General features: G+C 40.4%; 5 protein-coding genes across 5 annotated transcripts; 2 read left to right on the top strand and 3 right to left on the bottom strand.

The window, feature by feature from the left end:
- The first annotated feature begins 24962 nt into the window (after nt 1–24962).
- LOC114244258 (cytochrome P450 4V2) lies at nt 24963–36207 on the top strand. The gene is made up of 10 exons (XM_089738794.1): nt 24963–25232; nt 29617–29706; nt 30782–30892; nt 32333–32518; nt 33496–33692; nt 33957–34011; nt 34102–34291; nt 34390–34541; nt 35208–35394; nt 36025–36207. The coding sequence occupies exons 1-10, from the start codon at nt 25088–25090 to the stop codon at nt 36185–36187; spliced, it is 1476 nt and encodes a 491-aa protein (XP_089594920.1). The 5' UTR covers nt 24963–25087; the 3' UTR covers nt 36188–36207.
- A 15522-nt stretch (nt 36208–51729) lies between these two features.
- Nucleotides 51730–58964, bottom strand: LOC149499779 (uncharacterized). The gene is made up of 7 exons (XM_089738737.1): nt 58646–58964; nt 57962–58250; nt 57876–57906; nt 57365–57598; nt 54337–54510; nt 53070–53243; nt 51730–51907 (listed from the first exon to the last, which is right to left on the bottom strand). The coding sequence occupies exons 1-7, from the start codon at nt 58962–58964 to the stop codon at nt 51731–51733; spliced, it is 1398 nt and encodes a 465-aa protein (XP_089594863.1). The 3' UTR covers nt 51730.
- Nucleotides 58965–61191: 2227 nt separating this feature from the next.
- On the bottom strand, nt 61192–141704 carry LOC114249139 (uncharacterized). The gene is made up of 11 exons (XM_089738735.1): nt 141363–141704; nt 86892–87026; nt 84172–84294; nt 83711–83732; nt 82698–82759; nt 81999–82227; nt 79850–80064; nt 78213–78446; nt 77693–77785; nt 64582–64751; nt 61192–61621 (listed from the first exon to the last, which is right to left on the bottom strand). Exons 1-11 carry the CDS (start codon nt 141702–141704, stop codon nt 61516–61518), a joined length of 1731 nt encoding a protein of 576 aa, XP_089594861.1. The 3' UTR covers nt 61192–61515.
- On the bottom strand, nt 62307–63992 carry LOC149499778 (uncharacterized). Its single transcript, XM_089738848.1, has one exon. The coding sequence runs from the start codon at nt 63472–63474 to the stop codon at nt 62653–62655; it is 822 nt and encodes a 273-aa protein (XP_089594974.1). The 5' UTR covers nt 63475–63992; the 3' UTR covers nt 62307–62652.
- Nucleotides 141705–141895: 191 nt separating the features above from the next.
- LOC149499777 (uncharacterized) lies at nt 141896–143454 on the top strand. Its single transcript, XM_089738793.1, has one exon. The coding sequence runs from the start codon at nt 142057–142059 to the stop codon at nt 143452–143454; it is 1398 nt and encodes a 465-aa protein (XP_089594919.1). The 5' UTR covers nt 141896–142056.
- The last annotated feature ends 725 nt before the right edge of the window (nt 143455–144179 follow it).

The raw sequence follows: 144179 nt of genomic DNA, 5'->3' as shown, positions 1-144179 counted from the left end.
AAGGACTCGCGCCCTCCCAAAGGTCTTACTACCGCCTAGCTCGTACTCTCAAATCGGATACGGTAGTAACTATGCCCCCCCTCGTAGGCCCCTCAGGCCGACTCGCGGCGTTCGATGATGACGAAAAAGCAGAGCTACTGGCCGATACATTGCAAACCCAGTGCACGCCCAGCACTCAATCCGTGGACCCTGTTCATGTAGAATTAGTAGACAGTGAGGTAGAACGCAGAGCCTCCTTGCCACCCTCGGATGCGTTACCACCCGTCACCCCGATGGAAGTTAAAGACTTCATCAAAGACCTACGTCCTCGCAAGGCTCCCGGTTCCGACGGTATATCTAACCGCGTTATTAAACTTCTACCCGTCCAACTCATCGTGATGTTGGCATCTATTTTCAATGCCGCTATGGCGAACTGTATCTTTCCCGCGGTGTGGAAAGAAGCGGACGTTATCGGCATACATAAACCCGGTAAACCAAAAAATCATCCGACGAGCTACCGCCCGATTAGCCTCCTCATGTCTCTAGGCAAACTGTATGAGCGTCTGCTCTACAAGCGCCTCAGAGATTTCGTCTCATCCAAGGGCATTCTCATCGATGAACAATTCGGATTTCGTACAAATCACTCATGCGTTCAACAGGTGCACCGCCTCACGGAGCACATTCTTGTGGGGCTTAATCGACCAAAACCGTTATACACGGGAGCTCTCTTCTTCGACGTCGCAAAAGCGTTCGACAAAGTCTGGCACAATGGTTTGATTTTCAAACTATTCAACATGGGCGTGCCGGATAGTCTCGTGCTCATCATACGGGACTTCTTGTCGAACCGCTCTTTTCGATATCGAGTCGAGGGAACCCGCTCCTCCCCACGACCTCTCACAGCTGGAGTCCCGCAAGGCTCTGTCCTCTCACCCCTCCTATTTAGCTTATTCGTCAACGATATTCCCCGGTCGCCGCCGACCCATTTAGCTTTATTCGCCGACGACACGACTGTTTACTATTCTAGTAGAAATAAGTCCCTAATCGCGAAGAAGCTTCAGAGCGCAGCCCTAGCCCTAGGACAGTGGTTCCGAAAATGGCGCATAGACATCAACCCAGCGAAAAGTACTGCGGTGCTATTTCAGAGGGGAAGCTCCACACGGATTTCCTCCCGGATTAGGAGGAGGAATCTCACACCCCCGATTACTCTCTTTAGACAACCCATACCCTGGGCCAGGAAGGTCAAGTACCTGGGCGTTACCCTGGATGCATCGATGACATTCCGCCCGCATATAAAATCAGTCCGTGACCGTGCCGCGTTTATTCTCGGTAGACTCTACCCCATGATCTGTAAGCGGAGTAAAATGTCCCTTCGGAACAAGGTGACACTTTACAAAACTTGCATAAGGCCCGTCATGACTTACGCGAGTGTGGTGTTCGCTCACGCGGCCCGCACACACATAGACACCCTCCAATCCCTACAATCCCGCTTTTGCAGGTTAGCTGTCGGGGCTCCGTGGTTCGTGAGGAACGTTGACCTACACGACGACCTGGGCCTCGAATCAATTCGGAAATACATGAAGTCAGCGTTGGAACGATACTTCGATAAGGCTATGCGTCATGATAATCGCCTTATCGTTGCCGCCGCTGACTACTCCCCGAATCCTGATCATGCAGGAGCCAGTCACCGTCGACGCCCTAGACACGTCCTTACGGATCCATCAGATCCAATAACCTTTGCATTAGATGCCTTCAGCTCTAATACTAGGGGCAGGCTTAGGGACCCCGGTAACCGTACTCGTCGAACTCGACAAAGAGGTCGACGTGCAACCTAACCCATGCATCAGCCCGCTGAGTTTCTCGCCGGATCTTCTCAGCGGGTCGCGATTCCGATCCGGTAGTAGATTCATTCGCGAAACAATTGCTCTTGAGTTGTTAGGTCTCCTTCGGAGGCGCTCGGGCAGTTGTTAGCAAATCCCACCCCTCTTGGCTGAGCCTTTGCTCGCCCACCTGTCCTGGTGAAACTGGAAAGGCCTTCGGGCCACCAGTAAACCTTCAATCATAAAAAAAAAAAAAAAAAAAAAAAAAAAACATCCTACCTACAGTAACCAAATAGTAGTTTTGTTCTGCTTGAATTCCCTATGACGATTGTCCAATTTAGTTCTATTACAGTCTTAATTAAAATCTAATTCTCTCGCGTAGTACTTTCCAGTAGTTATAGCTTTAACATGTTTACCTACCTACAAACTTTAAAAGGTGTCCTTTGAGAGTCGCTGAAAGATCCTTGAGAGTCGCTTAATAGCAAATGTGAGGTAGGTTCGTCCACCCATCTCAATATCTGACAGTAATAATAACCTTTTTTTAATGAAAAGCGAATTGATCTGCTTCAGTGCAGTTCCAACTAATGGAGTTTATTTTTCAACAAAGCTAGTTATTTATATCTAAATTGAAATCCTAAATGGCTCGCAGCTCAGAGCTCTGCAATAGGCGGATTTGGAAAAATTGCATCTTTTCAAGGTTTTCAAAATACGAATTGATTTAAACGAAATAATTTAAATTCGTATTTTTTGTATGAAAACTTTGATTCGTCACAATGCTTTTCTTATTATTATTTTTTCGGGTCGGCGGTCGAACCCCCTACGAAGTCCCCGCGCCTAGGGGGCGCGTGGGGTATGTGGGACTCAACGATCTGCAGGTGTTGAGAGCAAACCGCGGGCCCAAGGAATTTTAGGGCCCACCTACTAACCGACTCTCCTGCACTCTTACACCCGACGTCCGATCTCCGTCCGGGGTCAAAACCTGGTCAGAGTAGGGGGGTTCCCGCGATCAACACTACAACCAGACACGCGACGCCACCCCGAGGACACCCGACCGACGGGTCGCCGAGGCGATAGTCAACGACCAACGACGTTGGTCTCCGCGGTACGGCGGCCCTACCAGGCCGCCCGGGCGATGCCGCTGGTGTTCCGGGATACCCCGTTGGGCCAGAACCAGCCTGCCAGGTCGGAACGCGATACACCGCCGACCGGGTTGCTCTTCCACAGTATGTTCGGCGACAACAGCAACGACGAAAATGCGGACCGCATCGCAGTCCGCAGCCGCTGACGCGTCGTCCCATCCTCCTGGTGCCAGCGCGCTAGAGTGACGGTAGCGTGCGGTGCAGCCTCAACCCCCTTAGGTCGCCCCGTGACCATCACCGGGAGGATACTGCTTCCTCATAGGGGCCGGAGCTGGACAAACCTCCGACCCCCTGGGACTGGGATTTATCAAGCGTCACCTCCAGACCCAGCCTTCGGATCCTGCCGACGACGAATATATAATTCACAAAACAATATATATAAACGCCTTCGAATAGTTTTAAAATATTTATATTGTAAGTCGCGCTAAATTACAGTCAAGTAACGTCTTCAATTAATTACCTACGTTTCGCGGTGACTGATCACGCTTTTTTTTTTCAAACAAAAAGAATACTTAATTCAGACTGTGTTTCAATTAAAACTTCCAATTGAGACGAAGTTTAGGAACTCTTTACCTAATCTATTATAACTGTGAATTGATCAGTTTATTTTCGTGATGAGCTCCAGCTGGTAATGTCCAAGCATCAATTAACAGTGCTGACGATATCAACTGCGACAGACAAAACTATCTCATCATTCGGTACGAAAGTAGAGTAGCAAGGAATTTATGTGTAATATTAATTTCTATATTCGATGTGTTTACGGTTTTCGATAACTTTTTTCTAAAAATAACACAGAGTACTGCTAATGCAAATAGAAATAAAAAAAATGTTGTAAAGAGATTCATGTATGATTTATTATACACTAATATAAAATACAAACGCAAAACGTTATATATGTATATAATATAACTAGTCAGGTCATAAGTATTGTCACACAGTAAAAACTTTTCTTTTAGAATGCTGGCCACAAAAAAGTTTATTGAATTCGAATTTCGAACTGTTCATGAAAATAAAAATGTATACTTTTAGAATTTTACTCATTTTTAAATATGGAGTGGACGCTTAAAGAAGACCGTGTTGCAGTTATTGCGTTGCATCGTTGCGGTTACGCGCCAATTAAAATTTTTAACATACTGAAAAATTTGAATATAACCAAAAGATTCGTTTATCGTACCATCAAACGATACAATGAAGACTCTAGTGTAGATGACAGGTCAAGAAGTGGTCGCCCTCGGTCTGTTAGGACTCCAGCAGTGATAAAAGCTGTGAAGGCGCGAATTCAAAGAAATCCCAAACGTAAGCAGAAACTGTTGGCCCTTCAGATGGGGTTAAGCAGAACCACGGTGAAAAGGGTGTTAAATGAAGACTTAGGGCTTCGGGCATATCGAAGAAAAACAGGACATCGTTTGAATGCTCGTCTAATGGACCTGAGACTGAAGAGATGGCGCGCTTTGTTGAAGCGGTACGCGGGAAAAAAATATCGGGAAATTCTTTTTTCGGATGAAAAAAATTTTACCGTAGAAGAGAGCTACAACAAACAAAATGATAAGGTGTACGCACACAGTAGTGAAGAAGCGAGCAACCGTATTCCGCGTGTCCAACGAGGTCATTTTCCATCCTCGCTCATGGTATGGTTGGGAGTTTCTTATTGGGGCTTAACAGAGGTACATTTTTGTGAGAAAGGTGTAAAAACGAATGCAGTTGTGTATCAAAATACAGTCCTGACGAACCTTGTGGAACCTGTTTCTCATACCATGTTCAATAACAGGCACTGGGTATTCCAACAAGATTCGGCGCCAGCTCATAGAGCGAAGAGCACACAAGACTGGCTGGCGGCGCGTGAAATCGACTTCATCCGGCACGAAGACTGGCCCTCTTCCAGTCCAGATTTGAATCCGTGAGATTACAAGATATGGCAACACTTGGAGGAAAAGGCGTGCTCAAAGCTTCATCCCAATTTGGAGTCACTCAAGACATCCTTGATTAAGGCAGCCGCCGATATTGACATGGACCTCGTTCGTGCTGCGATAGACGACTGGCCGCGCAGATTGAAGGCCTGTATTCAAAATCACGGAGGTCATTTTGAATAAACTTTAGTGTCATAAGAATCTATGTTTTGTTAAGTTCATTTTGATATATGAATGGTTACATAATGAATAAACTTGTTTCAATTATTTTACATTAAACATGTGACAGAATTTATGACCTGACTAGGTATTATAATAAGGAGGAGAAGTATTTTCGCTATTCATGGGAACACTGCTCTCTGATCTTTATATTATATATTTTATGTCTGTTCTTTATAATATGGGTGTAGTAATAGAGGCTAGTATGGTTGTATTATTGACGTCTAAAAGCGACGGTAACCATTCGCAATCAAATGGACCGTATGCCTACAAGGGCAAAAAAGAAAAAAAAAAATAACCCTAAAAAGAAATAACAAATTAAAGCTGAGTCTTTTGAGATCTTTACAATTCATTGTTAATCATGATTGAATTTAGAAAAATGTATAGTACAATAATAAGAATTGCACAATGTTTTCGTGTTCATTAAGCGCGTGTACTTCCTTGTCAAGACGAATCACAGACTGAAAAATATTGCGCAATACTGACCCTAGATATTGCAATAAAAAAGTATGGTGGAACAAAATTTTCAAATATTTATTGCGCTATCTTCAGTATTAATCCAATACGGTCAATAATATTGCCCATTTCGCAATATTGTGCAATCTAATTGATCGTCTAGACTGCCGTTTAGGTTCGCTTAAAAGGAAACTTTCATCACTTGGATATAATATTATCTAGTGATAGTTTCTTGTAGAGTTAAGCTACAAGATCAATATCCATAAAAGCCGTTTAGTAAAGCGTCAATTGGAAACTCGTTACGAACAGTGGTTCGGGTCAGTTTTCATTGACAAGGGTTATCTTTCGGACAGTGAAATCCTTATGAAAATCATTTCCGATCAAACGTAGTTTTGATAATACAATGTCAAGAATCTCCTAGAGCATATTTCATTGGTTTAATGTCACTCAAATATTATTTTAATTTAAAGAGATTTTGTTTGCGATTGTACTTTTAAAATTGTTTGCAAATCTGTAATGAGACGTAAAAACTGATGGGCAAGTTAATGATTTAGTTTGAAGGTTTGAAGGCTATGCAAGCAAATGCAATTGAATCGTAAGCACGGTGATGACATATCTGATTATCTTTTCATCATCCCTTTGAGTTTAAGTCTCTCTCTCTCTCTCTCTCTCTTTGTTAGACTAATTTCTAGAATGAAACTTTTCTGATAGTCGAACTCCTTGTAGGAGTCAATTTACCAAAAGGCAATATACCTAGGGTTCTATTCTTTTTTGGATTAAATTTTAATTAAGATTAAATTTTGGAATAAATTTTTTTGGATTAAAAATGAAATAATAATATATCCCATTGAGCTGCGCCTTTAGTAAACCGAATTGAAGTATTGTAATCTTATTATGGTAATAGGAATAAAAAGCGCACAATGCTTTTTTTTTATTGCTTACATTTTTATTTATTGTGTAGCTCCTTAGGCTCTATGCCTTAATTTTTAACTTAATAGTAATTTAATGTCTTTACCCTTTATATATTATTTGGAATCTCGGTTCTGTTGTAAAGCTGCCATAATGGAAATCGTGGCTGGTACGCGAAATATACGAAATCAATTACAATGGAAATCGTAAGACACGTACATACTCCAAAAAATAACTCCCTTGTCATATCTATTAGATTTACCCTTGGCGCCTATAATGGGTAGAAAAAATATTACTTTTCAAAGAACAATGAACCGAAATTATGGACCAAAAAGCCTTTGTTTCGTAACTTTACGCCTGTCCACTCTAATCTTTCCTTCGGAAACAGGACGTCCTGTAAATGTAATATACACTACGTAAAAAACCTGTTGTACGTAAAAAATTTGTTGTTTCTCGTAAGGTCTGAGAGTCAGTCCAATAATTTTGTTAATGTGCACTTCTGTGTTTGTTTCGTATGTCTTTCAATTTGTCACTATCTATATAATATATAAAAATGAATTGTTGTACGTTAGTCTCGCTAAAACTCGATAGTGGCTGGACCGATTTGGCTAATTTTGGTCTTGAAAATTTTTGTGGAAGTCCAGAGAAGGTTTAAAAGGTAGATAACTATGAAAATGCTCGGAATTAAATAAAAATAACAAATTTATTTTTCCTTTGATGTGTCCTCCGTCGGACGGATTCCTTTTGTTTGTTTTAAGTTTATTTTATACAAAAGTTTAGGTCTTTTATTTATCGAATGAGGCACTACGAAGTCTGCCGGGTCAGCTAGTCTAGGATAAAAGTTAATATTAGGAATAAACGATAAATAGCTATGAAAAAATACATAATTGATATTTCGCATTTATAAATTTCCTTCTAAAGTTTTTGACTGATTTAATGGTTTTATTTATTACTAGTGCTTAATGGCTAAATGGAATCTTTGGCTATGTATATTTTTTATTTTCACACAAATCTATTTACTGCATCGCTGAAAACGGCGAAAACCTTTCCGGAAAATAAATATAGTTTGAATATAAAAAAACCAGGACAGCGAAGAAAATATTGCTGTATTAATTGAGAATGATCTAACTATCTATGATACGCTTTTTCCAAGTCAACAATCACCATGTGCAAGCTTAAAGATTAACCCCTGTGCACTAAAACTAATGCCTGTACAAGAAACTTGAAACCTCACTAAAATTTAGTTGTGGGTAGTTCGTGTTTTTCATTTAACAAATCAGGCTCTAATGGTGCAAACACTGGATTACTGTTTCAAATAATTTAACTATTTAATTATTTTTCTTAGGAAAGAAGCATTACTATCCCGGATGCTTTTCCACCAGGACAGGGATTTGACTTTTTTTAAGGGATTTTAGACCTTTAAGTCATATCTTATTTTAATTTATATCCCTTTTTTTAAATGTTAATAGGGAGTGAAATGAAATGAAATGAGATGAGATGATAATTATGGGATGAAATATAATCACAGTAAAATTGTGGTCATTTACTGAAATTATTTCAGTGGACTTTCTGGAGGATCCCGATAAGTTACGTCCAGCAGCTGCAGCTTTTATTTTCCCACACTTGTGCACTTTCGCAGATATCAAACATTTAATAAACCACCGTTATTACACATTTCACTCCTCGCGTTCCCGCCAAAAAGTCCTCAGGAATTTGACTATTTTGAATTTGTCCTCGTACCGACATTTATACTTAGTTACAGCGGGATTTAGAAAAAAATAAATAGGTTTTCTTTGAAATCTTTGAGCTGTATTTTGCTGTTGTTAGATGTCTTATGAGGAGAGGTCTGAAATCGGGTTTTACAAAAAACGTTGCTTCAATAATTGAACATCAAAGACGATGATAAATTACAACTGGCGTTGAATATTTACTTGGAGTCAAAGCTTATTAATTGAGGTTAACGCTTAATTAAGGTTTGCATCATTAAGCTCGTTTTATGTCGAGTTTAAGTATTTCCAAATAATATCGTATTTAATACGTTAGGAGAAAAGCGTTTTCAATGTGAGCGAACCGCTTGAGTTTCCTTGAAATTTTACGAGAACGCATTTAATATACAGAATTTAAGGTGTCGTTTGAATTGTTATAATCAAAGTTTTTATTGTTTGTTTGTATTGAATAGACTCCGAAACTACTGAACCGATTTGAAAAATTCTTTCACTCTGTTTGGAAGCTACACTATTCTCGAGTGACATTGGCTATAATCTTTTTTGAAAAAAAATTAGGGATCCTCACTAAAACTCCAATATTGTAACACAAGGTGTAAAAAAAAAATCCTAATATATTCTTTACATCGCGTGCCCTGCGAAAACTATTGATGATAGAATAAAATAATGTACTACGACTTTGTAGAAACACATTATTATTCACAAAAAATGTTGCAACAGCATAATTATGTCTACCTATTGTAGTTATGCCGCAATAAGTGTTCTTTTATTTAAAAAAATAAAACAACGTCGTTGAATTTTTTGCTATAGACCCGAGCGGAGCCGGAGCGGGCCGCTAGTTATTTTTATCAGGACGGTGGGGTTAATCTCATGACAATGTGCAATGAACAAATTGATACAATTGCAAATAGCCGTTTTTATACAATTTTAAATTGAACATTTAGTATTGTAATAACATAGTACTATGGTATAATGGACATATCTATAGAGCCCTAGTTATGTAAACTGTTTTATAGATAAATACTATGATAACTGAATAGGATAATAATCGGTTCCCGCAATTAGTATAACAGTCCTATCTATATTTTTATGTTCTAAAGTCAAACTTTCCTCCCGTGGTGACTTTATATTACAGGTTGTATAGAGTAAAGCTATAATAAATATTTTTATCATTATTGGATTGAAAGTTCAATGAGAATTAAATAAAACAAATGTAAATTAAATAAATAAATTTAAAAAAAAAAGTAATGACAAAAAAAAACAAGACGAAATCGTTCGAAAATAGAAAATCGAAAATAATTTAATTTATATCTGCGACTCGAGAAAATCTAAAAAAAATGCCTATTTCTGCCGTGAAGCAGTAATGTGTTTCGTTTTGAAGGGTGGGGCAGCCGTTGTAACTATACTGAGATCTTAGAACTTATATCTCAAGGTGGGTGGCGCATTTAAGTTGTAGATGGCTATATGGTAGTCCTTTTGACGTTCAACAAGTATGTACTTTCATTTATGTTGAATAATTTTTTTTTGATTTGATTTGATTTGATTTCATATAGGCTCCAGTAACCACTTAACACCAGGTGGGCTGTGAGCAAGTTGTGTGTTAAAAAGATACGCATACGCCGGCCTATATGATAAATAAATTGTGGCGATATTACTTACGTTTTAAAAATGATAAGAATAATCTATTCTTAATTAATAATACGCATTAACATTAATAAATCTGAATGACTTGACGAACACCTGGTGAGGCCATTCTCACGTCGCATTTCAGTAATTGATCGTTATAATTCATAATTACACTTTTTTGCACAAAAGTTTATTAAACTTTACGCATGCGAATTGCGAATCTTATGTATTTCAACGTTTTTGATGATGATGATGAAGAAATGATTAGTAATGTAGAAGAAAAAAATGATCTTACCTTTAATAGACTAGACTTAATAGATATACTTAATACTAATAGAATAGATAGACTCATAGAAGACTGTTATCGCGAAGATGAAAACACAAGTAAAAAAAAAATTGCTGTACTTCGAGATACTGTTAGTTGGTTCCCTTTAAAATGAAACTTATAAGTAGAAATATATTTTAATACAAACAAATGCGACTAGTTAGTGCAATGTTCAAAAAATAAGCACTGAAACTGTAAAAGAGCTTGCAAGGGCGGAAGTGATAATAAAATGACAATACAAATGCAAGATAGAATCGTAAAACTAGTTTTAATTATGCTTACGAATCGAGAAAACCGAAGAAAATACTAATATTGGGAAAATGTTACAAAAATTCAGAAGTTTACTGGTGGTAGGACCTCTTGTAAGTTTGAAGGGCAGGGCAGCCGTTGTAACTGTACTGAGACCCTAGAACTTATGTCTCAAGGTGGGTGGCGCATTTACGTTGTAGATGTCTAGGGGCTCCAGTAACCACTTAACACCAGGTGGGCTGTGAGATTGTCCACCCATCTAAGAAATAAAAAAAAAATTGCCCACGAATTTAATTAATAGTTAATTTATGTATTCAACTGTCAACGCTGTGACCTTATGTAGGTAGGTTTGTCTCTAGTATTCACCTTTAATAATAAAAAACTTGAGGATGCTCTTTTTTCCGTGGTTTTTCCGTTGTATCGACGATTTTGCAGTCTGATGGTTAGCGGAGACTTTAGACATCGGTATCCTGACGTAGGAAATCGATATTTCGAAAATACACAAACTACTTCACCCGTCGAAGAGACACGCGTTGCTTCGCAGCCGAAATATAGACATTGATGTTGAAATTTCCACGAAACATTGAAAGATGGAAAATGTTGCAATCTTATCTGTGTTAACAACAATTTTAATGAAACTCCGAGCACTATATTTTCCTGTACGAGAGTGGCTCATTGAGTATCGGAAGGGTAACCAAGAGATCTTTACCTGGCTCGGCTGTGTAGTGATGTTACAAACTCGATATCCGTATCGATTTACCGACTTTTATATGATTTTTTTATCATTCATATGCTTTCCTAGGACGGAGTTACGTAATTTTTTATAATTTACTAGCTGACCCGGCAAACTTCGTAGTGCCTAAATCGATAAATAAAAGACCTAAACTTTTGCATAAAATAAACTTAATAAAATCAAAAGGAATCCGTCCGACGGGGGACACATCAAAGGAAAAACAAAATTGTTTGTTTTATATAATTCCGAGCATTTTCATATTTTTTCAATCTTTTAAACCTTCTGTGGACTTCTACGAATAATTCAAGGACAAAATTAGCCAAATCTGTCGAGCCGTTCTCGAGTTTTAGCGAGACTAACGAACAGCAATTCATTTTTATATATATAGATATTATAATGCTTAGATTTGAACATCAGCACGATCCCATCGTTCAATACGAATCATTGAGCGTCTTATCGTCTCGTTTGGTCTTCCATGACGTCATTTGTTAGTATGTCAAATAAGTTCATTTTTCTCGATCGCGCCTGCTCTGCCGCCTCTTATCAAGCAAATTTGACTATAAGCTAGCTCTTGTTTGCACCACGGAAGAAAATAGCCTTACTTAATTTTATAAATGCGGTAGATATAGGATAGTGACATTGATTAGAAGAAATATTATAAGACTATTATTCTATTTTAGAATAAATTTTAAATAAACAAACTTTTTTTAAACCTTTCATCGATCGTTTTAGAGATACATCAACACCCCAACACTAAGAGAGGTGCAATCTGTAACCCAGTTAAGGCGTGATCGAGTTCGGCCAGGTTCCAATAACGTTTGCAAGCCTCCAATCCACTTGTTTTGAGTAAGGGCATGTTTGTCATATAATTCGCTGCATTAGGAATACAAATCGCGTTAACAGCGAACCTATGTTTACGCTATTAAGCTTAATATGTACTTATGTTGAGCATTTGACTATACAAATCCTTTAGAACGTACTAATTATTTTTTGGTAATCTAAAACACAGGACGGTAAAAGGGCTTTAGGTTGTGAGTCCCACAGGCACAACCCACTGAGTTTCTCGCCGGATCTTCTCAGTGGGTCACGTTTCCGATCCGGTGGTAGATTCTGCAAAGCACTGCTCTTGCTAGGGCTAGTGTTAGCAACGTCCACAGGCTAGAACCCGTGAGCTCATCTACTCGCCCGGTTAATCTAGTATGACCATTCGAGGTCACTGAAATAGGTAGATAAACAAAGGTTGTGGGTTCAATGGATTTTGATGAACGTTTACTGTGAGTTCGAGCTCAGTGTAGCGAGAGTGATGGCTTAACGCCGGATCGAGTGGGAGAGAATCGCACAGTCGATTGCGCATGCCGTGGTGACGCGTCGCCACGCCAGAAATCGGTTTTACGTCCAGCTATAGATGTTTCACATCAAAAACAGGCTAAAATGCAAAACAAGTTTCAGTGAACTGCAAAAAACCGTCTGATAATTTCCAGCCGGACATTCGAACAGAAAAGCAATTTTAATGAAAAAATATATCTCAAAATTCCTTCTAATAATCCGTTCATTATTTCAGTTTTTTTATATCACGTACCCTCTTCACAAAGACTTTTCCTGAAACCCTCATCACCTGGGTTTGTTCATTTCGACACCTGCCACGCCCGTTGCCGGCTCTCTCTTAAATCATAAGAGTGAAAGAGATGACGAACTCAATCTGCATTTGACTCTTTTTTATGTCAACTTACAAATAGTACCTATCTTTCAGTTCACTGGTAAATTTTTGTAGTAGATTTACGGAATAAAAAAGGGAATATGTGCAGATGCATATTTATAAATAAATAAATCCGGCTTGTGTCCTAAATTATCCTATCTATATCATCTTCGGTTTATTGAGAAATAAATATACGACAAGATATGTAATAACGTTCTTCTTGCGTCAATGTTTTTGTGTATAGCCATATTTTTCATATGCACTGTAGCAATCGAGAGAGTTTGATGGGTTTTAAATATAATGCTGTAAATATGAGACAACAAAACACATAATTAGAAAAATAGCTATTTGAAAACTCTCTCTTCCTCCAGCTGTGCTTCTCATGCTTGAGGGCACGCCACCTCCATCCATGACTATCGTCATCATGATGTTGTGCCATCACATCCTGTCTTCTGCTATTTGGAGAGCATTGTAGACGGGGAAATCGAGTGTGGTGCGGATATAGTTAGGGTATTTGGCTGCGGCCCTCGCGATCCTTTACCCCCCACTTTGCCAGTAACCACCAGTTTTTCGATAATGTCTTCAATTTTCCCGGCAATGTGTCCGAAGTACACGTGTATAGATCCAATCACACTCTGCTTGTAACCAAAATAAGATATAACTAAATGACACCAAATAAAAAAATAAAAATCTCTGGTTGCTTAATTCTCACTGGATGGAACAGGAGTTATAAGTTTTCATATTGTTATTTGATTTGGCTACTAGCGACCAAGTCCACAAGTCCAAGTCCAAGTCAACCTTCATGAATTTCAGTAAAAAATCGATGCAAAAAACACTTTTTTTTATGATTGAAGGATTACTGGTGTCCCGGAGGCCTTTCCAGTTTCACCAGGACAGGTGGGCGAGCAAAGGCTCAGCCAGGAGGGGTGGGATTTGCTAACAGCTACCCGAGCGCCTCCGAAGGAGACCTAACAGCTCAAGAGCAGCTGCTTCGCGAATGAATCTATTAACGGATCGGAATCGCGACCCGCTGAGAAGATCCGGCGAGAAACTCAGCGAGCTGATTCATGGGTTAGGTTGCACGGCGAACTCTTTGTCGAGTTCGACGAGTACGGTTACCGGGGTCCCTAAGCCTGCTCCTAGTGTTAGAGCTGAAGGCGTCTAATGCAAAGGTTATTGGATCTGATGGATCCGTAAGGACGTAAAACACTTCTTCAGACTTTACGTCTATTTACAAACATATTATACCTAAATAAATTAAAATTAAATAAACAAGGAAAATTCAAATTTCACAAACTAATAGCGTTATAGCAACTGTCAGAAATAGGAAATCAGAGCAAAGCAAATAAAAGTAGGAGCTTTTTATTTATTAATTTTTTTCCATTTTGTTTCCTTAAATGAGAAGTTGTTGTTACAAACGGATAGCTGTAGAGAGGCTAGAGCCCATAATTATACCTACATCAAACCTAATAGCCAAGTTCTCGCCCGTTGATCTGGCATAACCCCTCTAAGTTACTAGAATAGGTAGGAAAAAAATAGCCCAGTTGATATTTGAAGTATTAATCGCTATTTTATTGTAAAACTATGAGTATATCGAACCTTCCAAATCGGAACGCATGTCTGATAGGGCAGAATGACGCCGATATTTTTATTTATTTATTGCTTAAATGTTAAGGTTGGTGTTAAGTGGTTTCCGAAGCCCATAGATATCTACAATATAAATGGCTCCACCCACCATGTGACATCAGTTCTACAATCTGTTTTTACAGTACAACTGCCGCACCCTTCTAACGGAAACGCATTACTGCTTCACGGCAGAAATAGGCAGAGTGGTGGTACCTACCCGTGCGGACTCACAAGACGTCTTACAACCAGTAAATATGGCATAACATAATCAGATTCATACTATGCCCTTCTTTTTTTTTAACGCTGGGGAATCCATTTACGGATGAATCCGGATGGAGTAACGGACCGGGCTATGTCAGACTCCGGCGCCTGCTGAGAAGAAGAAAGGGAGAAGAGAAGGAGCGTGGTTCTCCACCTCTCCCATTATCTCACAGGAGAAATACTACCGACTAAACCCCATCGAGCTCCACCACACCGACCACACGAAACTTACGGTACCGCAGTGCGCGCCGAAGTCAATTTTATTTCGAAATCTCGTCAAGTATATTAAAACTGTTCCCCGAACTACACGGTTAAAGCCTCGCGCTGAAATTGTATTCGGGTGGGGAAACCAAGCTTCGGAGATTCGACGGAAATTACACAGTTTGCGAGTAAAGTGTGTAGTTACGTAGTTCGGCTCGAGGCAAACTGAGGTAATTGTACTTAGTTTCCTTCCCATTCTTAGTTAATATCGATATAAACCACACACGGCTCGTCGCAAGTTTGAAAAGGTCGTAACGTTAGCGTCCTTCACTTAGCACAATACTGCCTTCCTGATTTTTCGGAACAGTTTTCTGAATGCACAGAGCCTGTAAGTACCTAAAAAAAAACTCATTTCCCACACACACTGAGTTTCTCGCCGGATCTTCTCAGTGGGTCACGTTTCCGATCCGGTGGTAGATTCTGCGAAGCACTGCTCTTGCTAGGGTCAGCGTTAGCAACACTCCGGTTTGAGCCCCGTGAGCTCACCTACACGTTAGGGCGAAGCTGATTTAGCCTCTCAAGGCTATCAGCATAGGTAAAAAAAAACCTAAAAACTCTTGAACTAAGAATAATCGAAAATTAATCAATTTTTTTTTTAATACAGCCTTTTGTACGCCTTTGCAAAAATCAAGATAGGTATCATTGGAACGTCCACTTAATACTTATGAGCCAAATACAAAAGTAAATTGGCATCCAAACACATTGAAAGTAAACATTACTATTTCAATACGTACTTAACAAATGTTCACGATTGACTTCCACAGTGAGGGAATAACATCGTGTATTAAAAATTAAACCCGCAAAAATATAATTTGCGTAATTACTGGTGGTAGGACACGGAATAGATAAATAAGGTATTTATCTTTTACCTTACCTTATTTATCTATTCCGTGGGTAGGTACTCAAGGCGTAGTCTCCCGGTAGGAATTGGAGGAAGAGGAGGACTTTGGTCTTCCTCTTCTCCCTCTTCTTCTCTGGAGGCGCCGGAGTCCGACATAACCCGGTCTATTACCCCTCTCGACCGGGTATCCGTAAATGGATTCCCCAGCGTTAAAAAAAAAAGGTACCACTGCCCTGCCTATTTCTGCCGTAAAGCAATAATTCGTTTCGGTTTGAAGGGCGGAGCAGCCGTTGTAGCAATACTGAAACATTAGAACTTATACCTCTAGGTGGGTGGCGCATTTACGTTGTAGATGTCTATGGGCTCCAGTAACCACTTAACACCAGGTGGGCTGTGAGCTCCTCCACTCAACTAAGCAATAAAAAAAAAAATCTCGGACGAGAAGTTTCGACCAACTTGTAGAAATGTATAATATAAACATTTAAGCAAACACTAAGCCGTTTACTTAAACACTTAAATCTTCAAGTTTAAGCTGCCGTAAAATTTTCGAGGCGATTAGTCTTAGTAGCTACTCTTCATATTTTTCACGCTCGAAATAATCGGTAGCGAAATTTCATGAAGTTTATAACTTTTGTGCTTGTCTCATCGCGATTACTTGTTAACCAATCATAGATAGGTAATCTAATAATACGAGTAGAAATGAAAAGTTTGGATGTTCTTTTATCAGTCACCTAAGAATGGTCTATTAAACGGGTTCCCACATTTATTTTGTCTACTGCCCACTTTGAGAGTAAATTATTTTCTAGCGTCCCTATTTTATCAACTACTTAAAGGCCACTATAGCGAGAGTTTAGTCGGTATCTAAGAGTCCTCTTAGATTAAATTCTACACAGTGCGCCCAATTTTTTTCTGGGTCTCTTACCGTCCTCCTTTAGGCCTGCAGCGCTCACAAGGGGGCGTTACAGCCCACTTTGGCAAAGGCTGGTCTATTAGATTTGCGTGAAATTTCACACAATAATACTTCACCGGTTAACACATAGATATCTTTTATCGTAAATGAAACAACTCGGAAAATGCATGAAACAAATACTTTATGCAGTACATTCGCTGATTCGTGACATTATATTACACATAGATAGGTAATTTATGGAACAGAGTATGGGAGAGATGTGCTCCGCACTAAACGCGGCGATTTCCTCCTGACAAAAAAAAAAAGAAAGCTCTTTTACTGAGGGCAAAATGGAAGGTATTTAGTTCTTTCAGAATTACAAATAGAACGGGTGTTGATGATCCGTTCGTGGACAGCGATTGGCTGACGTGACGAGGCAATTAAGGTACGTGACGTAGGACCAGGAACTGTGGTAAGTCGGCTGCGATGGATCTGTTGAGGCTGCGATGCTGACTTCCTTTAGGACCTCTGTTGATGACTTGTTTTTAGCTGCGAGAGTTTTTTTTTATTGCCCTTGTAGGCAGACGAGCATACGGCCTATCTGATGGTGAATGGTTACCGTCGCCCATGGACTTCAGCAATGCCAGGGGCAGAGCCAAGCCGCTGCCTACCGCTTAATACTCTTCACAAGCCTCGTTTGAAGAAGGACAATATTCTATACTCATTTAGAAAGAATAAATAACACTGCGCGATGTGTCGCTTGATTTTTTTTACTTGCCCATAGCCTCATAGCGAGGGACTACGCCAGCTTCATCGGACGTATAGCGAGCTCACGGGGCTCATCCGGGGTTTCCTAACATCTGCCCCAGTAAGAGCATTACTTCGCTGACCCACTAAGAAGATCTGGCGAGAAACTCAGTGGCAATCGCTGCAGCTATCAAACGGTAAACAGTGGCCGTTGCCGGTGCTTTTAGACATTCTCTGCACCGCATCCGTCGACTGCGATGAAGGGTAGCCGTGAAAATTAACTCACAGACACAGACCACTGAGTTTCTCGCCGGGTTTTCTCAGTGGGTCGCAATTCCGACCCGATGGTACATTCAGCGGAGCACTTGTTAGGCCAGATGTTAGCAAAGTAGTAGCAAAGGCTGAGTCCCGTGAGTTCGCCTATACGTCTAATGAAGCTGACATAATTCCTTGAGGATACTAAAAATAGGTATGCAAGAAAAATCCCGCGATGCGTGACGTAGTGTAACTTCTTCTTTCTAAATGAGTACAGAATATTATAACATTTAAATAGCGTAATAACTAGAAACAAAACTGGTATCGAATCAAGTTAAATTAAGTTCGAAATTAGACGGGTTATGATAATTAAAAGTTTTATTTAACCGAATTTTATACGTCAAGTAATTTACAAAGTTGGAGCTCAGAAGTCTTTTGAGATTCAAACGTCAAGTGCCTCTGTTTGGGAAAACTTGAAATGATGAAATATTCTATCACTTTAATCTATATTTTGTAGTTAATCAGTGAAATGTATTTTACTTAGGTCACGGTTTTTTTTTTATAATTTGTTATGACTAAACCGTAGAAAAAATTATGATTGCTTATTAGTGGTAGGACGTCTTGTGACTTCGTACGGGTAGGTACCATAACCTTGCCTATTTCTGCCGTGAAGCAGTAATGCGTTTCGGTTTGAAAGGCGGGGCAGCCGTTGTACTGTTAAAGCTGAGACCTTAGAACTCATGTCTCAATATTGGCGGTGGCATTTACGTAGTTGAGGTCTATGAGTTCTGGTTACCACTGAAGACCACGGTGGGCCGTGAGCTCATCCACACATCTAAGCAATAAAAAAAATACTTTATGTTAAGTTATCAGACAGACAAGCAATGCCATAATATTCCGTCTTTCTCAATGAAGGCACGCACGAATGAAAGAGAATTCCAAATTCAAATTTAAATCTTTTTTTTTTATTAAATCAGTTATTTATGTAATTAAAATGACTTTTACGGGTTAACGAAGGCTTTACTGATTTAAAAAATACTATAAAGTATTCCAAACGTTGTAAACAATATCGTTCGACATATCGTATCGACAAGAAAGGAGTTTTAAATAATATGTCTACGATCCACTGGAATTGGAAAAAATAGGTTATAGTAATCATTTAAATTAAGAATAAATAAGAATAAATTTAAATTCCAGGACAAATGCACAGGGAAAACTTTGAACACCGAACTTCTCTTGACTAGTTTCTAGACGCGTGCTTGTACGACTTCGTAAGGTTATAAATGATGCCTTCTACTCTAGTATATTAGCAACCCTAGCGAACATTCTTCGGTCAGTCACACATTGAATGGGTGAAGCTTTTTAAATGAGCACGCGTTCAGAATAAGTGATGACGTCACGGACTGGTGCCCAACCCGAATTAGGCGAGTGAGATTTAAAAGCGAACGAAGCATAAGGATGTATCAATTTTTCAAATGTAACTCTGTAAACGAATTTACGTGCCGTATTTTTTTATACCGTAATGTCTGATCTGGCGATTACCCGTGAGGCGCATATCATCTGCCCACAACAATGATACTAACACGACTATGAGACACGAGTGATACGATAAAGAGAAATAATGTCGCATATCGTGGTTGTAAATTTGAATGCTCCTATGTATATATATATATAGTAATATGTATCTCCTATGTACTTTTTGAGATATTGTAATAAAACTACCTCCTGAATAAAAATATGCAAATATTTTTGTAGCACATAGAATACTGTGATCTACAATAAAATGCAAACCGTCACTTAGGATTTTTTAACATTTACGCGTAATAAAGTGAAATATTGAGATATACACGCGGTAGTTTTTGCTTTGTATAGGTATTCAAAATAACTTTCACCTGTATATGAAAATATCATTTTAGCCCAAAATATCAAATAGAAGATTTTAAATTTGCAACGACGATATATCGTGATATTAATTACATTTTTCAATTGTCAACTGTTTTACTAGCGAGACATGTTTTTTTTTTTTTGGTCTGGAGGAAATCGCCGGACTTCCGCCCTCCCCTGGGGATGAAGGGCGGGGCATGTCGGAGTCGAACTGACTAAAACCTCCTGTCGCTCAACAACCCGCGTCCGAACCTCGCATGAGACAGAACCCATGAAAAGGCAAAGGGGGGAAAGTGAAGCGTTTAGTGCGGAGCACATCTCTCCCATCACCCTCCCCCTCGGGACGCCGGACTGGCGGTCGTCGGCGCCACGACCACCAGCCCTCTCGGTCGGCAGGCTATCCGGAGCCCGCCTAGATGGCGCCGGTTAGAATGGGTTATCCTACGGAATACCCCGCTGGGTCAGAACCAGCGTGGGTCGAGGATAGCCGGCCTTCCATCACCCGGATGCTCTTGCGTAAAACGCGTGCAGAGCAGCTTGCACGTCGTCTTCTTAGGCCCCCTTCGCCGGTCCCCAGACCGATATGTGAAGGGGACCCGAAACCCTTAGAGGGCCAGGGCTTGGGCGAGATCCGCCTCCCTGGCCCCCGCCCGACGGCGGCGGGCTTGCGCGAGCGAGACATGTTGCCTTGAATATCACTGAACTAGAATGTTTTGGCATAATCAAGCTATTATTACATGCATGTCTAACTAGAATTTTTTTAGTAGAGCATTTCTAAAGAAAGGCTATGTCTTGTTTGAAAAAAAAAGCAACAAATTAAAATGCAATCACTACTAAATAGGTTACTAATATTCTTACTGCTCAATAAAATATACTGCTTATGCTATTATATATGTGGGATATGCAGAAATTATAACGTTTGACGCACCTTTACTTCAAAAATTCTTTAAAAACATAATATTACGCACAAGACACCGTGACTAAACTTTATTATTGATTACCTTCACTTTTACATACATTGACGGCTCTAATCATTGACAGCAAGTGACGAGCAACCTGGTCCCTCGTTTGTTGGGGGTGGCCGGTGCGTTAAGCCGGCTTCTGACCAACGTCGGAGGGCCTGACCGGGTGACACGCCGTCTCTATACGGGGGTGGTGCGATCAATGGCCCTATACGGGGCGCCTGTGTGGGGCCAGTCCCTGGCCGCGGGGGTGGCGAAGCTGCTGCAACGGCCGCAACGCACCATCGCGGTCAGGGTCATCCGTGGTTATCGCACCATCTCCTTTGAGGCGGCGTGTGTACTGGCTGGGACGCCGCCTTGGGTTCTGGAAGCGGAGGCGCTCGCCGCTGACTATCAGTGGCGGGCTGACCTTCGCGCCCGGGGCGTGGCGCGTCCCAGCCACAGTGTGGTCAGAGCGCGGAGGGCCCAATCTCGGCGGTCCGTGCTGGAGTCATGGTCCAGACGGCTGGCTGATCCTTCGGCTGGTCGTAGGACCGTCGAGGCGATTCACCCGGTCCTTGTGGATTGGGTGAATCGTGACAGAGGACGCCTCACTTTCCGGCTCACGCAGGTGCTCACTGGGCATGGTTGCTTCGGTGAGTTCCTGCACCGGATCAGAGCCGAGCCGACGGCAGAGTGCCACCATTGTGATTGCGACTTGGACACGGCAGAGCATACGCTCGTCGCCTGCCCCGCATGGGAGGGGTGGCGCCGTGTCTTCGTCGCAAAAGTAGGAAACGACTTGTCGTTGCCGAGTGTTGTGGCATCGATGCTCGGCGACGACGAGTCGTGGAAGGCGATGCTCGACTTCTGCGAGTGCACCATCTCGCAGAAGGAGGCGGCGGGGCGCGCTAGAGACGCGCAAGCCCGCCGCCGTCGGGCGGGGGCCAGGGAGGCGGAACTCGCCCAAGCCCTGGCCCTCTAAGTGTTTCGGGTCCCCCTCATATGTCAGTCTGGGGACCGGCGAGGGGGACTTAAGAAGACGTCGTGCAAGCTGCTCTGCCCGCGTTTTACGCAAGAGCATCCGGGTGATGGAAGGCCGGCTATCCTCGACCCACGCTGGTTCTGACCCAGCGGGGTATTCCGTAGGATAGCTCACTCTAACCGGCGCCATCTAGGCGGGCTCCGGATAGCCTGCCGACCGAGAGGGCTGGTGGTCGTGGCGCCGACGACCGCCGGTCCGGCGTCCCGAGGGGAAGGGTGATGGGAGAGATGTGCTCCGCACTAAACGCTTCACTTTCCCCCCTTTGCCTCTTCATGAGTTCTGTCTCATGCGAGGTTTGGACGTTGGTTGTTGAGCGACAGGAGGTTTTAGTCAGTTCGACTCTGACATGCCCCGCCCTCTATCCCCAGTGGAGGGCGGAAGTCCGGTGATTTCCTCCTGAACAAAAAAAAAAAAAAGTGACGAGCAAAAACTACTTACAAATCTTTTGGAACGAAGTTCCTTACGGCAGGCTTGAAGGGGATAGGGATTTTGCTGCGCGACCGAACTGAAAAAAATGTGATAGTAAAACCGTAAGAAAAAATCCGTGGAAAAAAGTGCTTGGAATAAAACCGTTAAATGAGACGTGCGCAGGCGCGACGACAGTCGTATACACAAGCGAGTAGTGTATAATACCTTTCTTTTTCTCCCTCTTTATTTTCGTTCTCTCATCCATTCTCTTTCTATTATTATTTTTATTTTTCTATTTCGATGTAATTTTATGTTGTCAAACAAAAATAAAGAGACATATTTTGTTATTTTAGTTGATAATTTGAATTACGATGTTTTTTTATTTTAAGTAATTTATTATTTCCTAAAATACTGAATTTCCTAAATACTTTCTTGTACTTAAATAAAAACTAATCAGCAAAATTTAAGAGAAAAATCAAGAAATCCTACATAAAATTGAGCACGATTTTTTTTGCAATTTGTGTCGATTCTACATTAGCCGAAGGAACTTCGTTCCTACCTGGTGTCCCGCGACACCACATAATTAGTTTTTAAACACTTTTTTACTGGTGGCAGGACCTCTTGTGAGTCTGCACGAGTAGGTATAAACACCCTGCCTATTTCTGTCGTGAAGCAGTAATGCGTTTCGGTTTGAAGGGTGGGGCAGCCGTTGTAACTATTATATGCTATTGTTACGTCGGTAAGAGTAACGATATCTATCGCCGAATAGTCGAACAAATATTGAAGGATTTAGTAGCACTTAGAACGCTTGAGAAGTACAACGCCATCTATTGTCAGATAGCGGAAACACAATACTAGAGATGGAATATTCTCGATAATTCTAGGGATGAGGTATCGGCTATAAAAGCGTTGTAGAGATGGCACGCAGTCAGTTAGTAATCGGAACTACTCGAAGCAAAACAGCGAACGGATCACCTGAAATGAAGCGGAAGAAGTGAATTGAGATTTATAAAGGGGTTGTGCAGTGTTTTTAGTGTTGTACCTATACCGTTTTTAAGTTTTACCTGTTTCTGCCGTGAAGCAGTAATGTGTTTCGGTTTGAAGGGTAGGGCAGCCGTTGTAACTATACTGAGACCTTAGAACTTATATCTCAAGGTGTGTGGCGCATTTACGTTGTAGATGTCTATGGGCTCCAGTAACCATTTAACACCAGGTGGGCTGTGAGCTCGACCACACATCTAAGCAATAAAAAAAAAAAACTTATCCCGAATTTTATTTATCCCGAACCCCAGCGCGTAACACTATCTATTTATTGCATGTTTTGTTATACGTATGATAGCATACGATGATACATCGGTCATTAGAGTTTTTCTCTTGGAATATAGTTGAGAAAATATCCGAGAATATCCATTTATCTCCTTTTTACTGTCGCATTGCCCGCCAGCGGAGCAGAGTTCGCCCACACAGATGTCCACAGATATTTTTTGTTATGTAACATCCGGCTTTGGGATGATATCCCACACGGTGCTATCCAAGTGCTACGAGGTTTGAAGAGTGTTCCCAGCAGTACGCAGCAGTTCGATTGTCTCGAGTGCATTACTAAACAGCAATCTCCATGAGCAACAATGACTGCTTACCTTTAAGTGGGCCTTGTGAACGTCTGCCTACAAAGGCATTTTTCTTAAACATATTATTACTTATTATATTTTAATGTGATAATAAAGTAATAATAATTAAATAATTAATTCATGGCCTATCTGGTGTAATGTTGTTGTCGTAGATAGTGCCTTTTTTATTTCTCTAAGCACACTGCTCCCTGATAGTGAGTGGTTATTTTTTTTTTTCCCTGCCTATGCTGATAGCCTTGAGAGGCTATTTCAGCTTCACCCTAACGTGTGTACGTGCTTTGGGCGACGTCGACGGTTTACCATTCGGTCTACAGGATCGGGTATGTAGTTTCCAGCGGCCACGACAAGAGGGTTCTCATGTCGTGCCGCCTTCCCAAGGTGACGCAGCAATGCCGACTGTAGATACTTACTGACAGAATCGAGCTCCAGGTCATCGTGGAGATCCACGTTCCTTAGTAACCATGGTGCTAAGACGGCTATCCTGCAGAATCGGGATTGAATAAGCTGGAAGGGCTTCAAGTTGGTGCGGGCCGCGTGAGCGAACACTACGCTTGCATACGTCATGACGGGGCGTATGCAAGTTTTGTAGAGGGTTACCTTTTTACGGAGGAACAGTTTGCTTCGTCTGCAAAGTATAGGGTAGACTCGTCCTAGTATAAAGGCGACACGGTCTCGGGTTATTGGCGCTCATGGATGTCAGAAATGCCAAAAGCAGAGCCAAGCTGCCTACCGTTTCAGGCAATTACATCACTGAGTTCTAGATTGATACTCCGTTGAAGATTATGTTTTTTTTATTTTTTTTTATTGCTTAGATGAGTGGACGAGCTCGCAGCCCACCTGGTGTTAAGTGGTTACTGGAGCCCATAGACATCTACAACGTAAATGCGCCACGCACCTTTAGATATAAGTTCTAAGGTCTCAGTATAGTTACAAGGGCTGCCCCACCCTTTAAACCGAAACGCATTACTGCTTCACGGCTGAAATAGGCAGGGAGGCGGTACCTACCCGTGCGGACTCACAACCACCAGTAAAAACTAGTCATAGATCACCAAATGGCGATTGGTGATCTATGACTAGTGGTATAATGCGGTGGCAATACTATTTTTCGTAAAATCCCTATTGTTGATATTTACGAAACCAGAGATAAGCTGGTACTATTCTAGACCTAATCAATTTACATTCTAAATACGTAAATAGCTGAAATTAAGTTTTACGGGTACGGATTTTTTTGAGAAAAGTAACGCAATGTATTCTAAAGATAGTACGCGCCACAGAATAGTTAAGAAAAAAAAAAACATTAAAAATTTCTTTCTAATGAATGATATAGTAGTTAGCGCGTTTTCTTTAGTAACAAAAACCATGTGTAGCATCGTATATAAAGAAATAAGCGTTCTAAGAATCCCAATGATACTAAAGACGGTTCAACAATCGCTCGTGTAAATTTTATCAATACGAATTTTTAATTGAATTACGTTCATAACAAAAGAATAATAATATTAATTCAAAATTTAATCCATCTATAATGTTAGGAATCGTTCTATTTCTGATTATATTATTCGTGTTGTGGTGGAAATTAACTGTAGAGGTGAAAGAAAACTCCCCACCCACATTTTCTGGTTGGGTTCCAATAATTGGGCATCTGTATAAAATTATTGGCGGCGGTGAACGTAAGTAGTGAAATATTTGTATTCTAAATGAGGTTAGTGTAAACATTTAAGTTTTATTTAAACGTTTCAAATAATTAATAAATAACAAAAAAAGTGTCAATTTTATTTATTTTTCTAAAAATATCTTATTATTTATTTTAAGTTTAGTGTTTAAATTAGTGTCTTTGTGTATGTTATCGATAGTTGAAAATGTTAAAGTAAATTTATTTTGTTATTGACAACTAGGGAGTGTTACTAAAACTACGAGATGAAAAGTGATTACTATTGCCTATCTTGAAAGACGTATTCAAGCCTCGACTAAAGAAAGTCATAGTACTCAGGAAATACTGTTGTGAGTAGGGACGTCTTAAACTAGGATGAGGCCCTTGGGCACACAAGAATTTGAGGCCCTTTTGGAAAGTAAAAAAAGCGAACTATAATAATATTTTTTTACTGAGTATGAGACCATTTATTATAGGTAATCAAATACAGTATGATAAAATATGTCATTAATGATATTAGAATGCTGCTGGTTTTTTGGTTACGATTTCGATAACGGTTTATTTCGGGATTCTTTCTGGTGGTAGGACCTCTTGTGAGTCCGCGCGGGTGGGTACCACCACCCTGCCTATTTCTGCCGTGAAGCAGTAATGCGTTTCGGTTTGAAGGGTGGGGCAGCCGTTGTAACTATACTTGAGACCTTAGAACTTGTATCTCAAGGTGGGTGGCGCATTTACGTTGTAGATGTCTATGGGCTCCAGTAACCACTTAACATCAGGTGGGCTGTGAGCTCGTCCACACATCTAAGCAATAAAAAAAAAAAAAATTCTGTTGAGCAAAATCTTCTATTACAGGCATAGTATATGCCTTGTAAATACCTTCTGATTACTGCTTTGTGAAAAAAGTGTAATGTGCCCGACAAAAATGTTTTGAGAATAAACGTGTGAGAGAAATTGTCGGTCTTTCGGCTCCCCTTGAGAATGGGGGCCCTGGGCACGGGCCCCGTGTGCCCTTATGGTAAAGACGGTATGTTGTGGGGAGTTCATTCTTGGTTCGACATTTGCTTAAATGATGCCGTGAAATGCATTGTCGTTATTACAGCGATTCCACGTAGGCATAAACTCCATTTCCGCTTAATTAAGTTAAGTTGTATTGCAATGATGAACGGAAGATGACGGAATTAGCGGCAAATATACATTACTTACCGTGTGGTGACGGAGTAAGAATACAATGTGTCACCACCCCTATACAATCCCAGGGAGTCGTAAGAACCGACTAAGGGAATATGCACAAGACATCAGTGTAAGAGAAGGAAAACTCGAAATTAAACCCTGTACCAACCCGTCTAGCCAGCGTGGTACAGTAGGCTAAATACCTCCATGGAAAGTAACAGAGAGACCAGGCCCCTAGTCCCCGGCGGCCCCGCTATTCCTGGCTACGGTAGCGGTCACGGTAACGGCGGGGCAGGGGGTGCTAAGAATCCCCGGCAGAGACACGGCTACCACCCCCCAAAACGACGACCACTGGCCCTGGTAACATACAACGTGCGCACTCTGAGGCTAGACGAGAAGCTCGTCGAGCTGGAAGAAGAGATGGACAAGCTGCGCTGGGACGTTATTGGTTTATCAGAAATCCGAAGACAGGGAGAGGATACGATAACTTTGCAGTCCGGCCACTTGTTCTTCGACCGAGAGGGAGAGCAGAAGTCCCAAGGTGGTGTTGGGTTTATCATCCACAAGTCTCTCGTGAACAACATTGTGTCCGTCGGAAGTGTGTCGAATAGGGTAGCGTGCCTTATACTCAGAATATCTAAACGATATTCGCTGAAGGTCATACAGGTTTACGCTCCCACTCAAACACACCCAGTCGATGAGGTGGAGGCTTTGTATGAGGACGTTAGTAGGGCCATACATAGCTCCAAAACACACTTCACTGTTGTCATGGGAGACTTCAATGCGAAGCTGGGCTGTAGAAGCAATGATGAGCTGAAAGTAGAGCAATTTGGATATGGGCAGCGGAACTCCAGGGGACAGAGGCTGGTCGACTTTCTGGAGAAAGAAGGACTTTATATGATGAATTCTTTCTTCCAGAAGCCGCCCCACAGGAAATGGACCTGGATGAGTCCCGATGGTGTAACAAAAAATGAGATCGATTTCATCATGAGCACCAGCAGACAGATATTCAATGATGTCTCTGTGATTCATAGGGTTAAAACCGGAAGTGATCACCGAATTGTCAGGGGCATATTGAGTATCAATGTCAAATTGGAAAGATCGCGTCTGATGAAATCCACGCTCCGGCCGCCGAATGCACATATTCATAACCGCGAGGGCTTTCAACTCGAATTGTCAAATCGCTTTGAAGGGCTAGACAGCAAAGCGTCTGTGGATTATATCAACAGCAGGCTGGTGGAAACTGTCCATACGGTAGGGTCTAAGTATTTTAAAACTCACCACAAAAATAGATCTTAAAAACTATCAGACTACACCCGGAACCTCATGGCTAGCCGACGTTTTATGACACTCCAAACTTCTGAGGACGCTGAGTCATATAGGCAGCTAAATAGACAAATCATGAAGTCCATGCGACACGACATACCCTCCTTTAATACACAACGTATTAAGGAGACTATTGAGCGGAACCAAGGCTCCAAAGTGTTTGCAAGAGACGCGTCTATTGGGCAGAGCCACTTGACAAAGTTGAAAACTGAAGATGGACGTGTAACGTCGAATAAGGCAGAGGTGCTACGGGAGATAGAGAGGTTCTATGAACAGTTGTATACCTCGATGTCCAATGAGCCTGCAAGCTTGGTGGCAGACCCTAGAGCCAAGCTAACCCGACATTATACCGAAGATATCCCCGACATCAGCCTGTACGAGATTAGGATGGCCCTCAAACAGCTCAAGAACAACAAGGCACCGGGCGAGGATGGAATCACCACAGAGCTTCTGAAAGCGGGCGGGACGCCGGTACTGAAAGTCCTTCAGAAGCTATTTAATTCCTCCTTGCTCAAAGGAAAAACGCCAGAGGCATGGAACAGGGGTGTTGTGGTTTTGTTTTTCAAAAAAGGCAACAAAACCTTATTGAAGAACTACAGGCCCATAACACTGCTGAGCCATGTCTATAAGCTGTTCTCGAGAGTCATCACGAACCGTCTCGAACGCAGGCTTGATGACTTTCAGCCTACCGAACAAGCCGGTTTCCGAAAAGGTTTTAGCACCATAGACCACATACATACGCTGCGGCAGATTATACAAAAGACCGAAGAGTATAATCGGCCACTATGCCTGGCGTTTGTGGACTATGAAAAGGCCTTTGATTCCATCGAAACTTGGGCGGTCCTTAGATCTCTCCAGCGGTGCCGTATTGACTATCGGTATGTCGAGGTGTTGAAGTACTTGTTTAACAACGCCACCATGTCAGTCCGAGTACAAGAGCATTGCACGAAGGAAATCACGTTAAAGAGAGGAGTAAGACAGGGAGATGTTATATCTCCGAAACTGTTTACCGCTGCCTTAGAAGATTCCTTCAAGCTCCTGGAATGGCAAGGACTTGGCATCAATATAAACGGCGAATACATCACACACCTTCGATTTGCTGACGATATAGTAGTCATGGTTGAGTCGCTGGAAGATTTGGGGCAGATGCTCGGTGACCTCAATAGAGTTTCCCAACAAGTGGGCCTTAAAATGAATATGGATAAAACAAAAATCATGTTCAATGTCCATGTTAAGCCCACCCCAGTAACTGTTGGGAACTCTACTCTTGAAGTTGTAGACGAATATTTATACCTGGGACAGGCAGTCCGATTAGGTAAGTCCAACTTCGAGAGAGAGGTCAGTAAGCGGATCCAACTCGGCTGGGCAGAGTTCGGTAAATTAAAAAATGTGTTCTCGTCCAAAATCCCTCAGTGCCTTAAGACAAAGGTATACAACCAATGTGTGCTACCAGTGATGACTTACGGTTCCGAGACGTGGTGCTTCACAAGGGATCTTTTTAGGAAGCTCAGTGTCGCGCAGCGAGCTATGGAGAGGGCTATGCTTGGTATTTCTCTACGAGACCGAATCAGAAATGAGGAGATCCGTAGAAGAACCAAAGTTACTGATATAGCCCGTAGGATTAGCACGCTGAAGTGGCAGTGGGCAGGCCACATAGCGCGAAGATCGGACGGCCGATGGGGCGGAAAGATCCTCGAGTGGAGACCACGTACTGGCAAGCGCAGTGTGGGACGGCCACCTACGAGATGGACCGACGACCTGGTAAGAACCGCTGGGTCACGTTGGATGCAGGTGGCAACGGACCGGCCGCACTGGAGATCACTTGGAGAGGCCTATGTTCAGCAGTGGACAATGGACAGGCTGAGATGATGATGATGATGATGATACATTACTTTTTCTCAATTCAGGTCTTTCCCGAACTCTATTCGAATTAGGCGAAGAATGTGAACGAAAAGGAGGTGTTATTGGTTTTTATGTCGGAGCTCAACGCCACTTTGGTAAGGCATATTTATTTGCACATTTTATTGTGTTTTTTTCACGTAGACCAGCTGAAATAACTAACACCTGGTGTTTGTTCGATAATCTGTTGTTTGTTTGTTCCATAGATGTCATGACATGAGTTCTGTCAGTCACCTTGAGACATGAGGTCGAATTGTCAATTGCATTGGTATAACTATCTCTATCTCTCACTCTCTCTCTCACTCACTCGCTTCCTTTCGCTCTCACTCACTTCCTTTCTCTCTTTCTCACTCCGCCCTCTCTTTCTCGGCTCTCCCGGTCTTTAGACCGAAATAAACGATTGATTCGCGACAGAAATAGCCGTGCATGCTAAAACATACGCCTAAACACCAATGGCTTTGATAATGTCAATCCATTGCTTCTTTTCGACGTGAAAGAAGGAGCAGCAAAAACACAAACGAACAAACAAAAACAATATCGATTTTATATGTATGTATAATACTGTATACATATTAGACTAATTTTATTACAACAGTGTAATTTAAATTTATATTTTATATATTGATTCAAAAAGTAAAAGTCCACAACATTCCTCTAAAAAAACCTTAGAAACTTAGAAAACTTAGAGACTAGCTGACCCGGCAGACTTTGTAGTGCCTCAATCGATAAATAAAAGACCTAACCATTTGTATAAAATAAACTTCTTCAAACGAGGCTTGTGGAGAGTATTAAGCGGTAGGCAGCGGCTTGGCTCTGCCCCTGGCATTGCTGAAGTCCATGGGCGACGGTAACCACTCACCATCAGGTGGGCCGTATGCTCGTCAGCCTACAAGGGCATTAAAAAAAAAAAAACTTAAAACAAACAAAAGGAATCCCTCCGACGGGGGACACATCAAAGGGAAAACAAAATTGTTAGTTTTGTTTAATTTTGAGCATTTTCATATTTATATACCTTTTAAACCTTCTCTGGACTTCCAAAAATAATTCAAGACCAAAATTAGCCAAATCGGTCCAGCCGTTCTCGAGTTTTAGCAAGACTAACGAACAGCAATTCATTTTTATATATATTGATTGATGATTGATAATCATTATAATATATCTTTTGGATGTCAGTTATCGTAGATCCGGAAGATGCCTTGACAGCAGCAAACTCATCTCTCTCAAAGCACGCTATATTCAAACAAGCCGAACCGTGGCTTGGGAACGGGCTAATTACATCAGGAGGTGAGTTTTTTTTGTTATTGCTTAGATGGGCGGACGATCTCACAGCCCACCTGGTGTTAAGCGGTTACTGGAGCCCATAGACATCTACAACGTAAATGCGCCACCCACCTTGAGATATAAGATCTAAGGTTTCAGTATAGTTACGACGGCTGCCCCACCCCTCAAACCGAAACCCATTACTGTTTCAGCAATAAGAAATAAGCAAGTTTTATGGTTTTGATATTGCCTTATTACTATGCTACATACGAATGCACCGAACGTCTTATCCTTTAAGCCACGACGAATTCAGACTATTGTACATCCTAATAACCCTAATCGTCCGTAAACTTGAAAATATGTCAAACATCGGTACAATTTATAATACAAGATCAAAACCATAAAACTTGCTTATTTCATAATGTTGAAACATTAATGGGTTTCGGTTTGAAGGATACGGAAGCCGTTCTAATGTAAAAACTGAGACTTAGAACTCAAGTCTCAAGGTTGGTGACGGCATTTACGCTATCGATGTCTATGTGCTCCGATGACCACTTAACAACAGGTGGATCGTGAGCTCGTGCACCCACTAAGCAATAATTTAAAAAAATCAAATTCAAATTTTACACTATTTATTTAACGAATTAATTTAACGTCATTAAGACGCACATATTTAGTGTCTATCGGCCTATTTCGGCAGTGTGCTTAATAAGGATGAAAATTTAACTTAATGTCTCAATTTAGATGGGGATGTCCACGTTTATGATGTCTATAGTCTCAGCTAGCCCCTAAACACCAAGTGAGCTGTCAGCTCATCTACGTACCTGGTACGAACGAAAAGACTTAAAGCGAAATGCTGTTTACAAAAACTACAATGGTAGATATTATTGGAAATAACAACCTTTAAAACTTGTTCTATTTTAAACCGGATTACGCGGCTGCAATGTTATTTATTTCTTTTGTATATTATACTAATAAATAGCCAATGATCATAATAACATATTTTATTACATCGCTCATGGATCGATAAAATTAAAAAGGTTTCGGTCTAACCGCGTCGATAATTTGATTTTGGTCTGGTTTCTCGGGCTCCTTCTTTTTTTTTTATTGCTTAGATGGGTGGACGAGCTACAGCCCACCTGGTGTTAAGTGGTTACTAGAGCCCATAGACATCTACGACGTAAATGCGCCACCCACCTTGAGATATAAGTTCCAAGGTCTCAGTATAGTTACAACGGCTGCCCCACCCTTCAAACCGAAACGCATTACTGCTTCACGGCGGAAATAGGCAGGGCGGTGGTACCTACCCGTGCGGACTCACAAGAGGTCCTACCACCAGTTCGCTCGCGGTTCGCCCGATGTTAATTGCTCGCACTCGTACCACTTCGAGCGAAAACATGCTTCGCGAAGCAAAAAGGCAAGTTACGAAAATCATCAAAATTCTAATGCACATCTTCCCGTCAGGTTCAACTTGGAAAATGCACCGTAAACTTATGAATCCTGCCTTTCATTTGAACGTGATATTGGGCTATTTGGAATTATTCAACAATCAAGCCAGGAGTCTAGTGGAAAATTTGGAAGACGAAGTGGACAAAGAACCGTTCAATGTATTCCAATATTTATCCCAAACATCATTGAAGACTATCTGCTGTAAGTTTCAGATTGCAGTAAAAGTAAAACGCAATCAAATTTATAATATGAATTCGAATTAAAATTAGTGGTTTAATCGATTTAAGAATTACAATAAATACATCGTTGTTACGTGAATCCTACTGATCGTGGTAATTTGTGGATACCGAATGATATCGATGTTTTCGGAAATATTGCAAATACTGTTTCTAACCTACCTTTGATATATGTAAGAGATGTACCTGTAATTTTACATCTGTCTTTTTTTTTTTTTGTCATGAACTCATGAACATTGGAAAGGGGAGGAGAGTGAAGCGTTTAGTGCGGAGCACATCTCTCCCATACAGTATAGTAATATGTAACATGTAATTTACTTATAAGGCTAGATACGACAAACGAATGAAACTGTTTTAATCACGAAGGACTAGAACTAGGATTTATTTAAATAATTCCAATCGCTTATTTTGCGTACGGTAATTCAAAATGGAGTAACGTCAAGGTCTAATTGATTTTCAACGGCAATGACCTAACAATAATGATATGTGTATAAAGGATTAAATCTTCAAAAACATTGTAGGTAATTATTTAATTAATATACAGTTGAGATAGACCTGAATAATGAGTAGTTTACCCTTAGCCCTTCATAAGGTTTAAGATGGGTGTCAGTTTGACATGAAAGTTATTCAAGTGGAAAGTGTTGATAGTCCACTCAAAAAATTATTTTCTTGTTTTGATTTTTATTTGTTCGCTATTGTTTAAAGGCAACATCTCAAAGTTAAATTTGTTTATATTTTACTAGTGTACTTTTCGTTGGTAACAAATAAGTAAATCATGAAAAAGGAAAGTATTTGGTTAAGTCATGCTAAGTATAAGTTATGTCTTAAGTTGATTAGTAGTAGTATCCAGGTTGCGATTCCTATGGCCTAACCAAAATATGTCCTTTGACCTCATTTGGCTACTTGAAAAAAAAAAGAAGAAGACATTAATGGCATTTCCAGCAACCGCCTTTGGCATAAATGTGGGTCAAGACAGTGAGTTCTGCAACAAATACATACATGCGTGTGAAAAATTAATCGGCATACAAACAAGAAAATTCCAGAACATATGGCTTCAAAGCGATTTGATTTACAGACTTAGTGGCTTCAAAAAGAAAGAAGACGAACTAATAAAATATGTCCATCAGCTATCCAATTCGGTAAATACACGATATTTTTTTTCTAAATAGGACGAATAAGGATTTTTTTTTTAAATTTGGAGGTATAAGACAAATTGAAGATTTGGTGTAATTGCTCAGTAGGCCGACGTTCCGAATGTTGTTGTTCGGAACTTGTTCTGCAAGCTTGATAATGTCGTAAGCGAGGTTCAGGCATCTGTCAAATATCTTGGTGTTGTATGATAGCTACCGCCACAAAAATTCTTATAAGATTAATAGCTGGATTGTACTGTAATAATTTTTCAGATAGTCCAAAGAAAAAGAATGGAAAGGAAGGAAGGACAAAAAGAAGTTAAATCAGGTATAGTTATTATTAAAATTAATAACAACGAAACCACAGTTGGTTAAACCGATGCTTAATTACTAAACGCAACGTTCAAAATTGTTTCAGGAACTAAAATGCAATCATTGATCGATTTACTGTTGAATTTATCCGGAGATCAAGTCTTCTCACAAGAAGATATTAGAGAAGAAATCGACACAGTAATAGTTGCAGCATTTGATACCACGTCTTGGAGCCTCACGTACGCGCTCCTCGTTCTAGGATCGATGCCGGAGATACAAGAAAAAGTTGCCAAAGAGTCTGTAGAAGCTAAAGCGCTTTTGATGATAGTTGAAAACAAATTATTACAAGCTTACATTGCTTTAGATTATTAAGTAAATGGAATTGTTTTTGTAGGATTGAAGAGGTTTTGGGACCTACCGATCGAAATCTTGATAAAGATGATTTGCAGAAACTGGTCTACACGGAAGCAATGATAAAAGAAGTTCTACGACTTTACAATGTACTACCGGCCGTTTTACGACATATTACTGAAAAAGTACAATTAAGTAAGCATTTTTTAAATCATCTGAAATCAATCGATGAGGCCAGTACAGATTATACGGGTTAAAGATTATTTACTGATTGGTATTTCATGGGAAGTTATTGGATCCAAGCTTTACTTTTATTTGATATACTGACGTACGGAATTATAATATTTTATGATATAGAAACAAATGAGTCATATGTAAGTTGTAAATATAGATTACAGTGTAAGAATTTTGATTCATTAATTTTTTCTGTGAAAACGAATAAATTTTAATGAGAATTCTGAGATGTTTACGATACGACACTAATAATAATTTAGGATTAGCTCTCTTGAAATGTCTCGAGTCTTAAGTAACGCGGATCTAATATAAAATGTCATCGTTTTAATTTAAATTTTTTTTTTTTATTGCTTAGATAGGTGGACGAGCTCACAGCCCACCTGATGTTAAGTGGTCACTGGAGCCCGTAGGAGCAGCTACAACGTAAATGCGCCAACCACCTTGAGATATAAGTTCTAAGGTCTCAGTATAGTTACAACGGCTGCCCCACCCTTCAAACCGAAACGCATTACTGCTTCACGACAGAAATAGGCGGGGTGGTGGTACCTACCCGTGCGGACTCACAAGAGGTCTTACCACCAGTAATCACAAGAGGTCCTACCACCAGTAAATTATTTTTACTTTCAGAAAACTACACAATGTACCCGGGTGACCAATGTATGATTCTCATAAATAACTTGAACCGGCATAAAGCTTGGGGTCTGGACGTCGAGCAGTTCCGACCGGAGCGCTGGTTGGGAGAAGGGGAACTACCAGAACACCAGAGTGCCTATTTTGCCACTTTTGGAATAGGACGGCGTTTTTGTATATATAGGTATATTCATATTTTTATCCACTTGTTATTAGGTAGATAGGTACATACCGAAACCTAAAGACAGATATAGCTGCTGTTGCCTACTTCGTCAACTTCAGGTCGATTCTCGTAGGTTCTTTCCCATTTTAAGGCTGGGACGGTTATCTAGGACCTTCGTTTCGCCTCGAAGGTCGGGCGTCTTTGAAAGAGTCACGCGTCTGGTTGCAGTGTTGACCGCGGTAATCCACTTACTCCACCCGGTTTCTGATCTCGGGGGGGGGGGGGGGGGATCGGACGCTTGGGCGAGAGTGCAGAGGAGACGTTTAGTGGATGAGGCCCTAAATTCCGTTTTTTGGCCCAGACCGTCCAATCTTACATACCCTGCGCGCTCCCTAGGCGGGGACCCGGGGAGCTTCAGATTGCGGTACAAAAAATAATAATCAAATACTGACGAATAAGAACTGTAAAGTACAGGTACTTAATGTACTTCAAATTATTGTTTTAATGTTAATAGGGGCATGGACATGAACCCGTCTAAGCATAGTCGTTTAGAATCAGTTCGTTCTATTAAAAGAACTTTTGAGTAATCTCAATGCGATAACTGAATTTTGAGGCGAAATAATAAAAGTTTACTATTGTTATTCCAGGTAGAATATTTGCTATGTATTCAATGAAGACCATTCTCGTTCATATCTTACGTCGCTACACCGTCAAGTCGGACCTTGCTAAGTTAAGACTGACATCAGATTACGTCACTAAGCCTGTTTCGGGTCACTTTATAACCATTACACGAAGAATTAATGCTGTCAATTAAATTCGATTTTTTATATTGAATGCGCCCTTGTATTTATTTCAACTATACTCTATTCCAATTACGAAGTCCATTTTGATACTTCTTAGAACGTAACTCTTCACGTTTTGCATAATCTATATATATAAAAATGAATTGCTGTTCGTTAGTCTCGCTAAAACTCGAGAACGGCTGGACCGATTTGGCTAATTTTGGTCTTGAATTATTTGTAGAAGTCCAGAGAAGGTTTAAAAGGTAGTTAAATATTAAAATTATTTTTGTTTGTTTTAAGTTTATTTTATTCAAAAGTTTATTTCTTTTATTTATCGATTGAGGCACTACAAGTCTGCCGGGTCAGCTAGTTTGAAATAATAATCATTTTTTGTTCATGGTCGTAAACATCATATAAAAAAAAACAATAAATCTAAATCATTTACAATTAGTTCACATACACAATAACATAATAATAACATCTGTCTCGTGGGACTTCGTAATTGGAATAGAGTATAGTGGCCACCCAATAGTCGACATTCGACTATACGAGTAATTATTGATTTAAATTGTAAGTTTGAACATTATTATGGTTCTATCGTCAAAGACTTTACTTTCATAATCACAGATTTCGCCAAGGCTACACTACAGATAAATAATTTTAAAACAAACAATATTAATCTATTCTCAATTTGACCACAGACTTTAACAATAAACAAAAGAGTATATATGCGTGCGTATGCGTGTGTGTGTGTGTGTGTGTGTGTGTGTGTGTGTGTGTGTATAATTTTATTTTTGTTGATTTAATATATATTGTTAAGGTTAATTTAAAAAAAAATATTAGGATTATGCACTATTTCTTTCTCTATACTCTTTATAAATATGGGAAATTTCATAATCCTCCGTCCGCGTAATTTTCGTAAAAAGGGGTACAATATTTTTGCTTCACGTATTATTAATGTAAATTCTTGTACTGTAGACAATGTGGTGTCTATTAATAAAATAATTAAACAACAATAGGTGTGCACCGTTCCACTCTAACGCTCCGCCGAAAAGTGACTTCTTAAGAGCGAATAGTTCACCCGGCAGGCTGGCTTTGACTCAGCAATGTTTCCCAGGACATTAGTGGCACCACCTGGATGGCCTAACGGGTTGCCGTACCGATGTGGCCAACGATGCAGAACCTTGGTTTCAGCCCAAAGGCTCCGTTGGCTTGGCGTCCTTGGGATGAGTCCGCGGTAACTCCATTACCCCACCCGGTTTCGGACCTAGGGGGGATTGGACGCTTGGGCGATAGTGCAAGGGAGTCGTTTAGTGGGTGGGGTCCTAAATTCTGCCTTAGGCCCCGGACAGTCCGAAAGTATTCAAAATATTAGAAATACTACAAGAGCAATACAAACGCATGATTTAATTTAGCCCATAGAAATAACAACGATAATGTTTCCACCCCACTTCTGACACAACGAGGAAGTTTATATCCCTATTTGTTTTCTATATACCTAGTTAGAGTATATCTTAATTATTAAATGTTATTAAGTTGATTTCCCCAAAAGACTATAAATGCCTGTCTTTCTACATGTTGATTTGATTCTTAAAACGACGTTAACTGGTTTCAAAATTATCTGAGGCGTACTGCTGGTTGGGTAGCGAGGTTTAAGACTCCACCAAGATATCTGTATGAACACAAAAAAGATATTGGGTTAAAAATTTTATTATCAGTTCTAAGTTTGAACGCAGAATTCTTAGAAACTTTAACGTGATATTTAAAAGGCAAGACGCATTTTCTTTAAAGCGAAATGGAAAACGAACCGATAAAATACCATCACTTTGTTCCTCACTTTTACAACCTTCCGAACGATCTTCGGGCCATTAGCTCGAACTAACAATGTAGCTTTATGGCGGATTTCTTTGACAGCATTTCACCTGTAATACCTTTGTATAAGAATTTCTAGGTAATTATTAGACTTATTCGGTGACGTCCAACGGGTTTTAGAGCAAAGGTTAAGCTGTTCGTAGGCTTTGTTTTTTTTTATACGAATACCCAAACATAGAAGTTTCGAGATTCATTTATGTATTTTATGTGAGATTTTTCGTTCTACAATAACTTTTAAATGCATTCACGGATCTAGTTAGATGAGCTGCTACTGATTTCACTTAATATAGTTTATTCGCTGGTTTTACTGAGTCGTAGACATAATTAAAGGTGTTTTTAAGGCTTAGTCTTACTAGTTTATCGATAGCACAATGCTCAATGTTTGTGATGTGTGATGTGTGATGTGTGATGTGTGAATGTGCAATGTTTTCAATAGAGCGAAGCGGCACTTCACGCCTGGACAAAGACTTTTGCTTTACAAAGCACAGGTCCGGCCTCGCGTGGAGTGCTGCTCCCACCTCTGGACTGGGGCTCCCAAATACCAGCTACTTCCATTTGACTCCATACAGAAAAGAGCCGCTCGGATTGTCGATAATCCCATTCTTACGGATCGTTTGGATCCTCTGGGTCTGCGGAGGGACTTCGGTTCCCTCTGTATTCTGTACCATGGGGAGTGCTCTGAGGAATTGTTCGAGATGATACCGACATCTCGATTTTACCATCGCACCGCCCGCACCGCCCGCCACCGGAGTAGAGTTCATCCATACTACCTGGAGCCACTACGTTCATCCACAGTGCGTTTTCAGAGATCTTTTTTGCCACGTACCATCCGGTTATTTCCGAGTGTTTCCCGAGCGCTATGACATGTCCTTCTTTAAACGCGGCTTGTGGAGAGTATTAAACGGAAGGCAGCGGCTAGGCTCGGCCCCTGGCATTGCTGACGTCCATGAGCGACGGTAACCACTCACCATCATGTGGGCCGTATGCTCGTCTGCCTATACGGCAATAAAAAAAAACAATGTAATCGACGAATAACGATGAATAACATTTTAATCGTCTCTGAAACTTAGTTTTTAAAATGTCTTTATGTATGTATGTGAAAGGGAGTGAAAGTAAAGTATGTGAAACAATATAATGAGAGTAAAAACGGGAGATTAAATCGTAAAAGTAGTAGCAGAAGAAAGAGCATACGGTTCATCAGATGGTAAATGGTTACTGTTGCCCATGGACCTTAGCAATACTAGGCGCAGAGCCAAGCCGCTGCCTACCGCCAAACCGCTATCTGCCGTAAAATTTATATTGTATTGGAATAATAGTTGATCCTTGATAAAATAGCTTGCCATGTGATTAGAGACATTGTCTATTGTACTATTAGGTCTGGATTTAATTGTCTGTCGGCGTCAGTTTCATTATAAAATACATTCACTATCCGAATTGTGATTGTACATTTGTTAGTCTAAAACATGTTAATGCATTGAAACGTTTGAATCTGGAGCGATAATTCATTTATGATCAATGATTGATTGTTTTAAAATAGAATTAAAATTTCTTCTCTTGAAATACTTCAGTAAGACTATTTATTGAAAATGGTAAAGTCGAAGCAAAATTACGAAGTCAAACATCATGTTGAAGGAAAGAAAATGCTCAGAAGTTAATCTGGTGTATCTCAAGTGGACAAAATCAAGAACTAATTTATTATTCCTCAGACAATTCCCGAAAGCTAATTTCTGAAACACGGACATGTGATTGTTTGAGTCGAATAAATTATCATATTATTTAACATTCAAGACACTTTCAATATTTAAGCAGCCGTATTTTTTCTTATTTTACAATAGGACCTAACAATGTTAATTACATAAATTTATGTATTTACGTCTATAATTTTGTTTTATCACGGAAGTATATCATGAATATGAATGAATTATTTATTCATTTAAAAAAAAATATCTATGGGATCTGACACTGGCATAGCCGTATCGCTTGATACCAGTACAATGGGTGGCTCATCTTTTAGGCCACAACGATAATTTTATTTTTATTTGTAATTTTAATTTTTATTTGTAATTTTGTTTTCAATAGCCATAGCTATGTACGTTAACAAGGGCTAAGGCTAAGTAAAGCTATGTACATTATACCATTCAGATTGCAATCCAAATTAGATCTAGGTACTACTTGTACGCTTGGCTAATGTGTACTTTGATGATTGTTTAGTGCATCAATAAAAAAACAAAATGTGTGCAATTCACACGTGTTAGAAGTGAAACCTTCCAAAATTAAAATACAATTATCCTAAACGTCTTAAGTATATGTAAAATTTTGTCATTAGTAAATAATTGTAAGGTAGCGCCCTCTGTGAATTGATATTTTAATTTCACGTATAATGCTAAATTCAAATTCACTACAAGAGCTTTCATACACACGTTAGTATTAAAAAATCTCACAGATGGCGCTGTATTAAATAGTATGTATATTTCTGTCTCACTCTTTGCTGGCTTCATCCTACACATTTTTGTATTTGTGTCTCTTACCTGTCGTTTTTTCCGTTGCATCCGGTTTGAAATCACAACGATTCTAAAGAAGTTTTCACTTCAAAAAGAAAAAAAAACCCTTACATAATAATTATTGCGACTTGAATGTTTGTTAAGCAGTAACCTCTTCTGAATTTAAGACAAAATACATAAGTAAATCAGTAATTTGATTACAGAGCGCGCCCTAAGCCAAGGGCATATAAACATCGACCTATTGAAAGTCGTAAACTGATAATACACAATCCGTTTTCGTCCTTAAGTGGATCTGTTTATTTTGAAGATTGAACAAACATCGGCTCCAGATTACAATGGATTATTAAAAACTTCACACCCGTTGTTTGGGCTCAACGATTGAGAATTATAAAAGGGTGATGTTTTTTGTTGAGATAAAGTTTTGGTGTTTTAATTATATAGGGTCACTTTTTAATACTTTTCTATTGTGTGCGGTACGTAATTTTGGGGAAAAAAATATTTAAATACAAATGTATTTTTTTTTATTAATCCTCAAGTAAATTTTAAGATTTTGTATTTTTTTTATTTTTTTTTATTGCTTAGATGGGTGGACGAGCTCACAGCCCACCTGATGTTAAGTGGTTACTGGAGCCCATAGACATACATAACGTAAAATGCGCCACCCACCTTGAGATACAAGTTCTAAGGTCTCAAGTATAGTAACGACGGCTGCCCCACCCTTCAAACCGAAACGCATTACTGCTTCACGGCAGAAATAGGCAGGGTGGTGGTACCCACCCGTGCGGACTCACAAGAGGTCCTACCACCAGTAAGTAATTACGCAAATTATAATTTTGCGGGTTTCATTTTTATTACACGATGTTATTCCTTCACCGTGGAAGTCAATCGTGAACATTTGTTGAGTACGTATTTCATTTGAAAAATTGGTACCCGCCTGCGGGATTCGAACACCGGTGCATCGCTTCAACACGAATGCGCCGGACGTCTTATCCTTTAGGCCACGACGACTTCAACACTACATACGGAATTTAATTCTGAAATAAAATTTATTATTATTATTATTATTATTAATATACGATTTAGTTTATTTCATGATAAATACGAAATACTGATAAAGCAAAAATTTAATACGAAAATGTTAATGATATCTTTTGTAAGCAAATTCTTTTGGCTGAAAGATCACTCCATTATTCTAAGGTGGAACAAAAGCCTACGTCTGATTTTCACATGATTTCAAACAATTGTTTTCGACGTCTGATCGATCAGGCTTTGACTAAGTCTTTTTCTTATATTCAGTTATGGTTCTAAGGGTGGAATAATTGTTCTATAGTACAAATTTGCTTCCAGCTTCATTCATGTTGTGTCTATCTATGGGTTCCGATAGTCACTCACCGGCATTTACGTTGTAGATGTCTATAGGCTCCAGTAACCACTTAACACCAGGTGGGCTGTGAGCTCGCCCATCCGCCTACGCAATAAAAAAAAATAAAAAAAAAAACATTTTGAGCTCCTCTGCTTCTCTGCCTCAAATCTGATCATCTCTGCAAGACTACAAATATGAAAGATTCCTAAAAAATAATTTAAAGGATTAGATTCGCTTAAGATCTCTATATTAATGGAGTTTAGGTTACATCAAATTATCTTAGATTTTCGTGCATCTCAGAAATCACTTTTATCCAAATCAAACACTTTTATTGTAATAAAGTATTGAAAAATTTTTTATTTCCAATAGTGCACCAATTCACACTTTAGGTGTGTGTTACAGTTTTAATTAAGCACACACTCTAAATATAATGTTAGATTTTCACAATAATATTTTAAATATGAATCGATGATTTCTTGTAAATTTCACAGGACAGGAGAACTGTTACATTCTTAGATTAATATTTGCATCAAAACACAAGTTAGCGTCCCGTCAAAATCGGTCCAGCCGTTCCAGAGATTAGCCGGAACAAACAGACAGACAGACAAAAATTGTAAAAAATGTTATTATGGTGTATATATCTACCGTATATATTATATTCATATGCATGTAGTAAAAAGCGGTTATTTCAATATTACAAACAGACACTCCAATTTTATTTATATGTAATAGATAATTATATATCGACGCTTGAAAGGCAAACGTGACTAAGCGACAATGCGTGAACTTTACAGTAGACTAATTTAAAGTTGAAATAGCTGAAAATAATTCTATTTTAACAAATCTAGCTGTAGGATTGAAATGATTTTAATAAACCTAGAATTATTATTTTTTGCGCATCGAATATGGTTATTGCCTATCATTTATGTACAAAGCAGTTATAGTCGCTTAGTCACGTTTGCCTTTCAAGCGTCGATATGTAATTGGATCAAAAAACCTTATTTCTCCAAAAAAATAAAAAAACATTTTCCCAAAATGTAGGGAGTTGGTATCCTTTGTAATCACACGAGTTAGTCGGAGAGCGATTCTTGGATCACTCCTTGTCGTGCCAATCCACAGAAGTTTCTTGGATATCAAACCCATCTTGTTTGACATGGTCAGAGCATCTTCTTCGACTTAAAAAGGAAAATTATATTAGCAATCGACATAACTATATATTAATACGTGAAGTAAAAACTTTGTATCCCTTTTTACGAAAATTGCGCGGACGGAGAAGTATGAAATTTCTCACACTGATAGAGAATATAGAGAAGGAGTGCACAATGCTAATTTTTTTTTTAAATAATGCATAATAGATACTTTAAATCAATAAAGAAAACATTATACACACTACCATTTATTTGACACAACACATATATAAAAACATACTCTTTGTTTACTGTCAATTGAGAAACTTTTGTTATTGCTTAAAGTCTGTGGTCGAATTGAAAATAGATTAGTATTATTTGTCTTTAAAATTATTGATCTATAGTGCAGTTTTGGCGAATTATATTATCGAATTATAATAGTGTTTGACAATAGAACCATAATAATGTTTAAACTTATAATTTCCTTTAATTATAGTCGAATTTTGACTACTGCGGGGCCACTAGTAATAATAATACAATATAGCCCAGATCATATAATCTAGAGAATTTTGCGTCAAAATACCGCTCTACCGGTAAAATTCCGCAAAATACAGCTTTTTATGTACAACTGAAAAAACATCTACTTCTCGTCACCAATTCATAGTACTTGTTTCAATAGTACTCTTGGTTCTATTTCTTAGAGGTATCTTGAGGTGGCCAAGAAAATGAATAAATGCGTTTACTTCTTCAAATACTCATTATATTATTTTTTAATTGTTTTACAAAATAGTATAATATTGACATGCGCGTCCATCTTTTTTACTCGTGATTTTTTTTTAATTTTGACAGTTGTTGCCACTATTGCGTTTCCTGTTTTGTGATTGGTTCATGCGCTATGACGTCATCGTTGGCCAATCACAGCCATCAATGTATGACGCGACGTTAATGCCCGGTTCCAAAAAATAACGAATCGTCATTGTATTATAACAACTAATCGTAATCATGCTACCAATACGTAGGCGTATATTAGCGTTCCACAACTATTTTACTTGCCGCGTTACCTACGAGCATCCGTCGGCGCGCTGCTTACTAACGAATCCCTCTGCGTTTCGTTAATGCAAATGATTGTGTCACAAAGATCCTTTAGAAATAAAACTCTTTTCAAAATACATAAGTTTTTATTAGTATTTTTACATAAATATTTTAAAATAATATAAATTAATTATAATTCATCACATATGTAATTTTATTTGAACATTCACAATTTAAAAACAGTTACTTTAGTTTTAACTGTAAAGTGAACAAAACGCCATGAAGAGACAAAGGAAACGCCAGATGTCGGCCGGACCGCGCCAAAATACCAAAAAATTTGTGTTAGCGTCGTACTTTGTTGTTCGTTTATTTCATTACAAACTGATAAATTGTAATGTAAGGGAGATATTCCATGATTCCTAGAATTAAAATAAACTAGTAAATACTATTTTCATGTAATCACGTGTTAAATAGTTAACTACTTCATAAAATACCAATTAACAGCTGGCATTAAAAATACGAACCTGGTTCCTTTTACCTTTAAAAAAGGATAAATTTCACCTAACAGTAATTGCACAGACTGCTTGTCGAGCCGAAATCTTAGTTGAAACTCCTGATTATCGAGCTCTGAATAATAATTGATTCTTGTTTTATACACTCTATTACTTCGCGTATCATCACTTGAATCGTCGCTTGAATTCAGTAACATTAAAACTTCGTTATCACTTTCTGAACTCGACATTTTAAAAGAAAAAACACAAACACAAAAATTCCAAAGCACAACCGAACAAAATCGGTAGGTTAAAAAATGCTCTACGCGTGGTAGTTTTGACAGCTCACTGACATTTCTAAAATAATATAGGAACACTACAGACAACAGTCTCCATACAAAACGCAGTACGAACCGTTATGTTAGCCCTCCCATCCGTTAGTAGCAAGTCATCAGTAATTTTAAAAACGAGTCGTTTTTATAGGAACTATTTTGTCCTACGATTCGTAGATATTGTAACGGATCGTAATATAAAACGATTCGTTTTTTGGATATTGGAACCGGGCGTTAGTCACGTTTGCCTTTCAAGCGTCGATATATATTTTGAAGTCGTCGTGGCCTAAAGGATAAGACGTCTGGTGCATTCGTATCTAGCGATGCAACTAGCGATGCAATGAAATAAGTAATTAACAAATGTTCACGATTGACTTCCACGGTGAAGGAATAACATCGTGTAATAAAAATCAAGCCCGCATAATTATAATTTGCGTAATTACTGGTGGTAGGACCTCTTGTGAGTTCGCACGCGTAGGTACCACTACCCTGCCTATTTCTGCCGTGAAGCACTATTGGGTTTCGGTTTGAAGAGATGGGGCAGCCGTTGTAACCATACTGAGACCTTAGATCTTATATCTCAAGGTGGGTGGCGCATTTACGTCATAGATGTCTATGGGCTCCAATAACCACTTAACACCGGCTAGGCGGTGAGCTCGTCCACCCTAATCTAAGCAATAAAAAAATAATACATATACTAGAATAGAAAAAGTAAAATTTATAATTATTGTTTTCGATTTTTGCGCTTTGTTGACATAATTAAAAGTCCTTTTACAATTTGATCCCGCGTTTTTACTCTTATAGCATTGTCTCACGGAAGACAAAGCGACTAAGGGTCGATTCGACCAAACAAGAGTAAATCTTATTCTTAGAATAACTCGTCAGTTAATCGAGAGTAAATCAATTTTACGTTTTACCATTTACAATTCTAAGAAGAATAGTGGGCCTATTCGGGAATTGTCACTATACCGCCGTTTCGCACGGAATAACGGAGCTATTCCTAGAATAAGGTAATGGCGTCAGTCAGTCCAACATCTGATTTCTGTCATTTCATAAATATTTATTCTGTTTTAATTTCAAGTCAACGCAATGCACTAAATTATTATTAATAGTCTGGCATTGTATAATACAACGTTTAAACGAAAAAAAAATAAAACCACACGACAAAACTTGACAATTCCCTCAAACAAACAACAAATAAAAATAACACGTTTGACAGCTGGATATCTTACACAACAGCTACTTTTTCACACTAAAATACGGCAAAATCGAGTTGACGATTTGTATGCTCTTACACTATGCCGTTGAACAACAACATTTATTTGCTGGATTTTATTTTTGTTCACCATTCCCTCTGCTATTCGCGTATTGTTATTCCTAGCACAAGTATACGTGGAAAAACGACTATGGATTTACTCGAGATTAAAATCATGGAATAGGTTATTCCTCGTACAGTTACTCGTGTATAAATTTAAGTTTGGTCGAATCCACCCTAAGGCGTTGATCACCATGGTCCTACGTGACCACGAAAACTGTATATTTTTTTTTTTTTTTTTTTTTTTTTTTTATGATTGAAAATTTACTGGTGGCCCGAAGGCCTTTCCAGTTTCACCAGGACAGGTGGGCGAGCAAAGGCTCAGCCAAGAGGGGCGGGATTTGCTAACAACCGCCCGAGCGCCTCCGAAGGAGACCTAACAACTCAAGAGCAATTGTTTCGCGAATGAATCTACTACCGGATCGGAATCGCGACCCGCTGAGAAGATCCGGCGAGAAACTCAGCGGGCTGATGCATGGGTTAGGCTGCACGTCGACCTCTTTGTCGAGTTCGACGAGTACGGTTACCGGGGTCCCTAAGCCTGCCCCTAGTATTAGAGCTGAAGGCATCTAATGCAACGGTTATTGGATCTGAGGGATCCGTAAGGACGTGTCTAGGGCGTCGACGGTGACTGGCTCCTGCATGATCAGGATTCGGGGAGTAGTCAGCGGCGGCAACGATAAGGCGATTATCATGACGCATAGCCTTATCGAAGTATCGTTCCGACGCTGACTTCATGTATTTCCGAATTGATTCGAGGCCCAGGTCGTCGTGTAGGTCAACGTTCCTCACGAACCACGGAGCCCCGACAGCTAACCTACAAAAGCGGGATTGTAGGGATTGAAGGGTGTCTATGTGTGTGCGGGCCGCGTGAGCGAACACCACACTCGCGTAAGTCATGACGGGCCTTATGCAAGTTTTGTAAAGTGTCACCTTGTTCCGAAGGGACATTTTACTCCGCTTACAGATCATGGGGTAGAGTCTACCGAGAATAAACGCGGCACGGTCACGGACTGATTTTATATGCGGGCGGAATGTCATCGATGCATCCAGGGTAACGCCCAGGTACTTGACCTTCCTAGCCCAGGGTATGGGTTGTCTAAAGAGAGTAATCGGGGGTGTGAGATTCCTCCTCCTAATCCGGGAGGAAATCCGTGTGGAGCTTCCCCTCTGAAATAGCACCGCAGTACTTTTCGATGGGTTGATGTCTATGCGCCATTTTCGGAACCACTGTCCTAGGGCTAGGGCTGCGCTCTGAAGCTTCTTCGCGATTAGGGACTTATTTCTACTAGAATAGTAAACAGTCGTGTCGTCGGCGAATAAAGCTAAATGGGTCGGCGGCGACCGGGGAATATCGTTGACGAATAAGCTAAATAGGAGGGGTGAGAGGACAGAGCCTTGCGGGACTCCAGCTGTGAGAGGTCGTGGGGAGGAGCGGGTTCCCTCGACTCGATATCGAAAAGAGCGGTTCGACAAGAAGTCCCGTATGATGAGCACGAGACTATCCGGCACGCCCATGTTGAATAGTTTGAAAATCAAACCATTGTGCCAGACTTTGTCGAACGCTTTTGCGACGTCGAAGAAGAGAGCTCCCGTGTATAACGGTTTTGGTCGATTAAGCCCCACAAGAATGTGCTCCGTGAGGCGGTGCACCTGTTGAACGCATGAGTGATTTGTACGGAATCCGAATTGTTCATCGATGAGAATGCCCTTGGATGAGACGAAGTCTCTGAGGCGTTTGTAGAGCAGACGCTCATACAGTTTGCCTAGAGACATGAGGAGGCTAATCGGGCGGTAGCTCGTCGGATGATTTTTTGGTTTACCGGGTTTATGTATGCCGATAACGTCCGCTTCTTTCCACACCGCGGGAAAGATACAGTTCGCCATAGCGGCATTGAAAATAGATGCCAACATCACGATGAGTTGGACGGGTAGAAGTTTAATAACGCGGTTGGATATACCGTCGGAACCGGGAGCCTTGCGAGGACGTAGGTCTTTGATCAAGTCTTTAACTTCCATCGGGGTGACGGGTGGTAACGCATCCGAGGGTGGCAAGGAGGCTCTGCGTTCTACCTCACTGTCTACTAATTCTACATGAACAGGGTCCATGGATTGAGTGCTGGGCGTGCACTGGGTTTGCAGTGTATCGGCCAGCAGCTCTGCTTTTTCATCATCATCGAACGCCGCGAGTTGGCCTGAGGGGCCTACGAGGGGGGGCATAGTTACTACCGTATCCGATTTGAGAGTACGAGCTAAGCGGTAGTAAGACCTTTGGGAGGGCGCGAGTCTTTCTAAGAAATCAGACCATCTGGCATCTCGAACTTCGGCGATGCGAGACTTTACGTCGCGTTGTAGGGCACGCATTCGAGTACGATTATCCACGGTAGGATACCTATCGTAGGCGCGGATCGAGGCGTTCTTAGCTCTAAGGAGTTCCCTAATATCGTCCGGCAATTTGAAGCGGTGAAGGAAGTCCTCCGCTACAACTTGCTTCGATGACCTATTTAATGTCGAGGTGATGTGTGACGTTAAGATGTCTATGGCTTCAGCGGTATCCTGAGGAGACGGGGTAGAGTCCGGGCTAAACGGGAGCGATGGTGGATCAGATTCAGCCAGGCTGATGCCCAGCGTGTGCCAATCCACCACAGTCCTCGTGACGGGAACGGAATCGGGAGCGCGACCGAGCTTCATAACGACGGGACGATGGTCTGAATCTAACTCTGAAACTACTTCGATCGAGTGTAAGCGCAGAGTTACGTTTTTTAATAACGCTATGTCGAGTATATCCGGGCGATGCGCGATATTTAGCGGGTAGTGAGTCGGGGTTAGCGGAGCGACGATATCGAAGGCGAGATCATCGACTAACGCGTCAAGCCGCCTGCCATTCGGGGTTGTGGTGTGCGAGTTCCACCTGACGTGTTTACAATTAAGGTCGCCCGCCAGAATGACAGAGCTTCCCATGCCGAGCAGCGCCTCGATATCGCTGCTTAGAACGATCTTATCCGGTGGAAGATAAACGGACGCGATAACGATCGGCGCGTGTCCAGTCAGTGAGATTCGGCATACTGATGCTTCGATGTTAGAAAGCGCGGGGGGGTCGAGTGGGACGCAGTGCAGGGCTCGTCTATAGTAAATGACGGTACCACCACCACGAGCAGTGAGCCTGTCGTTCCTAACCATGTTATAGTTCGCGATTTTAGGGTCGCGGCGCGCGGGCTTAAGCAGGGTCTCCTGCACCAAAAAGATGTCAATTTGATGGTCACGCAAAAAATCACAAACCTGATCACGTTGATTTGCGAGACCGTAAGCGTTAAAAAATCCTATCGTTACGGATAGGGGCTTTATTCTACTTATGTACGCCATTGATTACCGGCGGAGCGAGGGGAGGACGTACGTATTTAACGACGCGTATACGTCAGCGTATTCTTGCACAACGGCGATGAAGTGTTGTGCAGTGGAGGCAGCGCGAATGGCGTCACCTAAAGCGTTAACGCGCTCAAAGTTAATCGATTGAAAGAAGTCGATCGCTAGAGCAAGATTGTCGGACGCTGTCGGAGGGAAATTCGCGGGGGAGGGACGTATCGCGGGGGTGGGACGAGTCGCGGGGGCGGGACGAATCGCGGAGGAGGGAGTTGTAGCCGTGTTCGTGTACGGCAGCGGTCTCGCCCAGGCCGAGCCACTGGGCACCGGCGCCGGAACGAACGCTGGCTTAGCCTGCGACACAGAGGGTGCCGAGGCTTTGATGTCTGGATGGGAAGCTCGGAGGCGGTTTTGGCGGGCGACGCGGCGATTTATTTTCGGGGCTCGGGGGCATCCGCGGTAATTTGCGGGGTGACCCTGTGTTCGACACAGGACGCAGCTAGGCGGTTCCGTCGCGGTTTTTTGATCGCGAGTGCATAGGGCCGTAGCGTGATCGCCTAAACACTTAACGCATCGGGGGCGCGCGTGACAGTTACGGGAAGAATGCCCGTACAGTTGACAGTTATGGCACTGGCTAGGAGTGCCTTTTTTATGGGGGGCTTCGACGGCGATACCGGAGAGCCTACAGACGGTCCGTATGTTAAAAATTTGCTTACCCTCGGGGGTAGGCTGGAGGGCGACTAGAACCATATTATATGGTTCCCTACCGCGGCCGGTGTGCATGCGGTGCACTGAATTTACTGGTAGGCCTTGTTCCAGAAGGTCGGCCTTGACGAGTTCGGCATCCAACTCTTTAGGGATGCCACGTATGACGGCACGGAGTTCGCGTTCCTCCTGGAGCGTATACGTATGGAAACTTATACGCTCCTTACGGAGGTAAGAAGAGAGGGCCCTATGGTCGTCGGGTGTTTGAACCTTAATTTGAATGCCGTTCGCGAGGTTACGGGCATTCGTGAAATTTATATTTTTGGCCTTAAGGGCCAGGCAAACTCGATCCCAAGCTGCCTTCTCCTGAAGGATAACCGGGGGAGGGGTCTGGGTTTTATTTTGAGCCACCGGACGCGGCGACGGAGTGGCACGGGCTGGGGGCGCAACGGGAGTCTGAGGGCGGGGGCGCGACGCGTTCACGGCTTTGCTAATTTTAGCGGCCGCGGGAGCTCGAGACTCCGCGGCACGCTTCTTACCCTTCTGTACCAGGGTGAATCCATCCGTCGATGAGGCGGGGGCGAGGTCGACCTCCATGTCCGAGTCAGAGTCGGAGCACGAGGAGGCGGGTGCAGGCGACCTACGAGCAAGTGTATGTGCTTTAGAGGGCGCGACGGAGGCCGCGGATGATCGCTCAGCTGAAACGATGGTCACGGCGGACGACGCAGCAGCTTTTCTCGCCAGTATAGGCGACACGGGAGCGGCAGGCACGACAGAGGCTGCGGTGCTCAATGCAGAAGCTCTGCACGCAGGTACAGGCGACGCAGGAGCAGCGAGCGCGGCGGAGTCCTCGAGAGGGCTCGCAGTGTGATTGGCCTTGAAGGCCAGAAACTCTGAGGCGAGCTGTGGGTGGCGAAGTCGGAGGAATTCCGCGAATACAGCGTCCATGATCGCTGAGTACCCAGGTGGGGCGGCCCCGAGTCTTGAAAACACTCGCCTTGCGGCGAGGCCCCAAGTTCTCGGACCTGAGCGGTTCTATTGAACACAGGTGGCAATGCGGCGCGATTACTACAGGACAAAGAAAAAGCACAACAAAACAGAAATTACAAAAAGAAACAAAACAAATAAATACTTGCAGGAAAACCCTTTGTCGGCAAATGTTCCACGAACACAAAAATAACTAAAACAAAACAAATAAAAGCTTCCAGGAAACACACTTGGTCGGCAGATGTATCACGAACACAGGCCGCGCGAACAATGGCCGGGCTAACAAAAGCCGGGCGAACAAAGACCGGGCGATCGAGTGGACGATGAGCACGTCCGCACGTGACGGGTGCCTCTATCGGAATGAAAACTGTATAGTGTTCAAATGCCAACTATAATGTAACGATAGCAAAAAATACGAGCTTTTAAAGCAAATGTAGTATTACTAAATGAAAAAAAAAAATCAATAAACATAAAACTTTTGTTCACGAACTTACTTATCTGGATCAGAGTTGAGCATGCACTGCAGGATACTTCCTGTACAATAGGTACTTGTGAAAAGGAAGGGTCCGCTACATACATAGTTGCTCTTATATACAGTCCCTGTGGCAACTCCGATGACTGTAAGCTCTGAGCCCACCCACGTTACCAATGGACCTCCGTGGTCGTTCTGTGAACGATAGTTATTATTTTTATTTTTTTTGTTATTGCTTAGACGGATGGACGAGCTCACAGCCCACCTGGTGTTAAGTGGTTACTGGAGCCCATAGACATCTACAACGTAAGCGCCGCCACCCATTGAGATATAAGTTCTAAGGTCTCAGTATAGTTACAAAGGCTGTTCCACCTTTAAAACCGAAACGCATCACTGCTTCGACGCAGAAATAGGCAGGATGGTGGTGCTTACCCGGGCGCTTCACGGCAGAAATAGGCAGGGTGGTAGTACCAACTGTGCGGACTCATAAGAGGTCCTACCACCAGTAGTTACCTTTACAGAATTTGTAGTAGCCTAAAGGAAATAATAAAAAAACATCCGATGCATTCGTATCGAGTGATGTGTCTATGCTGGTATTCGAATTCCTCAGACGGGTACCAATTTTTCTAATGAAATACGTACCTACTTAATGAATGTTCGCGAATTACTTCCATAATATAGGAATAATATCGTGCAATTTAAATTAAGACCACAAAAATATTATTTGCTTATTTACTGCTGTTACGGAGTCTTTTGAGCCCGCGCAGATATTACGACTCTGCTTATTTCTGCGGTGAAACAATAAACCGTTTCAGTTTGAAGGGTGGGGTAGCGGTTCTACTGTAAAATCGAAACATAGAATCACGTCTAAGGGTATGTAGCGGCATTTAAGTTGTGGATGTCTATGGGTTCCAGTAACCACTTAACCAGGTGGGCCGTGAGTTAACCCACCCATCTAAGTAGTTAAAAGAAGTGGAGTTCATTTTCCCAATGAATCATCCGGCTTTACCACATAGAACTATCTACAATATTCCCTATGATATGTTCTTCTGCAAACCAACTTTAAAAAGAGTTAGTTCTTCACGGAAGGTAGTGAGTGTCCTTAGTATTGCTTACGCCTATAGGTGAAGGTAAATATTTCTGATCAGGTGCGCGGCTGGCTTGTCTACCGAATAATGGCAATGAACAAAAAATGTATTATCACTGACAAGAAACAATAACAACCAAAATTTAACATACATTTTTTCTTTGGTTTATGCGGGTAGTAAACAAAATCAAAACTAATTTTACGATTTAACATCCATGGTAAGTGGTAAACACATTATTCAAGTGTCGGCGTATAAAATTTAGTCGTTACCCCTTGGCCACAGCCGAGAGCGGTGCGAATTGCGGTGCGTCGTGAGGCGCGGCAAGCGGGAGCGGCGAAAACAAATGGTAGACAACCTATGAAGTATGCCACAGCTACTGGCGGTGCGTTTTGCGGTGCGTTGCGAGGCGCGGTGAGAGGCGCGTGACATCTGGCGGCGACGAGCTGCACGATGTGCGAGTGAAACAAATGTACTAGACAATATGGAGGCGGCCACAGTTCAGAGCGGCGCGCGCGGCGGTGTCGGTGGACGCATTGAGGCATCGCGCGACCGAAACAAATCATTTTGTTTTTACCGCGCGTTGAGCTAATAAAATATAATGGATGTGGAACAATTCATTAGTGAAATACTGAGTAGACCAGAAATATGGATGTCAAAACATCCACATCATAAATATAGGCATGTTATAAAAAAAATGTGGGACGAAATAAAACAACAATTTTCTGGTACTAATGGTTTCCTAAATACTCTTGGATAGGATTATTGAAATAAAATTTGAAATTTGAATTGATTTCGTATTCTAGATGCTTGAACCGTTGCTCGATTATTCCGTCTTGATCTGCGTTCGCTATTGTGAATATTGGAGTCTCCAAACTGGGAAACAAGCTGAAAATCTGCATCTCTGTCTCCATCACTTTCTTTTAAGGCACGAAACCTTTATAATCAATGTCGCGTGCTTTTTGTTTCCCTTTACACTTTTCGTAAAAATACGAAAGTTATTAGTTAGAATACCAAACGCGTACTGAATTGTGACACTTGCCCGGGATAATGTTTTGTCGAAAATTATTTGTTCCGCATTTAAACCACCCGGTGGATATGGGCGCATCAAATAATTTTTAAGAGGATAGGCTTTATCAGCAATTAACACGTATGGTAAATTGAGATTTGAACCTGGTAATCTCTGTGAAGGTTGAATCTATTAATAATCTATTTACCGGGATAGTTCTTATATTCCTAATATTCCTAATATAATACCTAATAAATAGGGTGAAATTCGCCAAGTTCTCTCTTTTTCTAACTGGGTGCGCTCCTATTCTTGATTGAATAATATCTTCAGCTAAGAACGCACTTATTTCAAGGTAATATCGTGCCACTTTTGAAAGGGAAATTTGATAGGGCTTTCTAAATACGTGCACCTCTGACGCCGCCGCCGTCGCAACTAGTCTAGCTGTGGCATACCCCCGCAAAACACGCCGCCCGCCGCGCCTCGCAACGCACCGCAAAACGCACCGCCAGTAGCTGTGGCCAGGCCCTTACCCCTTGGCCACAGCCGAGAGCGGTGCGAATTGCGGTGCGTCGTGAGGCGCGGCAAGCGGGAGCGGCGAAAACAAATGGTAGACAACCTATGAAGTATGCCACAGCTACTGGCGGTGCGTTTTGCGGTGCGTTGCGAGGCGCGGTGAGAGGCGCGTGACATCTGGCGGCGACGAGCTGCACGATGTGCGAGTGAAACAAATGTACTAGACAATATGGAGGCGGCCACAGTTCAGAGCGGCGCGCGCGGCGGTGTCGGTGGACGCATTGAGGCATCGCGCGACCGAAACAAATCATTTTGTTTTTACCGCGCGTTGAGCTAATAAAATATAATGGATGTGGAACAATTCATTAGTGAAATACTGAGTAGACCAGAAATATGGATGTTAAAACATCCACATCATAAATATAGGCATGTTATAAAAAAAATGTGGGACGAAATAAAACAACAATTTTCTGATACTAATGGTTTCCTAGATACTCTTGGATAGGATTATTGAAATAAAATTTGAAATTTGAATTGATTTCGTATTCTAGATGCTTGAACCGTTGCTCGATTATTCCGTCTTGATCTGCGTACGCTATTGTGAATATTGAGTCTCCAAACTGGGAAACAAACTGCTGAAAATCTGCATCTCTGTCTCCATCACTTTCTTAAGGCACGAAACCTTTATAATCAATATCGCGTGCTTTTTGTTTGCCTTTACACTTTTCGTAAAAATACGAAATTTATTAGTTAGAATACCAAACGCGTACTGAATTGTGACATTTGCTCGGGATAATATTTTGTCAAAAATTATTTGTTCCGCATTTAAACTACCCGGTGGATATGGACGCATCAAATAATTTTTAAGAGGATAGGCTTTATCAACAATTAGCACGTATGGTAAATTGAGATTTGAAGGTTGAATCTATTAATAATCTATTTATCGGGATAGTTCTTATATTCCTAATATTCCTAATAGAATACCTAATAAATATATAACTATGTAACTATACGTGAGACCGTAGAACTTATATCTCAAGGTGGGTGGCGCATTTACGTTGTGTATGTCTATGGGCTCCAGTAACCACTTAACACCAGGTGGGCTGTGAGCTCGTCCACCCATCTAAGCAATAAAAAAATAAAAAAAAATAGGGTGAAATTCGCCAAGTCCTCTCTTTTTCTAACTGGGTGCCTATTCTTAATTGAATAATATCTTCAGCTAAGAACGCACTTATTTCAAGGTAATATCGTGCCACTTTTGAAAGGGAAATTTGATAGGGCTTTCTAAATACGTGCACCTCTAACGCCGCCGCCGTCGCAACTAGTCTAGCTGTGGCATACCCCCGCAAGTCACACCGCCCGCCGCGCCTCGCAACGCACCGCAAAACGCACCGCCACTAGCTGTGGCCAGGCCCTTAAACATCTGTGACCACGAAAACTATAGCATTTGTAACGTCCGAAATAATTTAATGTAAAATAAGTAAAAGTGAGATTGAACCGTTGAAGTACCGTTTGAAGTATATTTAAAAAACTAATATAATTTGCATTAGAAATGATTAAAGATTTTTTTGAGAATTTTCTCAAAAGAGCGACACAGGGCGTGATGTGTCATTTTGTTGATGTTATCATTATGTATAATTTTGAATAACTGTTAGTATTATCACTGGTGGTAGGACCTCTTGTGAGTCCGCACGGGTAGGTACCACCACCCCGCCTATTTCTGCCGTGAAGCAGTAATGCGTTTTAGTTTGAAGGGTGGGGTAGCCCTTGTAACTATAGTGAGACCTTAGAACTTATATCTCAAGGTGGGTGGCGCAATTAAATTGTAGATGTCTTTGGGCTCCAGTAACCACTTAACACCAGGTGGGCTGTGAGCTCGTCCACCCATCTAAGCAATAAAAAAAAATTAGTAAGCGAAGATCACAGTAACTTACCAGATTTTTATACTTATGTAACATTTAAAAAGGCTGTTATTATAGTCTATCCTTTTCTATTCGCAATGTTTCCTCTATTTGCTTACATTCAAATCTCGGTTACGAAAAACCGCAAACCGCTCCAAACGATTACAATGCGAAAGTGTTTGAGGATTGCTTAGTCGTCATAAGTACTTATTTACCCGAAACATTGAATTTTAACTAAGTAAATCCTTCGTGCTATTATAGTCAAAATAGACTGAAAATTTTTTAATACGTAATTCTTAGAATAAGCGAATGAGTAATTAATAAAAACCTGACAGATTCCTCCTTCGCGTCTTGTTTTCGAAGCCTTCGAATCAAATGGTTCCGATGTATTTGTATTACTTCCAATAATGTTTTTGTTGACATTTTTCATACACTAATAACGAAAAAAATTTTAATAGCTTTTATTTGTTGTTAATCACGTAATTATTAGTTGTTATGGGCGGGTTCCTTTATAGTAAGCTTAATAATAAAATAATAATGGAGAAAATAGATTTTGTAGTTTCATGTCTCAAGGTAAGATTTACCTTATTGTGCTTATGGATTCAGTGAATTTTACCAAATAAAAAAAATGCTTACTAGAATCATGTCATATAAATAGGCAATTATAAGTATTTGAGTCAAACTACCTTATTTCTCCAAAAAAAGAAAAAAAACATAGCCAACGCCGCAGAAAGTAGACACCAGTAGTTTTTAATACGATAAATAATAATAAAACATTTCAATAAATTCAACTGAAAATATATTTAATATATTCGAAGTCAATTAGAAAGGCAATAATATTAAGGATAACTTAGAAACAACTGGTCTAATCTTGATCTAATTCAAATGGCACCTTGTCGAATCAGAAGCAATAGATTTAGAATTTAAAAAAATACCATAAAAATTGGTTTACCTATAGGTACACATATATATATATACTCTCAAGTATAGTTACAACGGTTGCCCCGCCCTTCCAACCGGGACGCATTACTGCTTCACGGCAGAAATAGGCAGGGTGGCGGTACCTACCCGCACGGACTCACAATAGGTCCTACCACCAGTAAATGCGTTGTAACATTGATGAAGGCATTGGATATTTACTTACGCCAGCCGATGGGGTATCACCGGACCTTCTCGAGCAGCGTTCGTTATCTGTTTTACCAATTTCTAGTAAATTACCATCACCGTCTATTATACCTGAACCGCTTGCGCAGATGAAGTATTTTTGGATCAAGTCTGATATGGCAACATTGTACATAGATTGGCATACGCTCTTTTCGATAATTCTCGTCGTAGCCTCTTGGAGATATTCTGAGTTCCTGTCCCCTATATCATTTTGCTGAAAAGTGAAATGCTTAATGCCTGTATGTTATCTACTGAACATTTTTTATGTAGGTATAACTTTGAATGAAAATAGATGGACTGTGGGTCCCTATTGGGAAATTTATTATATTTACTGGTGGTAGGACCTCTTTTATTGGTGGCAGAACCTTTTGTCAGCCCGCACGGGTAGGTACCACCACCCTGTCTATTTCTGCCGTGAAGCAGTAATGCGTTTCGGTTTGAAGCGAGATGTCTATACAGTTGGATATATTTATTTATTGAGGTTCTCGTGCTTGGTGGTCAGTTTTGGTATGAAATGGAGAACTTCATCAAGGATAACTCACTACAATTAACTTCTAACTAATAATTATTCAGGTACCTAAGTGCTGTGAGCCGGGACATTGACAAATAAAATGCGATAAAGACGATACGGATAAATGAATAGAAAAAACTGACTGATCTGAAGTGTGACGTTCCCCATCCATATACAACGGCGCTGGTTTTGGGCATTTGATATTTCATTTCATAATTGATTCTTATGGGAGCCGGGATGTATGAACAGTGTAGTCGGTACGACACGTCGGAGAAGTTGTAGGGCTTCTCAACAATGGCTACTCCAATATCCAGATGTGACCACATCTGGTTGTCTTCATATTTAAAGTTGTAAGCTGAAAGGTTCGTTAAAATCTCTTATTAAAAAGAACTAGAGTAAACGCTAAATACATGAAATATTTCATAGAATGCTCAAAGGTCATTTATAAAGAGTAGGAGAAAAAACGACCAAAACATTGCGGTAGAATAACTAACAGCGGTTTGAATATGAGCGATCGCGTAGAGCAGTTAAAGGTATAACAGTAGCGTCCTCTTCAAATATTATATCATCTTAAATTATATTAAAAAAAAATGTAGTGTTGAAATTTGGAGTGGTAATGACAAAAGGAACAAATTTTAAATGTGCATTTCAATTTCTGTCATTTTAAGTTTTCTTTCTTTTATAAGTGACCTTCGCTAGAAGACTAATGGAATATCCATTTGTCATAGGGGTTAGAAGATAAGAAATTACCTTTGGGCACACATATTTGTATGACTTTCTGTTTCCAAAGTCTAGTACAAGGATCATTCTCGATTTCCATATGGTTCACGTACTTTTTATAACCAGCTATTACGTACAAATGATTGATTTCTACAAGGCACGCCGCTGAGGTGAGGATCTTTCTGGGAGACACTATTGCTCCACCGCACAGCCACGAATCATGATTGATTTTGCTTAAATTTGAGCTTAGAAAATACACCTGAAAATTGTCGTATTCAAACGAGCAATTTATTAGAGAAAATACGATACGAACGCTTAGTAACAGTGACATCAATTTAGCTACCGTCATAAATCTAATTTGATCTAAATTCTATGATTTTGTTTCATATAATTTTGTTATTAGCACAAAGCATTATAAGTTTTTTGCTTCAGTTTGCTTAGATTCGTGGTCAGTTCGGTAGAGGTCAGATCGCATTTTAATATGAAGTTTGAGATAGCATTATCAGATTACGATGATGCCTTAATGTGGGGCGCTGGAATTTGAGCTATCATATCTCAAATTTTTTTTTTTTTTTTGTCAGGAGGAAATCGCCGGACTTCCGCCCTCCACTGGGGATGGAGGGCGGGGCATGTCAGAGTCCAACTGACTAAAACCTCCTGTCGCTCAACAACCAACGTCCAAACCTCGCGTGAGACAAAACTCATGAAGAGGCAGAGGGGGGAAAGTGAAGCGTTTAGTGCGGAGCACATCTCTCCCATCACCCTCCCCCTCGGGACGCCGGACCGGCGGTCGTCGGCGCCACGACCACCAGCCCTCTCGGTCGGCAGGCTATCCGAAGCCCGCCTAGATGGCGCCGGTTAGAGTGAGCTATCCTACGGAATACCCCGCTGGACCAGAACCAGCGTGAGTCGAGGATAGCCGGCCTTCCATCACCCGGATGCTCTTGCGTAAAACGCGTGCAGAGCAGCTTGCACGTCGTCTTCTTAGGCCCCCTTCGCCGGTCCCCAGACCGACATGTGAGGGGGACCCGAAACACTTAGAGGGCCAGGGCTTGGGCGAGATCCGCCTCCCTGGCCCCCGCTCGACGGCGGCGGGATTGTGCGTCTCTCAAGCGCCCCGCCGCCTCCTTCTGCGAGATGGTGCACTCGCAGAAGTCGAGCATCGCCTTCCACGACTCGTCGTCGCCGAGCATCGATGCCACAACACTCAGCAACGACAAGTCGTTTCCTGTTTTTGCGACGAGGACACGGCGCCACCCCTCCCATGCGGGGCAGGCAACGAGCGTGTGCTCCGCCGTGTCCAAGTCGCAACCACAATGGTGGCACTCTGCCGTCGGCTCGGCTCCGATCCGGTGCAGGAACTCACCGAAGCAACCATGCCCAGTGAGCACCTGCGTGAGCCGGAAAGTGAGGCGTCCTCTGTCACGATTCACCCAATCCACAAGGACCGGGCGAATCGCCTCGACGGTCCTACGACCGGCCGAAGGATCAGCCAGCCGTCTGGACCATGACTCCAGCACGGACCGCCGAGATTGGGCCCTCCGCGCTCTGACCACACTGGGGCTGGGACGCGCCACGCCCCGGGCACGAAGGTCAGCCCGCCACTGATAATCAGATCATATCTCAATAGCATAATTTCTACATTAGTAAAAAAACAAATATAATACACCAACACTTACCATATATGGTTTATCGCTAGTTATTATTTTACCTCCAAATATTCGTCTATGACCGCCGAGCACTGAATTATTAAAGAAAAAAAAGAGATTATCTATATATTAATACGTGAAGCAAAAACTTTGTTCCCCTTTTTAAGAAAATTCCGCGGACGGAGGAGTATGAAATTTCCCACACTTATATAGAATACAGAGATGGAGTGCAGAATGCTAATATTTTTTATTTATTATGCCTTAATAATACACTAACTCAATAAAAAAACATTACGCACACTACCGTGTATTTGACACACACACTTAAATATACGAGTAGGTACTCTTTGTTTATTATCAAACTTTTGTTATTGCTTAAAGTCTGTGGTCAAATCGAGAATAGGTTATTACGAGTATTGCTTATCTTTAATATTATTTGTCTATAGTGTAGTATTGGCAAAATCTGTGATTTCAGAAGTAACAGTAATAGTCTTTGACAATAGAACCGTAATAATGTTCTAACTTATAATTTCAATTAATTATAGTCGAATTTCGACTACACTGGTCATCATCTCATGATGTAAGACGCTACAACTACAACAAGACGGATTGACCGTCTTTACAACCGATGACAGGGTATTATGAGCTCAGACGGACGGACTCATATTGTTTTTGGCGTATTCCCACTGCTAAGCAACTAAGAGTTTACTCACAGAATACATACCTTCCGGTTTATAGATTAAAAAAATAAATTACCATCGCGACTGAAACCGATGATTATTAAAACACAACAATGTCCAAAAGTTAGCATTGCCGCATAATAATAATAATAATAGCAATAAAACAATTAAAAAACTTTGTGATTTAATTTATAGAACATATCAAGCGTGTTATTGCAATTTGATTGACTGATTGTTTTTTCTTGGTTTTTTCTTCTTATTTTTGTTAGAACCCCAATAAAAACTATTGAAATCGCTGATTGGATTTGTACAAAGCCCGTTGCGGTTCTAAATTTATTTTCGATACGATACAGCACGGTAGCTAGTAATATATTTCAGGTCAGTTAATGATCTCACGGCCTAGCTTAAAGCTGTTAGCGGAACCCATATACATCCAAAACACGCTCACTTCGAAACACATAGCTTAAGTTGATATCGATAGGAAAATCGATTTTTATCTAAGCTGTAATTAAATGAAACGAATAATAACATCATAACATCGTCATTTAATTAGAAGCGTAATTTGTAAATATTAACTCTTATTTTTTTTCGAATCTTTTTTTTGACTCTTATTTTTCCACTGAAATTCGCTGTCAGTAATTTCCGTAGTACCGTTACAGGAGCCTGATCGCCGAGTACTGAAAGGAAAAGTTCATTAGGATATTTTATTGTACACTAAGACAACAATACATATGTGTTTGTAACTATATATTAATAAATAATAAATAAATAAATATTTACTAACAATTACGCCACGGTAACTGATCCCGTGATAAGTTCGTAAAGAACTTGTGTTACAGGTACCAGATAATGGAAATAAATGTAAGATTTTTATTATACACATACATATATTTAATATACATCCATAACCCTGGAAAAGACATTTATATTTATCATACAAATATCTTCCCTTGGCGGGATTCGAACCCGCGACCCCCTTGTGTAGTGACCATGTCACTCACCACTACACCAGACAGCCGTTAAATTATTATATAGATTACATAGATAACATACTATATAATGTTTTTTAATGTTCGAAATTCTTGAAGCAATCTTTCATTTGGAAATTTAAAATTCAATATGAACTTTTCGATAGTATCTATGGAACCTATTCTGGATGGCCAGTAAAGACGTTTGTTTATTTGGCTTCTAACAAATCGCGGTAGTTTTCATTGAACTAGACGGCAAACTAGACTACGCAAGCGTTGTTAACTGAATACATATTTTTGACTAATTATTACTGAATACGTAATAATAATAATAATAATAAAGCCTTTTTATTTCTGGTAAATTTACATAACTTAAAATCTATCTATGTGTTAGTTAATTAGTGGATTTAAATATTACATAATTTTTAATATAGTTTTTATCACTTACTTAATATAATTAGTATGTTTAGTTAACATTATATAGTTATGTTTACTTAATTTTATGTAGTTATTTAATCTACCGGAACCCCAGATTGGGTGAAGGCCTCCTCCAGTGATGACCATTATTCCTTAGTTTATATTTATCTATGGTATTTTTTTTTTTCTCTATTGATGACTTCATTGGAGGGTTTTGGTCGTATTCTTCCACGGTGACCAACCGGGTTGGAAGATTTTTTTTTTTTTTTTTATATGTTATTTTGTAAAATTGTGGCATTTTTGTGGTTGGAGGGGCTTAGTTGCTATATATTCTCGCTGTTACTTTCTTGGTTGTTGTTAGTTTTCATTGTATTTTTGTTGACCAAGAAGTTGAGCATGCTAGGTTTTATGACTCCTTCTGTGATACTATTTGACCTAGTGACTGTCTTGCCAATCTGTTTTATCTTGTTTTTTTTACTAGCCTGAGTATGCTTGTCCATATCGATTTGTGAGGTATTGTCTGGAGATGACCGGTATTTTCTTTTACTTTGGTATTTTGATACAATTAGTTTATCATATTTGAGTATAGCTGTATTTCCATTTTCTCTCTCTAATTTCAGTTGTTCCTGTAGTGCCTTTCTTTTTTCAAGTACATATTGGGGAAAGTCTTCTTTCATATAGTACTGTGTATCTTTCAGCGCTCTTTTTTGTTTAAATATTTCGATTTTTATTCCTAGTGTAGTGAAAGTTACAACAGTTGGACGTGGTCTCTCTTGTTTCTTTCCCAGTCTTTTTATCTCCTGAATGTCTCTGTAGTTCAGTTTGATAGAGAAATATTGCTCAATCCATTTAATTATATTTTCTTCGAAACTCTTGTATGATGTTTCGTTTTCCTCGATACCGAAAAATACTAAGTTTCTTACTCTTGTTTGTTTTTCCAGGTAATAAATTCTTTTTTCTTGATTTTCCACTTTTTCTTTCATTTCTCCAAGTTTTCCTTCCCAGGCCAAAAATTTCTCCTCGAATATACTAGTAATATTTTGTGTAACTTTTTCCGTAACATTTTTTCCAGTTTCTCTAATTTCAATTCTTTGTTCTTCTAGTTCTTTTTTTATTGAAATTAGCGTGTTTAAAATTTCTTCCATCGTTATGGTTTGTTATGATGCAAGTGATGTCCTCTAGCGGTGCGTGTTTGTTTTAGTTAGCGCTTGACTTGACGTCGATGAGTGTGACGTGGTGATTAGCTTCTGTTGTAATAGATGGCGCGTGGGATGTTACACTGATTGGAACTATAATGATTTGCAAAACAACAATCTTATCGATTATCATATGATCGTTTGCACTTGTTTTGTTTTTCACTTTGATCTGCTAATTTCACTATTACTCACACAAGTGGGTTCTGGCTTGAGGTTTTGTGTCTCAAAAGATGCATAAATGCTCTCAGAAGGCCTTGGAGATCAAAACTTTGTAGATAGTTTGCACAATGTTTGATTCAAGTTTTTATGAGTTTGATATTTGTGTTTCCACTGTATTTTATCTTCACCAGCTCACTTAGCACTAAGTCTCTGTACACACTTATATAATGTATCTCAAGTCACTTTTTAGATTAAATTTTCGTTAATTTTTATCGGAGTCGATGTTGAGCGTGCCACGGTCTATCTACCCTCTCGTATACGTAATACCAATACGTAATACCAACCAATAATACAAAAATATATAAGGAGAAACGACGTCCTTAATTTTAAGAACGTTGAACGTAATCAAACTTTTTTATTTATTGCTTAGATGGGTGGACGAGCTCACAGCCCGCCTGGTGTTACGTGTTTACTTGAGCCCATAGACAATTACAACGTAAATGCGCCACCCACCTTGAGATATAAGTTCTAAGGTCTAAAGTATAGTTACAACGGCTGCCCCAGCCTTCAAACCGAAGCGCATTACTGCATCACGGTAGAAATAGGCAGGGTCACCACCCTAGTACCTACTCGTGCGAACTCACAAGAGTAATTACGCAAATTATAATTTTGCGGGTTTGATTTTTATTACACGATGTTATTCCTTCACCGTGGAAGTCACTCGTGAACATTTGTTGAGTACGTATTTTATTAGAAAAATTGGTACCCGCCTGGGATTAGAACACCGGTGCATCGCTCAACACGAATGCACCAGACTTTCTTATTCTTTAGGGCACGACGACTTCAAAACTATAACATTAACGTCATAACAAATTAAAAAAAAACCCAAAAACCTACCCTTGGTCCGCAGTCAGGCTACAGTGCAGAAACTGGGAGTTACAGTAAGTACTGGTGAAAACAAACGGACCGACACATTCCATTTTCTCGTTTACCAAGAACGTGGTGGCGACACCGATGACGTGGGGCTGTCCGCCTATCCATGTAATGAGGGGCCCTCCGTGATCATTCTAAAACGTATTTTTAATATTAACCTTTACGATTCATTCTCGCGTGTATTTCCTAATTCCACGATTTCATCATCATCATTCTCCTGCTCTTCTCCCAGTCACCTGCGGTCGGCTGTTTTCTCCTTCCATACTCCTTTATTATATACCTTTTCTTCGCTCACTCCTCTCTTACACACATTCTCTTTCACGCAATCGATCCATTTCTTCTTAAGTCTACCTCTTCCTCGATTTATCACTATGATAATAACCGCGAAGTTATACCGTAAAAATATTTTAATTATAATCTATTCCTCACAGAATATGAATAGAAATGTGTATTATCTAACTAAAATTAATCATTTTAAATGCTTCGTATTTTATTTATTTTGTTGTCTTCTGTAACAGATCAATACGGACCAGTGGTGTATGTGACACAACCGCTGTCTATCGTAAGGAACTCGATCAAAATCTAATTTGCGAAGCACTCATTTCGGAATCAGACGGTGAATACCAAAAACGATCTTCTAAAACGATTTAAATAAACTTAGAGCCTCTAGGTACCAGAAATGCTCCAATCGGATTTACGGAATTGCAGAAAAATCCTAAATAATTAATTAGCCTGGGTACATTCGAAATATACATACAATAACTTCGAAGTCTCTCTGTCAAAACATCCATTCGTGAAATCAGGGCTATTGATAATCCAGCTGGTTCTGTTCTGTATGTAATCAAATAGAAGTATAGTAGTTCTTGAATATGGATCTATTTATAACTACTTTTACTTTACTATTGATGGGAAATTAAACGTAAAAGTTAAGAAGTATTAAAAAAAAGACGGTATTACAGATAATATTCAAAGGTTGACGAATAATGCTTTAGTCGTGCGTTACCATGAATATTTTATATAGTTACATAGTTTTAGTAGTTTCCGCTATCTGTCAAAATCAATAACTCAATAATAACAAATTTATGACAATCAATAACGAGAGATTAGGTTCTAAGAGAATATCGGACGACCGATGGGACTGAGAGATCCTTGAGTGGAGACTAAGTACTGGCAAGCGTAGTGTGGGACTGTCACCTACCAGACGGACCGATGACCTTGTCGTGTCATGATGATTTTGACTTAATTTGATAGACAAAGAAATATTGTTTCATATTTAGAAAACGACTTTTATATTCTCACCCAGGCTTAAGAGAAATCTGTTTTTTTTCTGCAGCTAAAATTAAGTTGTTAATTGTTTTCTTCGAAATCAATAATCGCTCTCATAATTAGTTACAGTGTTAAATAAGTTACTTGTGGTTAATGTAGCTAGAAATAAGCCCTTACGTACCTTTTATTATTATTATATCCTCATAATAATAGTAAAATGAAGGTGGTTTCTGAGAATGAACATCATTGACCCTTCTTTCGGAAATGAAAATCCGGAAGTCAGCAACGATATTGTTGTTGTTGTTTTTAAATTCGCCAATAGACAGGCAAAGAGCGTAGCCTATACAGCCTAGTCTGTCGTAGTTATATTATTCATTCCGATAGAGGCACCCGTCACGTGCGGACGTGCTCATCGTCCACTCGATCGCTCGGTCTTTGTTCGCCCGGCTTTTGTTAGCCCGGCCATTGTTCGCGCGGCCTGTGTTCGTGATACATCTGCCGACCAAGTGTGTTTCCTGGAAGCTTTTATTTGTTTTGTTTTAGTTATTTTTGTGTTCGTGGAACATTTGCCGACAAAGTGTTTTCCTGCAAGTATTTATTTGTTTTGTTTCTTTTTGTAATTTCTCTTTTGTTGTGCTTTTTCTTTGTCCTGTAGTAATCGCGCCGCATTGCCACCTGTGTTCAATAGAACCGCTCAGGTCCGAGAAGTTGGGGCCTCGCCGCAAGGCGAGTGTTTTCAAGACCCGGGGCCGCCCCACCTGGGTACTCAGCGATCATGGACGCTGTATTCGCGGAATTCCTCCGACTTCGCCACCCACAGCTCGCCTCAGAGTTTCTGGCCTTCAAGGCCAATCACACTGCGAGCCCTCTCGAGGACTCCGCCGCGCTCGCTGCTCCTGCGTCGCCTGTACCTGCGTGCAGAGCTTCTGCATTGAGCACCGCAGCCTCTGTCGTGCCTGCCGCTCCCGTGTCGCCTATACTGGCGAGAAAAGCTGCTGCGTCGTCCGCCGTGACCATCGTTTCAGCTGAGCGATCATCCGCGGCCTCCGTCGCGCCCTCTAAAACACGTACACTTGCTCGTAGGTCGCCTGCACCCGCCTCCTCGTGCTCCGACTCTGACTCGGACATGGAGGTCGACCTCGCCCCCGCCTCATCGACGGATGGATTCATCCTGGTACAGAAGGGTAAGAAGCGTGCCGCGGAGTCTCGAGCTCCCGCGGCCGCTAAAATTAGCAAAGCCGTGAACGCGTCGCGCCCCCGCCCTCAGACTCCCGTTGCGCCCCCAGCCCGTGCCACTCCGTCCCCGCGTCCGGTGGCACAAAATAAAACCCAGACCCCTCCCCCGGTTATCCTTCAGGAGAAGGCAGCTTGGGATCGAGTTTGCCTGGCCCTTAAGGCCAAAAATATAAATTTCACGAATGCCCGTAACCTCGCGAACGGCATTCAAATTAAGGTTCAAACACCCGACGACCATAGGGCCCTCTCTTCTTACCTCCGTAAGGAACGTATAAGTTTCCATACTTATACGCTCCAGGAGGAGCGCGAACTCCGCGTTGTAATACGCGGAATCCCTAAAGAGTTAGATGTAGAGCTCGTCAAGGCCGATCTGTTAGAACAGGGCTTTCCAGTGAATTCTGTGCACCGTATGCACACCGGTCGCGGTAGGGAGCCATATAATATGGTTCTAGTCACCCTCCAGCCTACCCCCGAGGGTAAGAAAATCTTCAACACACAGACCGTCTGTAGGCTCTCCGGTATCGCCATCGAAGCCCCCCATAAAAAAGGCACTCCTAGCCAGTGCCATAACTGTCAATTGTACGGGCACTCTTCCCGTAACTGTCACGCGCGCCCCCGATGTGTTAAGTGTTTGGGCGATCACGCCACGGCCCTCTGCGCTCGCGACCAAAAAACCGCGACGGAACCGCCTAGCTGCGTCCTGTGTCGAACACAGGGTCACCCCGCGAATTACCGTGGTTGCCCCCGAGCCCCTAAAATAAATCGCCGCGTCGCCCGCCAAAATCGCCTCCGAGCTTCCGGCCCAGACATCAAAGCCTCGGCACCCTCTGCGTCGCAGACTAAGCCAGCGTTCGTTCCGGCGGCGGTGCCCAGTGTCTCGGCCTGGGCAAAACCGCTGCCGTACACGAACACGGCTACAACTCCCTCCTCCGCGATTCGTCCTGCCCCCGCGACTCGTCCCTCTCCCGCGACTTGCCCTCCGACCGCGTCCGAAAATCTCGCTTTAGCGATCGACTTCTTTCAGTCGATCAACTTTGAGCGCGTTAACGCTTTGGGCGACGCCATTCGCGCTGCCTCCACTGCACAACACTTTATCGCCGTTGTGCAGGAATACGCCGACGTATACGCGTCATTAAATACGTACGTCCTCCCCTCACTCCGCCGGTAATCAATGGCGTATATAAGTAGAATAAAGCCCCTATCCGTAACGATAGGATTTTTTAACGCTTACGGTCTCGCAAATCAACGTGATCAGGTTTCTGACTTTTTGCGTGACCATCAAATTGATATCTTTTTAGTGCAGGAGACCCTACTTAAGCCCGCGCGCCGTGACCCTAAAATCGCGAACTATAACATGGTCAGGAACGACAGGCTCTCTGCCCGTGGTGGTGGTACCGTCATTTACTATAGAAGAGCCCTGCATTGCGTCCCGCTCGATCCTCCCGCGCTCGCTAATATCGAAGCATCAGTGTGCCGAATCTCACTGACGGGACACGCGCCGATCGTTATCGCGTCCGTTTATCTTCCACCGGATAAGATCGTTCTAAGCAGTGATATCGAGGCGCTGCTCGGTATGGGGAGCTCTGTCATTCTGGCGGGCGACCTAAATTGTAAACACATCAGGTGGAACTCACACACCACAATCCCGAATGGCAGGCGGCTTGACGCCTTAGTCGATGATCTCGCCTTCGATATCGTCGCTCCACTAACCCCGACTCACTACCCGCTAAATATCGCGCATCGCCCGGATATACTCGACATAGCGTTATTAAAAAACGTAACTCTGCGCTTACACTCGATCGTAGTAGTTTCAGAGTTAGATTCAGACCACCGTCCCGTCGTTATGAAGCTCGGTCGCGCTCTCGATTCCGTTCCCGTCACGAGGACTGTGGTGGATTGGCACACGCTGGGCATCAGCCTGGCTGAATCTGATCCACCATCGCTCCCGTTTAACCCGGACTCTATCCCGTCTCCTCAGGATACCGCTGAAGCCATAGACATCTTAACGTCACACATCACCTCGACATTAGATAGGTCATCGAAACAAGTTGTAGCGGAGGACTTCCTTCACCGCTTCAAATTGTCCGACGATATTAGGGAACTCCTTAGAGCTAAGAACGCCTCGATACGCGCCTACGACAGGTATCCTACCGCGGAAAATCGTATTCGAATGCGTGCCCTACAACGCGACGTAAAGTCTCGCATCGCCGAAGTCCGAGATGCCAGATGGTCTGATTTCTTAGAAGGACTCGCGCCCTCCCAAAGGTCTTACTACCGCTTAGCTCGTACTCTCAAATCGGATACGGTAGTAACTATGCCCCCCCTCGTAGGCCCCTCAGGCCGACTCGCGGCGTTCGATGATGACGAAAAAGCAGAGCTGCTGGCCGATACATTGCGAACCCAGTGTACGCCCAGCACTCAATCCGTGGACCCTGTTCATGTAGAATTAGTAGACAGTGAGGTAGAACGCAGAGCCTCCTTGCCACCATCGGATGCGTTACCACCCGTCACCCCGATAGAAGTTAAAGACTTGATCAAAGACCTACGTCCTCGCAAGGCTCCCGGTTCCGACGGTATATCTAACCGCGTTATTAAACTTCTACCCGTCCAACTCATCGTGATGTTGGCATCTATTTTCAATGCCGCTATGGCGAACTGTATCTTTCCCGCGGTGTGGAAAGAAGCGGACGTTATCGGCATACATAAACCCGGTAAACCAAAAAATCATCCGACGAGCTACCGCCCGATTAGCCTCCTCATGTCTCTAGGCAAACTGTATGAGCGTCTGCTCTACAAACGCCTCAGAGACTTCGTCTCATCCAAGGGCATTCTCATCGATGAACAATTCGGATTCCGTACAAATCACTCATGCGTTCAACAGGTGCACCGCCTCACGGAGCACATTCTTGTGGGGCTTAATCGACCAAAACCGTTATACACGGGAGCTCTCTTCTTCGACGTCGCAAAAGCGTTCGACAAAGTCTGGCACAATGGTTTGATTTTCAAACTATTCAACATGGGCGTGCCGGATAGTCTCGTGCTCATCATACGGGACTTCTTGTCGAACCGCTCTTTTCGATATCGAGTCGAGGGAACCCGCTCCTCCCCACGACCTCTCACAGCTGGAGTCCCGCAAGGCTCTGTCCTCTCACCCCTCCTATTTAGCTTATTCGTCAACGATATTCCCCGGTCGCCGCCGACCCATTTAGCTTTATTCGCCGACGACACGACTGTTTACTATTCTAGTAGAAATAAGTCCCTAATCGCGAAGAAGCTTCAGAGCGCAGCCCTAGCCCTAGGACAGTGGTTCCGAAAATGGCGCATAGACATCAACCCAGCGAAAAGTACTGCGGTGCTATTTCAGAGGGGAAGCTCCACACGGATTTCCTCCCGGATTAGGAGGAGGAATCTCACACCCCCGATTACTCTCTTTAGACAACCCATACCCTGGGCCAGGAAGGTCAAGTACCTGGGCGTTACCCTGGATGCATCGATGACATTCCGCCCGCATATAAAATCAGTCCGTGACCGTGCCGCGTTTATTCTCGGTAGACTCTACCCCATGATCTGTAAGCGGAGTAAAATGTCCCTTCGGAACAAGGTGACACTTTACAAAACTTGCATAAGGCCCGTCATGACTTACGCGAGTGTGGTGTTCGCTCACGCGGCCCGCACACACATAGACACCCTCCAATCCCTACAATCCCGCTTTTGCAGGTTAGCTGTCGGGGCTCCGTGGTTCGTGAGGAACGTTGACCTACACGACGACCTGGGCCTCGAATCAATTCGGAAATACATGAAGTCAGCGTCGGAACGATACTTCGATAAGGCTATGCGTCATGATAATCGCCTTATCGTTGCCGCCGCTGACTACTCCCCGAATCCTGATCATGCAGGAGCCAGTCACCGTCGACGCCCTAGACACGTCCTTACGGATCCATCAGATCCAATAACCTTTGCATTAGATGCCTTCAGCTCTAATACTAGGGGCAGGCTTAGGGACCCCGGTAACCGTACTCGTCGAACTCGACAAAGAGGTCGACGTGCAACCTAACCCATGCATCAGCCCGCTGAGTTTCTCGCCGGATCTTCTCAGCGGGTCGCGATTCCGATCCGGTAGTAGATTCATTCGCGAAACAATTGCTCTTGAGTTGTTAGGTCTCCTTCGGAGGCGCTCGGGCAGTTGTTAGCAAATCCCACCCCTCTTGGCTGAGCCTTTGCTCGCCCACCTGTCCTGGTGAAACTGGAAAGGCCTTCGGGCCACCAGTAAACTTACAATCATAAAAAAAAAAAAAAGTTATATTATTTTCATGTTAATAAAAAGCCGGGGTATTTTTTTTTATTGCTTTTTGGGAGTTTTGACGTCAACTCGACGAATAGCACATTGACTGAATGTGAGTTTCCGCAGACCTTTTATCTTGAAAAAAAAACAGTCACTGCTATTTTAGCCACAGTTTGATTCCAATTCCTCAATAATCGTGAACAACGATTATTCACGTTTAATACATAAAACAACACCCAGCTTATATATTATACATCACAATAAACTATTAAAAAAACATTAAAATAAAACTCCAAGTGACGCTTCACTCGGGTTGCTGCCAAAACTCTCTGACCATAGATAATAAGAATAAGTAATGTTTTTTTTTTTTTTTTTGTTTATGATTGAAAGTTTACTGGTGGCCCGAAGGCCTTTCCAGTTTCACCAGGACACGTGGGCGAGCAAAGGCTCAGCCAGGAGAGGTGGGATTTGCTAACAGCTACCCGAGCGCCTCCGAAGGAGACCTAACAGCTCAAGAGTAGCTGCTTCGCGAATGAATCTACTACCGGATCGGAATCGCGACCCGCTGAGAAGATCCGGCGAGAAACTCAGCGGGCTGATGCATGGGTTAGGTTGCACGTCGACCTCTTTGTCGAGTTCGACGAGTACGGTTACCGGGGTCCCTAAGCCTGCCCCTAGTATTAGAGCTGAAGGCATCTAATGCAAAGGTTATTGGATCTGATGGATCCGTAAGGACGTGTCTAGGGCGTCGACGGTGACTGGCTCCTGCATGATCAGGATTCGGGGAGTAGTCAGCGGCGGCAACGATAAGGCGATTATCATGACGCATAGCCTTATCGAAGTATCGTTCCGACGCTGACTTCATGTATTTCCGAATTGATTCGAGGCCCAGGTCGTCGTGTAGGTCAACGTTCCTCACGAACCACGGAGCCCCGACAGCTAACCTGCAAAAGCGGGATTGTAGGGATTGGAGGGTGTCTATGTGTGTGCGGGCCGCGTGAGCGAACACCACACTCGCGTAAGTCATGACGGGCCTTATGCAAGTTTTGTAAAGTGTCACCTTGTTCCGAAGGGACATTTTACTCCGCTTACAGATCATGGGTTAGAGTCTACCGAGAATAAACGCGGCACGGTCACGGACTGATTTTATATGCGGGCGGAATGTCATCGATGCATCCAGGGTAACGCCCAGGTACTTGACCTTCCTGGCCCAGGGTATGGGTTGTCTAAAGAGAGTAATCGGGGGTGTGAGATTCCTCCTCCTAATCCGGGAGGAAATCCGTGTGGAGCTTCCCCTCTGAAATAGCACCGCAGTACTTTTCGCTGGGTTGATGTCTATGCGCCATTTTCGGAACCACTGTCCTAGGGCTAGGGCTGCGCTCTGAAGCTTCTTCGTGATTAGGGACTTATTTCTACTAGAATAGTAAATAGTCGTGTCGTCGGCGAATAAAGCTAAATGGGTCGGCGGCGACCGGGGAATATCGTTGACGAATAAGCTAAATAGGAGGGGTGAGAGGACAGAGCCTTGCGGGACTCCAGCTGTGAGAGGTCGTGGGGAGGAGCGGGTTCCCTCGACTCGATATCGAAAAGAGCGGTTCGACAAGAAGTCTCGTATGATGAGCACGAGACTATCCGGCACGCCCATGTTGAATAGTTTGAAAATCAAACCATTGTGCCAGACTTTGTCGAACGCTTTTGCGACGTCGAAGAAGAGAGCTCCCGTGTATAACGGTTTTGGTCGATTAAGCCCCACAAGAATGTGCTCCGTGAGGCGGTGCACCTGTTGAACGCATGAGTGATTTGTACGGAATCCGAATTGTTCATCGATGAGAATGCCCTTGGATGAGACGAAATCTCTGAGGCGCTTGTAGAGCAGACGCTCATACAGCTTGCCTAGAGACATGAGGAGGCTAATCGGGCGGTAGCTCGTCGGATGATTTTTTGGTTTACCGGGTTTATGTATGCCGATAACGTCCGCTTCTTTCCACACCGCGGGAAAGATACAGTTCGCCATAGCGGCATTGAAAATAGATGCCAACATCACGATGAGTTGGACGGGTAGAAGTTTAATAACGCGGTTAGATATACCGTCGGAACCGGGAGCCTTGCGAGGACGTAGGTCTTTGATCAAGTCTTTAACTTCCATCGGGGTGACGGGTGGTAACGCATCCGAGGGTGGCAAGGAGGCTCTGCGTTCTACCTCACTGTCTACTAATTCTACATGAACAGGGTCCACGGATTGAGTGCTGGGCGTGCACTGGGTTTGCAATGTATCGGCCAGCAGCTCTGCTTTTTCGTCATCATCAAAGGCCGCGAGTCGGCCTGAGGGGCCTACGAGAGGGGGCATAGTTACTACCGTATCCGATTTGAGAGTACGAGCTAAGCGGTAGTAAGACCTTTGGGAGGGCGCGAGTCCTTCTAAGAAATCAGACCATCTGGCATCTCGGACTTCGGCGATGCGAGACTTTACGTCGCGTTGTAGGGCACGCATTCGAGTACGATTATCCGCGGTAGGATACCTGTCGTAGGCCCGTATCGAGGCGTTCTTAGCTCTAAGGAGTTCCCTAATATCGTCGGACAATTTGAAGCGGTGAAGGAAGTCCTCCGCTACAACTTGTTTCGATGACCTATCTAATGTCGAGGTGATGTGTGATGTTAAGATGTCTATGGCTTCAGCGGTATCCTGAGGAGACGGGGTAGAGTCCGGGTTAAACGGGAGCGATGGTGGATCAGATTCAGCCAGGCTGATGCCCAGCGTGTGCCAGTCCACCACAGTCCTCGTGACGGGAACGGAATCGGGAGCGCGACCGAGCTTCATAACGACGGGACGGTGGTCTGAATCTAACTCTGAAACTACTTCGATCGAGTGTAAGCGCAGAGTTACGTTTTTTAATAACGCTATGTCGAGTATATCCGGGCGATGTGCGATATTTAGCGGGTAGTGAGTCGGGGTTAACGGAGCGACGATATCGAAGGCGAGATCATCGACTAACGCGTCAAGCCGCCTGCCATTCGGGGTTGTGGTGTGTGAGTTCCACCTGATGTGTTTACAATTTAGGTCGCCCGCCAGAATGACAGAGCTCCACATACCGAGCAGCGCCTCGATATCACTGCTTAGAACGATCTTATCCGGTGGAAGATAAACGGACGCGATAACGATCGGCGCGTGTCCCGTCAGTGAGATTCGGCACACTGATGCTTCGATATTAGCGAGCGCGGGAGGATCGAGCGGGACGCAATGCAGGGCTCTTCTATAGTAAATGACGGTACCACCACCACGGGCAGAGAGCCTGTCGTTCCTGACCATGTTGTAGTTCGCGATTTTAGTGTCACGCCGCGCGGGCTTAAGTAGGGTCTCCTGCACTAAAAAGATATCAATTTGATGGTCACGCAAAAAGTCAGAAACCTGATCACGTTGATTTGCGAGACCGTAAGCGTTAAAAAATCCTATCGTTACGGATAGGGGCTTTATTCTACTTATATACGCCATTGATTACCGGCGGAGTGAGGGGAGGACGTACGTATTTAATGACGCGTTTACGTCGGCGTATTCTTGCACAACGGCGATAAAGTGTTGTGCAGTGGAGGCAGCGCGAATGGCGTCGCCCAAAGCGTTAACGCGCTCAAAGTTGATCGACTGAAAGAAGTCGATCGCTAAAGCGAGATTGTCGGACGCGGTCGGAGGGCAAGTCGCGGGAGAGGGACGAGTTGCGGGGGCGGGACGAATCGCGGAGGAGGGAGTGGTAACCGTGTTCGTGTACGGCAGCGGTTTCGCCCAAGCCGAGACACTGGGCACCGGCGCCGGAACGAACGCTGGCTTAGCCTGCGACACAGAGGGTGCCGAGGCTTTGATGTCTGGGCCGGAAGCTCGGAGGCGGTTTTGGCGGGCGACGCGGCGATTTATTTTCGGGGCTCGGGGGCATCCGCGGTAATTTGCGGGGTGACCCTGTGTACGACACAGGACGCAGCTAGGCGGTTCCGTCGCGGTTTTTTGATCGCGAGTGCAGAGGGCCGTGGCGTGATCTCCTAAACACTTGACGCATCGGGGGCGCGCGTGACAGTTACGGGAAGAATGCCCGTATAATTGGCAGTTATGGCACTGGCTAGGTGTGCCTTTCTTGTGTGGGGTTTCGACGGCGATTCCGGAAAGGCTACAGACCGTTCGGATGTTGAATATTTGCTTACCCTCGGGGGTAGGCTGGAGGGCGACGAGAACCATGTTATATGGCTCCCTTCCGCGACCTGTGTGCATGCGGTGTACGGAGTTAACCGGTAGGCCTTGTTCGAGAAGGTCGGCCTTGACTAGCTCGGCATCCAACTCTTTAGGGATGCCACGTATGACGGCACGGAGTTCGCGCTCCTCCTGGAGCGTATACGTGTGGAAACTTATACGCTCCTTACGGAGGTAAGAAGAGAGGGCCCTATGGTCGTCGGGTGTTCGAACCTTAATTTGAATGCCGTTCGCGAGGTTACGGGCATTCGTGAAGTTGATATTTTTGGCCTTAAGGGCCAGGGAAACTCGATCCCAAGCTGCCTTCTCTTGGAGGATTACCGGGGGAGGGGTCGGGGTTTTATTTTGTGCCACCGGACGCGGCGACGGAGTGGCACGGGCTGGAGGCGCAACGGGAGTCTGAGGGCGGGGGCGCGACGCGTTCGCGGCTTTGCTAATTTTAGCGGCCGCGGGAGCTCGAGACTCCGCGGCACGCTTCTTACCCTTTTGTACCAGGGTGAATCCATCCGTCGATGAGACGGGAGCGAGGTCGACCTCCATCTCCGAGTCAGAGTCGGAGGACGAGGAGGCGGGCGCAGGTGACCTACGAGCAGGTGTTTTGGAGGGCACGACGGAGGCTGCGGATGATCGCGCTGCTGGAACGGTGGCCACGGCGGACGACGCAGCAGTTTTACTCGCCAGTATAGGCGACGCGGGAACGGCAGGCACGACGGAGGCTGCGGTGCTCGATGCAGAAGCTTTGCACGCAGGTACAGGCGACGCAGGAGCAGCGAGCTCGGCGGAGTCCACGAGAGGGCTCACGGTGTGATCGGCCTTGAAGGCCAGAAACTCTGAGGCGAGCTGTGGGTGGCGAAGTCGGAGGAATTCCGCGAATACAGCGTCCATGATCGCTGAGTGCCCAGGTGGGGCGGCCCCGGGTCTTGAAAACACTCGCCTTGCGGCGAGGCCCCAACTTCTCGGACCTGAGCGGTTCTATTGAACACAGGTGGCGATGCGGCACGATTACTGCAGGACAAAGAAAAAACACAACAAAACGGAAATAACAAAAAGAAACAGAACAATTAAACACTTCCAGGAAAACAGTTTGTCGGCAGATGTACCACGAACACAGAAACAACAAAAGGAAACAAAACAAATAAAAACTTCCAGGAAGAGCACTTAGTCGGCAGATGTACCACAAACACAGGCCGCGCGAACAATGGCCGGGCTAACAAAAGCCAGGCGAACAAAGACCGGGCGATCGAGTGGTCGATGAGCACGTCCGCACGTGACGGGTGCCTCTATCGGAATGATAAGTAATGGTGGGCCATTGAGATTTTTACTAATGGAATCATTAATGTCTAAAAATATTAAATAATTCATGGTTAAAACCATATAATTATTATTACAATTTATAAATATTAAATTGAACAAAAATAAACTAAAAAAAGTCTGTGAATTATAACCATTAGCAATTTTTTTTTTGTTGTATAAGTCACAGACAACTCTTTCGTTTGGCAGCATTTAGGTTTACTATAAGGCTGTATGGGCTAAGTTCATTGCCTATTGGCGAATTTAAAAACTATGAATGATGGAAGTACTCAGTTTTCGGATATTATTGTTTGGACTATCGAGAAAGGGTAGATCTTCCAACTAACGGTTGAAATTGCTCGGTAAACCGATGAACCAAGTGCTATTGTTCGGATCTTGTATATACGGAAACAGATCTTGAATTTAGCTCACGTGATTCAGATATTTGTCAAATATATTGTAAATATTTTATATATTATAAATATATTGTGTTTTATAATTAATATACTAGCTGTACTCGCCCGCTTTGCTGCACATTTAAAATTAACATTATTATTTATTGTCATTATTATTAGGAGTCCAACACTCATACAAATATTAGCCTATCCATTAATTACATGTATTTTCAACATAGATACCAAGTTTCAAGTCAATCGGATGCACGGTTCAGTAGTTATAACGGAACATCCGTAAAAACCACTGTAGATTTATATGTTAGTATAGATATCGTTATGTACAGATACGTTTCAAAAAACGTGCTATAAATTTACCTGACATATGCCGTTTCTTCTCGTGAACTCATAATAGGTTTTGTTTCCGATATGAAACGAACGTCGCAAGCCACTTTTTTCTATATGATCGCACTAAAATGAAAAATCCAAGATAAATTATTGCTAAATAGTTAAATAAATGTCCATAACGCTTACCTATTGAAGGGTTCACTAAGACTCGTAGTGGCCGTATCTATTTTAAAAAATAAGTTGGAATCCTTTACATTTTTACTTTGATTGCTTCACGGGAAAAATAAGCAGAACTGTGTTTGAGGAGGCCCATAATATGGCTTCTCACGCAGGCTTAGAATTTGTCATATAGCTTAAGACCCTACAGTGTTAGGTAGGGATTGGAGCCGATAAACATCAATATCTTATGGGACATGAGGCGTAAATCGCAATGATATAAAACCACTATTGTCTCGCATTTCAAACCGAAACGCATTACTGCTTAGTTCTAAACATATCACAGTCCGAATGTAAAACTGTCGGATTTTTTAATTAAATAATGTACAAATACCGCTGTATTATTTCCATAAGTTCTTCTACAGCTCTCTACGGGCGTCGAAGCTCTAATGATTTTTCCTTCGACGTCTAGGTTACCCGCTTTCTCCGTGCACAGCCACATGGTTCTTGTATAATCCGCCATTCTGTATGGCAGATCTTCATAATTGACACGACAAATGCTAGCATCAATGAGAACAGTAGATGTGTACCTCAGGTATTCTTCATTGTAATCGGTATAATCGCCTTCCTACATAAACAATAAAAACAATATTTTCTTCAGGCCAAAGATATTTGGACCTTGACAAGTATTCTCAAATTTTTTTAATTTTGTTATTTCTGAATCCAACCGTTATGATTTTGTATAACAAATACAGATATGATACTAATGTGATTCTCAGAATTTTTATGCTCAAGCTTTGAGTCACCTAGTTGTTAGTTTTTGGAAGGAAGTTGAAGCCACTAAGCGGTTACACCGCAACTTTTATGACTGAGCATCCAATTTCCTGCCCAATCAATGTTTGTGGTGGACAATAGCGTCTAAGATAACGCTAGCACATGCAATTTATTCCACCACCTTCCCTTTTATTCCACACTTACCACACCTCCTGTAAATACTATTTCGTATTGAAATCTCTTTTACTTTATAACGTTAGTTATATCATTGTTCAGCTTAAGTGCTTTACGATTGTATTCAAACAGGGAAAAGTAATTGGAAGGTTAATAGAAATTTGACAAGAAATTAATAGAGGAAATAGGACTTCTGAATATTTCAACCCAATTTCCATTTCAATAGGCTGAAGTTATACTATCTGATTTAATGACAGTAAAGTTATGTAACTAGATTAAATTTGTAATTTGAATTTTGCGATATTGTGTCGTTATTATTATCCCAGATTTAGAGAACGAATTGGTCTTTAATGAAACCATTGAGTTAATGGCACTTAAAAAACCAGACGATGGAAAATCATTCTTATATCGCAAAACAACTATTACTGCCGCAGATAGTTACGGTAAAGTAAGAAAATATAGTTTGTACCAGAAAATACAAAATCGTAATCCATTGAAAATTCCTCTCCAGTGGTAGGATTCTTGGATGGCGTGTTCAAGCGGCAAGTGGATTCTGAATTCTTAGTAGTGAAATAAATAGAAATAAAAGATATTGACGACCAAACTAGCAAAAGGTCAAGGAGTAGGTTTAGTTCGGACTCTAAAATTATGCTTTGTGGAGATCCATTTTCAAATTTCCCGCGCCTGTCTGCAATATTCATTAGATTCCAAAGAGTTGTCATTACAACCGAATCAACTCTGAACTTAGCTTAATTAAATTGATTCAGGACATACCTAGGATTTCCTAACTCAGTGACTTTGAATCAATTTATTTAATTCCCTACTCATTTACTGGTAGCCTAAAAGGCTATTCCGTATTCACGTGTTCAACTTGAGATGATTTCCTGACACTGGCCCTAGCATGAACAGTGCTTCAGAGAATCTACCATCGGGTCGGAATCTCACTGAGAAGATCCGGCGAGAAACTCAGTGGGCTGTGTCTTTGGAATTTGAACCAAGCACAAAGTGTTGTCGCCGATCCCAGTCTTGTTTTATTTTATAGAATTAGCTATTATTAGCTATAAATTAGCTATAAATATTTACCGGTCTATAATATTTAGTGGTACCCCAACCCAGAGCCACAACATCAGTTCCCGGCGTCAAGAATTCTGGATTATAATTAATCTTTATCAAGTTTGGCTTATACGAGCAGTACTTGAGATACGAGTCATCGTGGAAGTTATAGGGGGTCTCGACTCTCGCTAGAGCTAAGTCTTTCCAATTCCACCAATGCAATTCAGGCATTTTTATCATATAATCTGGAAATTGAGGGCATGTTAATTTTTTTTTTTTTATCAGACTCTACTTTGTCTAAGGCGCTTGTTTGGTTTAATTGTCTTACTGAGTGAACTTAAACGGAATATCTACTGATATGAAAACTGGATGGACATATTGTGAGCTAGCACGGATGGGTATTGTCATAATAAGATGACAGAAACATAACATATCTGCTGGGAAGCCCTATGCGTTTCGGTTTGAAGGGCGGGGCAGCTGTTATACAGTGTAGTTGAGTTTGACTCATGGATATTTCATGTCTCAAGGAGGCACTCACGTATATCTATGAGCTTTGGTAACCTGATACTTTCTTCGGTTTTCACTTGATGTGCTATCAAACTACTTTTAGGTTTAAATTTCCGGAATTACGAGTACTGTATTGTCTTTTTTTTTTAAATTGTCGAGAGACAATTTTTAAAATGTTAGTCGCCCGTATCATCATGAAAACTGCTAAGCATTCGACATATTGCAAATATAATTCAAGAACGATAAAAGCGCGCGTTTGAGCCACGTTGGATATAATGCAACAATACTACAAACGCGTGATTCACCCGTAAAATTAGTTTAAATTATCATTGTCAAACTTTTATAATTAGGCAGGCCATGTGAATTTGTCCCCCTGTTTGGTGTAATTAAAATAATCGTTTTAAAATATTCAAATCTGATTCGTAAAGTGATATTACACTACATTTTCTAAAGAGTTTATCGGGATAATGTGGATAAGACGGGCGTCTTATCCACATTATCCCTGATTCCGGCAAGTCACTGGGAATTTCATGAAATCACCGATCTCATCAGTACCCTGTGATCTATCTATTTGTGATCGGATTCGTTCGAGCTCTTTTTTTTATAATCTGATGTCACATGCGAAACATTTCCGTTTCCGACAATTTGTAATAAATGCCAGTTTAAGCCTATTATGTTGAATAAAAAAAAACTTTTTTTGATTTGATTTGAGTATAGTTACAGCGGCTGCCCCACCCTTCAAACCGAAACGCATTACTGCTTCACGGCAGAAATAGCCAGGGCGGTGGTACGTACCCGTGCGGACTCACAAGAGGTCCTACTACCAGTAATTACGCAAATTATAATTTTGCGGGTTTCATTTTTATTACACGATGTTATTCCTTTACCGTGGAAGTCAATCCTGAACATTTATGAAGCAAGTATTTCATTAGAAAAATTGGTACCTACCCGCCAGCGAGATTCGAACACCGGTGCATCGCTAGATACGAATGCACCGGACGACTTATCCTTTAGGCCACGACGACCTCAAAATTATTGTACGTATAAAAAATAATTTGGAGATAATAAATTATTGACTGTTAAATTAGATGTCCTATTATATTTTGAAACCAGTACGACACCTTATAGTTGTAAATCCCTTTATTCATATTCATTGTGTTCGGCAAGTATATATTAACTCTATGACCACATTAATAAAATTAGTGTATATTCCATTATAACTGGGGCATAAATACTTTTACTCTTTGTTGTATGCAAAGAAAGACTAAACTTAAATGTGAGTTTGATAATGTGTGTAATTCAATCATGACTTGTTTTCCACCGAGAGAGTAAATTTGATTACAACTTTCATATATCATAAGTGTACGACTATTAAGAGTAAATATGTATAAATAATATATATTTTAATGTACCTAATAAAACATAATATATTGAGATAAATACAATAGCAGATAGTTTAGAAGAAATCCGCTAATCTGGAATATTCTCATATTTTATTATTAAAAATATCCATGCATCATATATTTATGTATTTATAGTATGATATTACTACAAATATTTAAATAAACAAATAAAAAATCTTTCCCACGTGTGTTTCGTGTTTTATAAATAATTATGTACATATATTTAAATCCCGACGGAGGGGAAATTAATGGTACAAAACGATAATCACCTTTTTGAATGCAGTAAGATAAAACCCTTTTCCTAAATCGTTTAGTGCATTCATCGTTATCGAGATCTTCGGTTTTTACGTATTTCCTGTATCCGGCTATGGCGTATACATAGCTTACGTCTGTGAGGCACGACGCCGCCGTCAGAATGAACTTCGGATGGACTATGCACCCTCCACACAACCACGCCGTGTAGTTCATTATTGATTTCTCAGCTTTCACGAGATACACCTGAAAATAAGTCATCATCATTATCATAATTTCAGCCTATCGCCGTCCACTGCTGAACATAGGCCTCTGCAATAGATTTCCAGTGCGACCGGTCCATTGCCACCTGCATGCAACGAGACCCAGCGCTTTTTACTAGGTCGTCGGTCCATCTAGTAGCCGGATGGTACGTGGCAAAAAAGACCTCTGGAAACGCACTGTGGATGACTGCAGTGGCTCCAAGTAGTATGGATGAGCTCTACTTCGGTGGCGGGCGGTGCGATGGTAAAAACGAGACGTTGGTATCATCTCGAACAATTCCTCAGAGCACTCCCCATGGAACATGCGGTACAATATACAGAGGGAACCGAAGTCCCTCCGCAGACCTAGAGCTTACTGTATAGAAAAAAAAAAATATGTTGCTATAATCTGGTTTGAATTAGCACATGGCATGTCATTTGGAAACATCGATATCTAACTAATCAATTTCTCACCATATATCTGACATCAACATCAACTCTAAGGCCATTTAAAATTTTTCGCTGACACGTTGTTCCTGGAAATAAAAACAAAAACTGTTGTTGTATTTAAAATAACTAGAGGTCCCGCAGTAGTCGAAATTCGACTATAATTAATTGGAATTGTAAGTTTGTACACATAATATAATCACAAATTTCGCCAAGGCTACACTATAAAAAAATATCTATAAAGACAAACAATATTTAATTTATTCTCAATTTAACCGCAGACGTCAAGAACAAAAGTTTGACAATAAATAGTATGCATGCGTGTGTGCGTCAAATACATGGTATGTAGTGTGTGTAAATTTTTTCTTTTTTGATTTAATGTATATTTTATGCATTATTTAAAAAACTATTAGCATTGTGCACTTCTTCTCTATATTCTCTATAAGTGTGGAAAATTTCATACTCCTCCGTCGGCGCAATTTTCGTAAAAAGGGATACAAAGTTTTTGCTTCACGTATTAATATATAGATGTATTTGCTGAAATAAATACACAAACGATTCGCGATCTTTTTTTTTTTTTTTTTTTTTCGTATAAACTGGTAAACTTAATTTTTTTTTTAAATACAATTTTATTGGTTAAATTTTCCTGTTTAATTAAAAAAAAAACATTTTTATTGATAAACACAACGGAAAATACAATCTATTAAAAATAAGTTGCTGTTCGTTAGTCTCGCTAAAACTCGAAAACGGCTGGACCGATTTGGCTAATTTTGGTCTTGAATTATTTGTGGAAGTCCAGAGAAGGTTTAAAAGATAAATAAATATGAAAATGTTCGGAATCAAATAAAAATAACAATTTTGTTTTTGTTTGATGTGTCGTCCCTCGTCGGAAGGATTCCTTTTGTTTTTTTTTAAGTTTATTTTATACAAAAGTTTAGGTCTTTTATTTATCGATTGAGGCACTACGAAGTCTACCGGGTCAGCTAGTAATGATATAAAAAATCACGCATCTGTCTGTTTACTCTATTATTTAATACTACTTGTCAGAATACAGTACTTACTCTGTACATTAAAAATTACGAAAAATATTATTACTAAATACCGCCACATTGCATTACAACGGAACGTAGTTCAATGATTAGTTTTGCAATCGAAAAGTGATGTCGTACCGTGAAATTACTTACACGAACATTCTACGTATACCTGCGTATATAGAATACTGAATGAAATTTCGGAAAATACACGATACTACCTACACTAAAGTTTTTTGATGGTCGTTTGAATTTGAATGCATCTTAAATGTGAACGTAATTTGATAATATTTAAGACGCAGTCTATTTTTAAACACGAAATCGAACATTTTATGATAAATGATATAGATATGATAATTCGATAGTAATATTTTTTGGAATGAAGGCATTGCTGGTCTCCGACCTGGTGGCTTTTCCAGTTTGACCAGGACGGGCGAGGAAATATCGATCGAGGATTAAGAGCTATTTACGATAAACAGGAAGTCAATATCATCATCATCATCATCAGCCTGCGACAGTCCATTGACGGACATAGCCCTCCCCCAAAGCTCGCCACTGAACCCGATTTTCCCGAACCCGGAACTCGATAATTCCTACAATAATGGCATTACTCATGTACACGAATAGCCACTTAGATTTCTTGGCCTGTGGCCGTTTTTCAAACATGGAACTTTGGAGTGTTTACCACCGGTTCCAAAAAAAATTGAACACGCGCTCCAACCTAACCGTGGGGATTCCATCAACTTACAATTAGGACGTTGATCTGGCGTCCCACGTTAGGCGATGGTATTCACTTCATAATGTTTATGAGATCCGTTAGTCATATAAAACCAAGCAGACCATGAGCCGTTTTCCCATAAACGCGAGTAAAAAAAGTAATCAATTACATTGTTAACTGCCCTTCTATTACCGACATTAGCTCTAAGGACCATAAAAAATCGCCGTGTTCAAGAAAGCCAGTTGTAAAATAAATTGAAGTAAGATCCCTTCGTATAAATTGATTTCTTTGATAGAATTTATAGTGGCAGGTCATGCGTAAAAAGGATCAGCGTCAAATATGCAAAGTAGATGCTCAGATTATCCTCGTACCTGATGTACAGTCACGAGGAAAATACGATAGGAATTGAAACATTACACGGAAATTTTCTCCGCTGGAAACGACTTCTATATCTGACACGAAAATCGTATTGTGAATCGAATTTCGAATTTAGATTACTAGACTTAAGAGTCAAAATATTAAGGTAATAGCAAAATTACGTTTCCTTTTCAGGCTTCGAGTTAGAAATAAACGCTAAAAATCGTTACAGCAGCATAAAAATGCTGCATTACAATCATGTCTTCTTGGTAATGTAAGTCATTGAAATATGTATACGTAATAGCGATGCGTTTTTAGTTTGTAGCTAATTCATTATGTAAGTATGAAACTCTGTGGGTATTTTTCAAAAACAAATTATTTGGAATCTAATCTTTAATACTATTTTTTTTAATGGATTTTATGACCTGGTAACTGAGACCTTTAAGTCATGTCTTATCTTAATTAATATTCTAATTTTTATGAAAAATGATATTATGGAGTGAAATGAAATGGATATAATTAATTTGAAACATTAATCAACTGAGATGAAATGAAATGAAATGGGATGAAATTAATCTCAGCGAAATGGTGGTCATTTACTAAGATTTTTTCAGTGGACTTTTTGGAGGATCCCGAGAAGTTATGTCCAGCGGCTTTGTTTCATTTTCCCACATTTGTGCACTTTAACAGATATTAAACAGTTAATAAACCACCGTTATTACACATTTTAACCTGAAGAAACACGAAATAAACAAAATAAAACAAATCACACAACTTCACTCCTCGCGTTCCCGCCAAGAAGTCAATCTTTAATACATTACAAAATATGAAATTACCCTCACTAAACTAATTACTTGACTGTAACTGAACAATTCAATTGCTTTAATTATATTTACTAAACTAATTCGCTGTTTCAAAGTCTAATACCACATTTCTTTCTTCATTTATAGCAATTCGTATGCAATAGTATTCTTAAGACACAATTTTATTGACAGTTCACTACTTCATACTAGTTTGTTATATTCTTAATATTAGAATTAGTTCATAAAGGAATGCGCAAGTCCTCATATGATTTTTTTTTCTTTTTTTCCTACCTATGCTGATAGCCTTGAGACGCTATTTCAGCTTCACCCTAATGTATAAGTGAGCTCACGGGGCTCAAACCGGAGTGTTGCTAACACTGGCTCTAGCAAGAGCAGTGCTTCGCAGAATCTACCACCGGATCGGATACGCGACCCACTGAGAAGATCCGGCGAGAAACTCATTGGGCTGTGTCTGTGGGTAGCTCATGTGATGGAATTAATTGAACAAAACTGTGACAGATTGTTGGAACAGATTACAATATGAAAATCTCAAATTTTATCAAAAGTAGAATAATAATATATTTCATTATTAAGATTGATTACAAAAGCAGTCCTTTTCGTTCTTTTGTCATCCCATGAGACCCGGTCGAGACCTTAACACAAATTCGTTTTGAAGAATCTTATTCAATAAAAACTTTATCATCACTTCATAATGAGGTGACAAATTTGAAAAGTTAACATGCAAAAGGACTTTCCGTTCTTTTTTAACTGTAATTTGATTTGAATTATTTTAGTTCATATATATGTATATCTAATAGATTTGTTGTCAGGGCATTTTGACATAGTTCGGAAAGCTACTGCGTTGACGAGATGAGAATCTGGGAAAGCTGGTACGACCATGAAGAACACAAGAGGTCGAGGATGGTCCCCAACAAGACGTAGCGATGAAGCAAAAAGTTTGGTGGTCAAAATCGCCACAAAAGGACCTCTTATTAGTCTGCACGGGTAGGTACCACCGCTCTGCCTATTTCTGCCGTGAAGCAGTAATGCGTTTCAGTTTGAAGGGTGGGGCAGCTGTTGTAACTATATCTTAGAACTCATATCTCAAAGTGGGTGGCGGCATTTACGTTGTAGATGTCTGTGGGCTCCGGTAAGCACTTAACACCAGTTGGGCTGTGAGCTCGTCCACCCATCTAAGCAATAAAAATAAAACATGATAGTTTAGCTATTTGAAGCTTTGCTATTGAAATATTCATCTATCGTAGCAAGGACTCAGTTGATCGGTGTCAGTGTGGGTCACAACACAACTCACAAAACGCTTTTTGTCCACGAGAATTAATGAAACCTCGTTCATTACGCCACTTGCACCTCCAGCTACTTTGTTCGAGATGCCCGCTTTGTTGGTAAAATATTGCTGCGTCTCGATTTGCGTCATATCTTGATTTTGCTTACGGGGTAATATTCGGCATAATCATGGCATAGTCAATATACCATCCAAACAAATCAGGTTGAACGACCCCTCAGAAATCGAAATCTAAAATATCTATTCAATAATAAACCGATAAACTGAATGAGCTATGTATAATAACCGGCAAACTTCTTGAGCATTTGTTGACGTAGTGGGGGTAAGTTTGCGCATGGTACACTCACGTGCAAAAACATTACTTACTCTGCGTCATAATGCTATTAAATTATTAAAATCAACATATGTATTTATTTATATATTTATTAGAACATCAACAAAACATATAGGTTAATAATTGTAATAATTTAATCTTGGGGTAAAATAGATATTCCTTCTATTAAGTCAAAACTAGAGCTGTTGCCAGGTCTTGGTTCAGTTGAAGCGAAGCTGGTATTTGTAATTTTTTTTTTCGTTATCATAATCTTGACCATCATCATCATCACTGTTTTCATCACCCGAGTCCCTATCGTCGTGATGAGTCGACATAGGGCTCATCGGCGTAGTTTACAACTCGGTCGATTCGGTCTTCTTTTTTGTCTATAATTAATTATTTTTTGAAGATATTCGATTCGTAGTAATCGAATGTTACTCTTTTCATTTACCAGCTTCCGATTATTTTCTGTTCTTTTTTTCCATCTGAAGCCTAGCTCTTTCATAATTCGTCGTAAGCTTCATTCCGAGCCATTAAAATTTATATCTTCTTTAAATTTTTCGAAGCCTTTCTACGGTACGGAGTTTCGCTGCTTGTTATGTAGTTATTATGATTACATCTTTTTATTACAGATTGAACGAAACTATCTATTCCGGTAACTTTCTTCTTCCCTGATCTTTTCTTACCCGGAGTCCGAAACACGGCGAGCAAGCCAGAGCCTTTAGCTTCGTTAATAATGCACCTAACAGTACTCACTGATGTTTTTGTTGCTTCCGAAGTCTGTTTTAATTTTTCCATATCATTCTTCCCCTGTTTTATAAAGAAGCAATATACGTCGTACACAAATTTTCTACCCTTTCTTTTAAGTACTACACCAGTTTGTCACGGCATAGTGTATGTTTTATAAAAAATCAACAAACACTCAACAAATAGCAATGGCAACAAAGTTCACAAGCAATTATAACAAATAACTTAACGATTAATAACGATAGACTTTCCACTGTACGCAAGCGTACTTTTGGGAGCAAGCGGAAAGAGGGCGCGGTGCGGGACGCAAGGTTCGACTGATCTACCAATAACGCGCTCGATACGATTTCCCCTGCCGTCGCGCCTCACCCTCACCACCAAAGTGATCTAAAATTCGGTTCTGCGCAGTCAAGGTCATTTGCTCAAGAAGTTTGCCGATTACTATAATGAGCGGTAAAAGAAAATTATGTAGCAATTAGCTGACCCGGCAGACTTCGTAGTGCCTCAATCGATAAATAAAAGACCTAAGCTATTGTATAAAATAGACTTAAAACAAACAAAAGGAATTCGTCCGACGGGGGACACATCAAAGGAAAAACAAAATTGTTATTTTTATTTAATTCCTAACATTTATATTTATCTACCTCTTAAACCTTCCCTGGACTTCCACAAATAATTCAAGACCAAAATTAGCCAAATCGGTCCAGCCCTTCTCGAGTTTTAGCGAGACTAACGAACGGCAATTCATTTTTATATATACTAGATGAACAAAACAATTTCCGTACATCACTAGAAGAATAAAACACCCTTTCTCACTCCTGGAAACGAAAGATAAACATTCTCGAGTTTGATTTGACACTTGGCACGAATAGAATCAGCGGTCTGTTTACTTAATGCCAGAGTTAAATGAAACTATACACGCAACCGTATTATCTATATATTAATACGTGAAGCAAAAACTTTGTATCCCTTTTTACGAAAAACGCGAGAACGGAGGAGTATGAAATTTTCCACACTTATAGAGAACTAGCGACCCGCCCTCGCTTCGCTTCGGAAACATTAAAACACACATGAAACCAAAAAAATAAAATAAAATAAAATGAAAAAAAAGTAGCCTATGTTCATCAGGGACAATGTCGGCTTCTAATGGAAAAATAATTTTTCAAATCGGTCCAGTAGTTTCGGAGCCTATTCGAAACAAACAAACAAACAAATCTTTCCTCTTTATAATATCTTTCCTCTTTATAATATTATTATATAAGTATAAGTATAAGTATAAATATAGAGAAGAAGTGCACAATGCTAATATTTTTTTTAAATAATGCATAAAAGATACATTAAATCAATAAAGCAAACATTACACACACTACATACCATGTACTTGACGCACACACGCGTGCATACTATTTATTGTCAAACTTTTGTTCTTGACGTCTGTTGTCAAATTGAGATTAAATATTGTTTGTCTTTGTTAATATTTTTTTATAGTATAGTCTTGTCGAAATTTGTGATTATAGAAGTATAAAATACAATCGTAATAGTGTACAAACTTACAATTCCAATTAATTATAGTCGAATTTCGACTACGGCGGGACCTCTAGATTTAACAATAAAACAAACGTGTTTTAGTGGTTCTACAATTTACGATGAAAATAAGTTTTTTTCCAGAATTTGTAATGCCTTTGTAGGCGAGCCTGGGACCTTGATGTTGGCTCATCGTCGTTTATGGACATCAGCAATTTCAAGGGCACAACCAAGCCGTTTTCTACTTAATAATTTAATTTACGTTAGATAATTAACGTTAATAGTAGTAATAGTAATGTTAGGAAATCATTTTCTTTTTCTATTTTACATGCGCCGGGTAAAACTATACAAGTTTTGCCAACGTACTGCATGAAATTAAAATAAAATCGCGCACCGCAATAAGCGTATCTATCGCGATAAAACTACATAAAACATGATTTGATTCATAAAATTCAATAACCCCTCATTGGTGGTACGAAACTACCCAATATCAAACAATGACCAATTTTAGATGAATGAATGAATTTTAATGAATCTCAAACTATTGACAATCGAAAATGCGACAAAAGCGGAAAGTTTGAGGAATCAGATTCGATTTATCCACTATCCTGCTGTTTGCTATTTACACGGGCAGGAAGTGTTAAAACGATAGATGCAATAAAACAAGATAGTTCCCAATTATACATCTATCGGAATTATAATTAAAATTTTAGCTATTTCCATGTCAATATGAAGGATTTTTTTGAAGTTCATTTGTTAAGGGGAATTTTTTAATTTAAAGAACAATGGGCATGTTCACGAGTTATTTAATTGGTAAAATCGTTCTAGAGATTGTTGTCTAAATACTCAAAATCAGAAATAAGCAAACACAATGTATCTTTATGATTGTATTAATATGTAGACATTTAAAAATATATTCCATTAGAATTAATCTTTATTTTAATTCTTGCGACACGATCTTTTTTTTTATTACTTAGATGGGTGGACGAGCTCACAGCCCACCTGGCGTTAAGTTCTTACTGGAGCTCATAGACATCTACCACGTAAATGCGCCGCCCACCGTGAGATATAAGTTCTAAGGTCTCAAGTATAGTTACAACGACTGCCCCACCCTTCAAACCGAAACGCATTACTGCTTTATGGCACAAATAGGCGGGGTGGTGGTACCTACCCGCGTGAACACACAAGAAGTCTTATCACCAGTAAAAATCTATAATAAATCAGTAAAGATCTTTGAGTACATTCTTCATTTCCAAATACTATTAATCATTTTAAAGAATTACTCTTTGAAGCCGCAGTATCAAACTTGTTCTATGGATTTTAAATAAAATTCTTATCTCGATCCATTAATTAATCTCTTAGGAAATTACGAACGTCGCTCTTTGAGTCTATCGGGAGTTGCTACTGAGTAATTTATATTATTTTTTCATTTCCCATTGGAAAGGGCGAAAATTGTTTGAAAACTTTTCACTTGGTGAATTATAGAGTAAAAAGACAAGCAATAAAGAGTGCTTGTTAAAAAGTCTAGTCACGTTTTAGTGATGTTATAAGTTTTGAAATATCGAAGACTTATTTATTACCTTTGGATTAGATTCAAATATTTTTCATGGCCATTTTTTTTATTTATTTTTTATTGCTTAAATGAGTGGACGAGCTCACAGCCCACCTGGTGTTAAGTGGTTACTGGAGCCCATAGACATCTACAACGTAAATGCGCCACCCACCTTGAGATATCAGTTCGAAGGTCTCAAGTATAGTTACAACGGCTGCCCCACCCTTCAAACCGAAACGCATTTCTGCTTCACGGCAGAAATAGGCAGGGTGATGGTACCTACCCGTGCGGACTCACAAGAGGTCCTACCACCAGTAATTACGCAAATTATAATTTTGCGGGTTTCATTTTTATTACACGATGCTATTCCTTCACCGTGGAAATCAATCGTGAACATTTGTTGAGTACATATTTCATTAGAAAAATTGGTACCCGCCTGCGGGATTTGAACACCGGTGCATCGCTTCAACCCGAATGCACCGGACGTCTTATCCGTTAAGCCACGACGATTTTTAAATTTAAATTATTGCAAATGTTAATCCAGTTTCATAGAACTATAATTTACTGATGTTTTTTTTATTAAACAATGTATAAATTTAGCTTAAGATTTATAGTTATATACTTATCAACCGGTTTGTTTATCTATATATCAATACGTGAGTATAAAATTTCCCACCCTTATAAATATAGCGAAGGATTGCAGAATGTGAATTATTTTTTTTATTATGATATACCTAAAAATACATTAAATCAATTAAAAAAAAACTTGACACACGCTTTTGACACACACAAACACGTATATACACCCTTTTGTTTATAGTTAAAGTCAGGTCAGGTCAAATTCAGAATAGATTGATATTGTTTGTCTTCAATATTATTTATCTATAGTGTAGTAGCCTTGGCGAAATTTGTTAATATAGTCTTTGACAATCGACCCTTAATAATGTTCAAACTTATAATTTAGATGAACCATAGTCGAATTTCGACTACCGGGCCTAGTCATATTCATTTTATTCAAACACGAACATTTTACATGATAAAAGTTTGTCCGACTTGTCAGACGCATATGAGATTTCGGCATTATCTAGCTACTCGGCTTGACTCTCTTGTCATCGGTATGAATCATTAATATCCTTTTTGTACCTTTAATACCTTATTCGATTTATCTCCATCTATTCGTCCCCCTAATTTCGATAATACGTATTGGTGGCTTATAAATGCATTTGTTGTTTCACTGCAATTGAATGTTTAAGCCTTGAGAATGGCGGCGTAAGATTACAAGTTTTGTTTTTTTTGAGAATTACGTTTCGGCCATTAAATCATTACACCTATTTACGCTTTTATATATTAGCTGATACAGACAGACGATTAGGAAGATTTAAAACAATCTTCATATACCTTAATGTGGATATGTCAAATAAACATAATGAAATTAAATTTAAAACTTACCCGATGCCTCTGAGAAATTGAAACCATGTCTACAAAAGGTGTAGCGCGTATTAGTACCTATCGAGTAACATACTCGATATTTTTAAATTAGTATTTTTAGAAAAGCCTTATCTATTTACATATATTTTGTGAAGGAGTCGTTATTCTCCTGCCCTTTTCCCAGTCACCTGGGGTCGGCGCAACATGTTTTCTCCTTCCATACCCAGAGGGGTATATCATTTCTTCACTCACTCCCCTCTTACATATATCATCGTACACGCAACTATTCACTTTTTCACTTCTTTGTGAAGGAGTATTTGAATAAATTTTATTCAGCATCAAGATGTCCGATTAAGTTAAAAATTTGAATACGAATCAAGAATCGATCACAACATAATAATTTTGTAAGTTTGCCCTAATATGTTCACTAGGATTCTAGACTAAACTAGAGTTAAAATGTTTGTTCACCAATATGGAGAGGGGCCAGGGAGGCGATTCTCGCCCAAGCCCTCTAAGTGCCCTCTAAGTGTTTCGGGTCCCCCTCACACGTCGGTCTGGGGACCGGCGAGGGGGGCCTAAAAAGACAACGCGCAAGCTGCTCTGCACGCGTCTTATGCATGGGTATTCGGGTGATGGAAGGCCGGCTATCCTCAACCCACGCTGGTTCTGACCTAGCGGGGTATTCCGTAGGATAGACCATTGTAACCGGCGCGATCTAGGCGGGCTTCAGATAGCTTGCCGACCGATAGGGCTGGTAGTGGTGGCGCTGACGACCGCCGGTCCGGCGCCCCGAGGGGGATAGTGATGGGAGAGATATGCTAGGCACTAAACGCTTCACTTTCCCCCCTTTGCCTTTTCATGAGTTCTGTCTCTTGCGAGGTTTGGACGTGGGTTGTTGAGCGACAGGAGGTTTTAGTCAGTTCGACATGCCCCGCCCTCCATCCCCAGTGGAGGGCGGAAGTCCGACGATTTCCTACCGACCAAAAAAAAAAAAACCAATATGGAGAACAAACATTTAATTTTTAACTCTTAATTCCACTTGCTATGTGTTATAGCGTGTTGTAAAACTATATTCATTTTAAATTTACAGTGCGTTTCTATACTAATTAAGAAAAATACTTTACTATGTTGATGTGGCTTAAAAACCTTAATTTCTTAGGTTTTTTTCATTTTAAATACACACTGAACAAACTCAGAAATAAGCTTTGAGGCTTTATGATTCCAGCCGCACAAAAATCAACTCTACTTCTTTGAAATTAAGAAGCTATATCACTCGTTTTTTGCAAGCGAAATATTAATTTGAATTTTCCATACCAGAAGTTTATAATTCCATGTTTTTACATACGTCAGCTGCGTTTAGCACCTAATTACCATAAAGCAGGCTTTTGATAAGCCCCATAAGAATATTCATGAGTTAAATAGGCGGGGGGACGTTTGAAATTTCATACTTACGTACTTTATAGGTTGTCCAAATATGATTGAGCTCTAGTATTAACGAGATTTTCTGAATAAACTTAGTTGAAATTCAACGTGTTAATTTTGTTTGGTAATATTTTTGGATATAATTAAGACTTAAATTTAATCTGTACTGTGTTATTTCAAATTCAGTAGCCAATTTTTTGTCTATTAGGTATATAATATTAGCGGACCGGACAGACGTTGTCCTGTTTAAATACTAATTTAACTTGTTTTTTTCTCAAATTATTATTCGGTGTCAATAGGCCCCGATAACCGCCGAACACCAGCGAGTCCTAAGCCAGTATGGTAAGCCAGTATATCTCACAAATCCGTTTAGTATCATATTTCGTAAATTTTAAGGTTCGTCATTTTTTTGTCTACTTGTTGTACTGCTTTGTGTTTCCCAAGCGCTATGACATATCCTTCTTCAAACGAGGCTTGTGGAGAGTGCTTAACGGTAGGCAGCGGTTTGGCTCTGCACCTGGCATTGCTGAAGTCCATGGGCGACGGTAGCCACTTCCCATCAGGTGGGCCATATGTTCGTCTGGCTACAAGGGCAATAAAAAAATCGTGAACCTCTGAGAAAATCGAGAGAGAGAGAGAAAAAAGAGAACGGTAGCCTGTGCTCGGAATTTCTAAAGCACTGAGAGTGGATCGGGAGGATACGAAAGAACATGAATGTGACGCAAAAGAAACTATTGTTACAAGGGCTACAGCCCTACAAATAATACGAAATGATTTTCAAATAGCTTCCCAAGAACGAGGTCGACTTAAAATGGTCGTTGAATGTGAAATATAGTATTTCTGAGGTTCTACGTTTAACTAAGCAAATCGTGATTGATCGAGCGAACTGAGTATGGTCTCGATTTACTATTAGAAGAAAAATGTTAGAATCGTCGAAGGAAGACTTGAATTGAAATTTTTCTCTTGACGATGTTAGGATTTGTTATTTTAGACACAAAATAATATGTAGCAGACGTAGATGTATCTGCCTTTATTATTATATAAAAATAATAAAGTTTATCAAAGCTATTTTGCGGTTTAACATCACTATCTAGGATATTGGTTTTGTTTCTCCTCTAAAATCATTAAAGGTTTACGATAAAAAGATAAATATGTCTATGTATATCAATTCCGACTTGTGAAAAGGAACACCTCTAGAGAAGGATTCGACCGGATTTCGCCAATTTATATCCCTCAATGTTCGAAATGCTTGTGTGTTTTTTCACAAAATTTGTGTAACAAACAATTATTATTGTATTTTCGCCAATTCATATCCCTCAATCTTCATAATGATTGTGTGTTTTTTCAAAAACTTTGTGTAACAATCAATTGTATGTTTGAATAATCAAGAACATTTTCATATAATTAGTGGCGATCGTACCGGAGTATGATCGGGTTTCACTTCAGTTTTGAATACGCCGCGAATAATGCGCTCCGTATTTTCATTGAAAGCCAAAATAAATTTTCAGATATTTTTTGCTACTAAGAAATGAAGAGGATAAATGAATGGCTGGATATAATGAAATTAATCTTATCGAAATATCTGTGAAGAGGTAGCGAAATAACCAGTAACCACTTAACACCCGGTGGGCTGTGAGCTCGGCCACCCATCTAAGCAATAAAAAAAAAAAAAACCGTGTTGGGTATTTATTCCATATAAATGTTTAATTTACATTTGAGTGTTACTTGTTTTGTCTCTTAAATAAAAAACCGAAGACTAGATAATCTACGCGTGCTAGATAATATGTAATAATAACAAAATAACAATAGCAATAATATTGGCATTCTTTTCAACAACATTTTTGGCTGACAATTTAAAGACTTGAAAGCACTATAAAACTATAAAAATAAAGGAATAAATAAACGACGAAAGGAAGATCTTCCACCGAGCGGACGATATTGCTCGGTAGACCGACGGTCCGAATGTTGTTGTTCGGAACTTGTATATATGCGCTTTATCTTGAAAATGTCGTAAGCGAGATTCAGGCATCTGTCAATTATCTTGCGTTGTATGATGGCTACCCGCCACAAAAGTAAAATCTACACTTAAACTACAAGATGTCTCTCGTCTCAGTAGGCCTGCCGGGAAAGCCCTCCTTCAACTCTTTGCACTGCTCTTTGTCTGCTGCTACTCATATCTAAAGGGGTTCAGAGGTGATTTTCAGTTCATCCTCCCATCTTCTTGCTTTGCGACACATGCCAAATAACAATAAAGTACATATCATTTAAGACCACAATAGACCGATTTGATTGAATTTGAAACGAAGCATCATTGTTTTCTCATTTAGGTACATGTAAAGTCACAATTTGGCAATAGACGACAAAATTAATACGACCACTCATCTATCTATATATTAATACGTGAAGCAAAAACTTTGTACCCCTTTTTACGAAAATTGCGCGGACGGAGAAGTATGAAATTTCTCACACTTATAAAGAATATAGAGAAGTAGTGCACAATGCTAATATTTTTTAAAAATAATGCATAAAAGATACATTAAATCAATAAAGAAAACATTACACATACTACCATATATTTGATTCACACACGCATACTCTTTTGTTTATCTATATCTATATCTATACTTCTATACAAATTTATAAAGAGGAAAGATTTGTTTGTTTGTTTGTTTCGAATAGGCTCCGAAACTATTGGACCGATTTGAAAAATTCTTTTTCCATTAGAAGCCGACATTGTCCCTGATGAACATAGGCTACTTTTTTTTAATTTTTTTTATTTAATTTTTTTGGTTTCATGTATGTTTTAATGTTTCCGAAGCGAAGCGAATTGAGAATAGATTAATATTATTTGTCTATAGTGTAGTCTAGGCGACTTTTGTGATTAGAAGTATAATAAATAGTATTTAACAATAGAACCATAATAATGTTCAAACTTATAATTTCAATTAATTATAGTAGAATTTCGAATTCTGCGGGACCACTAGTTCTCACAAAGTGACAATTTTATTATATCTTTGCTGTGCCAGTTCGTGATTCGAATATTGGAAATGACGGATTTCCTATGGCGTCTTCAGCCGTAACGGGGAAAAAATCATAAAACCTTTGCATGGTGGATGTCTGCAAAATGAAATGTATCAAATGTCAACATTTCAATATTGCAGCCAGCGGCTTAGATTTTGCGTAGTATGTAATATGTATGTCGTCGGCGGCGGCGGCGGGGATGGCTGAGCGGTAGTTTCGTCATCACTCGTATTCGATTGAACTCAGTTTAGTAAATAAAACTTTTCAATAATAATTAGTGAAACTCAACACACACAACTTTCACAATGACAGGATAAACCGACAGTTTCGTTGCACATACCGACAGACCGACTGACTGACTGAAACGGACGGAATCACTGTCTGACACGAATGCCACGACTCTGTCCACGTACCGCCATTTTATAACTGTGGCGTTACGGAGTCTACCCTTCATTTTGTGATATTTATCAAAACAACATTTCATCATTTAAAATAATAATCAAAACCACCATCTTAATATTACTAAAAGTCGTCAACCACGACACGGCCATCCTGTGTTACACACGTCCTCGTGTGTTAATCTGAAACAAAAGCCAATACCGCACAGTATCATTCACGCTCGGCCATATCTGACCACTCTACTAAAATAAAAGTAGTGATTTACTACTGCTGCAAGTTCTCCCCGTACAATTCATGTACACAGTGACTAAGTCATCCCTGTGACTACAAGTGTTCAATGACAGTCATCCCTGTGACTACAAGTGTTCAATGACAGTCATCCCTGTGACTACAAGTGTTCAATGACAGTCATCCCTGTGACTACAAGTGTTCAATGACAGTCATCCCTGTGACTACAAGTGTTCAATGACAGTCATCCCTGTGACTACAAGTGTTCAATGACAGTCATCCCTGTGACTACAAGTGTTCAATGACAGTCATCCCTGTGACTACAAGTGTTCAATGACAGTCATCCCTGTGACTACAAGTGTTCAATGATAGTCATCCCTGTGACTACAAGTGTTCAATGACAGTCATCCCTGTGACTACAAGTGTTCAATGACAGTCATCCCTGTGACTACAAGTGTTCAATGACAGTCATCCCTGTGACTACAAGTGTTCAATGATAGTCATCCCTGTGACTACAAGTGTTCAATGATAGTCATCCCTGTGACTACAAGTGTTCAATGATAGTCATTCCTGTGACTACAAGTGTTCAATGATAGTCATCCCTGTGACTCACATAACAACAGTCATCCCTGTGACTCACATATCAACAGTCATCCCTGTGACTCACATATCAACAGTCATCCCTGTGACTCACATATCAACAGTCATCCCTGTGACTCACATATCAACAGTCATCTCTGTGACTCACATATCAACAGTCATCCCTGTGACTCACATATCAACAGTCATCCCTGTGACTCTAATCAACAGTCATCCCTGTGACTCTAATCAACAGTCATCCCTGTGACTCTAATCAACAGTCATCCCTGTGACTCTAATCAACAGTCATCCCTGTGACTCTAATCAACAGTCATCCCTGTGACTCTAATCAACAGTCCTTTTATGAGAACCATCGCATATAGATTTCTCGACAAGAGAACATTCGGCACCAAAATCCAAATAAAAATAATACGACTCACCAGATTGTTCTCATTTACCAAAAATACTCGATATTACACAGCTACCGGCATGTCGCTCCGCTCGGCCGGTGAATAGTTGACCCATCGAGCGCCGACAGACGGCGTTTGCGTCCCATATCTCGTACTGGCTGTAGCAATCACGTGTTGATTGCGACACGGTCTTCCTGGCTGTACACGTCCTCGTGTGATGGTTAACCTACAATCAAAAACATCCACGAGAACACTTGTTCCGCTCGATCACTCCTGACTACACTTTACGACTTATCGGAAAATTTAAAGTCATCAAAGCTTTAAACTGTTTTAATACCATTTTAACCAAATCAAACAATAGGGTATACAAAGTTCACTATTCAGCAGCCAGAGCACGTACCACAGTCGTTCATCAAACTTCAAATTTACTCTGTACAAATCAGGCATAGCTTACAGGAACTCAGATCAAAGAAAACTTCCGAGTAAAAATATCTAACTCCACGGCTCTCCAGCCGACCAGCAATCGCAATTGCCCTCATGATGCGCATCCACAGCGTGGATCGCCCGTGTGCATCACCCGCTGACTACACACGATGGTCTTTACAGACCCCGACCTCCGCCAGAGCCAAACGGGCACCGCGCACCCACGGACTACGACTACGTAATAGCTACTGGTACGGTCGAACACAATACGGCCGATAGACTATCCTTACTCGAGTTTTCACCACAATTTAAGCTTGCTCTTCATCATCATCATTTACATCAACCTCGACTGGTATGTGTCATGCTGGCATTTTTCTTAGCCTATCATGTGGGTATTTGTAAGTACGTTTTGAATTTAAAGCTTTCAATGTGTAACGGTCACCATTCAATACGTCAACTACTTTAAACGGCCCTTTAAGCTTCGTATCTAATTTCGTTTGATTACGCTCTTCGTTTTAATGTGTGGACGAGCTCACAGCCCACCTTGTGTTAAGTGGTTACTGGAACCCATAGACATCCACAGCGTAAACGCACCACACACCTTGAGATAGAAGTTCTAAGGTCTCAGTATAGTTACAACCGCTGCCCCACCCTTCAAACCGAAATACACCACTGCTTCACGGCAGAAATAGGCAGGGTACCCGTGCGGTCGATGGCACTATACGGAGCACCCGTCTGGTGCCACGTCCTTACCCACGAGAACGTCGCCGCGCTGCGACGCCGGCAGCGCGCGATCGCAGTCAGAGTTATTCAAGGATACCTCACAGTCTCCTACGAGGCGGCGCGCCCTAGCGCAAGTGTAGCCGGAGCGCGGGGGCTCCAATCTCGGCAGTCTGTGCTGGAGGCGTGGTGTCGTCGTTTGGCGGACCCGTCGGCCGGCCTCCGTACCGTTGAGGCGATCTGCCTCAACTACAATTTTGACCACGCAAACTACAATTTTGCGGGTTCCACCTCTCCTACACGATGTTACTCCCACACTGCGGAAGCCAACCGCAAACACTTGTCAAGCACGCACAAGCACGCACTTCACCAGAAAAACTTGCATCCGCCAGCGGGATCCGAACACCGCCGCGTCGCCAGACACGAACGCACCGGACGTCTTATCTTACAGGTCACGACGACTTCAGATGTGTCAATTTTTCTTCCCCACGGAAACTTGCTTGCTTTCTTGTTTGCTCGCTTGCTGGAGCCCGAAGTCAACGAACGTGTAGTGTTATTGGTATTGAATCTAGTAGATTCTAAAATTTCAGCGACAATTCACAGTCTCATGTCTTGGTTTACTGCACTAGTGCCATGTAACTCTAGCAGAAGTCAGCCGCTTAAAATTAATTCTTGTCGGAACTACCCACTCGTCATGACAGATCCATTATTGCGATCGAAGTTTCACCCGAGACTTGCACTTGCCTTAATTTCTTGCAATAGCTTGTTACGTGTCGTATTTCCGCTAGTAAATGCCATGTGATAAGTCGAGAGTCAACTGGGCAACATGAGCCAGAACGTAAGATGTGACGATTTCTTCGTGGCTCAGATCTTCCATCGAGGTAGCAGACGTTATGACACGACTTACGTATGCTGCATTCACGCTCTTGTGGCGTACCACTACTAGTATTCTGATCTGCATCATGTTTTTTTGCTGTACTTCGAACATGTTCAAACACGTCACGCCAGTGAGAGTAGAGTCCTGATCCCACTTCTGATGTCGTCGGCAGCGGCGGCGGGGATGGCTGAGCGGTAGTTTCGTCATCACTCGTATTCGATTGAACTCAGTTTAGTAAATAAAACTTTTCAATAATAATTAGTGAAACTCAACACACACAACTTTCACAATGACAGGATAAACCGACAGTTTCGTTGCACATACCGACAGACCGACTGACTGACTGAAACGGACGGAATCACTGTCTGACACGAATGCCACGACTCTGTCCACGTACCGCCATTTTATAACTGTGGCGTTACGGAGTCTACCCTTCATTTTGTGATATTTATCAAAACAACATTTCATCATTTAAAATAATAATCAAAACCACCGTCTTAATATTACGTCAACCACGACACGGCCATTCTGTCACTTTGACGTTTGTGTATCGTTGATATTCCGAACTATTGACCCGGATGCGACATGTATATATGTACAATACAATTTTTTTTTTTTTTTTGCTTAACTCGGTGGACGAACTCTCAGCCCACCTGGTGTTAAGTGGTTACTTGAGCCCATAGACATCTACAACGTAAATGCGCCACCCACCTTGAGATATAAGTTCTAAGGTATCAAGTATAGTTACAAGATATTATTATCAAGATACATTATAAGGTATTATTTAATTATCCAATCAGTACACAAAATGAATCAACAAGAAACAGGTCTGCGCTACTGAGCACTGAACAAAAATATATTAATTACATCTTGGATTTTAGGCACTCCACAAACAATTGAACGGTACTTCGACCCTTGATCTGTTGACTCGAAAATTAATAAAATATTTTATATCCATTGATATATCCTTCTTTTAAGGTAACGACGAACGTGAAGATATATATCTATATACATCTAGAACCGGCCGATGAGAGCTTTACGCAATTTTTATTTTGAAAAGTTGATATGGGCTTCACTAGTCTGGTATTTCATATCGAATACATATGGATTCACGTTTCTATATTAAAATTTGAATGTTTTATTTTTCAGTATATTAGGGCCAGTCTAAAAGAAAATAGGGTCCTTTTTTTTGGCAAAGATTTCATTTTTACACGAAAAGAAAAGGGAATTCTTCAAAGATTTCGACGTACAATAAAACGACTACCCCTAAATTCGTTTTCTGAATTTTCTGACCCCACGTTATTGGTTATATAAATCAAAATTCAGTTAGCCGCATTCGGCAAATGTTGTTCCCTCGTAAAACATACGAGAATGTTTCGATTTAGGACCGTGTACCAATCGCCTTACGATTTATTGAAATAAACGCTATTTACATAGATATTGCGTAATGGAAATAGTATTTTACGACTATCAGTTTTTAATATTATATATGTACAAACGCGTTTATGTTCTCATTTATTAAAGCAGTTAGCTTACCAATTTAAGTCTATGCCAATGTCCAATTTCCAATGTCCAATGTCCAATGTCCAATGTCTAATGTCCAATGTCCAATGTTTAATGTCCAATATCCAATATCCAATGTCCAATGTCCAATGTCTAATATCCATTGCCCAAAGTCCAACTTGTGACACCAAGTTGTAATTCCGATCTTATGATATTAACGGCCATCCTATCTTTCAAACTTAGCGCGCTACTGCGTTGCATTAGTATTGGGCAGTCAGTAACTCGGTTCCTTTGCGTAAGCACTTACAATACACCTTGCAATGAGTAGGTCAACGACCGATTCATATTCCTCCTGATTATTCGGACGAAGAGAATCATTCTTCTTCTTTTACCCAGCGTTTTCCTGGTCTAGGGTCAGAGTCCGCTTTCCTACTTAAGCTCCTCCACTTTTCCCATATGCAGAAAGATAAGAATAAATTTTATAATCACGTTTTTGAGTTTCATAATCTCTATATAAATACGGGAAGCAAAAACTTTGTATCCCTTTTTACGAAAATTGTGCGGCGGAGGAGTATGAAATTTTCCACACTTATAGAGAATATAGAGAAGAAGTGCACAATGCTAATATTTTTTAAAATAATGCATAAAAGATACATTAAATCAATAAAGAAAACATTACAGTTCATTACACACACTATATACTATGTATTTGACGCAGACACGCATGCATACTATTTACTGTCAAACTTTTGTTCTTGACGTCTGTGGTCAAATTGAGAATAGATTAAATATTGTTTGTCTTTGTTAATATTTTTTATAGTGTAGTCTTGGCGAAATTTGTGATTATAGAAGTATAAAATACAATCATAATAGCGTACAAACTTACAACTCCAATTAATTATAGTCGAATTTCGACTACAGCGGGACCTCTAGTGAAGATATAGAACGATGACGCACTAATTGAAAACATCAAAAGACAATCGCTCCCCAAAATACCTCCTGTACGTTCTTAAAGAAAACAGAATCATACAAATCCGCCTGTGACTGGTTCCCTCCCGATCTTCTTCGACAGCCTAATCGATACTCAACCGTATTATTGTTACGATCTTGTTTACAAAGGAACGGCATGTCGGAATTTACATACATTTTGTTATACGAAAGAAATAAAAGCCCGGTATCGGTTTGCGTTCCTGAAATTTTCGTGTAACATTTCGTTCTTTTTGTGAATAAATGTTTACTGCTTGCTCTAAATGATCGAGTGAGTGAATACCGAATTAAATGGGTTTGAGTGTTATGTGTGCTGTTTTTTTTTTTTTTTTTGTTTTCGCTTGCGGACTTCGTACGGGAAGCACCGCCAACCGGTTAACTTAAACAATACGGGCATTTAGTAATCACTACATAGTATAAAACAAAGTCGCTTTCTCTGTCCCTATATCCCTATGTATGCTTAAATCTTTAAAACTACGCAACGGATTTTGATGCGGTTTTTTTCATTAGATAGAGTGATTGAAGAGGAAGGCTTATATATAATAACATCCATTAAATAGTGGAGAAATCAACAACAAATTACAGTTTTCGAAGCGAAGCGAGGGCGGGTCGCTAGTAATCTATAAAAAATGACAATATCTTTGTCTCTTCATCTTTTAGCCAACTAGTCTTAATTTCGAACCTATTATAAGTATCCGATTATAATGGACATACTATATTATAATTCTTGATAGCACTTAAGGAAATGCCTTTACATAGTGCGTCAGTATTTCATCGTACATCATCCAAGTGCTTTGTCGGAATGTGACCGGGTTACGGAAACGGGCATACGCTGATTAATTACTATTTTCTAAAAAGTTTAACACATTTTTTTTATTAGCCATTGGTGAGCTGATATTAGTAAAAATTTGACAAAGGTTTTTTTTTACATCGTAACAATACAAAAGTGGACATTTAATAGACAAAACGAATCCAAATTTGAAGGTCTCAGTGATTATACTCAAAATTTACTCTTACTCTTGATCTAGAAAACATTAATTAACGTCCCATTTTGAAATTGTTCGCGTGCTCCCGTGTTTTCTAGAGCCCGAACGTTGCGAGATCCAAGTTCTGACATAGAAAGCCAATAAAAGTCCAACAGCTGACGCTGTGAATTGTAGATACGAGTGCTGAAAACTTACTTCATCTTCGACTTAGCCTTTGGAACGGAGGGAGTTGACAGTGACTTAAACCACCTTTAAAGATGTCGAAGGAAATTTGAATTTAATAATCAAATTGTCATTTTACTCTTTCGTACTATGAATGAAATGATTTTCGCGTTAAAATATATTTTTTTAATTAATTAATTGTATATCTGGGATTTTTGAAGAGAAGATGTTGCTGATGATGCTGAGTTTAAGCCCTGCTTCTATTAACAGCTACGGACCTCGGGGTCGATGATTCCTATTCACAACGAATAGTCCGAAAGGATTAAAGCTATATAGTTCTATAGTTTAATCTCACATTTTGTATTGTCGTTTATATTATTTCCAACGTTCCGAATACTATAGTATTATATTTATTATAATACAAGCCGTACTCGTCCGCTTCGCTGGGCATTTAAAATTAACATTATTATTTATTGTCATTATTATTAGGGAGTCCAACACTCATATAAATATTAGCCTATCTATTATTTCATACATGTATTTTCTACATGGATACCCAATTTCAAGTCAATCGGATGCATGGTTCAGTAGTTATAACGGAACATCCGTAAAAACAACTGTAGATTTTTTATTTATTGCTTAGATGGGTGGACGAGCTCACAGCCCACCTGGTGTTAAGTGGTTACTGGAGCCCATGGACATCTACAACGTAAATACGCCACCCACCTTGACATATAAGTTCTAAGATCTCAGTATAGTTACAACGGCTGCCCCACCCTTCAAACCGAAACGCATTACTGCTTCATGGCAGAAATAGGCAGGGCGGTGGTACCTACCCGCGCGGACTCACAAGAGGTCCTACCACCAGTAATACAGATTTATATATTAGTATAAATTATATACTAGCCGTGTTACACGCAAACCTTTGTAATTTCATAGTGAACATTTTAATTATACCTTCCTTTAATAGCACGTAGAATGTTTAATTTCGCACGTGACCTACATTTCACATTGAATAGACATACGACTTATTCTCGAGCACCGCAACTTAATAAATGGTACCAGTTAATGGTAACACTTGAAATTAGTACACAAAAGTAAAACGATATTTAAAGCAATATCAATTGTTTTATCAATAGAATTACCGTGTTAGTCTTTAAGACGAAATTATTAGATTGATATTAATACGTGAAGCAAAAATTGTATCCCATTTTACGAAAATTGCGCGGACGGAGGAGTATGAAATTTTCCACACATAGAGAGTATAGAGAAGTGCACAATGCTAATGTTTTTTGAAAATAATGCATAAAAGATACATTAAATCAATAAAGAAAATATTACACACACTACCATGTATTTGACACACACACGCATGCATACTATTTGTTTATTGTCAAACTGCACTTTGCAGTCTGTCAGTTATGGTCTGTCAAATTGAGAATAGATTAAATATTGTTTTCTCTTTACTAATATTTGTCTAAAGTGTAGTTTTGACGAAATCTGTGATTAAAGAAGTATTTAATAGAACTTATAATTTCCATTAGTTATAGTCGGATTTCGACTACCAGGGGACCACCAGTTAAATTGAATTTCACGGTTTTCTTTCTAGAGAAATCACGAGGCGATTTTTTCAAACTTTTAGCTAAATATGACTGCAAAACCTAATTATTCATCACTGTTATTATTACTAAAATTGTAGAATTACATAAAATACCTGTTGCATACGAAAATTGTGACAACAGGTGTTCAAAACGTTGCTGAAACAGATGATAATTTCAACGTATGTATTACAATATGCTAGCACAAAATAAAATATTGTTATATCTATATATTAATACGTGAAACGAAAACTTTGTATCCCTTTTTACGAAAATTGCGCGGACGGAGGAGTATGAAATTTCCCACCCTTATAGAGAATATAGAGAAGGAGTGCACAATGCTTATTTTTTTTTTTAAATAATGCATAAAAGATACATTATATCAATAAAGAAAACATTACACACACTACATACCATGTATTTGATGCACACACGCATGCATACTATTTATTGTCAAACTTTGGTTCTTGACGTCTGTGGTCAAATTGAGAATAGATTAAATATTGTTTGCCTTTATTAATAATTTTTTATACTGTAGACTTGGCGAAATTTGTTATTATAGAAGTATAAAATACAATCATAATAGTGCACAAACTTATTATACAATTCCAATTAATTATAGTCGAATTTCGACTACTGCGGAACCTCTAGTTCAGATAAATAAGCCTTTAGGACCAACACAATAGTTGAAATCACTTACTCTGAATCTCTCAGGACAATCTGCATGTTGGTAAATGCACAAGCCATAGTACTTCTGTCTAACAATAGAGCATTATCGATGTTGGTTCGAGCTCGCACAATAGACCGGACTCGTCTTAGACGCCCGAAGCATATCTGACAGTAGTTATGTGACTCAACCATTTTGAATTATAAAGACTATTATTTAACAATTTCTTACCACGATTTTTATTAGATTTGTTGTTTTTTTTATATATTTTTTGCTTTGATGTGTGGATGAGCTCACGGTCCTGGTGTTAAGTGGTTACCGGAGCCCATAGACATCTACAACCTAAATGCCGCCATCCACCTTGGGACATGAGTTCTAAGTCTCAGCTTTTACAGTAACCGCTGCCCCGCCCTACAAACCGAAACTCATTGCTGCTTTACCGCAAAAATAGGCAGGGTGGCGGTGGTACCTACCCGTGCGGACTATGTTTGAATGACTTCCCGACATATTTGTTATAAGGGTTGTTACAGTAGATTGAAGACTTTGAGTCAGATGTTGGGAGCAGACGAATTTTTCTTCTCTATTTTTAGCCCCTTTATAGGTTATACTTACGCACCTCGACAATTTGCGCATCGGTATCATCGAGTCCATGCCACCCATGATCGAGCACATTGGAAGTACGTCGCATGTGGTCCCGATCCTCAGTAGTGAGGGAATGATATAGAAGATCATCGATTTATCGATCATTCACTTAGTGTGATCTAACAGTTTCGGAATTAGATAGCAAATTGTTAGTCAATGAAGTAGGAATAGTCATGCGATACCGCGGCTCCTCAACTTCTGAAACGAATGAATCATCAGGTCGGATTCGTGCGGGAGTAAGTAATCCTTCCACAAATAAAACTACTTCTACTCTTTGATTTGAGGTTTTTTATTGATGCCATATTATTTCCAATGTTTCAAATAGGTACTTTATACCAAATTATTTGACTTTTTTTTTTAGAAAAAATAGTTTTTAGACCTTTTTTGTTATTCTTATTAGATTACGTTGAGGTTTCGTTTTATGCAGTCGGACTATCGATAGAATAAAAGTCGGTCGTTAAAACACTGGCAATGTGGGCTGTCTTAAAAAAGCCTTTTGCATAACTGACTTTATATTTATATATTTGATGTATTACAGATTGTAAAATTAATGGACTAATATTATTTCCTGGACTAAGATTAATTTTAATTGGCTTTGTTCTCTATTTGGTCAGTATACCTACTTCATAATATTGTTAATTGAGTTCTGTAAGTATCAATTCTGTATTCAATAAGGCGATTTGACGTCAACAGCTTCTGTAAACAAAAATGTAACGAAAGAACTAAACAGTGGAAGACTTTTTTTTTATAATAATGTTCATCAGTGAATCAGAGGTGGCTTGGTTTTCTTAATAAATTAAGACACAAAATGGAGATTTGTATTTCAAAAAATTGAAACAGAAGCGGCAGATTGAACGCATTCTTGTCTCCCATTCGTGTACGTTACGACTTGAATTACAGTCGCCATTAGGTAAGTTTTGCGTACTAAAACTCCCCGTGACGCGGTTTCGGTATTTTAATTACCCTTGTAGGCAGAAGTAGCATACAGCCCACCTGATGGTGAGTGGTTTTTTTGTTGTTGATTAGATGGGTGGACGAGCTCACAGCCCACCCGGTGTTAAGTGGTCACTGAAGCCCATAGACATCTACAACATACATGCACCACCCACCTTGAGATATAAGTTCTAAGATCTTAGTATAGTTACAACGGATGCCCTATACCCTTCAAACCGAAACGCATTACTGCTTCTCGGCAGAAATAGGCAGGGCGGTGGTACCTACCCACGCGGACTCATAAGATGTCCTACCACCAGTAAGTACGCAAATTATAATTTTGCGGGTTTGATTTTTATTACACGATGTTATTTCAACGTGGAAGTCAATCGTGTACATTTGTTGGGTACGTATTTCATTAGAAAAATTGGTACCCGCCTGGGATTCGAACATCGGTGCATCGCTCAACACGAATGCAGAGGACGTCTTATCCTTTAAGGCCACGACGACTTCAGCAATGCCAGAAGCAGAGCCAAGCCGCTGCCTACCGTTAAGGACTCTCTACAAGCCTCGTTGGAAGAAGGACATGTCATGGCGTTCGGTTTTACTGGTGGTAGGACCTCTTGGGAGTCCGCACTTGTAGGTACCACCACCCCGCCTATTTCCGCCGTGAAGCAGTAATGCGTTTCGGTTCGAAGGGTGGAGTAGCCGTTGTAACTATACTGAGACCTTAGAACTTATATCTCAAGGTGGGTGGCGCATTTACGTTGTAGATGTCTATGGGCTCCAGTAACCACTTAACACCAGGTGGGCTGTGAGCTCGTCCACCCATCTAAGCAATAAAAAAAAAATTAAAAAAAAAGACCTTTTTCTGCAAGTCCGAGGAATTCCGATGGCGTGTGCTATTTATGGTGACGTTGAATGACACATTTTAATTTCGCGTAAGATTTTCATAAAACAGAAATCCCTATTTTGTGAGTGATTTTTTTTTATCGAAATAAATAAGTACATTAAAAAACTATTACTATGTATTAAAGAATTATCACGCTTAAGAAAACAAACTCGAGAGATTAGTAAAATTGTGTAATTAGCGCTAATACTGTTTATTTAGATTTGCTTATGGCTGACGCTATGGCTTATGGCTGACGTGGGTCGTGGGTTAGACTCGTAATTCGCGTGATAAATAGGTTTGCTTGCTCTTTATCTGGGTATTTTAATTCTGTATTTAATGTGTATTTAAATGTATGTAAGTTTATATGTATATCGGTCTCTGGTTATAATGTTACAGAGAATCTTTGATTAGGGCTAAATGACCGTGAGAGATTTATCCCAATTATTTGACATCCAGTGCAGGATACTTACCACTATCCTACCTATTTCTGCCACAAATCTGTCATGAGATCTGGTTTAATTGTTAATTGTCACATCATTTCTCATCATTTAATTTTGTCATTTGTCTAATATTTAAGACTTGGACATGTTGATGGTAGCGACGTTTGGACTAACATCGATTTGGCTGTGCTGATGATGTCCATGCATGACGATGACCAATGACCCTCAGGGTGCGTCTGCTCGTCTACTTGTAAATGCATTAAATATTTTAATGGTGTTTTAGCAATCCACAGACTAAGACCACGATGGTAGAGCATCGACTGCCAAACTAGTGCAATAATAAATAATAGTTTAAAAAAACTAACAAAATACGTTTTTATAGAAAATCCAACTAAAAAATAGAAAATAAATTTGAATTATAAACAGTGTAAGAAAAAATGATTTTATTGTAAAAAAGCGTGGAATGCTTTTCAGGATATTATCAAAATAACCCTTCTACTCATATCTGTTCATAAAATATTTATAACTACTGATACCATGCACCCCACGCTTTTTTACAATAAAATCATTTTTTTATACACTATTTTTAATTCAAATTTATTAAAATTTATTCTCTATTTTTAGTTGGATTTTTTATAAAAGCGTATTTTTAAATTATTATTTATTTTTCATTTTTTAGTTGAATTTTAATATTTTCAATAATTTTTTTTCATTTTTTTTTATATTGTATTGTCATCGGTTCTTAAGAAGTATACCAAATTTCGAGTTAATCCGACGTTTTGAAGGAAATCAAAATCATGTTCAAAAATTCCGTTACAAACATACAGACGTCTGAAGCTAATAAAAGCGTATTAAAAATGAAATATACTACAGTCTTCATTAAAACATTTGCGCGCAATAATCCAGTGGAACTACACCAATAAAGCTACCCTTGTTAAACATCGCTATTGTCTCAAATTCATTAAATTTCGTTCGAATATAATAATAATATGTACCACAATGTACGAGTTAATATGCGTAGGATTTATGTGACCAAAACTGCTAGGCCCAATGAACCCCGGTGGTGGAATATTTTATGTACTGTATTGTGTTAAAATTAACTTACACCGGTATTTGGCTTATGTTAATAGTGTGTAATAATAGTAAGAATTGAATTATTACCTACATTTTTGTTTTTCAAGTTGGAAATTGATCACCTTTTATGGGGCATGGCCAAAATACTGACTATCTCGGGTGAATCTTTTCAAAAACTTGTAATGTCAATAAGATATTACAGTAGAAACATCAATCAATATCTTTTTGGATTAAAAACTAAAATTTACCGTAGGATCAAATATTACATTTCATATTTTTACATATGCAGTTGACGAAGGAAGAAGCCTCGACAAGATCAGTGATCTATCATCTCTAGCATTGTTAGACGAAAAAAATCTTTTAATTTAGTGTTTAGATGTCTAAAATAGGTTCACTCTACTCGTCTGTATCGGAAAAATTCGTTCCTGAAGCAGTTAAAACAGTCTTTATTAACAGTAGACTTCCAACTAACGTCGCGAATGACGTTAGAATAAAAAAAAATCTAGGTTTTTTTTACAGCTTAGATCGTTGAATGAGCTCACGGCACACCTGGTGTTAAGTAGTAATCGGAGCCCATAGACATCTAGAACATAAATGCCACGCCTATCTCGAGACATGACTTGTAAGGTCTCCATTTTAAAAGTGCAACAGCTGCCCCACCCTTCAAACCGAAACGCATTACTGCTTCACGGCAGAAATAGGCGGGGTGGTGGTACCTACCCGTGCGGACTTACAAGATGTACCAACACCAGTAAAATTTTCCAGTTACTGAACAAGAAATGCAGTTTATACACATCACAGAAGCTATAAAAGTAAAGTAATCATCAAATTAATCTAATTAGTACTCGGCAACCGACTATTTCGTTGCAATATATTACAATGTATAGGTATATTGCACGCGAGCCACTTTATTAGCTTAGGACTCGGGCATATTGAAACATAACACACTGGTGTATATTTTAATTTTTTTATATTAGAATGTTTAAATAATAAATTATTGTTTGCCGAATTTTACATTTTGTCATTAAAATTCAGGAATAAAAAAAACTGCAATCATACCAACTTGAATGAGGTAAATAGTTAGCATTTTGGGGGTATTGGAAATACGCACTAGTAAATCCTATCACTGCTGTCAGGCTTGACACGTGGGCCAGTCGTTATGCAATACAATTGAGAATCAGACCTCACGTCTCAAAGTGGGAAGTGGCATGTAGAACATATAGTCTATAGGCCGGCAACCATTTAACACCAGGTGAGTCAAGTTCACCCACCAGTTTATGTAATTAAATAGTAAAAGAGAAATGCTATAGTTATTCATTTATGAACGTATTATTTTGAGATTTAACTCACCATAACTCATTTGAACCAACATGACACGAATAATAATCGATTAACTAACGATAATTCGATTTCTTATTAATCATACTTATTCGTTGCCTAACTGAAAAGTAGACTTCACAATTGAAGAACTCAATTCGTTAATCGGTAATTCGAAGAAAATTATCAAAGTCATTTTAAGAAAACATTTTTTTTTGACTTGATTAAAATTAATTCCTTCATTGTATAATAAATATTAAAACTAAAATAATTAAATTAAAATTAAAATAACCCACCGGCCGGCCACCAAACCGTTGGTCAGATCAGATAACTGCGCTCACCGGACTCTCTGTTGCGACCGCCCTGAGAGAAGCCGAAAACCGAAGCAAATGGAAGCTGATGGTACAAAGAGCAACGAAGGTCTTTCAGGGACACGACCTCCAGCAATGAAGTATTCGACTAAGAAGAAGAAGAACCTATTATGTATACTTACGGTTTATTTTTACATAGATACACAGATCTGATACTAGAGTTAAGTTAGGGTAGAATAAAAACTTTAGAAAACTTCAATTGTAATAACTTCCATCATATAAAAGTGTGAGTCAACATGTTTCTTTATAGCTTTACAGTTTCACATTAAAATCAGCTTAAGCTATCTTAGCTCAGGGTTTGCACAAGTTATTGGGTGCTCCACGCCTTAAAGCCGTAGTTAACTGCATTTTGTAATGTTCGCAGCGTAATTTAGATGTACCGGCGTTTACGAAGTGAATAGCGGTTTGTTGCGCATAAATAAACCGTTGGTGTGAAGTTTAATGCTTTCATAAAGTTATTTACATCACCATCAACCTAGATAATTGCAATTCTGGACTTCGGTCTTCCTGAAGCTTCGTTTAGCGGTGATCTGATCTTTGTTTACTGGTGGTAGGACCTCTTGTGAGTCCGCACGCGTAAGTACCACCACCCTGCCTATTTCTGCCGTGAAGCAGTAATGCGTTTCGATTTGAAGGGTGGGGTAACCGTTGTAACTATGCTGAGACCTTAGAACCCATATCTCAATGTGGGTGGGGGCATTTACGTTGTAGAGGTCGATCAGGTGGGCCGTGAGCTCGTCCACTCACCTAAGCAATAAAAAAAAATCTTCTTGCTCACTCATTGACACATTTTCTGTCATGAGCAACGTGTGCATCGCCATTTAATTTTTTGGACCATAAAACCGAATCAACCTATTGTTCGTGCAACCAATAGCAATGCTGGATAGTTGTTGTGGCGGTCTTTGGCGATGAGCTGGAAATCCTTAGCTTGTCGTTTTAGTGCAAAAAGACACATAAATCATCAGTCATTAAAAATACGGTTCTAACAAAAAGTGTAAATCCTTCAACCACTTTACTCATCCACTATGCACCTTCTTTACTGTGCTCTGGAATGAATTCTCCTCTATGATATTTTGCGTTATGTCGTTTCTCTCAGGTTTCAAAATGTACTATTTGATTGGCAATGGCTTGCCAAAGCTTGGCCACGATTGGCAACGATTTGCCAAATGCTGGTCAGCCGCCGTGAGCGATAATGGTAAAAACAACTTGTCTACCTACAAATCGCCTGAAAATCAATACTCATGTTACAAAATTAGCTCTGTATACGAGCTCACACTGAGTACCTACCGTTTAATTATAGTCGAGCGAGCCTTAAACAGTTGAGTGGACAAACAGGTCGCCTCCACGTATGTATACAGGGTTGTTTAATATTTATTGCCTTGCGAGAATCTTTCTGACAGTCTTCTTCAAGCAATTAGTAATGTTATTTGAAAAATAACTTTGTTTAGACGCTTTTTTGGTACGATCACTTAGTAAGCAGAGTTATGTAATGTAAAAAAAATGTTTTGCAATATTTATAAAAAAAATATTTGGATTTATTTCCTGATTTTTTAAATGATGACTTTCAGTGTCCGAATGGGTTTTCAGGTTCGCTATGTAGTTAAATTATTTACAAATAGTAGAAAAACGAAGAAATTCGCTATACTTATTCTTAACATGACAGCACTAAATAACCGTAGTCAAAAAACATTGTTTATACTTGTAGATGTCGATGCTTTCTTTATGCCGAAATGCAACACAGCTAAATTTAACAAACGCAGGAGGTCAACAGTGGATGTTTGCATGCGATTACTAGTCGTCAATTTAATGTATAACCGTATAATAATAATAATAAGTATTAACACATACATGGTTATCTGAATAATGGGAATTAGAGACTAACACCCACAGATACACTTACACCTACCCACACATACACTTACACCCACTCACACATACCTACACACACACACACGTACACACACTCGCGCACACACGCACACTCACAATCACACACATACATTAGTTTCGACAAGACAGTCAACGTTCAATTAGTTAGACGATTGATGTTTAAAGCCTGGGTGCTGTACATGTCTCGCATATATTTCCTGCGTCTATAACCCAGAAAATCCTTTACTGACAATTTTTAAAGCCCCAAAATTATGTAATTCATTAAATAAATATATAAAGGACATAATTGATAATTTCAAGCTCATTAATATTAAGAAAACTGGCGATTTATGGGGAATTTCAATTAAGGTTATAAAATCCATTATTGATATAATCGCACCTTACCTTGCTACAATATTTAATGACTGTATTGATTGTGGTGTGTTTCCTGATCTAATGAAATATAGTAAAATAATACCTTTGGTTAAATCTAGTAGTACTTTTGACCCCTCTAACTTTAGGCCCATTTCAGTACTACCTACATTGAGTAAAATTTTTGAAAAAATTATTTTGGAACAACTTTTGAACCACTCCAATTTCAATAACCTGCTTCATAACAAACAATATGGATTCACTAGAGGTCAGTCAACTATTGATGCAGGTGTAGATCTTATTAAAAATATTTTTCAGGCTTGGGAGGAGTCGCATAATGCCCTTGGGGTTTTCTGCGACTTATCTAAAGCTTTTGATTATGTTGAACATAGTACATTGTTGAGGAAATTACACCATTATGGTATTAGGGGCGTTTCATTAGAACTTATTAAATCTTATTTATCCGGAAGAATCCAAAAGGTAGACGTTAAAGGAACGAGATCTTCCGGTGTCTTACTTAATATGGGTGTTCCTCAGGGTTCCATATTGGGTCCCTTCCTATTTCTTGTATATATCAATGATTTACCAAAGTTTATTGAAACCCGTCACGAGGTCGTATTATTCGCTGACGATACATCATTATTGTTTAAAATTAAACGACATTTGGAAGATTATGACGATGTGAATGATGCTATCTCGCGCGTGGTACATTGGTTTAGTGTTAATAATCTGTTATTAAATAACAGAAAAACAAAATGTATAAAATTTACCACACCTAATGTTAGACAAGTAGACACTAATATTACTGTAAGTGGAGAGACACTGGAGCTTGTGGATTCGACAGTTTTTCTTGGTATAACAGTTGATTCCAAGCTGCAGTGGGGTCCTCACATATGCAAGTTAGCGAGTAGACTTAGTTCTGCAACGTTTGCGGTAAAAAAAATACGAACGTATACTGATGAAGATACGGCACGTCTAGTTTATTTCAGTTATTTTCATAGTGTTATGTCCTATGGCATTTTGCTATGGGGCAATGCTGCCGATGTCGAAACGATTTTCATCCTGCAGAAGAGGGCTATTCGTGCTATTTATAATATGCACCCGAGGGAATCCTTGAGGGACAAGTTTAAGGAAATCAAAATTCTAACTTTAGCGTCCCAATACATTTTTGAAAATTTATTGTACGTGCGTAAAAACATTGTAGAATTCCCCAGAGTCTGCGATTTGCATAATGTGAACACTAGGAACAAACATAGGCTTGCGTTGCCGGCGGCTCGAATTAAGAAAATAAGCAACTCTTTCAGGGGGCTGGGTGTACAACTTTTCAACAAGATCCCACTAAACGTTCAATTACTACCTGTTCATAGATTTAAGAAAACTGTCAAGGAACGTTTGTGCAACAAGGCATATTATAAAGTTAAGGATTATTTACTAGATGGCACTACGTGGGAATGAGGCGCTCGCTCCTGGCCTTTTCATTTTTCATTATTATTATTATTTTTTTAATTGTATTTTTTTACTTGTTTTTTCCTTTATTGTAAATATTTTTATTTATTTAAAAAAAAGAAAATATTTAAGAAAAAACAAAAAAAAAAAAGCCCGCTGAGTTTGTTTCGCCGGTTCTTCTCAGGACTGTGGCTTTTTTTCAGACCGGTGGTAGAGTTAACATTGTTATTTGTATTTTGACATTCAACAAGTGTGTCATACTGACATCTAAGTTGAAATAAATGATTTTGAATTTTGAATTTGAATAAAATAAAACTACCTGTATTCCGAAATCGAGCCTGCCTTCTCAATCTCAATGAGCGTAAACTAGTGGTATCGACAATGAAAAGATTAGGGTCGCCTTCAAGGGACTTGATTCAATGACCACACAAAGTATCCCAGCTAAACTTCGAAAGCTGACCCGAAACTGTCTTACTAAATAATCATAAACTGGATCAAAATAATTAATTAGTGTGATGCTTTTTAACAGATAACCCCAACCGTGTGGCTAATTCAAGGATCTTGATTAGTCGATGTTATCTTGATCCAGAGATACCGATCCTTGATATAACGATGGATTATTTACGATTTTACAAAAAACCACTAAAGGTGTTGATAATATGATTCATTAGTTTTATGTAGTAACAATAAATTTATGAATAAAAATATAATTTGCGAAGTTTTAACAAATTGTTGCGAACTGGGCTTTTAACTTTATTTAAGCTATACATTAGCCTTCTGAGATTCTCACTGGATTTTCAGCGGGTCGCGATTCCAATCTGATAGTAGATGCGTCAGCGAAGTAGCTGCCCTTGAGTAGTTAGGTCTCCTTCGGAAGCACTTGAGTCGCTGTTAGCAAATCCCACCCCTCCTGGGTGTGCAAGCGCTCGTCCATCTGTCCTGCTGAAACTAAAAAGGCCTATGAGCCATCAGAAATGCTTTATTCCTAAAAAAAATCCATTAATACCTATACACAATCCCCTATTTAGCCACGTGCTTAAGACCTCGTTTTTTTATTTTTTATTGCTTACATGTGTGGACGGGCTCACAACCCACCTGGTGCTAAGTGGTTACTGGAGCCCATAGACATCTACAACGTAAATGCGCCCCCACATTGAGATTGAAGCTCTAAGATCTCAGTATAGTGACAACGGCTGCCCCACCCTTCAAACCGAAACGCATTACTACTTCACGGCAGAAATAGGCAGGGTGGTGGTACCTACCCGCGCGGACTCACAGGAGGTCCTACCACCAGCAATCTGCTAATCTACTAATCTAGGTATCTTGAAATGCATACTTTTATACAACACATCTAACAGCAATCGAAGCCCATGAATGCTACAACCTGACCGCTGCTACCCACCTTGAGAAAAGACAAAGATTACAAATTTAATATCATAATCGGTAGGAAACGAATGAACTGACCCGTTACCACCAGTAAATACCGGTTGGCGATTGCATTACTTTGGTGTGACACTCAGAGAACACTGCTGCTCATTTTCAGATGAATGTCTTGGTCGCCTTTTTTGATACACCCGAGAGAAAGGTTAAGGTGGTGAGATCTAGGCCGACGCCGCACAGCTGTTTCACTTATATTTATAATCTGCAATCAGCATCAGCTATTAACAGACGTGCTGTAAGATGTGGAACGTTTTGTATATCCTCCAATGGGTGCTTATCATTAGTAGGTCAAATTAATTTAAATGGCCTCAATGACCTTTCGCTTTATCTGCTTAGGGTAGCTTTGTGTTTATTAGCTCAGTAGCCAATTCAGAATATATTTTGGGATACGTCTTTCTTTACAGTATTTATATATAAATTTCCCAGTAAAGTCACTACAACAGGAATAGGATAATGTATTTTAGAACTTAAGAGAAAATGTAATTTTTTTGACAGTATTAAATTTTAAATTACCCTCAACTCTTCCGTTTTCTTAAATAGCGAACTCCTAAATTGGGTTATATAACAGAAAATTGATATAAATGCGACAGACTCCCTGTTCCCCGGCAGTAAATTAAAACTCTTGGATTTTAATGACTTTGCGTAGTCAAAAGTTAAGAATTTCCTCCTTCAAAATTACGTACACAATTCCCAAGTCTCCGATACTTTTCTTCCTTGTTTAATTGGATATTCGTGAATTTCAATCTTTAATATTTATGATTATTAAGTTTTCTATTCGTTCTTTTTAAATTCTAAACTACATCAACAATTAGATTCATTTTGCGCGCAACTAAGTTTGGTTTGTTCTTAAAGAAAAAAACACGCATTCCCAATAATTTTTCCTACCTATTCTAGTAACTTCGAGGTTTTATATTAGATTCACAGGTGAGCTCATTCGCTCTAACCTGACGCGTTGCTAATAGTAACCTTAGCAAAAGCAGTGCTTCGCAGAATCTACCACCGGATTGGAAACTTGATTCACTGAGAAGATCCGGCCAGAAACTCAGTACTATGCTGTGTCTGTAGGCCAGCTTACTCGTCGAACCCTTCGTCGTAAGCGAGGGGTTCGACGTTCTATAAAGAACGCATAGAACAGCAAATTACACATAGCATTATTGTCTTTTTGATAAGAAACACCACTATATTTCTGAGGTATATGTATAGAGTATGCTAACTAGCATAATAACTAATATATTAACTAATAAGAACCAAAAAAATAAGAAAATCTGTCCATAAAAACTTGGGAAAATGGCACTTAACTGTTTTATCGTGTTTTACGTGTAGGGGTCATGTTAGCTTGACGCCGGTTGATTGATTTTTTAAATATTATCAATCATCTTTGAATTACAAAATATTTCTTAGAAAACATTAAGCTGAGTATTTATTAATTTGACCAGTAACGATGTAATAAAGATGATTTATTTGAGATTAGACTTAAGTGACTAACGATTATTTACATTACAATTAAATATTAATACGTGAAGCAAAAACTTTGTATCCCTTTTTACGAAAATTGCGCGGACGGAGGAGTATGAAGTTTTCCACACTTATAGAGAATATAGAGAAGAAGTGCACAATGCTAATACTTTTTTTAAATAATGCATAAAAGATACATTAAATCAATAAAGAAAAAATTACACACACTACATACCATGTATTTGACGCACACACGCATGCATAATGCATACTATTTATTGTCAAACTTTTGTTCTTGACGTCTGTTGTCAAATTGAGAATAGATTAAATATTGTTTGTCTTTGTTAATATTTTTATAGTGTAGTCTTGGCGAAATTTGTGATTATAGAATCTATATCTATATCTATACTAATATTATAAAGAGGAAAGATTTGTTTGTTTGTTTGTTTCGAATAGGCTCCGAAACTACTGGACCGATTTGAAAATTTCTTTTTCCATTAGAAGCCGACATTGTCCCTGATGAACATAGGCTACTATTTTTAATTATTTTTTTTGGTTTCATTTGTGTTTTAATGTTTCCGAAGCGAAGCGAGGGCGGATCGCTAGTATAAAATATAGTCATAATAGTGTACAAACTTACAATTCCAATTAATTATAGTCGAATTTCGACTACTGCGGGACCTCTAGTTACAATTAAATATAAATACGTTGTAAATGACATTCGTATTAATTAGGTACGCTTGAAAAGAAAATTGTAGATAAAAAAGGGATCAAAATTTTCGTAATTATAAAAATATAACTGGGAACAAATCCCACATCTGGCCCCAATTTAAGAATCTCTGTGTTATGGGTGCCTGGTATATACGTTTAAATATATACATCATCATTATAATCATCCAGGCAAAAAGCAGTCAAAGCTGTTCATCACACAATGTTTGCCCGATGCGGGAATGGAACCCACGCCCCTGGGCGTAACAGTCAGAGGCGCTACCTCCAGCAACACCGAGTCAGTCAATATAATAATATGTACGTCAGTAATATGATACAAACTGGCTGGCATGTTTTTTTTTTTTTTAATTGCTTATATGGGTGGACGAGCTCACAGCCCACCTGGTGTAAAGTGGTTACTGGAGCCCATAGACATCTACACGTAAATGCGCCACCCACCTTGAGATATAAGTTCTAAGATCTCAGTATAGTTACAACGGCTGCCCAACTCTTCAAACCGAAACGCATTACTGCTTCACGGCAGAAATAGGCAGGGTGGTGGTTTCTACCCGCGCGGACTCAAAAGAGGTCCTACCACCAGTAAAAGAAAAAAAACCATATTTATATAACCTTAAAACAAATTGCCTCTACGTAAATAAGCTATTTATGGCCGAATTTCAAATGCAAACAAAATTAATATTAATTGTATGAAATACTACAGGCTTACTTATTCGTCCATTACCCATATTTGTTTGCTTTGCTGATATTTTCATGTAGATTTTAAATACATAGAAAAAAATAAAATGTAAAAGTATTATTTGTAATGAGTAATTTACCAAAATATGAAACGTTGTAGTTGTCAGCGGTTAGAGTTAAATCAAAATCAAGAGTTATAAGATTTGTTAGTATAAGTCTAGAATAAAAAGAAACGTTAACAAGTTATAAATAAATCTAAATATACATAGAATGACGCAGTCTGTAAATAATTTCAATACGAAAAGCGCCGCAAAGCTTTTCGGTCTAAAAAGATTAATAATTTCGTAACCACCATTAAAGAACTTACGAAATGCGAAATAAGTAACACGTTTTGCGTGTTATAAGTCAAATGTTAATTTTCCTTAAATCAAGGCTAAATACGATGAGGTTTTAAGGAAAAATACTAATAGGAACGCACGTATGAAACATATAAATCTATATGTATGTATATAATCATGAACTCGAGAAAGTAATCTTCGATCAGAAAAATTAAACTCCAACTTTGAACAAAATAAATTTAGGACTTGTTCCAGAAACGAACTCAAAAGTGATCGTTTATTGAAAATCGAGAAGGAAATGATAAAAGTGTCACTCAACGTCTGACATTTAGGAAATTATCCCTCGAGTTATTCGAGTGAGGTCTCAGGAATTTGAGGAAAAACCGAGTTGTTTTAAGCAAACAACAAACAACAGCCTTTGTGTTTTGAGTTTTGATTTACAAAAGAAATCATTAATCTGTTACTCGTGTTCCCAAACAACTTTCGCGATAAAGCGGTGACCTATAATATAACATAGCAATTTAGTGCATCTCAATAGCTTGTTGTTGTAAGTGTATTCTGAGCTTTAATGGAAAGGTTTTTTACTGGTGGTAGGACCTCTTGTGAGTCCGCAAGGGTAGGTACCACCACCCCGCCTATTTCTGTCGTGAAGTAGTAATGCGCTTCGGTTTGAAGGGTGGGGTAGCCGTTGTAACTATGCTGAGACCTTAGAACATATTCCTCAAGATTTATCATTTATCAGATGCTACCGATTTTTTCCGATAAGACCTATGTGTTCCCATAAGCATCGAGATTAATGCCTTGAATTGGTCTTTGAATCTACGCAGATAATAAAAATCCCTGCAAATACCTAATTTTCTTTTCATTTAAGCACGCTTCTATTATGAAGTTGCACATGAAACTGGTGCTAATATTTCGGAACAGATCATGCGGGCTGTGTGATTGTGGCGAATAGAACAATGGGTCATTGTGCTGCTATCTTTGGCGACCAGGCGGCCTATTCCTGTTTACAACTAACACTGGTGTATCGTGGTTTGAGTTATTATTTAACCTAATCATAATTATTATTTATGGTGGAAATGAATGGACTATTTCATAATGTGAAATACGAAGAGTGTCGCCGAACTTTTCTAAGCATTGAGACAGCTCAGATTTATAGTAGAACTAGAATTTGGTATAAACCTGTCGTATTTAAACTAAAAATATTGAAATCATTAGATTTTTTGGAAGTATTGTCGACATTACTTCTGCGAAATTCTCACATTTTAAATATCATAAATAAATAATATAAATATGAAATAATTTAAATGTGTGTATTGTAATTTATCTAATAAATTTTTTTATGCTTAGACTCTTGCAATACATTGTTATTCACATGTGTAGGCGGTCTTCCACATGGTTCGTTCTGGAAATCAAAATTACCATCACGAAAGCGGTTAAACCAAAATCGCACGGTGCGCTCATTAGCAGTCCCCTCTCCAAACGCAACATTGATATTGCAAGCTGTTTCTGCAGCGGTCGGAACTCGTATTCAAAAATCACTCGAATTTTCGAAGTATCCATCTTTCTTATCTAAGCTGAATTAAAAAAAAGATGTGTGGTGTCGTGGGACACCGGATAGGAACGAAGTTACTTATTATAAAAATATTAATTTTAAGTTCTATTCGAGGTATAAAGAAAATAAAACTGGAGGTTTCGCAACAACCCACGGTAATTCGGTAACGTGCGAACTTATTGTGGTACACTTCATTCACGGTTGTTTGCATAAGAGTTAGTGTATTGCACAAACGAACGCTCTGAGATGCATGCAACTGTGTGCATTAATAATTTGTACGTTATTACAAAGTTAAGTCGTACACTGTGTGCATTACTAATAAAAATCTTACGTTACGGACGTTTTTTCCCGGTTAGGGTACCCCTCCGCATCGTCCCATAAGGAACTTCGTTCCAAAAACAACTGAAACTCGAAAATCGTATGTTGCACATTTCTTACAAGAAAAATTGCTAACCCAACATTTTCGTTTGCATATTTTTTCTTTATTTTCACATTTAAACTATTACAGCACGAGTACAAGACTGATAGTAAATAGTAAAATCAATCGAAGCGTTCTGAAGTAATACGATTAACTACCTTACGTTAACTAACGACCAACTTTTTATTTATCTTCTTCTTCTTCTCAGTCGTGTCACTCTTGACAGAGTGGTCGTGATCGTCATGTAGTGTTGGAAGCGGCAGACTTGATGAGTCTCACGATGTCGCGCCATCTCTCCCTGCTCGAGGCCATTCTACTGCACTCATTTAGGGGACCTCCCACTGCAGTTTTAATTTGGTCGGTCCACCGCATTGGTGGCTTCCTGCGCGGTCTTGTACCATGAACGCTTCCCTGTACAACGAGGCTATGATATTCTATGATATTTCTATATTATTTATACAGACGACTGATTTTTAATATATTCTATTTGGAAAAAGCAGTCAAGTAATTTTTTTATGTACCTACGACCTTTGATCGCCATTTGTTTATTTTGTCAACTAATTTGTTTCTCTACGCTCCGAGGACGATTCCGAGAGATGATTCGTTAGATTTTCAACTTTAAGCTTTCAAGTCGATAATTGAAATTCGTTTACAGTTTCGCCCATTTCGAACGAAATATCAAAGTATTTCGATACAAATTCACACGAATATTTCTGTTCGAGAGAATATCGACTGTATCTCGTAGAAGATACAAATCAAAATCGTCGATACTAAACGAGACGGGCAATTGAATTCCGGCCGTTGGTCGCTCAGATATTAGGGAAAAGCGTCGCGTTTATTGGAATCGATTTTGGCTGCAGCAAACTTTAAAGTCGGCAGTTTTGTGAAGCCTCCAAATTTGGGAGATGAACTGCGTAGTTGCCGACAATACACATTCCGCAAACGCTGGTGAATCAGCCCACTGAGGTTCTCGCCGGATCTTCTCAGTGGGTCGCGTTTCCGATCCGGTGGTATATCGATAGGCAGCGGCTTGGCTCTGCCCCTGGCATTGCTGAAGTCCATGGGCGGCGGTAACCACTCACCATCAGGTGGGCCGCATGCTCGTCTGCCTACAAGGGCAATAAAAAAAAAAAAAAAAGATTCTGCGAAGGACTGCTCTTGCTAGGGCCAGTTTTAGCAACGCTCCGGTTTGAGCCCCCTGAGCTCACGTACATGTTAGGGCGAAGCTGAAATAGCCTCTCAAGGCTATCAGCATATGTAGGAAAAAAAACAGGTGAATTTATTGGAATGAGCTAGAGAAATAGATTAAACTACCTTTATAAATCGCTCGATGTATTAAGAGGGTTTCAATCATCGTCGACAAAAACAATTGTATTTAAGATGCATTTACTGGTGGTAGGACCTCTTGTGAGTCCGCACGGGCAGGTACCACTACCCCGCCTATTTCTGCCGTGAAGCAGTAATGCGTTTCGGTTTGAGTGTAAGGCAACCGTTGTAACTATAGAGAGAGAGAGAGAGAGTATTATTTATTGTTAACCAAAAAACAAATAAACAGTGCGATACATTCAACACAAAAAGTACAATTGGCGGTCTTATCGCTAAGAGCGATCTCTTCCAGACAACGATCAGGTGGACAAGAATCATTTAGAAACGAACTACGCGCGGTGTACCAATCCAGTGAAATACATATACATGCATGTACACATACATACATACATATATCCGTAAATATACATAAAAATATTTAATTTATTATCTTAAATTTATTATAAATTATCTCTATACTGAGATCTTAGAACTTATATCCCAAGGTGAGTGGCGCATTTACGTTGTAGATGACTATGAGCTCCAGTAACCACTTAACACTATGTGGGCTGTGAGCTCGTCCACTCATCTAAGCAATAAAAAAAACAGTTGATGATTCTAGTCAACAAAATATTCAGACGATATTGTAAAGAAATGAAGCATACAAAAAAAAATTGAATCTTAATAAAATTTTACGAAGAGTTTAAAAATTCGCATGTCCGTTCTCTGAACTCTAAAATTTTGTAAAATTACCCTCAGATAATTTACATAAGCTGTTTGAATGTCTTCAAACTTTTTAAATTACTTTTTCTAGTTAAAACATCACTGAACTTCAAAGAAAAACTCATTGACTACTTAATTATAGATGTTAAATACAATTATTTCACAAAATAGATTATTGAAATTACAAATTTTAAGGAGTACAGTGTACTTAGCTATGTCTTATTAGTTTAATTAATGTAATTTTCAAGCAAAGTGAAAATCACATGAACTTTTTCATTTAACTTCAGATCACACTCTAGTTTGATGTTAAGTGATTCAATACAAGTCGCCTAAATTTAAATTTTCAAATAGATGACTGGGAACTTTTGATTGAACGAAATGTTTTTAAATAGATATTTATTTTGTATTTTGATTGACTTTACAGTTTTGATTTATGTTTATTCAATAACATGTAATCTCTTATTAAAATTTAATCAAGAGACATTTAAAAAAATTCGTATTTATTTTATGGCCGTAATTTTTACTACTAAGCGATTGCTATCACCCACTTTGCGACGCATGAACACTGCGCGTGAAAATAAAACAAGAGGGGTATCTTCCCGCATGGAATTACTGTACGTCCTACCACCAGAAAATACTAGATACCGATCGATGTAAATACATTGGTATTATTTTCCTTGCGTCGATAACCCTCAATGCTGGGTTGTGGCCTCCTTTAATAACTTTCTCCTGGATTATCCTGCATCACTCTTGCCCATCCACGGCTGAGCGAATGGCAACGTCGACTGAAGTGTTGAGAGTAGAGCGTATCTGTACCGACCAGTGGATTGGACTTCTGCTTCTGACCTTCTTCCGCATACCTTGTACATTGGTTTAATACTCCGAAAACAATACCATTCTTCGGTGAATCTCCTAGTTTTTTACGACCTCTATGCGAAGAAATGACACAGCTAAATCCTAGGCCAACACTACTTAGCCTTAATTATCTTCTTGTGGAGTCAAGAGAAATAGTACTAAATACCCTAAAGGACATAAAAAGAAACGACAAAAACATTTATTCGTTAGATCTATCTATCTATCTACATATTTTATTTTATATAAAAATGAATTGCTGTTCGTTAGTCTCGCTAAAACTCGAGAGCGGCTCGACGGATTTGGCTAATTTTGGTCTTAAATTATTTGTGGAAGTGCAGAGAAGGTTTGAACATTTTAAATAAATATGAAAATGATCGGAATTAAATAAAAATAACAATTTTGTTTTTCCTTTGATGTGTCCCCCATCGGACGGATTCCTTTTGTTTATTTTAAGTTTATTTTATACAAAACTTTAGCTCTTTTATTTATCGATTGAGGCACTACGAAGTTTTTTTTTTTTTATGATTGAAAGTTTACTGGTGGCCCGAAGGCCTTTCCAGTTTCACCAGGACAGGTGGGCGAGCAAAGGCTCAGCCAAGAGGGGTGAGATTTGCTAACAACTGCCCGAGCGCCTCCGAAGGAGACCTAACAACTCAAGAGCAATTGTTTCGCGAATGAATCTACTACCGGATCGGAATCGCAACCCGCTGAGAAGATCCGGCGAGAAACTCAGCGGGCTGATGCATGGGTTAGGTTGCACGTCGACCTCTTTGTCGAGTTCGACGAGTACGGTTACCGGGGTCCCTAAGCCTGCCCCTAGTATTAGAGCTGAAGGCATCTAATGCAAAGGTTATTGGATCTGATGGATCCGTAAGGACGTGTCTAGGGCGTCGACGGTGACTGGCTCCTGCATGATCAGGATTCGGGGAGTAGTCAGCGGCGGCAACGATAAGGCGATTATCATGACGCATAGCCTTATCGAAGTATCGTTCCGACGCTGACTTCATGTATTTCCGAATTGATTCGAGGCCCAGGTCGTCGTGTAGGTCAACGTTCCTCACGAACCACGGAGCGCCGACAGCTAACCTGCAAAAGCGGGATTGTAGGGATTGGAGGGTGTCTATGTGTGTGCGGGCCGCGTGAGCGAACACCACACTCGCGTAAGTCATGACGGGCCTTATGCAAGTTTTGTAAAGTGTCACCTTGTTCCGAAGGGACATTTTACTCCGCTTACAGATCATGGGGTAGAGTCTACCGAGAATAAACGCGGCACGGTCACGGACTGATTTTATATGCGGGCGGAATGTCATCGATGCATCCAGGGTAACGCCCAGGTACTTGACCTTCCTGGCCCAGGGTATGGGTTGTCTAAAGAGAGTAATCGGGGGTGTGAGATTCCTCCTCCTAATCCGGGAGGAAATCCGTGTGAAGCTTCCCCTCTGAAATAGCACCGCAGTACTTTTCGCTGGGTTGATGTCTATGCGCCATTTTCGGAACCACTGTCCTAGGGCTAGGGCTGCGCTCTGAAGCTTCTTCGCGATTAGGGACTTATTTCTACTAGAATAGTAAACAGTCGTGTCGTCGGCGAATAAAGCTAAATGGGTCGGCGGCGACCGGGGAATATCGTTGACGAATAAGCTAAATAGGAGGGGTGAGAGGACAGAGCCTTGCGGGACTCCAGCTGTGAGAGGTCGTGGGGAGGAGCGGGTTCCCTCGACTCGATATCGAAAAGAGCGGTTCGACAAGAAGTCCCGTATGATGAGCACGAGACTATCCGGCACGCCCATGTTGAATAGTTTGAAAATCAAACCATTGTGCCAGACTTTGTCGAACGCTTTTGCGACGTCGAAGAAGAGAGCTCCCGTGTATAACGGTTTTGGTCGATTAAGCCCCACAAGAATGTGCTCCGTGAGGCGGTGCACCTGTTGAACGCATGAGTGATTTGTACGGAATCCGAATTGTTCATCGATGAGAATGCCCTTGGATGAGACGAAATCTCTGAGGCGATTGTAGAGCAGACGCTCATACAGCTTGCCTAGAGACATGAGGAGGCTAATCGGGCGGTAGCTCGTCGGATGATTGTTTGGTTTACCGGGTTTATGTATGCCGATAACGTCCGCTTCTTTCCACACCGCGGGAAAGATACAGTTCGCCATAGCGGCACTGAAAATAGATGCCAACATCACGATGAGTTGGACGGGTAGAAATTTAATAACGCGGTTAGATATACCGTCGGAACCGGGAGCCTTGCGAGGACGTAGGTCTTTGATCAAGTCTTTAACTTCCATCGGGGTGACGGGTGGTAACGCATCCGAGGGTGGCAAGGAGGCTCTGCGTTCTACCTCACTGTCTACTAATTCTACATGAACAGGGTCCACGGATTGAGTGCTGGGCGTGCACTGGGTTTGCAATGTATCGGCCAGCAGCTCTGCTTTTTCGTCATCATCAAAGGCCGCGAGTCGGCCTGAGGGGCCTACGAGGGGGGGCATAGTTACGACCTTTGGGAGGGCGCGAGTCCTTCTAAGAAATCAGACCATCTGGCATCTCGGACTTCGGCGATGCGAGACTTTACGTCGCGTTGTAGGGCACGCATTCGAATACGATTTTCCGCGGTAGGATACCTGTCGTAGGCGCGTATCGAGGCGTTCTTAGCTTTAAGGAGTTCCCTAATATCGTCGGACAATTTGAAGCGGTGAAGGAAGTCCTCCGCTACAACTTGTTTCGATGACCTATCTAATGTCGAGGTGATGTGTGATGTTAAGATGTCTATGGCTTCAGCGGTATCCTGAGGAGACGGGGTAGAGTCCGGGTTAAACGGGAGCGATGGTGGATCAGATTCAGCCAGGCTGATGCCCAGCGTGTGCCAATCCACCACAGTCCTCGTGACGGGAACGGAATCGGGAGCGCGACCGAGCTTCATGACGACGGGACGGTGGTCTGAATCTAACTCTGAAACTACTTCGATCGAGTGTAAGCGCAGAGTTACGTTTTTTAATAACGCTATGTCGAGTATATCCGGGCGATGCGCGATATTTACCGGGTAGTGAGTCGGGGTTAACGGAGCGACGATATCGAAGGCGAGATCATCGACTAACGCGTCAAGCCGCCTGCCATTCGGGGTTGTGGTGTGTGAGTTCCACCTGATGTGTTTACAATTTAGGTCGCCCGCCAGAATGACAGAGCTCCCCATACTGAGCAGCGCCTTGATATCACTGCTTAGAACGATCTTATCCGGTGGAAGATAAACGGACGCGATAACGATCGGCGCGTGTCCCGTCAGTGAGATTCGGCACACTGATGCTTCGATATTAGCGAGCGCGGGAGGATCGAGCGGGACGCAATGCAGGGCTCTTCTATAGTAAATAACGGTACCACCACCACGGGCAGAGAGCCTGTCGTTCCTGACCATGTTATAGTTCGCGATTTTAGGATCACGGCGCGCGGGCTTAAGTAGGGTCTCCTGCACTAAGAAAATGTCAATTTGATGGTCACGCAAAAAATCACAAACCTGATCACGTTGATTTGCGAGACCGTAAGCGTTAAAAAATCCTATTGTTACGGATAAGGGTTTTATTCTACTAATGTACGCCATTGATTACCGGCGGAGTGAGGGGAGGACGTACGTATTTAACGACGCGTATACGTCAGCGTATTCTTGCACAACGGCGATGAAATGTTGTGCAGTGGAGGCGGCGCGAATGGCGTCACCCAAAGCGTTAACACGCTCAAAGTTGATCGACTGAAAAAAGTCGATCGCTAGAGCGAGATTTTCGGACGCGGTCGGAGGGCACTACGAAGTCTGCCGGGTCAGCTACTATTATATAAAAATACTTCCTTGAGTACGCTCTCTACGTACGAGTAGAGATTAAGCATTACTGGATATTTGGTTTGCCTGGTCCGAACATCATAAGATACCATAACTTGTGAATCTTCAAACCAGATTGCTTAGTAACATCGCGCCAGAATTGGCATGTATACTAATTCGACATTCAGTGAACTTGATTGGGTTCGTCGGTAATCTAAACCTCACCACGCTAATCATTTTCATCTGGAAGCCGCTGTTGAAACTGGCCACATTGAAGGTGCCGTGGCAGGACAGACTGGCGTAAAAATACCAAAGAAACAGAATCATAATAACTAGCATCCAGCCTCAAAACCGAAGCGCCGATTTTGGTCGTTTAAAAGTTGCTAAATTCTTAAGGAAAACTTTACCATGCGGTGGACAATTACACCCGTATCTTTAGTCGTTCACACGAGCTTAACTCGACTCGTCTCAACCTCCAACGCGCGTTTTGGTATGCTTAGTCGTAAAAATAAACTCCACTCAAACGTCCTTGGAAAATTTTCCTAACCGGAGTGAAGTAAGCGAACTGTCAAGTCAAAGTACGTTGCGACGTACCTTGAACGTTCCTCAAGGCTGGTTTTCTATCAATTTCCAAATAGTATGTGGACCGCAAATGGAAATATATGATATTGTTGTGCAATGGCCTGGATCTGTGCATGATTCGCGCATATTTTGATAATTTAATTTTAATAATATTTATTAATAAAATAAATAGTTCGAGGTTAGAATCTTGTTTAGGCTCGTGATTAGACATTTGAAGCTCATTATTTTATTTACCTACCTAAGAGCCATATTTTGCTTAAGTACTACCTAATAAATAAAGTCAATGCGATTATAAGTTTTATTTATATACCTATAATAATAAACTGATGGTTGTGGAAAAGTACTTCAACAACACGATGCAATCAAAATCACACAAAAGCAGCGAATAAAAATACAAAGCCGGGTCCGAAATCTAAAATAATAATAGGTTAGAAAATAAATAATACACTTTCAAATTTACCGCACGCACACACAACTTAGCAACAAAAACATCAAACAAGTTCAATGCTTCTAGTGTCAAACAGACAGCGGCAGCTTGACTTTGACATTAAACAATGACCATAGACTACAGAACGCTATATATGGGTTTGATGCTAGCTTGATCAAATTTTCCCCAAACTAATGTTGTCGTGGTGACGCAATAACACGACTCTGCCTCACTCGAGGACAGTTGAGGAATATTGTAATGGTCGACTAAAAATACCAAACTCGAGTAAGTTTGGGAGGAATGTTCGAGCATCATCGGATGAGTTAAGAGTGGAGGACTATTTTACGAAACGTCTAAAGATACGGGCATTAATCTCTTTAATCTCGGAGCTAGTAAGATTACATCGATATTTACATCAACATAAATCACGAATAGTATTGGGATGCTATATTATATGCAACTTCGTTAATAAAACTAGTGTTAGAATGTCATAAATAAATAATAGCTTAAAAAAACTAACAAAATACGCTTTTATAGAAAATCCAACTAAAAATATAGAAAATAATTTTTTTTTATTCAAAATTATTAAAATTTATTTTCTATTTTTTAGTTGAATTTTCTATAAAAGAGTATTTTGTTAGTTTTTGTTAAACTTAATTTATTTTGCATTTTTTAGTTGTATTTAATTTTTTTAAATTTTTTTTTAATTTTGGGTTGTCATCGGTCCTGTATGATATCAAATTTCGAGTTAATCCGACCTTTTTTAAGAGGGTCAAAATCATGTTCAAAGATTCCGTTACATACTAACATACATACGTCTGAAGCTAATAAAAGCGTATTAAAAACAAAACATTTCGTTACGAAAACTACTCTACAATTTAATGATGTTTATTTTAGTTTATCTAAGTTTGAAGAGAGTTTCCCAAGGTAAGAAGAAGTTGTTTATAGATCGTAAAATAGTAATTAGAAACCTGACTTCACTTTATTCGTTTTCTGTCTGATCCGCTATTACAGAAAGGGGGAATAAGTTTTCTTTTAAACATAATAATAAGTTCTCAATGAAATACTGGAAGTACTCTTTCTCTGTTCTAACTACTTTCATGATAGAAGTTGTATTGTGAGGCCCGATTACTGCCTACCCCCGGCATATTAGGTACTTTATCTATACATTTATTATAAGCTCTTATTTTTTATTTTAAACTTTCAAAATAGTGAAGGGATAGAGGGAGAAGAAAAATCTGGACTTGAGCTCAAGGCAGATGTTTCAAGGAAATAAATGAAAAGGAAGCAAAGTATACTTACTTAGTCATATGCGCCTTAAACTCGCCTGCAATTACCGAGAATAAAAAGTGATTTCTTGACATTAGTTTGGGATTATTATTCAAAAATCTATTTTATCTGTAGCTGTGTGGCTTATTGTGGCCATCTCTACACCTAAATAATATTTTTTACATCTGAACTTAGAAGGTTATTTGAGAGTCACTACGTACCTAAGTCCCGAACCAATTCCAGGTTTAAGTCAGCCATTATTTGCGTGATTGAGTAACAAACAGTAGAATCCACTGTGTTTGTACCCATAGACACAGTCCACTGAGTTTCTCGCCGGGTCTTGTCAGTGGCTAGCGATTCCGAACGGATAAAAGATTCTGCGAAGCATTGCTCTTGTTAGGGCTAATGTTAGCAAATTGTTTCAAGTAGAGTTCGTGAGCCCACCCACCCTTCCCCGCGTAGCTGAAATAGCCTCTTAGACTACCAACGAATATGTAGGGAAAAAAGTATGTCTTTACATTGCCGAATATTGCCCAATTTGTATTTAATCGTATGTAAGTCTATCTTATATTGTATTTATTTATCACATATGTAGGTATATAAGTATATATTTTTATGTAAGTTTATTAAGATATAGCACTGTCCACTTTGCTTATTCCTCTCCCTGCAAGGTTGCCTGGAAGAGATCGCTTTCAGCGATAAGGCCGCCAATTTATGTCACTGTCTATTATTTGTTTTTTATGCTCACTCTGGTGTGGTGTTAAATAAAGAGTTATATTATTATTATTATTAATATTGATAAAAATAGAAAATGTTTGTTTGTAAACAAAATATGTTACCAAAAAAGATATCGTTATTCAAAGAATTTTAGAATTAACTATAACACTATTAGATGCTAAAATTACATGGCAAAAAAAACGGCCGTGCATTGATTCACACAATCGATTTTGTTTCGTATTCAGTTTGCTTCAGTATCAATACACAACATGCTCCTCTCGAAGCTCCATCCTCCTCCTTTAAAAGTACACGTGCGAGTGTAATTCCCAAAACGAGACATTCCGATTCTGAGAAATCGTAGTCTCGTTTAGATTCGAACTTCGTTTCTGTAAATTGAGTTCATTAAACTGTCTTTGTGACTGTAAGATAAGATTGAACGGTAAAATTGGCTATATCTTAAAACTCTTTACTCAAGTCGAACTGATTGTTCTATTTAGTTTGTGTTTTAGAGAAACATTGATTCTTTGTGCTCCAGAGCTCCAAAGTTTGATTTTCTTTTAAATTATGGCACTTAAGAAAGTTAAGAGAGTTCGGCCGAATTGCTTAGCATGATTGGATTATTGGTTATGAATAAAACTCTTGTTTCAAAAACCTTAAAAAAATAATGATGTAGGAATAAGCTCCCTGCCCATATTATGGTGCTTACCGAAACCAATAGACATGAAAACGTGATTGCCGCAACATATTTTAAGACAGGAGATTGAAAGCTGAAAAAAAAAAAAATAGTTTAAAAAAAACTATCAAAATACGCTTTTATAGAAAATCCAACTAAAAAATAGAAAATAAATTTTAATAAATTTGAATTAAAAATAGTGTAAGAAAAAATGATTTTATTGTAAAAAAAGCGTGGGATGCTTTTCAGGATATTATCAAAATAACTCTTCTACTCATATCTGTTCATAAAAACATTATAACTTCTGATACCATGCACCCCAAACCGAAACTCGTTACTGGCTCGCGGCAGAAGTAGGCCTACCATATCTGCCCGTTTTAGCTTCCAATACGCCCGACCATAAGAAAATTCCTCGTGGTGATCGCTGTACGCTAGTACTCCGAGAAAACTGCAGCCTATTTATTCTCTGATGAATCCCTAAATCGCCTTTTACCACAATTTCCCCTTACTCTGGCTATTTCAATGTTTATCATACTTATCCTACCATATTATGTACCTATGGTATACACCTACTGATATTACATTTTTTTTATTGCTTAGCCGGGACGAGCTCACAGCCCACCTGGTGTTAAGTGGTAACTGGAGCCCATAGACATCTACAACGTAAATGCGCCACCCACCTTGAGATATAGTTCTAAGGTCTCAGTATAGTTACAACTAAACGGCTGTCCCGCCCTTCAAACCGAAACGCATTGCTGCTTCACGGTAGAAATAGGCGGGGTGGTGGTACCTCCCGTGCGGACTCATAAGAGGTCCTTTTTTTAGGGCCGGGAGTCGAATCTCCTACGATGTCCCCGCGCCTAGGGGGCGGCGCACGGGGTATGTGGGACTTGACGATCTGCAAGGTGTTGGGAGCAGACCGCGAGCCCAAGGAATTTTAGGGCCCACCTACTAAATGACTCCCATGCACTCTTCGCACAAGCGTCCGATCCCCTCCAAGATCAGAACCCGGATGTGGTAGGGGGGTTACCGCGGTCAACACTGCAACCAGACAGCGCAGCTCACCCCAAGGACGCCCAGCCGACGGAGCCTTCGAGGCGAATCGAAGGCTCTGAAACGTCGGCCGTCTCGGTACGGCAGCCCGTCAGGCAGACAGTGCTGCTGGTGTTCCGGAATACCCTGCTGGACCAGAACCAGCCTGCCGGGTCGGGACGCGATACACCGCCAACCGGTCGCTCTACCACCAGTATTTTCTTATTCGAGGAAATACATATCGTTTTGATTTATAATACAAATATTTAATTACGGTTTTAAATATCGCAGCGATATACCAGTCTCTATGCGATTAACTGTTTCCTATGCATTCTTAATGCGCTACCAACCATAACGTTCATAAAAGTTACAACTGTAATTTAAATATGTTAAAGCGCTTTTTCTAAGGCACGAACGCTTCTACAGGTACACTTTACGATGGACTTGAGGATACGGTAAAGATCCGACCACATGAACGAGGGTTCGTAGCGTTTATACTGATTGTTTGTGATGTTCCCGTCTTGAATCTGCGAAGTGACTATTGCTGATGTAGCGTAAATAGCTGCACCTTGTGTGCAATTGGGAAATGGCGCAAATTATGCGATGCGATGCGCTGACAGTAGGATAATTTTAGCGACGCAATGAAGATGGGAAAACACAGCTTGGTTCATATTTTTTTTATTGCTTATATGAGTAACGAGCTCACGGTCCACCTGGTGTTGAGTGGTTACCGGAGCCCATAGACATCTACGAAGTAACGCCGCCATCCACCTTGAGATATGAGATCTAAGGTCTCAGAATAGTTACAACGGCTGCCTCGCCCTTTAAACCGAAATGCATTACTGCCACGGCAGAAATAGGCGGGGTGGTGGTACGCGTGCGGACTCACAAGAGTTCCTACCACCAGTAATTACGTAAATTATACCACCTACCACCAGTAATACAATGCTCATGACTCATTCATGTTCTCCAAGTCCTCGTTCTCTCCAACGGTAGGGTTCTTAATGGTTTCTCAGCGGCGAATGTGAGTCGAGCACTTCACAATATTAAAGAAAGTTCTGATATGATTCGATACTTGTAGTAAAAAGCGGGTAAATTTAGATAATTTTGGTGTGTTGTGCATGAAGAAGCGGCAATACGAACGGGACGTGCGTGGCTTACAAAATCAAAGTTACGTTCTTCGGTGAACCATTTTTGAGATTCTTACACCTTCAAGGAGGATTCACTGGATCCCAAAGAGGTGGCATCGCAAGGGCTTGAACACTAAATTCAAAACTGTATTGGGGAAAAAAACGTGTGTGTGTGTGTGTGTGCAAGTCACACACGGTAGAAGTGAATATTATAAAAAATAAAAAAAATCGCATGGGTCAACCACTCCGCAGTGTAATGGAGCAGCCTCACCCTGAGGGAACCGCCTGCATGATCACGGTATCCCTGCGCCAGGTACGTATGATTTAGCAAGAGAAATACGAGAAGGTCTATCAACTGTGTAACATCTCGTCACCGCGATTCAGGAATTGTTGAATTTACGTACTGCGACATTTGTTGACAACAAACTAAATAGAAATAAAAGTATCTCAGGGCACTCCGAGAGCCACGACAACGTGCACGGACGTCAAAAACACACTGAGCTAGTCGGGGACGCTAGACCGTGTGGAGCGCTTCGTGATTTGTCGGCGCCGCTCGGAGCCGCTTCGGTAAGCCAATCGCGGCACACTTATTTTTTCGTTTCGTTTCATTTCGTTTCATCGAGTTTGAAATCATAACGATTCTAAAGAAGTTGCACTTCAATAATAAGGCACTCATCCTGTTACATTTGTAAATTTAGCTATCATGGAATATTCGTTTAAGATATTTGACAGATAACTGAATCTGACTGTCAGCATTTACATAGATACGTTTGCACATATACAACTGTTCCAAACAAAACCATTCAGATCGTCCATTTGCCGAGCAATTTCTCTTTCCCTTTACCGATCTTCCTTTTGCCGTTTCTCCCAAAAAGCTAAACATCAGCGTGGTGATCATCAATCCATTTAACAATCTCCTCGTTTATAAGACAGTGTGTTAGAGAAATCAGCTCGCGTTAATCTGTAGGCGGTTCTTGGAGCCTAGGACACGGTAACGTTTATGACTTTGCAGATTAAAACCTCGAGATAAAAATCGAGATAATTAGTACCTACTTAAAAACTCAAATTGTAGCACGCAAAAAAAACGCGCCATAATTAGGACCTTTCGCCTATCTGCATAAAACAAAATAGGGTCGGCAGCGCCAAAGTATATACTAAAATAGATAATTGACTAATACTAAAATAAACCCCGCAAATATAATGAAACTTTTCGCTTTTATCTTATGTAAATTATGCTTGGGTTCTCGATAATAAAGATCGGAATGTGTGTTCGGAATTTAAAGCTAGCACAGTTTGCCATCCATTAGGGAACAGTGACCGCAGTGGAAACTTTTAAAAACTTAAACGTCTGGACTCGTACTGAAATATTCATTAAGTTCCTTGAAAGTAAGTTTGCTTCAAAGGGTATTAATTACTCTAACATTAATCACCTTAGCACAGGTGACCGAATAGCATGAACCATTATAAACATTGCTACGAGCTGGGGCTCAGGATAAATAAAACTCTTCACTGAGATACCAATTAAAAATTCGTTTTATTATTACGGAATTGAAGGTAGACTTCACTACCACGATTAAAATTTTCTGTTCTGTACAGAACTAACCGCCTTCATGACGCCTAATATATGTTTCTATCGTTTGGACTATGTCTACAATTCACTAGAACCTTCTCGATAGAACTAGAACATTCGAGAACGTTCTAATTGTTACCGGCATAGTAATCTATATATTAATACGTGAAGCAAAAACTTTGTATCCCTTTTTAAGAAAATTGCGCGGACGGAGGAGTATGAAATTTTCCACACTTATAGAGAATATAGAGAAGAAATGCACAATGCTATTTTTTTTTTAAATAACGCATAAAGTGTACATTAAATCAATAAAAAAACATTACACACACTACCATGTTTTTGACACACACACATATACTCTTTGTTTATTGCACTGAAGTATTGTCAAACTTATGTTATTGCTTAAAGTCTGTAGTCAAATTGAATATAGGTTAGTATTGTTTATCTTTAATATTACGAGTATTTGTCTATAGTGTAGTCTTGGCGAAATCACAATAGGACCATAATAATGTTGAAACTTATAATTCAATTAATTATAGTAGAATTTCGACTACTGCGGGACCACTAGCATCAATGAATAACGTAGGTATAGGTTATTACATTAACTACATATTACATTGCGTCAAATTGATTAATGCCAATAAATTATTTATGATTACTACTTTATTTTGAGGAGTACACTTAAAATGTTACCAGCTTTCTTAAATCTCGTAATCATAGTGCCTGCAAAACACTAGCATATCGGAAATTGGATTACAAAAACAAATCAATTATAATAAAAAAACAATCATCCATTATTTTATTATTTTATTCCCGTTACCTAACTACTAGCATTGTAGGTAGCTGCGAAAGTCTAAAACAATTCGGAAACTATTTATAGGTAAGACCAGTAACATTCTTTGAGAACCAGATTTCTATTTAGTATTCTCTTGGGTGTTCGTTGGTTGTAAGTTATAATTGAACTACTTTTAGGGTCATTCCGGCGTTTACTATTTTCGCGTAATGTTTTTCGCAGCAAATACGAGGGTAGTGAGCAGAATATTGTATTCTCGACAAATATCACTTAGTCGTCCATGATCAAGAAAGCTGTAATGCACTCGAAGCGTCCCAAAAAAATAACTTAAAATAATTAAAGTCAAACGGTGAAAGTAGTTTAAATTATTATGTTTTGTGTGTTTTATTTGAATTTATAGCATTTGGCAACCGTTTTTAATTCACGGAATAATCGATTTTCGGGTTTTACACTCGATAATACGCATTTAAAATTACGATCTTGCTTTTCAAAGTTGCTTTGTTAATCGCTAATATGGTTATTCATTCATCTACTACATGTAATGTTATAAAGTCCAAATTAAAGCGAATCACACTAATGTTCTTTAACAAATAAAAAAAAAAGTGCGTGCTTAGAAAGTACACATGTCAGAAGTGAAACTCTTTTGGCGAACTAATTTAAAGTCTTGCTTATATTTATACAAATCTTAAACTTTAGATTTCTGAGACTTAGAGGAAGGGAAAAAGGAAGATATGTTCCCGCCAAAAGTCTGTCAAATGTCAATCTCAAACCTCAGTGTTAACAGTCACATTATGTTTAGATTTCTAAATTGTAAATGACTAATTGAATTGACTAATTTAATTTTATGGTGTTTGATTAATGTTCCAAATTCTTTTCATTTCATTTCAACTCCTATTAGCATTTTTCACAAAAAAATTATAAAATATTAGGCTGTATGGTATGATACATTTGCCTTTCCAGTTGGAAAAATACAACAACTACTACTACTGACATTTGACAAGTACTTAATTTCAATAGTAGTTTGATGTCACTTCCGTTCACTGAAGTAGGAAACCTATGGAAATGAAACGTCAACAAAAAATTCGTGCCACTGTGACGTCATCTGATCACAAAACATGGCGGTTTTAGTGCTGTACAATAGATTTCAATGTTATCAGGTTTTATCGATAAACGTTCTTGGCTCATTTTATTTTTAATATTGTTGAGTATTATTTATTTGTAGAATTTATACTTTAATGGGAAGTAAGTAGGTATATTGTTATGTGCAAATATGATATGATTTAGATGGGTGAAATCTAAGACAAGTTCGTCCTTCGAATTTGCCAAGTAAACGATATGATGATTTTTAAAAGTTGCTACACTGATTTTATAAAGTTGTCGTTTGTCGCAAAACATAAAGATATGGCGTAGTACAGTGCCATCTGCCCATTTCTAGCATGCTAAATGTTATCGTATTTTGAGTACGTGTTTTTCTTAGACTATTACAATCTATTTTAATTGTTTTGCTGACTCTTAAAGTCCGTAACACACTACCGCAGCGCACCTCAAGGAAGGTGCGCCGCACCATTTGAATCACTTTCACTTGAGAGTGATTCAAATTGTAAACTTATCAAGGGACCGCGTGAAAAAAAAAACACCTACAGATCATTTATTCATTAATTACAAACGTCATTTCTTGTGACTTCCTCTCTAAAATCACTTAATTATTAAATATTTAACGAATTTACAATAGTGTTTTACTCACTGCGGAATAAAACTATTTTATTTAAATAGTTCCGAAGAGATTTTGTTGGTAGCCTTTTTCACGAAATATCCAAACAGAATGTCTAAATATGTTTTGATGACATAATTTAAAGAGGTATTTATGATTAGTGTCATGATCAATAGATTCCGACCGAAAAATGGTGTCCGATTTTTCGGATGAGGGCTCCATAATGAATTTAAATATATATAGATAATAGTTTTGGGGCATCGACTTTCTTGAGATCCTATAAAATACGTTTTAATTATTATTTTTGTATATTTTAAGCATGATAAAATATGAAATTTTATATAAGCAATCATATTAAATCGATATCAAAGTCAATAAATAATGTACAACCCAAAACAGACGGCCGAACTGACGTGACAATGACATTTGGCGCGCTAAACATGGCGGATTTTCGGCCTCATTAGACGGAGACGGAGATATTTACGTATATTCATGTTTCATTTTATGTACGCACTGAAATACTGTTATATTGTTTTCCTGCGAGTTAAAGTGCTGAGTAAGAACGAGATAGATATATGTTTATGTATGTGCCTTCAAAATGGGTGCTATTTATATAAGCAGTTGTACGTATAGAACAATATGTCGTGTCCCTACTATATAGGTCTATGCTTCCGTTGCATACCTGCATGACGTTCTGTAAAAATTTTACACCCATGCGCCCCGGGACACCAGTGCGTTCAGGATATCCTTGTGTGTCGTGTGCTGTGCAGAAGTGATCCTACGCGAGAGTGTTTCATCTGGCGTCAGCTGTTTCGGCGCGGTAACGTTCCGAGCAGCACAAACGAGGGACCCGGGAACAGGTGAGTTGATTGACACTATTCTATTCTTAACATTGGTTAATAGCGGGTAGGTGTCGATCAGCCTGTGAAAGCTGCGTAACCATTTTATTTTTTAATAAAACTGGTGTACGTGAGCGCCATTGAGTCTGGCCGCCCGTGTCTGTTCCCAGTCCTCCCCTACCCCTCGGGGTTAGGAGGGGCTGTTACCAACACCCGAAGGCCAATCCTCCACAGGTCTGCGGCGTCGGAGCCTTACAGGTAGGTCGTATGTTTAAGTTTTTTCTAGTTATTTCATTTCATTATTAATTGTACAATTGATTATTTCCTATGTCTATTCGATTTCATTGCATTACTTTACATTATTAGTTTCTTTATAATTATTAGGTAGAAAGTAGTTAAATTGTTCATATATTGAATTATCTTAAGTATATAGCAAGTTTAAAATTTTTTTTCATATCTACCCTCTTTTGGTGTAATATTTTTTTCGAATTCGTAATTTAATTTTTAAACCTAGATTACATTATTATTGGCATACCGATCACCGATCATAAGCCGTCCCCATTGTTTTGTCATTTTTTACAATAGTACTGACGATTGTGGTTGTGCGATCCCGTCGTATAAGTTGTATTGCAGCTAATAACTTGTAAATTTCATAGTATTATTTTATCTTTAGTTATTTTTACTTTTATTATTATTTTTATTTTTATTTGTGTGGTACCGGAGCTAGCCGGGGGGAGGAAGGTGCTAGTGTCTCGGTCGTGGCCCGCTCGGTCGTTGATCCCGGGGTTCCCTGATCTCAAACCTGGTTTTGAGATCTTCTAACCCGGGGGTCCCGGCCTTGTGGACCTGGCCCGTGGTATTGGTGTCCAAAACCCACCGTTTTTAGTTGGATAATATAATTATTTTATTGTTCTGTAGTCACTTAGAACTACATATGTAAATTTTCTTTCTTAATTAATAACTTTAAAATTAATTGATAATAATTACCAGTAGCTTTAAATTACATTGGTAGAATTCTCTTCGAATTGATAGTACTTAGTTTATATTAGAATGCCACATGCGACGGGTGACCCCAATCACGTTATCGTGGTAGTTAATAGCGGTAATTAAGGATAGTATTTATTGTTTATTTTGCTTAATTGAAGTTAGTTTGACTTAGTTATTAGTTTTGATTAGTATTGTTAGACCCAACTATTAATTATTTTCCTTACTTTATTTTTTGTTCTTTTCTACTATTTAAATCAATTATAGTTATACTTGGGACTGCTACTGACAAGCGTCACTAGTCTCCCCTTCACAGTCAAACTGACCTACACTACATGTTTATTCTCTGAAACGAAGGGTCGGCTGACCGGTCGCCCATAGTGTATATATAACCTACCTAGTGAGGGCACCAATGTCCGCGTGATCTTTAGGATTACCACATCATGTCTGGGGATCATTCACCCCCCATAATCAGCACTCCCGGCCCGTCTCACAAGGGACGTCAGGCGATGGCCGAACTACGGACCCATAGACCTGAACCAATTATTCGTACAGTCCCGATGGGGTTCGGAACTGACAATCGGCCCGGGCCTTCGGCCTCGGCCGGGGGTCCTCCGAGGATCGAACCGAGGGAAGGTGCCCTTCCCTCGTTGACCGATCCCTCGGGGCCCTCTCGGCCGCGGAAGAAGGCCAGGTCCGAGTCGGACCGAGGCTCATCGGACCAAGATAAACGACCAAGAATAGGCCCCTCCTCCAAATCGGAGGGAGAGGATAGCGAGGCCACGTCTTCCGCCCCGTCCTCTTCCAACTCCAACTCCAACTCCAATTCTGTTTCTCCTTCTTCATCAAGGTCCTCATCCCCCACTGGGAGTCCCATCCCAGTAGCTAAACCCATTCCCAAACCGAGGGCCCCCACCAGGACAGGGGTAGCCCCACGTCAACTCAGATCCCCTCCTCGATCCCCTTCCCCGACCATATCCCCCATCCCAGTGGATCCAACTCGAGGTGCCCCCGCCCTAAGCGGCACGGCGGGCAACCTGGATTCAACCAGGTATATGGATCTCGAGTCCACCAAAGCCCAACAGGTCCCTAACCCGTACCAACCCACTCCCTCAACATCTTATGCGACCATAGCCGCATCCCAACCCCCAGTGGGTACTCGCCCCAGACCCACCCAAACCCAAGTCCCTCCTCCCCCGAGGCCGAGGGGTCGGGTCCAGGAGGAGCTCCGCCGGCATCCACCTATCATGGTGGAAGCCCTCCCGAACTGGTCTCGCCATATGGCAGCCATTAGGGAGCGCCTCGGTAGGGCTCCTTCTGCCAGACCCCACGGCGCCGGTTTCCGCTTCCTGCCGTCATCGGCGGAGGAGTACAGGGTGATCCAGGACTATCTTTCGAGGGCCTCCGCCGCAGACAAAACCATTAAATGGTTCTGTTATGCGCTGTCGGAGGAAATACCCTCGAAGGTGGCCGTCCGGGGTCTCCCTGCCGACACCGATGCGGCGGAAGTTACGAACGCCCTCAAGGAGCTGGGCTTTCCTGCTCGACATGCCCGGTGTATCCGGGCCAAGAGAGGGAGACAGGGCTGCGTTTTCTTCGTGGCCTTGGACCACCTCTCCAAGGGTGACCTCGCCCGGCTGTATTCAGTGAATGAACTGATGTACTTGCCGGGGGTGACGGTTGAGGGATGGCGTCCAAACCGGGGACCTGCGCAGTGTCACCGCTGCCAGGCCTTCGGTCACGCGTCCACCAATTGTCACCGTGCGGTCCGCTGCGTTCGATGTGCCGGCGAGCACATTGTGGCGGACTGCCCGAGGCCAAGGGATGGCCCATTATCCTGTGCAAATTGCGGGAAGGACCACGCCGCCATCGATCGGCGGTGTGTGGTCTACCGCAAGAGGGCCAGGATGATGGGAGTAACCATCCCCCCTCCTGCACCACCGGTGCCTCGGCCCAGGAATGTCCCGGCTCCAGTCGCACCTGTTCCCATCCCTAAGGGGAAGGGGAAGGGGAAAGGGAAATCTTCCCAAACCCCAGCCCCTCCCCCTCCTAGTACCATTCCGTCTGTCTCGGTAGTGGAGGCAGCGCCGTCAGCGACCACGCTGATGGCGCAGGCCAACCCGCCGCGACAGACCAAAACGTCCAACCCCACTCCTCGTGGCCGAGCCCAAATTATAGCTGTCACCACAGCCCACGACACTCGCCAGACAGCCGGCTCAGCCCCTAAATCTGCCAAAAATAAAATTAAAAATAAAAAAAAGAAGGAGAGGAAGAAACTCCTGAAGAAAATGGCGAGAGAGAGCAGCGCCAGAAACATGGAAGTGGACCAACAACTCCATGAGGCCATGGAAGCCAACGTAACTGCCGACCCTAACCCTCCACAACTGGAGGGACAAACATTGCCTCAAGCTCAACCTGAGCAGTTGGGCAATACTCTGCCCCCTCTTCCCCCCCGCCCTCAGCGCGAGCAGCGCAGCGGTCGGCAGGCCTCACAGCCTGCCGGCTTTGCTGCATGGCTTCTCGCGCTCTGGGAAAAATTGTCCGAGGTGGTCTCCGGAGTGATCCGCGAGATCGCCTCGGGAGCCAGCCCTTTCGGGGCTATCTTGTCGGGGTTCTACCGAATGATTGCGCAGTTCAATGGCTAGCCAGGAACTGCGCATCATTTATTGGAACCCCGGCGGGGTAAAAACCCGCAAGAACGATCTCTTGGTTCTCGCCCGGGAGTACAACCCTGAGGTTGTGCTCCTGGGCGAGACCAAGCTACGTCCTCGGGATGTGTTCAGGATTCCAAACTACTTCATGTACCGACGTGACGAGGTGAGTCCTGCCGGGACGCCGTTCAGGGGCACTGCGGCGCTCGTCAGGCGAGACGTGGTGCATGATCAGTTGGATTTGCTGGCCTTCACATCGACAAGGTCGATCGGTGTGAGGATCCACACCTCGGGGGGAGATATGCGGGTTTATGCCGCGTATAGACCCCCGGGGCCTGATTTCCACCCCGGGGACATAAGACGGGTCCTGAATTGCGACAGCCGCCCAGCTCTGCTGGTCGGGGACCTCAACGCGAAGCACGTCGCGTGGGGCTCCCGACTGAACTCAGCAGTGGGCAGGCGGCTGTTAGAAGATGCCGATAGGGGCGACTACTCTGTGGTCGGCCCCGACGAACCCACGCACATTCCGACCGCCGCGCAACTCCAGCCCGACGTGTTGGATGTGTGCGTTCATAAGGGGCTACGGTGCCCCTTAACTATTGAGGCACTGTACGACCTGGGTACCCCCCATCTCCCTATCCTGGTCACACTGGGAATGGGGCTTACCCGGGTTGCGACCTCGCCCCTACGACCGAAGGTCGACTGGGAGCTCTTTAAGA

Source organism: Bombyx mandarina, chromosome 26 (assembly GCF_030267445.1).
Source record: "Bombyx mandarina strain Sakado chromosome 26, ASM3026744v2".
Lineage (NCBI taxonomy): Eukaryota > Metazoa > Arthropoda > Insecta > Lepidoptera > Bombycidae > Bombyx > Bombyx mandarina.
This window is presented reverse-complemented; position numbering and strand designations above follow the sequence as displayed.

What these genes read in the sequence shown, in the direction of transcription:
- LOC114244258 (XM_089738794.1), top strand. Translation starts at nt 25,088, where the DNA reads ATGTTAGGAATCGTTCTATTTCTGATTATATTATTCGTGTTGTGGTGG. An exon ending in AATTATTGGCGGCGGTGAAC is followed by an intron (nt 25,233 to 29,616) that starts GTAAGTAGTGAA and finishes TTCTCAATTCAG; the next exon opens with GTCTTTCCCGAACTCTATTC. An exon ending in CGGAGCTCAACGCCACTTTG is followed by an intron (nt 29,707 to 30,781) that starts GTAAGGCATATT and finishes TTTGGATGTCAG; the next exon opens with TTATCGTAGATCCGGAAGAT.
- LOC149499779 (XM_089738737.1), bottom strand. Translation starts at nt 58,964, where the DNA reads ATGACGGTAGCTAAATTGATGTCACTGTTACTAAGCGTTCGTATCGTA. An exon ending in TCCCGGCTCACAGCACTTAG is followed by an intron (nt 57,907 to 57,961) that starts GTACCTGAATAA and finishes TCCTTGATGAAG; the next exon opens with TTCTCCATTTCATACCAAAA. An exon ending in ATACCAAAACTGACCACCAA is followed by an intron (nt 57,599 to 57,875) that starts GCACGAGAACCT and finishes TTCACTTTTCAG; the next exon opens with CAAAATGATATAGGGGACAG.
- LOC149499778 (XM_089738848.1), bottom strand. Translation starts at nt 63,474, where the DNA reads ATGGAAGAAATTTTAAACACGCTAATTTCAATAAAAAAAGAACTAGAA.
- LOC114249139 (XM_089738735.1), bottom strand. Translation starts at nt 141,704, where the DNA reads ATGGGTTTAGCTACTGGGATGGGACTCCCAGTGGGGGATGAGGACCTT. An exon ending in ATATTGACTTCCTGTTTATC is followed by an intron (nt 83,733 to 84,171) that starts GTAAATAGCTCT and finishes TTTAATGTACAG; the next exon opens with AGTAAGTACTGTATTCTGAC. An exon ending in CCACTAAATATTATAGACCG is followed by an intron (nt 78,447 to 79,849) that starts GTAAATATTTAT and finishes TTGTTTATGTAG; the next exon opens with GAAGGCGATTATACCGATTA.
- LOC149499777 (XM_089738793.1), top strand. Translation starts at nt 142,057, where the DNA reads ATGGTGGAAGCCCTCCCGAACTGGTCTCGCCATATGGCAGCCATTAGG.